Genomic DNA, 144,179 nt, shown 5'->3' with positions numbered 1-144,179 from the left:
TTCACTACACCTCTGCTGCTTTACACCTTTGCCTTATTTAGTATCTACAGATCTCTGTATATGCAAATCAGTTCCCACCTCCTCCCTCAGAAGATGCCTTCTACTTTAGCTGCAAGCTTTATTGCCCCTCAAAAAATTCCTGCTACATGGAGGAAGACACAGCACCGGTCCACACTCCCAAAGTGTGTGTTTTATTAAGAGGAAGAGGAAAACCCAGTGCTTAATAAATCACTACAACTGGGATAAAGGAAGGAAGACGCAGCACGTCAGGAGAGACAAAAAATAAAAAAGGTGATGGGAAAAAACACAGTGCCTGCAGCACATTAAACAACACCTGGGTGCAGCATTTAGGCAAAATTGTCATCGTACTTAAAGTATCTTAATATGGTGTCAGCCCAAGTAATGTTATCTTCACTTCACCTATCTCTCTTGTGCTGTGTGTGTGTGTCTGTTTAACTGTGACACGCACCAAGCAAATCAGTGGAACAGCAGAACACACACATACATGCACAGTATGTGCACAGCACAAAGGACAGAGGAGAACAAGAAAACAGAAGGAGAGATTACATGTTGTGCTGAAATAAAAAAAAAAAAAAAAAAAAAAAAGCATGCATAGGAAATATGACCTGACTTGGGATGGGATTTCTTCCTTAAGTTTGTTACACAGGAAGCACTGTTATTAGTGAGCTCCAATTCCATAGCAAAAATGCTCAGACATCATTGTGACTGCTCCTACTGCTCATGACATTCATTATACCACCAGAAGTATTCACTCACCCATCTAAATCATTGAATTCAGGTGTTCCAATCACTTCCATGGCCACAGGTGTATAAAGTCAAGCACCTAGGCATGGAGACCGCTTCTACAAACACTTATGAAAGTGATTGGGAGCGACAGTAATCAGCCACAATGTGGTGATTTTATGTGGTTAGTGTGCAGAGGTCACCAACTGTCTACATACAAACTCTACGGACCTCCAATCTTCATGTGGCCTTCAGATTAGCTCAAGAACAGAGAGCTTCATAGAATGTGTTTCCATGGCCAAGCGGCTGCATCCAAGCCTTATATCACCGAGCACAATACAAAGTGTCCAATGCAGTGGTGTAAAGCACGTCGCCACAGGACTTTAGGGCGGTGGAGACTCTGTTCTTTGGAGTGGGGAATCACAGGTCTCTGTCTGATAATTCGATGGATGAGTCTGGATTTGGAATTTGCCACAAAGACGACACTTGGGAATAAATTCTTAATCCTTCACCATGCCAAGACATTTTGGACAATTTCATGCTCCCAGCTTTGTGGGAACAGTTAGTTTAAGGCCACGTCCTTGTGCAGCAGTGCACAAACCAAGATACATAAAGACATTGATGACCAAATTTGGTATGGAAAAACCTGACTGGCCTGCACAGAGTCCAGACCTCTACCTGATAGAACACCTTTGGGATAAATTAGCACAGAAACTGTAAGTCAGGCTGACCTCACAAATGTGCTTCTGGAAGAGTGGTTAAAAATTATGAGTGCCACACCCAAAAAATGCCCCAAAAATTCCCATAAACACACTCTTAAACCTCACGGAAAACCTTGAAGCTGTTATAGCCTCAAAGGGTGGGTTGACATCTTAATAAATCCTATGGATTAAGAATGGGATGCCACTCAAGTTCATATGAGTGCACCTCCTAGCTCACTAATATATATATAAATTAATATGTTAACAAGGGTTAAACCTTGATTCTTGATGTTTTTCTTTGTAGCAGGATTAACATTCTTATTTCAAAACTTAGTATGTGCTCTCACAGCTTTGTAGCTTTAATGATGATGTTGGTAATATGGTAATATGAAGGGTAGCATGATGGTGACACTGTTGCCTTAAAGCAACAGGATCCTGGGTTTGGATCCGATGGCTGGCTGGTCCCTTTCTGTGTGGCAGTGGGCTCTCTCCAGCTTCTTCCCAGAGTCCAAAGACATACATAGATTTGGGCTAATTAGCTATTTTAAATTGACCATAGGTGTGAATATGACAGGCTGGCGACCTGTCCAGAATGTACCCCGCCTTCCACCCTATACGACAGCTGGGATAGGCACCACACAGCCCCAGGCACACTGAGGATTGATGGATGGTAATATGCATATATGCAGTCACCTGTAATAATAATAAGACAAAAAAGCTAAACTGAACTTGCTAATGAACTATCAAGCAGGGTTCCATTATTTCTGAACAACCCTCACAAGCTGTGACAAAAAAAAATCTACTTTTAGCACAGTCATAAGAGGGCTGAGACAGTGATCGAAAAAGCCAGTCTGTGACACTCTTGCTTTTGAGCTGACTCAAGTGCTGCACTTCTAATAACTCAGCAAGACCCTTGACGTTCCCTTGGTATTTAAAAAGGATCTGAAAGGGGAACAGCTCAGTGTGCAGTTTTGATCCAGCAATTTGAGAGTAATTCCAGCTGTGATCCTACACAGTCGTATTAGTTATAATGTCTTCTTTTATCATTGTAATGTCATCCTGCTTCCCTCGGTGCCTTCATTGAGAGTGCTTGTGTTGATAACGAGTTAGGATGCATGCAAATACATACAATGCAAATCATGTCACCTTCTTGTTTGTCACAATTTAGCTCAGTAGCTTTTTTATGAAGACTTTCAGTAACAGTAAGGGGCAAATGAAGAGATTGTCATGAAACAGAGAAGTTTTTAAATCCCTGCACACAGGGCAGGGAGAGAGGGTCATTTTGCTGGACCTGCTTCCAAAATTAAAATCATGGAGATCGTCAAAACACGATCCTTTTATCACGGCTACTGGTGTTCAGTACCTAACAGTTATGCCTCTGGCTTATGTGTATGAACATAACGGACAGGCTTTTTTCTTCTTCTTCTTCTTTTTTCTTTTTTTGGAGGTTAGGAAAGTTGAGAAAAGTTGAGAAAGTTGTCCTCGCATGACAGCCAGAGTTGTTGTCAACAAACTGGATTATGGGATGTTTCGGCATTAAGGATTTATCCTTTGTGTACGGTTCGGGTAAATCGAGTTTGACATCGTTTGGGTGGAATTGCAATGCAGTATTTCAAGCCAAACAAATTCTGCAAAAGCATTTGAATTTAAGTCTTAGAAGAAAAGACAGTGTTTTGAATGATGAATAGAATGACAGCGATCTGATGTCCTGTCTGAGAGTTCAGGAACGCTTTGAAGTTTAGCTTCAAAGGAGCTGAGAATCACTGCAGTCATGGTCAGACCAAAAAGTAATAATATTAAATCTGATGTAGAGTGAAAGCACAAAATGATGACCTGCTGTTATACACTTTTAAATGTACTTTTATATCGCTTTTTTTTTCTTTATCCACACAATGTAGATCTAATTTAAGGTGGACATTACTGTCAATTGTATCGAATAGCAGTGGGTTGAGTTAAAATTTAGACAGAAGACTTGCGTAGATTAGAACATGCAGAGAATCTTATGATAACAAATTACTGCTCACAGCTGGAGCTAAATAAGATGCTGATATTAATAACAGAAATGATATTAGCTGGGGTAATGTGCTTGAAAGACTGACTATAGGCTATGCTTTAGGAAGCCATCTGTAGATCTGTGATCAAACACAGTTGTGTCGATCGGCTACAGCTACAGTCTCGAGAGCGTCATAAGGTTTGCTGAAAACATGCAAGCATGAACATTAACGGTTGAATTGCCACAGATGCTTCCGCTCTGTATCTTCAATCGTTAGGCTGGCAATGAATCAGTGAAAGGCACAGAAAAATTAATAGACGTTCTCAAAGAAAAAAAATGTTTTGATCCATCTGATTATGTTTGGCTGTCACTCTGAAACGTCTTTGAATGTATGATTACAATTCTTTCAAGCCACATTTCCATTCGCGTGGCTCGCATCTATTTAAATCGAAGAGAAAATAGATGACCCTTGGTGAACAACACCCTAACTTTAACCTTCTCAAAATTCTTAAAAGAACTCAACATGACATGGAAATGTGAATGATACGTTTTGTGCTATTTACCTGAATATGCTATTCCGTAATATCAAGTTGGTTGTCACAACTGAAAATACACGACACTCACTTGCAGACTATGAATTGTTGGAAATACCTGCCCTGCTTAAAAATGAACTCACTCAGACATTACACAGACCACTACAAGGCTAAACATGCTTTTAATTACCAAGAGATCTGCACACTTGCTCATTCTCTTTCTTAAATACAATTAAACTCGAGCTGAAGATGTCTGTGCTCATTTCGTTTGACCTCTGGCTTTGCCGAAAACAGACTCCGTTCAGATCCGAGGAGAAAATTAGCAAAGAGAAAGCTTGTGCCATTGTTTGTGAGCTTCCTTTTAGAAGCCACGCTCCGCATACGTGATTCTTAGCTTAGCTTTTACTGATGCAACGGATTATTCTGAGAAGATTTCAGCTGCAAGGTTTATGCGGATAGCAGCCTTTAAAAAGATCTGTGACGCACTCCACAAAACCTTCCCTTGACTTTTAAACAATTATTTGAAAGTGAGTATGTGGATCTGCTTGTGTGGGAGAGTGAAAAAAGAAAAAGAAAGAGAGGTTCTGAATATGCGTGGAAAAGCAAAAGCGGCTCCAGCCATGCAATCACAGAAAATGACAGATGACATTTCAAACTCACTTTGTTCCATATAGCAGTCCTTGCTGTAAATTACCAAACCAATCACACATGACTACTTCTTTCTTTCTCCTCCCTTCTTTTTTTTTTCAGGAAACACATGCAGATGGAGGGACAAACCTTCTCGTCATGACCCATCCGTAAAATTGGTTACATATTTCAAGGGCAAATGACAAATGTGACCTTGGAATGCACTCAATGCATGCAAGGGGAAATTAAATCAATGGGTTGCAGACTAATGGAGCCAGCAGGAAGATTCCTGGAGAAGTAGCATTAATACAGCTGGCCTTTAGTTTGACACCTTTTATCTCCACTGGTGCTAGTCCTGGTTTATTTTGGGTAACACAGACATTTTAACCAGGCTTCCTGTAGATTATACAGGGAGTGCAGAATTATTAGGCAAGTTGTATTTTTGAGGAATAATTTTATTATTGAACAACAACCATGTTCTCAATGAACCCAAAAAACTCATTAATATCAAAGCTGAATGTTTTTGGAAGTAGTTTTTAGTTTGTTTTTAGTTTTAGCTATTTTAGGGGGATATCTGTGTGTGCAGGTGACTATTACTGTGCATAATTATTAGGCAACTTAACAAAAAACAAATATATACCCATTTCAATTATTTATTTTTACCAGTGAAACCAATATAACATCTCCACATTCACAAATATACATTTCTGAGATTCAAAAACAAAACAAAAACAAATCAGCGACCAATATAGCCACCTTTCTTTGCAAGGACACTCAAAAGCCTGCCATCCATGGATTCTGTCAGTGTTTTGATCTGTTCACCATCAACATTGCGTGCAGCAGCAACCACAGCCTCCCAGACACTGTTCAGAGAGGTGTACTGTTTTCCCTCCTTGTAAATCTCACATTTGATGATGGACCACAGGTTCTCAATGGGGTTCAGATCAGGTGAACAAGGTGGCCATGTCATTAGTTTTTCTTCTTTTATACCTTTCTTCTTTTATCTTGCCAGCCACGCTGTGGAGTACTTGGACGCGTGTGATGGAGCATTGTCCTGCATGAAAAAAATCATGTTTTTCTTGAAGGATGCAGACTTCTTCCTGTACCACTGCTTGAAGAAGAGCTCTCTGCCCTTTACCAATCCAGCCACGGGCCCATCCATCTGGCCCATCAAGACTCACTCTCATTTCATCAGTCCATAAAACCTTAGAAAAACCAGTCTTGAGATATTTCTTGGCCCAGTCTTGACGTTTCAGCTTGTGTCTTGTTCAGTGGTGGTCGTCTTTCAGCCTTTCTTACCTTGGCCATGTCTCTGAGTATTGCACACCTTGTGCTTTTGGGCACTCCAGTGATGTTGCAGCTCTGAAATATGGCCAAACTGGTGGCAAGTGGCATCTTGGCAGCTGCACGCTTGACTTTTCTCAGTTCATGGGCAGTTATTTTGCGCCTTGGTTTTTCCACACGCTTCTTGCGACCCTGTTGACTATTTTGAATGAAACGCTTGATTGTTCGATGATCACGCTTCAGAAGCTTTGCAATTTTGAGACTGCTGCATCCCTCTGCAAGATATCTCACTATTTTTGACTTTTCTGAGCCTGTCAAGTCCTTCTTTTGACCCATTTTGCCAAAGGAAAGGACGTTGCCTAATAATTATGCACACCTGATATAGGGTGTTGATGCCATTAGACCACACCCCTTCTCATTACAGAGATGCACATCACCTAATATGCTTAATTGTTAGTAGGCTTTCGAGCCTATACAGCTTGGAGTAAGACAACATGCATGAAGAGGATGATGTGGACAAAATACTCATTTGCCTAATAATTCTGCACTCCCTGTATAATTAATGAATTGAATTATCTCAGTCCATGAGATGAAGAATAATAGGACTTTAATGCAAATTCTGCCCAACATTTGACCTCTACGTCAGGCGTGAGATGCCCAGAACCCCAAAATTTTTTTTTTAAAAGCACTGGGCACGACAAAGGCTTCTTTTATCCTATCTCTGCAGAAAGATGTCGAGATGACCCTCGAGTTGGGGGCATTACACCAAATTAATTCTACACCGGTGTAACATCACCTTCTGCACAGCAAAAGTGCGCAAATTCACTCGATTTCAACCAAATGAGGAGGAAAGAGACAGCTCTTCAAATGATGATAAATTGCCCCAAATTCATATTCATTTGGAAAATGTGGTCTCACACGTTCATCTCATATGTCGCTTCTATCGGGTGGAACATTGACGTCAGGCCCTGGCTCCTCATGTTGTGAAGGAGGGCAAACCATGACCGGACTGGTCCATCATGCAGTCCTCCATGACTCATTCTCAGCCAAGTATTTACTCTGTAATGGCCCTAATCTGACAAAGTGACCATCTGTACAATGCAAAATTATACTATAGTCCGTTATTAGGCTAAGAGCAGGAAAAGTAATTACTTCTTACTGCTCTGACTATTTAAAAGCAAAAGTAGAGACTGCGTCTAGAGGAGGAATTGTGTATAAAGACTAAGATCAGATCTCACAGTCTGTTTTTTGGGCTTTTTAATACAAGATACTTTTAGTTATTAGAGCTGAGGCCCTTGGACAGAAGCAAACGCTGTCTTTATTACACAAGCTAGTGCAAAAACTCGACCTGATTATCACAGAGGACATGCCTGCGGTATTGAAGTGTCTAGTTATGAAATAATCACAATTATTCAAACATGAATACTTTGTGAGTTCTGCCATAGGCCTTAAAAATAAAGGAATTTAAGCAAGCTTTATTATCACTGCATTTTGCACACACAAAAAATCTAATAGTTTTCTCAACCTAATTCATGCAGAGTGGCTACATACCATAAGATAGAAAAGCTCTCACTGAAACTGATGAGCTCTGCGTGTGACTGTGTTGATGCAGATGTCAAAGCGAGAGTCATCCTTTGCCCCGTCCTTGATCTCTCCTCCCAACTAGCAGATTGAGTCATCCCTTACGGCACGTGGGCCACTATAAAATGGCAGGACATGGATTTGGAGTCAATAATTAATGGATGTGTCCATTTGCTGGAAGAGTAATAAGATGTTGTAATCCTTTTCATCTGCCCTGTTTTCTCTTTCTGTCTTTCTCGCTCCTGCTGCTTTTCTTTAAATCACAGCTATCTGTTTTGTTAGAAGCTGGAGGCTAAGAGGGAGGTGTGACTTGCTGTGCCTAAAAGCAACCAGCATCTGACAGTAAGACTCAATATTTAACACGCTGTCAGTCATCTGAAAGACAGATCACATCAAACCGAAATGGGAAGGGTAACAGAAAAAGAACTAAGAATTAAAAGCCGAGAGAAGCTGGCAAAAAAAGGGTGGAAAACTGTACAATCACACACTTGGAGCGTCCAAAAATTGATGTCAGTGCACTGATGTCTATAGTGCCTACTGAGTGTTCATATGACCATACAGTAGCGTTGCTGATGTATGCAAGAGACGGGGAGCTGCGATGAAGCCAGCCATAAAATTGATCTGAACACAGAGGCCTTAAGAGCCCTCACACACACCTCAGCTGCTCCTGCGCACACACACACAAATGCAGTCAGAGGAACAAGAGGATGCCTTAGAAAATGAAAGGAGGACCTGAGGATATTAGTAAAGCAATGAGAGCTGACCTTCCACGCTCGGGAAAGCAATATCCAACCGACAGGATGTAAATCCACAGCCTGAGTAATAACTGCTGTTTAGCTTACATACAGAATCCTTTTTATTCATGCATCTGTTGTATGAGTAATTTGGCTGACATTTACTGCAGCCTGCATGCAGACACATTTCTTTTTTTTTGGGGGGGGTAATGAGGACTAAATGTATATTTTTACTGATCATCAGTGTAAATGGGAGAGATGGTTGAACTCCAAAGACATAATTTCTAAGATGATACTATAAAGTCAAAACCCATTATTTCACAAACGTTTGCAAAGACAGACTGCATGGTTGTGTGTTTGACTTTATGCACCTGTAGCATTGTCACTGAATGTGGCCTAGTACATCTGTATATGCACTTACCAGGCGCTTTATTAAGTACGCTTTACTAGTACTGAGCTGGACTCCCTTTTGTCTTCAGAACTGGCCTAATTTTTCTCAGCCAGGTCTCAGAGATGGTCCATATTGGCATGATAGCATTACACAGATGCTACAGATTTGTCAGCTACTCATCCATGATGTGAATCTCCTGTTCCGCTAAAACCTCTGAGTTCTGATGACTATCAGACTCAGTCCAGTCATCTAGTTTTGTAACATGCGTTGTCTGGCACCAACCACCACGCTGCATTCAAAATCCCTTTTAATCACCTTTCTCCATCATTCCGATGCTCACTTTGAGAACTTTGGTATTGGTTTCAATATTTTTTTTTGTTTTTCTTTTGCTCTCCTCTTTAAGTGTATGACCCCTGCCAGGATTAAAGATCTATATTTTAGAAGCTACTCCCCTCTGTGTTTCTTTCAATGTGCTCTTTTAACATCTGTACTGAGCTCTCTTTGCCAGCATAGAAAACATTTACACATCTCAATAGATTACAGTTTTATATAGAGCACATGTATGCACTTTTTGTTCAATGTATCTTTGCCCTTGGAGACATTCTGCAAGATAGATACATAGATAGATTTCTCTCCCAAAATCAGCGTTCTTCCCCTTTTGTAGTCCACCAGACAGGACACTAGTCCAAGCTTCCAATCCAGAATAACATAGCAAATTTGCAAAAATATATTATTAATTTCTTGTCAGAAATGGCAGCAGCCATCTCTGACAAGCGCTTCTCACATTCGATTTTTTCTTTTTCATTTTCATTTTTCATTTCCTGCAGTGCACCTGAGATACAAATACTCACTCACTGCTCCCCCTCTGTGTTCCCAACCCTCTTTCCAACCATCTAAGTGGCCACATTGACAGGTCCGCTACGCGCACACACACACAATCAGTATATATGCACAGTCGCTCATGCAGACATAGACTCAATATCGTACCCTGTCATGCCGTACTCTGAATATATTGGAAAACAGCAAAAAAAAAAAAAATCACAAGAAGCGAAGCAGAAAATACGCTCTAAGATTGAAGCAGCAGCGCAAACTGGGATGATAATTTGGGGATTTAGATGTTTTGGTTTATGTTGCAAAAACACTGTATTTCTCTCCCTGCTCTCTCCATCTCATAGCGTTTTATTTGTGAGCCTCTCTTTTCTTTCTCTCTCTTTTCCGTAAATCAAACGCCTTTGTTTTATTTTATCCATAAAACTGGAAACAGCCCTCAGTTCTTTGTCATATTACAAGCATGCTTATTTTAGTGAACCTACACAACTTACAGCGACATTGTAAAATTCTTACTCATTTTTCAACTGTTGCATCAATGATTTTAACTGTGGCACAGGCTGGGCAGTTTTTATTATCTTCTTGCTGCTGTGTACCCACTTAGTAGTAAAAGTCACATGCATTTGCTAGTGTTTAGAAAGGTGGAGATCTGATCTCTTAGCAACAGAACAAAGAGAAAAACACAGGACCGACATGATCAGTGAACGACAAGCATCTTTCTGTTAATCCTGCTAAACAAAAGATAAAACAGCTCAACTTTGGATGGTTTTATTGTTGTGTTTTGGTTTGGGTTTTTTTTGTCAAATACTGACATATTTTGACATTTATTGAATGCAGCTACATGATTATCCTTAATGGCTGACAGCTAACCGTGTCTGACGTAGCATATAAATCTCAAATTATGAGACTGTGAAACTGTGCCAATAACACATTGACAAAAGAGCCGAAAGCTTAAGTTCATAAAAAGGCAGGTTATGGTTTGTGTTAATGGTCTGGGTTACTTAATAATAAATAAAATACTTTATGCATAATTTAATTGTTTTCAAAAGTACCTGGGAACTCGGTGACGTGAATGTGTAAATGTGAACTATACTTTTAAAAGAATGGAAAACAAGAGTTGTAAGGGATTATGAAAGCGTAAGAAAATAAACATTAAGAAGAACATTATATTAAAGTTTCATCAGATATTGCTGCTTTGGCTGCAGTGCACACGACAAGGCAATTTTAACTTCTAACAAACCCCTCACATTAAAATATGTGTGACAGCCAGATGAGCGTTCGGAGGACTTATCTTTCAAAATCAATGCATGAAACCACAGTGAGCAGAAATACATTATTCAATGTAATATGAAAGTATTTATACTGACAGGGTTTATATTGTTCTTTATCTGCATTTCCAGTCATGACATGGAGTTGTGGCCAAAATCAAATCAAAACAAATGTGTCAATTGCTGGCTTGTGTTGCACTATGGAAAGTCGTGTAGACACACACACACACACACACACACACACACACACACACACACACACACACACACACACACACACACACAATGTGAAACATCTATTTCAGCATAATTACCGGCTAATTAGTTGTTGCAATTCATTTACGATTCTATCCCAGCATTTCACCAGCCATCGCATGTCCTTCCTTTTCAGTTGTCACTGGCCAAACTTTTGAACATGACTGAAGTCAAAATTTGATTCATCCAGCTTGCTGCTCATTAGCATAGCGGCCCTGTGACGACTGATTAATCTGGTGCATCGCTGGCTTTGCACACAGCTGCAAAAATCTTTAAATAAATAGTTCTCTGAAAGTTGTTTTGACTGTTGATATTAATTGCAACAAGCCACGGGTTGCCTTCAATCAAATTAGTCCCGACAATCAAGCTGTTAAAGTGTGTGTGCCTGTGTTTCCCCCTACAGAAGAATCTTTTTAATGCATTTATATTAATTCATTATTTGTATCTCATTCAATTATTCTCTCACTGGCCCCAGTGGCAGTGTTGTGGCAAATTAAAGGCAGTTTGCAAAAAAAGAAAAAAAAAGGACACACAGTGACAGATCTTCATTAAAATGATAACGCACTGCGTAAGCAGCAAGTCACCAACATGCACACGTGCTCTGTTTATCAGGGGCCATCTTTGGTTGATAATCTGATTATTTACAACAAGTAATGCGGCAGTGAATACATCGTGGTTACTGGGGAGTAAGAGGAAGAGATGGGAGCGATGTCTCGTGCGTGGCGTTTGAAAAAGGATATTAAAAAAAGGATAGAACGGTGGGTGGGTGGGGGTGCAGCACTGATTGGATAATTCTGCAGTTTCTTTTTGGAGGTACACCATAACAATAACTGTTCAAACACACTGAAGAGCGTCCAACCTTCCTAAGGGACAGGACAATGATTGTTTATGCACAATTAGGCAAATTGCTAACTAAAAATATGTTTGTTTAGGAACAAATAAAAAAGGAAAGAAGACTAATGAAGTAGTTAGGGCGCACTTTCCAGCGGCAAGTTCCCATTAACGATCCTAAGAGTATTAAATGGACCTGAAGACTAATGTTTTAAAGATAACGGGTCATCCCACAACCCTGATTTCCACATCTTTCTTTGCAGCATTTAGTTAATGATGAGGTGAGCATTATTTAAAGCAAAGTTCAAATGAGCTTCCCTCTTTCGCCTGGAGGCTGTTTCACTGGGAGAAGCTACTTATACTTAATGGGTAGAGGACTACAGGGCAGGAATGAAATCATTTCCATTGGCTGGGCATCACTGCAAAAAGGTCCTCACCTCCATGTGGAAGGTCAACACATTCGCCCTGATAAAAATTTCCCTAAATCATACACCAACTATTGTAATTAAGACACTCAAAGCCTCTAACCGGCAAATCCATCTCATTCACAATTGTAAGCCTGTGGCATTGTGGGTAGAGTTAGCCAACGTGTATAACAGCACATGTTAATTAGTTTAGTGATCAATATTGTTTAAATGAAGACTTTGACAGTCAGAGGAATGAATTTCATGTTTCACTTCACCCAGAAATCTCAGAGGAAGGTTCCCAACATCTTGTTGAATCTGTGCCATGAAGAATGAAGGCAGTTCTGAAAGCAATCAGTAGGTGGCCTCATCTAAGTCAACATCTGCCTACTTGATAGATTAAGAAGGGTGGCAGTAGCAAAATCCACTCAATTCTCCAATGTGACACGGTCGAGAACTGTATCTAATCAGAGTTTACTAGCTGTCTTTGAGACTTTCATTACATCACATCACGATTGTTTATTTTATTTTTTTCAAGCTATTGTTCAGGTTTAGATGGCTAGTAAAAATGGTTTGGACTAAAATGTACCTGCTTACAATGCATAGCACAGGCTACATAGCTACATTTGCTATCTTACAACAGCATTTAACTGTAGTTGATGTCTTCATAGTCCTTGCTCTTTATGTCTAATTAAACTGTAGGATAATGGCCTGCTGCTAGGAGGTAGAGGAGATGGAGTAAAGGGTGATTATGACCATTCAGTGAGCTGATTCAGGATTGATGTGTACAAAAAGAAATAAAGAATTCAAGTTGCTGGTTATTAATTTCACGCATTTCGGAGGTGATTTCCTGAACTTGGGCTTAGCAAAGATGCTTTTCTTGTGACCATGCACACCTGTAATTTAATAGAAATGAAAAAAAGTTTGGTGTTAGTTTAAAAAAAAAAAACAAAGGTCAGAAAGAAATAAAACCCTAGACAAAGTTTCCAACAAAGTTTTAACACAAGCCTTAAGAGCAGTGAACAAATTAATCATGTAGGGTCACTTAGTTTGCATAGCTGAATTCCTCTCTGGGAAATCTCTGATGTCAGGTGCTGGTAGCACTCCAGGGAACTGGACAGGAACTTGTAATTGTGCCTAATTATGCACCTGACAGGACAGTTCATTTGCATACATTGCACGGACTATATTTAAATCTGTCTTATGAAAACGAAATGGATTTAGAGCAGATAAGAAAAGTATTCTTTCAGAAGGTGAGCTCAGGTTTCAATGTTTTCTCTCATCAGACTGCGAGTCATGTTTGATGATACTTCAAACAAATGCCAGTGGAAAATAAAACACAGCTCAAGCCCAGAGACGATGCCTGGAAATAGTCCCTGTGATCATAGAAATCAAGCAAAGGACATGCTCAAGGCTCAAGAACATAAAGCAATCATTCAGCATTTTCAAAAGAATTGTGACGTCTGCTGCATTACCTTGGGTCCCGATTATAAGATGTATTCTTCCCTCCTGCTCAAACTTTGGCTGCAGCTGTGCAGGGACAGAAAGGACTCGAAGGATGCATAGTGTTGTATTTATTGAGGTTGTGGTGAACTTATTCATGTTAGGCCACCATGAGAAAGAAAGGGCGGAGATAAGAGGATAAGAGAAAGAAATAAAGTAGCAAAGAATTAGCCTTTTCTTCCCTGAAGTACTGCTGTTTCTTCCGGTCTTTAAGCTAAGATACATTTACATTTACTGCATGCAAAAGAAAGGTATGAATCTTCTCATTGGTTTCAGGGTAACAGAAAAATAACTTCGTACAATTCCTGTATGATATACCACAAAAAAAGCCCAACTGAAAGTGTCTGAAATGGTAAAAATAACAGCCTGAAAGACACAGTGCAGTACTGGAGTACAGGAGGAACACCCACTTGCCCCCAATTATTTTATACAAGTCCATGTTGAAAACAATAACAGAGAAAAGGTGCAGCCACTTTAAAAGGCCATTCTTTTGTGATCACGCTCTCACCCCGTCTGTCTCTAAAGGCTTGTGGGCTATTCCTGGTGCTGGCCTCTGTATTATCCAGAGCACGAGCCTGTGGTAAGGTGGGGTAATGTTATAAAAATGTCATGCAATATTGATGGGTGCAGGCGGTGGGATTTGTTATGTCTAAAGTGGCTGTAGATGCTAAGAAGTCAAAGAGGCACAAGTCTGTGAGCCCCTCGCGCCTGGTTTGTGTGAGTGTGTGGTTGAACGAGAGCGAATGAGAGTGGCCGATATCGAAAGCAGGATGCAGATGTCTACAGCGTGTGTGACACAGACACACGCAGCACTCGAACACAATAGAACAGGAGCGTCAAGACAAAGTCACGAATCCAACAGACTAATCCACGAGAAGCGCGGCCGTGACAAGGCCCTCGGTTTGGGTGAGCACATTCTTATAGGCACACAATACTGTGGCATTTTGACAAACAGCCTGCCAGAGCTGCTCTGTCCATAGAGGAGGGACATGAGCCAGCAAAAAGTACTCAGAGGCAGCGCCACTCTCTGGGGATGAAATCTGCACAATGTCCTGGAAGGCTGCACAGCTTCAAGGACAAGCACAATGAGCACAATGAGCACTTGAGCCGCTCCTGTCAAGCCGGACTGTGGCCCAAAATTAGAGTTTTCTGACGGGTGGAGGGCGTGATAAGCTGATGAGGCAGTTATCAGAAAATAGACTCGAATTAGGGCTATTTGGCGGAACTGTGATTTTACATGAAGGGCTAATCACGAATGTGGGAAGACTGCGGTGTTTTTTGCAGACTCTTGTCCAACTCCTATGATGTGAACGTTCCATTATTGTGACTGCGCAGCAGCATCAGTAGCTACAGATGTAACAAATATTTTATACTATCTCTTAATTGAAACAACAAAAGGTCTACAACACAGTGCACTTCTGGATGAATTTGATAGTTACATAAGTGGATTTAAATATTTTAGCCAGTTTATTTTCTGCTCAATGCGCTCATATTGTTATTTGCACAGAATTTGTCTTGCATGAGTTATGTTATGGTTGAAGTTACTCGGGCAAATAGGGAAAACAATCCTGTAGATCTGCTTTCAAAAGACTGCAAAGCTTCTTTGAAATATTTCAGTAGTCTCTTTAAGCTCAGAAAAAAATCTCATCTAATAAAAAATTCCTCTCATCAAACTGCTGGTTAATGCAAATAGCTAAACAAGTTCGGACAAAAACAGGAAAAAGTTTCTTTTTAACTGTCAAAAATAAAAGAATTTAATAAAAATAAAATAAATTGGTAAACATATTTCTTCCCCAGCCCAATCTCCCTCTTTTCCAGCCCTTGTTGATGCAGATCATTCCTGCTGAGTGTAGATATTTGGGCTTGTTTGTTATGGCTGAAGTGTATCACTCACGGAGGCTCTGCTGCGCTGCATCGCATGAATTAATGATGAATGGAAGAAGGGAGAGATGGAGGGAGGAGGAGGAGGAGGGAGAGAGAAAGAAAGCAGGGAGCTGCAGAGCAAAGGCAGAGAGAGATGGACAGGAAAGAGAAACGGAGTCCGAGATTAGTCTGAGACATTAGAGGAGGCTCATTTTGAGAGGCAAAATGAGAAAAAGGATTGGAAAGAGAATGAGACTGTGCAAGGAGGAGGGGGGAGGGAGTGGGTAGATAGTGAGGAAAAGAGAGGGAGCGGCCTCTCTGTAGATTAGGCACATGGTCTTATCTTCCCTTGTTGTTTCGTGGCAGGATAATCATGGAACTCATTTGATTACAAGTGTCTCATTGAAAAACATGGCTTTTCATGAGTGTGCAGCCAAATGCTTCAGTCACAACTGCATGGCATTTGGTAACTGAGGTTTGTAATGAGAACTAACTTCCTCTCCCACTTGACGTATAGCACCGCAGTCTCGCACTTCCTGGCGATTTCGTCCTTTTTGGAGTACGTTCGAGAAAACGGATCGAGCTTTTGGAGTTTTTTTAGCCAGCTCTGGCAAGTCTGTGCGAGGCTGCCAGTTGGTGCGTCTCTTGTGTGTCGCCACCATTTACGGTTTAGTCTGAAATAGCTCAACTGCTGCTAGAGGGAAAATTCAATTGGAGTAAAACATCCAAGAGGTTGGACACTGATGACTGGGAATGCTGACTTTTCATCTGGCGCCACCGTTGGGACCAGATATATTGTAGTCTGCACAAGACTGATATTTGTGTTATGGAGTGAAATGTTTTAGTGAGTGTTAGGGAACTGCTATTAAATTTGAAACGGAAAGCATACTGTGAATTTCAATAACTGACAATCTTGTGGCTGTTTAACTGGTGGCATCACCAAGTCACAATGTCTATTTGTTTTGTAGTACTCAAACAGTGATCACTCAGTGAGCTCTGCGATTGTGTTTAGTGCTGATTAGCAAATATTATACCCACTAAAGTCAGCCTGTCCACGTGGATATCCATGTAGCAAACGTTAGATAATTATATATATGATAATATTTTCATGTTGTGGATTTTGCCAGTTGAGGTGGTGGTAGATTAAATTTACTTTACCCGTTTACTAGTTCTAACTCTATCCATAGATAATTAGAATATGAAATTAACATTTTTTATTAAATTGTTTTACCACCTTGAAATAATGGTTAGAAAGTATTAGTGTTTTTTTCCCCCTTTTTTTGGAAAGTGGAGTGTTTATCAAACCTTATATATGAGTTTTTATTTGTATTATTAAATTTGCTACATCTGGATTAGGGTTCAGGCGAGTGCTTCTCATGGTTTAGACCTCAGAGACATAAGGCAGTGTTAGTTAGCAGGTTGAAAGTGATCCTAATATAATCTCAAGTTTTGTTATCTTATCATATTCTTTAGAATGAAAATTTCTTTCCTTTCTCTTTCTCTGAAAATTATTGTTTTAAAAAAAATTGTTTTAAAACAGACTCTCGTTTAAATATTTGTGAAGGATAAATCACACATTTATTAATATCAGAAAAGTGATTTCTACATTTTAAACTGATCGACGGTTCAACGTTTGATATAAACAATTATTATGTGAGGATTTTTGGCCCAGGTCAACCGTGTTGCCATGATGTACCCATGGACACACATAGACATTTCTTGTAGTATGTTTTGCAAGTTAAATGATTAACTAGCAGCTAAATACTGCCAAACACTCTGTAAGGACTTTCAAGGAATTTAAGAAAAGCAGCTTTCACATTGTGAGGTCAAAACAGTACTTGAAAATTTAGAATACTGTTTTAGTAGCTTGTTAAAGAAAGGTCACAAATCCATATGGTTTATCCTTCATGCATATACTACACCAGTGTTTCCCAATCACTGTGCTGCGGCACATAGGTGTGCCGTGGAAGTTTATCTGGTTCTACCTGATTAGTACTCGAAGAGATCAGCGTGAGTAACGGGCAGAAAAATTACATTCTCTTTCACTAGAGGGCAGTACAACTACCTGCTCTAATAAAATGGGTTGCCAGAAGAAGACAAAGAAGAAATTACATCGTCATAACCTGAGAGGACGCAGTGTGTAATAGCAATCGATAAATATTTGAAAAGAATAAATACTCAATCTGACCTGAGTCCTGGAGAAAATTCCGACCCAGAGGAAGGCCCTGGGATGAGTAGTGGTCAGAAGAAAGCAAAAAAGGTATACTGAGGACAAACTGAACCAATTCCGCTATACGTGATGGGGAGGGAAAAATTATCAATATGCTTTTTGTGATTTTTCTAATGTGAAATATGTGCAGTGGATCCAAAAGGTGGGAAACACTGTACTACATTGTCTCTGAGATGGTCACTATACTAGAAAAAACTGTTCAATAAAATATGCAGCAATTGAAAGACACTCTTAATACCCGACTAAACTCATTTCCATAAAAACTCACAACTTCTCTGTATTGTCCTCTTTATTGTTCCTCCGACTACTCCGAAAATGAGAAAAAAATGAAGGCTAAATCATCGGCCTCCAGAGAGTGCCTGATCTTTGTTTTACTTTTGAAGTACGACTGTCTCTCAGCAATTTTAAGCAATTTCCTCTTTTAATACAAGTACAATTCATTTCTTACATTAAAACATCCTCAGGTTCCTCACATATTACTCAGCTCTTTGACTTTATGCGTTCGCTGGGAATATAACACGTTGTTGTCACCGTCGTGTGATGTCGACATGCCAAGTGCTGTTACTGAGAAAGACAACGCTGGGGAAAGAAAAAAAAAAGAAAGAAAAACATTCAGAAGAAGAAATGAGATGTGATTTGTAGTTAAATCCATGTGTTAGATTCTGGGGTTTGCAGCTGGCTTCAGAACATGCATGCTATACACCCCTAATAAAATATCTTTGTAAAGTCTCAAAAATCTCAAGTGAGGTGACATTTAAAGAATGTCATTTGGTGTACATGGTTTAAACTCCAGTTATAACACAACTAATAAGAAAGCACATGTGGTAAAGGTCACTTGTGTTGGTAATACAGCAGAGATTTGAGCTTGAGGATCACACATGCCACTAATTCAAGTGAAAGGAATTCACACCCTAGGGGTTTTGATTTTTCTTTTTCTTTTATACTGTTGCTGATAAAAGATACCAGTAAGAAATAAAAAAAAGGAGAGAGTTATTTTTTTTAACTTATTCATACACATCCACTTTTTCAGTAATGTTAGCAACAAAATTTCCTCAATAAAAGTAAAACAAAAATTTTAGAGATTCATCCTACTTACCAAAGTTACACTTTGTATACCTCCTTCATAATTAAACCTTAAAGTCAACAAAGATATTTACTTAGCATATTTGTTTTTTGGAAAATGTGAGATGACACTCTGGGTTCTTTCGTGACCTAATGGATGTGGAGTAATTTTGGTTGGATGGCCACTCCTGGGAAGGTTCACCACTTTTCCAAGTTTTCTTTATTTGTGGATAATGACTGTCAACGTGATTTATTATAGTCCCAAAGCTTTAGAAATGGCCTTGTAACTCTTTCCACATGTCAATGACTTTCTTGGCTGTTTTTTTATTGTGGCGTGCGGTTACATTTTGAGATCTTTTAGATTTTAAATTCCATTAAATATAAAGTGTTGCATTAGACTTGGGTAACAAATTGACATGAATATTTCACATTTAATTAGATTACTTAAAGTTAACATTTTGGGCATAAATTTACTTTTAATGTACTTTTAGGTAAATAAGCAAGCTTGCTTTAAATTTATGTCAATCAAAAGAATTTCTTTGCATGGCTGATAAAGTCAGACGGAGAAATATGCAGATATGGCCTTATTGTATTTTATATGTGTTCGGGGTTATTGTCATGCTGAAGAATGAAGCCTTTGCCCATGAGATGGTTATGGTGAATCAAAATCTGTTGGTACTTTCCTGTATTCATAATTCCATCAATTTTGACAGCATTGCTAACACCACTGGCTAATGTTGGCAATCTGGCACCAATGATTTAAAAACAGTCTCCAACCATGACACAGCCCTTACCGTGCTTTACAGGCTGCTGTAAACACTCTTTGTTGAATCTCTCTCCTATCATGCTGACACATTTTGGATTCATCTCTCCATTATGAGTCTGCTTCTAGTGTAATTTAGAATACCCCAGCCTTTTCTCCATGTTTACCTTCCTTAAAAATGGTTCCTTGACAGCCCACACTAACATATCAGGACATGCTGAGACTGAAAATGTTTTCATTTTTGCTTGTAGCACTACTGAAATCCCTTTTTTTTTTTTCCAAAGGTGACGTCCAAATTTGTGTTAGATTACTGTGAAGACTCATCATTCCTTCCCACTAATCATTGCAGCGCAGATCTATTACCTCAAAGCCTGCTGGGGAAAACATTCTGCTGAAGACGCACTGCTCATCTGCCAGCATATTTTACTCTCCCCCTCTAGAGATGTCTCATAAGGTGAAAATGAAATATGAGAGTAATCAATATCAAAGTGTTTTTTTCTGTCTCGTGAAGAGTAATTACCATAGCCACATCTAGATAAGAGTGTGATTTTTATTACTGGGGAAGCATGCTGTAGTTGTTAATGGCTCTATTCACTGTCACACTTACCTATAAAAATGGTTTTTATACCTCAGTAGTGAGGCTAATGAATCAGTACTCATATGAATATTTGATCTTAACTCAGGAGAATGTACAAAAATGCACATGCTGCCTGGATTTGTTGCATTATATGCAATTTTACTTAAAATATTGAATTTTCTTTGAACACAACAGAACGTGAACTTTAGTTGGTGCTTATTTCTTCATCAAGTGAAGCAGAAACCATTTAAATTGCATTCTGCAGAACATCAGGGTTTCCTCAGATGTGTAAATATAAACACTTAAATGCTTATTAGCCAGCTGACAGCCATTTAACAATTTTAATTATTAAATGATCCTTTTAGAACTTATACTTAAAGCTGAAAAAGCTGATTTAAAATTAATCATACAAGTTTGTTTTTTTAATATAATTATTTTATATCTGTAATTTTTCTTAGACCCAGCATTTTACGTGATCATAAACTGAATTTGTTTAGGGTTTTTGGCTAGCTCTTTATGTATTGACTAAATGATTAATAGATTAATCAAGAGAAATTGTGGCCAATTTATGCATATTGAAAGGCTGTGAGCTGAAGCTCTAAATCATCAAGGAATAGTTTTACGTCTTGGGAAATTATCTGGTTTCAATTGAGTTTTGGACTGTTGCTCATATTAAACAAGCAATTTAGGGTCACACCATGCACAGTTCCTTGCACTGCGCTCTGGCATCATTGGCCTTCCTCCCCACTCCACCACTGGGCTACACTGAACACTGTGCTTAACGATCTGTGAGCTTCATTTTATCTCAGCAACTCAACTTTTCTCTCTCCCTCTGTCTCTCGCTCACCGTTGCACACCCCCAACTTTTGCAAAGCAGTCATGCAGAGCACAATGAGAATCTTGGGTTTGTGCATTCTGTAGTTTAATTGGGTTTGTTTCTGGAAGCAGTGACACACTGTCCTCTAATATGCCCAATAGGTTTATGAATTACTTAAGTTTCATGCTTGGAGCAGTTTTGTGTACCGTGACTGAACCTGATTTTTTCAAGTTGATCAGGGACTGGACAGTTAACCCTTTTGTAACAACCCTTATTGGGATATAGCATCGCCAGGGGGTGTTGTCCTACTATTGTAGTAGTTGAGGAGACTCCTAGTGCGTGTGGGTACAGCAGAGGCCATTACATGCTGCTTATGTGTCTGGGAGGCGGGGGCAAACGTGCCTGGGTATGTATAGTTAAGTGTGTGTGCATCCTAAATTTCAAGATCTAGGAAGTTCTAGATCTGGTTGAAATCCAAAACAATAGCATGATAAATGATTAGTAGGGATGCACAATTCTGTGGAGATGTGAAAAGAAAAAAAAATAAAAAAAATATATATATATATATATATATATATATATATATATATATCTGGCTAAGTTGCAACACCAATAGCAATATTTTTACTTTTGTTGTTATTTATAGTATTGTAAAAAAGTATTTCCCCACCCATCCTTTCTTTATCACTTGCTAGGAAAATGGGAAATGCAGCAATCATTAAAACAAGAGAAAATATCAACCTAGTATCATGGCAAACATGTCATAGACATCCCAATACACCGTGTCCATTTCTTTGCTACTCCAAAGAAATGGACACAGTGGACCAGCATGTCTATTAGACGTTTTGCTGTGATATCAGGTTAAACTCAGTTGGACGTTGGCTATGAAGATGATGCTTCTGTAATGTTGAGATCCAGGCTCTTGGGAGGTCAGTCTATAACTCATAGTGTTCCACTTTCTGTTTTTATATGCCAGTATGCTTTCACTGACAAGATCTTTAACACCACTGGTTGAAATGCAAGCCCACACCATGACAGAGCCTCCATTGTGTTTTACAGATGACTGTAGACACTCACTGTTATCCGGTCTTTAAGTGATGATGTGATGAATCCTGCTTCTGGGTGTGACAAAGTGGAGGAGCAGTTGCAATGCTCTCCATTTGTCCCATATGTGTTTACCTTTTTTTTGCACATTGTACACATTATTCTGTTTCTATGTATTTGCTATGATTTACTATTTGTCAAGTAACATTGCTTCACTCACTATCCCGGGTTTGTTTGTGTAAGCGTTCTGGTGCCGGCAAATCAAACATTCTGCAAATTAAGGCAAATACTTTCTTTATATTTTATTATGTTACAGATTAAGTCATTTGTTCATATTTGCTTTGTTTGTCTTTTCAGTCATCATAAGGGTCAGGTGTGGGGAAACGCCTGCCTGGCATTTCCTCATTTTAAAGTCCTGATGATGTCACATATGACATCAGCAGGTCAAACCAAGTGGAGGGGTTTCTTTTTCCATAGAGATGCTTCCTTTTGTTTGTGTTAAGGTTTAAAGGGATTTGTTGAATGTTTTCTCTTTCGTTAATACTGCCATTTAGTTGTGTAAATGTGCATGTTAAAAGTGTGTAGAGGTTTTGTGTTTTAGATAATCTGTGTAGAGTTTTAGATCCCTCAGTTGAGTGAGTGGTACTGGCTGGGCAATTGGAGGGAAATTGATGGCCCTATTTAAAGCCAGTCTCTACCAGATGCAGGAGAGAGGAGAGGAGAGCTGTGTCACCAGATCCATGTTATGTTAATAGAGTTTATTTGGGGGGAAGTTTTGTTAAGTTACATTAAATTAAGTTCACTGTAAATAAATTGCTCACCTTGGAAACCTGAAATGTCTGCCATTTAGTTGGTGGTAGGGAAGCAGAATATGCTTCCCTACCACCTTCCTTGACGCTCGAGTCTGACTACTTCACACTGGGTACAAACTACTATGCGTTTATCAAGGCTGTTGTGGTTTTAACATATTTTAATGCTCTATTTAACCTGTACAAGCCACTAAAAAAGGCAGTGATCAATGCCAGCCTCTCTCGGTTTTTATTGCTGCTATTCATTTTAAAGCTCAGTTTTTAAAGCCTTACAATGTAACTACAGCCCAGCCCATGCAGCAGTATATTAATGACTAACCTCGTATTGTGTATAGATTATCTCAGTAGTTCTCCTGACTGAAGTGTGGTCCGTTTACAGCATCCTGCCATGCGATTGCATTTGTCCCTAACCATCAGGAACCCTCACGTTTTATCGAGTGGAAAACAGTTAGCGTTCATCCTCCAGCTTCACCGTGCTAATGTGTTTATATTATGTGTTTATACCTGTGTAGCTGGTAGATGCCTGGATGTTAAACTTAATTGTTACACCTGGTAGAGCAGCCACACTGATCATTTTATTAAATTTAGACATTTTTTAACTCTCAGTGATGCCACAGTGTGCGTTTGACTTTGGGACCTGAAGCAGCATTTGGACCTGGAAACAGCTGACTTGAAGACCGGATACCTCTCTCCTGACCTCCTCTGTACAGACTGATGATGATTTGAACCAAAAATGCTGAAATTTGGATTCATCAGTCCATCACACCTGGTGCCATTTATTTCCATTCAGTTTTTTCTGTAATTTCCAGACCTCAGCCTTTTCTCCTTGTTTCCCTTGAAGTACTACTGGAATGAAAATGAAGAGAAAAGCAGCCAATGTCCACAGAACAGCTTTGAAAGGCATTCAGAAAGCCTGGGGAACTATTCCTCGAGACCCTTTTAAAAATGACAAGAAAGTCCAACTCCTCGGAAGCAAACGATAAAGAGTAATTTAAGACAGAACAGTATTACCCTTTTTATAGTAGGGAACTATTTTTTTTTTTATTGTTTTCCAACATGTAAGTTAAAAGATAAATGCCATCTTATTTTAGATGATGCACCCCCCCCACCACCACCACACACACACACACACACACACACACACACACACACACACACACACACACACACACACACACACACACACACACACACATTCTTCCAAAAACAAAGGGTTGTGCAAATGGGTAAAAAAAAAAAAAAGATAAAAAAGAAATATGATAATAAGTATCATCTTCAGTTTAACTGAATAAGAAGTAGCTATCTTTGAGGATATAAACCAATTTCTTTCTTGGATTTCTCTTCTTTCTATGCAATAATTCAATTCAAAAATCAAATAATAAAAACAAAATAAAAATAAAATCTAAGGGGTTTTTTTTGTTTGTTTTTTTTTACTTGAAATGCCAAGTTCAAATATCTTCAGCAGTGCTTCAGTCTCACTCTCAGTCAGTGCATTTCTGTCAGTGCTATGCCCAGAGCTTCATCGCAATAACATTGTTTTTGAGAATCTCTGAGAGTCCGTCTTTCATCTGGCCGTCTAGCCGTCTGGTGTCTACAGAAGCAATCCTTTTAAAAGCCTCTATAAGAACTACAGTACACACAGCCAATGTAGCAGAGATGATTAAACGCTGTCTGCCTGCCTGGGTTTGTGTGTTAATGTGTGTGTCCATGTTCCCCTTGTATCCCTCATCCTGAACATTAAACCCTTCCTCCTCACTCCTGCTTCTTACCCATTCTTTTTCCCTTCATTTTCTCTACCGCGTGTAATAATATGAGCAATGTCAGATCCACCGAGAAATGCTTACCATTTGCAAAGTGATGAAGAGAAAGACAATGAGTGGGAGCAGAATAATGGGAGCGATGGTGAAAATAAACCAGGCTTCGGGCAACGTTAGGAGCGCTCAGTGTCATCAAAAGTGACGGAACAACAGCGACATTGTGGATATTTAATCATGGCCGGAGATGCAATATGCAAGTATTCAAATCCACGCAGGCGTTCATGCACGTCCACATTTCCACTGTTAACTTTTCTTCTGCGCACTTCAAAAAGTGTTGATTTACCATAAATTATATTTCTGTGTATTCACCAGCAACCTCAAAAATATGACATACAGAGAGAGAGAGGGGGGGAAAAAAGTGAGGGTTGGAAGGAAAACTCCAGGCACATTTTGAAACATTTTGATTTGCATTTTTACACAGTGTCAGCAGTATTCCATCTCCCTCTAATCAAAATATGTCAAACTTAACTCGTCTTAATGCTCCGCTGTGGTGCGGAGAGCCTGTGTTTGTATTCTTCCTGCTGGAAAATAGCAACAACAAAAAAAATCTTATGACATCTTCGCCTGCAAGCCATCAAGCCTTTGTCGCCCTAAAAATAACGCCTGGCTGCGGAGAATTCACCGTCGGTAATGCACATTCCCATCCCACCCTTCGCCCTCCGTCTCGAGCACCAGGAAAAGAACCTGGAAACAAAATTCAATATAGTTGCTGGTGCTGGCGTCAAATCAGAGCAGGAGGTAATGCTGGCGATACATCATCATTACAGAATCTCTAGGGGAAAAAAATACTTCAAATAATGAAACTTCTTTTTTGCACTTTGCACAGGAACCTTATTATAAATCACACCTAACTCATCATCAGATCGTTCATTTCTCTCCACACTCTAATTCTCAGCTCCTCCCCGTGAGAGTGAGGGGAAGAGTAATATATATGGAATCCTGTAGATGTCAAAGGTGTTGTTTTGACAGTGCGAGGGGGAACAAGAGCGAACGGGGCGGTGAGTGGGGGTACGGTGGATGCTGAGTGACGTGGAATGATAAATGCATGGCAGAGGTGGAAATGACTTCCACCTGATTTGATATGGAACACTCTGCCTGTCCCTCTTAATCTCACAGAGTCGGTAACATATTCATTGGTACTGTCAGACACACTGCGTTATAGGCTAAAGGTGGGGCGTGTTGCCACCTGCTCTTATCTGTATAAACCCACATGCAACTTTTGGCATCTCAATACAGCAAATACAAACTGCAATATAGATCTTAGTGCAGGTGAATTTACCTTGTGTATAACCTGATATGTAAGTATTTTTTTAACTAAAAAGTTTTTTTTATGTTTTTTTATTTAAGTAGACATTAAAGAGTATTAAAGCTTAGCCGCTCAGCTATCTATAAAGATTTATTTTTATACTTGTGTCTGTATCTCTCCCTGTGTCTATGTTTCTCTGAGACACACACATGCGTGCTCAAATTCCCTGCCTCTGCATCGAGTAAGCTGCTGCCAGTGATATAGAGAGGCTGCAGAGGCCCCAGCTGACCTGGGCTCCGCTGCACTATGAATCTTTTATCACATCACCTCTGCAACAGTTGCTCTCTTCACTCCACCCTCCCCGCCTTCTCTGCCTCTCTGCTTCCTCTTCATCATCAAACCGCAGAAACACCCATATAAACAGGTTGCACACTTTTTAGAGAGCATTTTAAATAAATCATTACCATAGTAATCATCAGCCGTTTGTGTCATTTCCAGTAGATCGCCGCCCTCCATCAGCCTCGCGAGCACCTTCGTGTTACCTTGTTTCTGCCCGATTTATGATAGAATCTTAATATGAAAATTCATTTTTGTAAATGGCTTCTTTTTCCCCCCCAGAAGACGGTAGCCAGTGGCGGTCCTAGCCTGTTTGGCGCCCTGGGTGAACACTCCCTCTGCCCCCCCCCCCCCACAACAAATTAAGGATTGCACATTAACATAGAGCTGTTGTATACACACACAGATATGAAGAGAGAGAGAGTATACATAGTATGCAAACGGCTACCAAACAGCCATCATAATTCATCATACAATGAGAACAGGACAAATCAACAATTGACAATGACTAATTAATATTAAAATCTGTAACATAATGTATTGTTTGGAGTTTAGTCTGTTACTGTTGCTATCTTTACCATTTCTTCTTGGAGCAACTGTAACGCACATAATTTCCTTAGGGATTAATAAAGTATTCTGATTCTGATTGTTTCAGGATGACCTGCCATTATCCAATGATACATCTGCTTACCTGCATCTTTTGCTCGTTTCTCCTCCTCTTCTTTTCTCATTTTTATAAGCTGTGCACCTGATGGCTTTGAACTTTTCTTGTCCATCTTCCATTGGTTTTAATTTTGTACTCCAGTATGAACACCCATCCCCCAACACAAGGATCACCACAACATAACCTAACACACCTACACCTTAGTTCACAGATTCGCTTTGTCTAGGGTTTATTTCTGGGATTTCACACAACCCAGGATTCAAAACATGAATTCATAATGGGCTTGGATTTACAACATTATGATTGAAATATGCTCTATTTGGAAGCAGCAGGGCTCTCCTCCCCTTTCAAGGGGTTGTGTGTGAGACTAAATCATCAAACTGTAAATTTTAAATTGTTATTGATCCCTTTACCCCGAGTCCTAAAGTGTATATTTATTTTCTTACTCTTCCTATATATATTGTTTGTTTACTTGCAATGCTGTAACTGGAGCCTCGTCTCTCTATATACTGTACTGTATGTAGCGGAGAGCAACAGGCGCACCTCGCAAACGAAGGGCGCCCTTACTCCCAGCAAATGGGCGATAGAAAACCGATCGGTGCGTATGCCATTGCCATATGCCATGCGCTGGCTGACATGCAGCATGAGTACGAGCATTTTTTTCTTTTTGCCGATGCCCGTGATGCCAGCCCCCACCACGATGCCGCCCCGGGCAACCGCCCGTGTCGCCCGTATCTATAACCGCTACTGACGGTAGCTAGCAAGCTGCAGACGCTGCTTGTCGCGGGACTTCCTTTCATATTGTGAATGTAATCAGCTTGTGAAAGTGTCAATGCTGGTGGTGCAAAGTGTGTGGAAAAGGTGCACAAAATGTAAGCACAAATTAAAAGTATAGAAATGATAGAAATCATTTGGTTTACTGTTTTGGTCTTTAAAATGTGTAAAATCTGTTCTTAGTGTGTACCCAGTGTCTGCGTCTGTTCAGTCATTTCCTGTTTTATTTTGTCAGTCGCTTTCTTTGTGAGGTTCTGCTGGTTTTACTTCCTGTCTTTGTCTATTTCCCTCCAATAAGACTGTCTGCCTTGGCCTCACTAGTTACACCTACTGTTTGCTTCTTGTTGATATATAACCCTGTGCTCTCCTTGTTAGATGTCAGTCTAGTGGTTTACCAACTGCTAATCTGACCAGTTTGCCTCCCCCCCCATTCTTTTTTCTAATGAGTCATCGCACAATTCATACCTTTCTTTAGGTTTTTTTCCGTATCATTCGGCTTTAATTTTGTTTGTCAGTCTTGGGTTTTTTTATTTGATCAACTTTTATTAGCATCAGCACATAGATTCCTTACTGTATACACTAAAATGACTACAGATACTACAATTCAGTACTTCAGTTGTGCTAAACATGTAGCCCCCTATTTTGCAAGCATTGAATCTAGCTTTGGTTTCTTTTGTTCTTAAGTCTAATTTTACAATATTAAGTAGATATAGGCAGATAAATCCAAACACTGATCGTATCTATCGTTGGTATCGGTCTATCAATATCAATCAATCAATCAATCAATCAATCAATCAATCAATCAATGCCAGTATTGGTACTGGATCGATTCTAGTGCGATAGGATTGATCCTTTTTTCTAAGTTCAACATGTAGCCCATTTAATTGAGTTAATTTTTGGGAAAATGAAAACACACCACAAATATACAAGTCAAGTCAAGTCAAGTTTATTTATAGAGCACATTTAAAAACAACCAAGGCTGACCAAAGTGCTGTACAGTAAATACAGATAAAAATACAATAGAACACAATTTCGTAGTAACACCTCGCTGATAAAAATAAAATAAAAAATAAATAAAACAAATAAATTAAACCTTTCTAAAAGCCAATGAAAAGAGGTGAGTTTTAAGAGCGGTTTTAAAAGTTTCTAGGCTTTTGGAGAGTCTGACGTGAGGAGGTAAGCTGTTCCACAAAAAAATGTCTGAAGCTTTGTGGTGTTGACTGGCATGTCTATTTTATTTATAGCCTATAGCACATTATAACAACACAAGTTAAGCCAAAGTGCTTTAGAGACAGGCACATTTATATTCCAGGTTTACAAAATAGCCCAGTTTCAAAATACATGAAAAGCTCAAAGGTGTATTTTGTTGTGTTAACTAATTACTGTGGAAAGAAAAAAATCACAGTAATTTAGTGTTCATTAAAATGTGTTCAGAATCTGCAAATTGATGGTGATTCATTTCAGAAGTCATGACATGCTGCTCTGCCCTACATAAGCTGCCTTTATACGTTTAAAATATTGCTATCTGTATTGGTATCAACAAATACGGGCCCTTTATTTACTTAGTATTAGTTGATGCCAAAGTTTGCAGTATTACACAGCACTAGTATTTGGTTTGTATTTGTTACAGAACCTTAAATTCACAGGAGTAAAGACCCAGGGATGTTTTTGAGCTGCAGCTTTTTCAGTTCCTGTATTAATGCCTTTAATTCAAACTTTGATTTAACAGCAAGTGACAACCTCGAGAGCTGAAAAATGAAACAGGAATAGAAAAGCCAAAAACAAGTTCTCCTACAAGCCACTTGAGGCTTGTTCCAAGAGAAAGTCAAACCCTACAAACTCCACTGTTCCCACTCAGAGGTTTAAGTTATCGGTGACAGCCCCAACCCTAAACCTGATTCTAACTCCAGGTGATCCGAATATGTAATTTTGTGTGTTTTACACTTGTTCTCCCGAGTCCTGGTTGTCAGGGAACAAAGACAATAATCACTGTAAGTGACACACTTAGGCAAAATGGGAACTGTTCCCATTTTTTTCTTCAAAATATCGGTGTTAGGGTTACGGTTAAAACTCCAGAATACCCAACTTTAGAGCAAAACAACAGCCTCGTAAAAAAAATAATAATTTCTGGTCTTTTATTGCCAATTTATCCCTTAAAAAATGTACAAGGGGTAAATATTTTTATGTCTCACCCTTTTAGACTGTATTAAGGCTCTAAGTTATGCATTAATAGGGGTGTGGTACTTTGAATGGCTGCCAGCAAAGGCAGGCTTAGCACCTTGCAGTTTGCTTAGTGTCACCTCAACTAACTCACGTCATTAAATTGGACCTCTCGACCACATTCATGGTGTTTGTGGATTTTCGGGCATTTTTAATGCAATTATCTGTCATGCAAATGCTAGCTGTGTGTTTAACTTTAAATGCCCATCAACGTAGTGTGTATTCCAGTTCTTTCAGAGTCACTGTCATGCTGAAAAATGAAGTACAACATCTCAGAAACCAAGATATACTATTGCTTAAAACCACTTTTAAAAACTATCAAGAAAGTCTGGCTATTGGAAGCAAAAATATAAAGAAATGAGTGTGGTTCTGGACCTTTGCACAGAACTGTAATACTTTAATACTGGCCAATAAGTTACTGTAGCACTCTGGTCACTTCTGGTTCCAAAAAACTCAAAATGTAGACAGCCACAGGCCTCAAACCAACAGGTGGCGTCACAGTGTAAATCGTTTTAATACAACTTCTTTCCCTAACAGCAGTATCACTGCAAAGTTGGAGCTGTTATGAGCATTGAACAAGTTCTGTTATTGGGGGGGGGAACTTAATGATGACATTTTTCATGAGCACAGACTTTAATAAAACACATCTGCTTGAAACATCTATTAATGAATGGCTTGAAGGTATCATATATCAATGCAGAATATAAAATACACACATCCCTTAATGATTTCATTTTTATTCACTTAGTCTTGTAGCTGAAATAGGCATGTCGATCACATTTTGAATTACAGAGTAAAAAATTGCAGCTGTGAATTCACATACTGTGCACTGCATGCAATAACTGTTGGGCAAAACATCAAACCCCAACAATAGCTGCCTGTTATGAGCATTTTATGCTGCTTGGGCCAAGGCTTATCAAAAAAAGAAAAAAATAGGCACTGCTTTAAAGACAAAAAGGATGGCATTTCTCCTCTGTTTTCCTCCAGTGTTAGATGGTAGGAGGAGGAAGAGGAGGGACTGAGAACTAACGCTAGGGAAAATGACAAGCAGGATAAAGAGTCACCCTGAGCCCACGCACAACTATGTAAACACTCAAACACCACCAACACATCTTACAAGCCGCATTCAAATTCAAATGCCTATCTTCTTAACCTCCACTCATTCTTGACTCTGCTGTCACTCCATCCCGTGGCAGTCCGGAGAGAAGGTGTGGTGTTCAATTATCCCTCTCTTTACAGGACAAGTGTGGCGACCTTGGCCACCCCGGCTTAACTTTAAATGAATAACAGAGACGACTTTTATGTGAAATGTGAAACAGTACGGCACATGACAGGCAATTACTCTTGGCGATGTAAGTCTGTCAAGAGGTCACTCCTGCCGCCATTGTTGTTGCGCGCGGCTCCACCCGTTTGCTTGACTTTTGATAGACATTTCTTTAGAGTTCAGGCCGAGCGTTGCTGGCAGTTTGTGGGTGTGTCTGGACAGAAACTCGATATGTGGCCAGTCCAAGTATGAATGAACTTGGAGATAAAGATAGGGGGAGGAGGAGAGAACGTGAGGGAGGTCGAGGGAGTGAGACAACAGCTTTAGAAGTGGCAAAGAGGGAGAGATAGACTTAAAAAAAAAAAAAAACATGACCCCCAAAGACTTGAATAGCCTTTGTTGTGGGGTTTTAGTGAAATAAAGCTGTAATTTATGCATGCCAGAGTCTTTTAATTTCTATTTACATGCATAACATATTATTCACAGTTAGCCACATCCAAGTCCTCGGAGACATCTCGGACTGCGTGATGAAATCTTGAGTGACAGCGAAACACCAACGGCTGATTACAAAAGCGCTGTGTCATTTTGGGAGAAACAGAAGACCCTGCAGTTTAAAAATATAAACACAAGCAGGCGTATTATGAAATCACGTACTGTCCTTTGTTTTTTTAAGTCAGCGTAACTGCATCCCATTTCCCTATTGGGCATCAGATTGCTGCTCATCGCTTCCATAAAGAGCAGAGAGAATTTGCAAAAACGGGAGGAGCTCTTTTCCCATGGGCCCCAATTAAAACTTCCTTTGGCAAAGTGGCAGCTTTTTATCCCTCGCTTTCCCAATGTTTTTTTTTTCTTTTCTTTCTTTTTTTGTCGCATTTCCGAACAAACTGCGGGAAAGAAGCTGTAAAATCAGGCTTTTAGAAACTGAGAGCCAAAGTGAGAGGGGAGATAGGCTATAAGACGGAAAGAGCAAGAAAGCTATTAGACACGCATTAGTCAGAAATTATTGAATAATTTCAAATGTTAAAACTCCATATCTGGTATTCAGAGGCATTATTATACAGTTTGCTTGAACCTTAGGGAATGAGTGGACTGCTTATGTAGAACAAGAACGGCAACTAGTGACTGGAGTGCAGTTTATAATGCCAAGAAGGGTTTTTCAAGTTAAACTACAATACAATTATGTGTTCCAGAGGCTGTGTGAAGCAAAAGGAAGTTTGCACATTGACAGTTTGTCATATTTCAAATGCCGTGAAGGATTTGGATCCAGTTGCTGTGAGCTGTTCCTGACAGATAGCACATGCCCAGATGTTCGTATTCACAGCGAGATGATCCAGCTCAGGCAGAAAATTTTAGCTGATTGATTCTGTGCCGGTAAACGCAGCGATGGTCTATATTTGGGCACGCATACCGATGCCTGTACGTCTCACACAATTAAACTTCAAATACAGTGAAATCTTAAATTTAAAAAAAGTCCCCCCGTGTTTCTGTTGCTTTGATAAAACGCAGTAAGCTTTGCAATGATTAGTCATGCTCGTGGGGTCCGGATGGCTAGATGGTTTTTTTTGTTTTGTTTTTTTTACTTCGCTATCTCAGTAAGCCAACAGCTCAGCTTGCTGTTCCTCAGAACACAAAGTTTCCATCTGGACCTGAGCATCAGATTCAATTACTGAGCACAAAACACACAACCACACAAAACCCACAGCTTTCATTGACTGATGGAAATTAACAATATGATTCAATATCTTTAAAAAAAAGAATAGAGAATTCAAAGATAGTGGAATTGGTTCATGAGGTATTTTTGATTAAAAATACCCACTGATTGTTTCCTGTCTATTATTTTTCCATCCCATTTCATTTTTTCACATCATTTGCAGCAGTTTGAAAGGCCTCGAAAAACATCTCCCTTCTGACTAATCGGGTTTTATGTATATGGCTAGAGACTGGCCACATACATAGTACGCCAAAGTGAAGGAGTAAAGAACTCGCAGTTGTCCGCTTGCCATGAAGGGACATTTAAATTCCTCTCTGCACCTTCAGACTGAAGATATGAAAGATCATACCCATGTTTCATCATCTGAGAAGGGGTCACCTTCACCAAAGAAGCGAAAACCCGAAGGAAAGAGACAACACCACCAGCATGTTAATAAAACGTTGTGCTCTTTCCGCTCACCTCAAACCTCCTAAACTGAAGTCAGGAGTCTAACACACAAACATGTGCATAAATACTTATTTACTCATGATATTGGTGCAGTTGGAACTAACAGCAAGCCAGCTATTCGACAACAGCTAGGTTTAAGCTAACATCGTATCAGCTAACGTTAGGCTCAGTATCATAAAAATGCACTTTCCCTCTGATAAACAGATTGATAACATTCTCGCATTAAACAAGAGTTCAGTCCAACTGTGTTAGGCTCACTTCAAAGAAAATTTCACTAACACCAGTGAACAGCGGCTAACCAGAAGCTAACAGCGGCAAAAACAGCCGTGCTTACCAATGGAAAAGTATCATTCAGTATCTTCAGTATCATTGTCATCAGACAGAGCTTCACTGACACATTGGCTCATTTCAGACTCCTTTCACAAAGCTTAAACAAACTCCTCCAAAGTAAATAGATGTGGACGATCCTCATCTGGCATATTGACAGCTGAGTTAAACAGTGGAGTGAGAGCCTACCCAGGAATTGAAAGACTCTGGGTAAACTTGGTGAGTACAGCTGAATATCAGGTTTTTGAGGTGATTTGGGGTGAAAAGATAAAACTAGCATAGAATATTTAATAGACACATATCAGTTTTTTTTCCTGATTTAAGTCACCATCCTTGTTTTCAGTTTAATGGAATAAGTATTAGAGCACCCATATCTGTGAAAACATTAAATGCATTCGGTGTGATTCAGAGCGTTCCTTTTATCACACTTCCAGTAACGTGCTTGACAAACTCATCAGTCAACACTGTAAAAAGGTCAAGTAGTAGATAGTGATAGAAGTAAATGGAACTCCACAAGTAATTATCCACAATTCATCTTCACATATGTGAAAATAATCACTCACAAAGCCCTTCCACAAATCTTGGCTTAAACACAAGAAAGTCACGCCCAATAGTGGCAGCTTACTGGAGTGAAAATCAGATTCACGTCAGTGTAAAATGAAGGAATGCCTACATTTATGTGAACTTTCCTGAATTGCTACAGTTACCAAATGCTCCTCTGTAACTCCCTACAGCGTGTAAACACTCCATCAGTTTGAGACTGACATATTAATGGTACTGATCCACAGCTATTTCACTGCGGCACTGATAAGAGAGCCACCATTGCTTCACATAAATGAAATCAGGGACCATATCTCACACTGCTACATGACACATTATGAAATATAGAGGCAACCATGCAAACTGGCGTAGTTTTGTTGGCACCAAGATGTGTGTATATATATATATATATATATATGTGTGTGTGTGTGTGTGCATGTATGTGTGAGTGTGTGTAGGGAATGTGACAACATGGATCAGATAGCAGTGAATGCATCCCAGACTGGATTTAGAGTCTGACTGATATAAGGGTGAAAAAGGGGAGATTGTCTCAGATATTTATTGACTGCTTGTGCAAGTAGTGTTTGGTGCTGCAAGCTGAAAAGGAAACTTCTGTGCTTTGTGTTTCCACGGTTCCAAACTTGGATTGGATTGGACTTCTTGCACACAATCTGATGGAACGACAATAACATGCATAAGATGCCCCGCAACACAATGGGTGCCGGTATCGAATTTCCTCGCAGAACATGTTGAGCCCATTTGAAGCTTGGATTGAACATTCCTGCTCAGAAGTCTGTTCCTTAAAGCCACTGATTTGCAACTTGTCAGCGGATAATTACAGTTGTCAGAGCCGCACTCGATCAAGTCAACATCCATGCGCCACCCGTTTGTGAGCGTTCGCCAAAGGATGTAAGGCCTCTGAATCCTGTCACTTGAGATTAACCCATGCCACTCTGGTGATGGAGTAATGAATAAACTGTGTGCTGTGGGGAGAACAACAGCTAAGGAGAATGGAGAATCGAGTCTTTTGCAGTGAGAATTCAGCATGCTATGAGGATAGGTAAGAAGAAAAATTTGCATGATTATGCTGTCGCCTTTCTCTGTGACTGAGTGTACTGCATGCAAGATATGCGCAAGCCCCCCTAGAGTAACAGCACAGTTTGTCACCAGGAGTTTACATCCTTAACAAGTCTTTGTCTGTAGTCTGACAGAGGCAAAGGCCTTGAATGGGCAAGCAGCCTGGAGAGAGACTTGATTAGATACAAGAGGCCAAAACCTTGGCAAACCTTTCCCAAGAATCTTCCTCCAAGTGTCACTGAAGGAGAGAGCCTTAGGTGCGTGCCTCAAAAGGTAGAATTGTAACCTACGAGTAAACACTGCACGACAGCGTGAATTTATTTAGCAAAGACTTTGCATGATATTTTTCCATACATATATATTATGCAAACACACAGCCCTTCCTGCAATTCCTGATTTGCCCTCCCTCTTGACTTTATTTCAACATCCTGCCGTTTATGAGCTAGGAAAATTGCCTCCAAGTCCCAGCATGGCCAGTTCATATTACCATCAAGTTCGTGCTCCACAAACACTTTCACAGAAGCACATACAGAATAGTGCACTGTTGCATTTGCATGAAGACAAGTTAATCAGTTCCTCAACCTCTCCCGACCCCCTCTGATTTCCTGCCCAGCTACTCCTATTACCTGAAGAAACAGGAAAATGGTTATACATCCTCCATACATCTACAGTGGTGGGTGTTTGCCATGCAGCAAATGGCTTGAATATTAAATGAGTTTATGGGATGCTTCTATACAGGCGCCGCTGCAGAAATAGGACTGAATTATAATACATAGATTTAGAGATGTGTACGTGTGTGTGTGTGTGTGTGTGTGTGTGTGTGTGTGTGTGTGTGTGTGTGTGTGTGTGTGTGTGTGTGTGTGTGGGTGTGTGTGTGGAGTGGGAAAATAGGGGGAGAGAAAAACAAAGCGGCAAAGGTCTATGTAGAATCAGCTGTAAATTGTGCTGGCCTCCTATTCAGCCACTCTTCTCCCTGTCTCTGGTGCCCTCTGGCAACAGCACTTGTTGAATTTGGATGTATTATTGTTTGTTCCCTCCCACCATCTCCCTCACTCAGACCCTCTGATTGCAATCGGAGTTGCAGCCTTCCGGCATTAAGTATGCAAGCCTTGCCTCATGCAGTGCGTTCACTATCAGCAATCAGCAAATGCCACCGTCTCTTACAATTTTTTTCCTATAGACAGAGTAAGAAAAAAAAGTAAAAGTAAAATGAACATGCGCAAACAGAGGAAAAAGTTCACACTGATGAGGGGGGGTGATGAAGGAATAAATACGTTAGGAACATTTAAGTCATCAGCAGCAGCTTCCTAAACCTTAAACTGTCACCTCTGAAGCTACAGGTTGTCTGAGTTTGATATTGCCAAAGGTGGCTTGCAGATTTTTGCAACAGTGATTAATAATTTAACATTTAAGAGGCTTATTTGGACATTTCCTCAACATGCATCGCTTGACTACAAAAGATGCACGTGTGGTACTTGACAGGTTCAGAAGGTTGATGTCTAAATCCCTTAAGGAGAAGGAAAGCAGCCTGAGAGACTTTGGCAGTTTGCAAAGATTAAAGGCTTTTTTTTTTCCAGACTGATGCACAGCGTCTGTGACCTAATGAAAACATCAACGCCTGTACTTTCATCTGGAACACAGGCAGACATCACTTATGATCATAACTACAGGCTGAAAGAAGCCATGAGCTCCTACATGCAAAGTGATAAACTCAATGTGCACCTCCAACTGTGGTAGCTACAGGTGAGGCTTTTTTTTTTTTTTTTTTTTTAAAACTTTGTTTCAAAGTTTCACAGTTTAGCAGATGAGAGCAGTTTGTTCTAACATGATTCGTTCAGTCAATCATTCAGTGTTTCTCTAAAGCAGAACACAGTATGAAAGGTCTCCAAGCAAAGGAGTGCCTTTAACTTCATGACTGATTACAAGTGAACATTGTAAATTTTTAAAGTACTTTAAGAATAAAAGTATCTTGTTGTTGTCTTGTTCTCTTTGTTTGTGATGTAAAACAAAAAAAATGAAGCTTTCGTGTTTATTTCCAATTTCTTTTTTCTTTTTTTTTTAACTGGCTGCACTAGAGTTGCTTTGCGTGAGTCACTCCTAAAAATAGCCGACATTTTTCATATGCTGGGCTTTGGTGCAGCCCCTGATTTCATCCACTGGCTAAAATAAGCCCACTCCTAATACCCCAAAAGCCAGGTGTCATGTTTATAGCAGCCAAACTGGGAAACCTACCCAGCAAATCATGTTGTTACACTGGAGTAAGCCCATGTATAGTGGAATAAATAACTGCCTGAAATAACTGCCATAAGGGCATAGCCAAGATTACTGCTGGGCGGTGATGGGAAGTGCAGACCGAGCAGCATCTCCAACGACTGGACAAAACAAAGCAAATGTAAAAATGCTTTCAATAAGTAACATTTTTAAAGTGTCAAATGTAGCAGTTCCTCTAGTGGCCTCTTGAAACTGGTTCCAACTGGCTGCGTTTGTGGTGTCTGTGCCCTTTTCTAAGCATTTTTAATCCAGATGTCTGACAAATAACGGACATTGCTGTGTGGTACAGCCCATTCAGTTTTGCTGAGTGAAATGTATTAGTCTATTAGTTATGACTAATAATATTCATCCATCTGTGAATTGAATCTGGATAGTTTATGGATGGCACTCGCTACCATCAGCTTAGAACTCAGTCTTTTATGTGCAGTCTAACGTGGAGACTCTGCGCCCATAAATAGTAGTAGAAAATAGAATATAGTAATAGAAATAGTAACAGACTGTGAGCTTAAGAGACCTGATTTTCTTAACTTTGGAAAGCCCCAAGCTCAGTGTTTTTCTAAGTTTCCAATCCTTTGTGCCCAGATAGCTGATAGATGCTATCAGGACCATCTAATCCTCAGCAAAAAAAAAAGAAAAAAAAAAGTGAGTAATTTTATTTTTTGACTATTAAGAAAGGAGGCAGCCTTTTGCATGTTGCTGATGCTTTGGAATAATAACACTGGATTGCTCGGGGCCTGATTAGCCCCAAGCAATCAGGCTTCAATCTGATGATTTAGGCCAACAACCTTTCATCCATTAATGGGGAGGCTTTCATATTGCATTTGAGTATCCTTCTGTACAGCAGTGTGGCATGCACATATCCAGAGGCCTAGCATAAATACCACTTTGATCTGCCCACAATAGAGGAGCGTCTAGGGGATAATAGTGAGATCACCTCTCCAACCCCCTCTCATCTACTTTCTGGAATATCACTAGCAAGCGTCAATGAGCAAAGCGTTGTACCCAGAGTCAATAGTGGAAAAGGGCAGCGCTGAAAAGAAAGCATTATTGAGTCAATGGTTTGACCATTACTGTGAGATTAGCATTGCTTGGATTGTGCGCTTCAATGCTGACTCTAAGCAAGGGTGTAAGACAGCAGGAAAAGCATTTTCTGTACGCTCCTAAAGAATAGCTAATGCCTTTGTTTTGATTAGCAGTTTGACCCCTGAGATGGACTCGGCTCACTTGTTGTAAGTGAGAGACTAGAGGGGAGCGTTGGCATTCAGACCAGATTCCTTGGCAGCCGCTTCACTCAGCAAGGATCAGCTGTCTGCCAAAACAGATTACACCGGGGATACTGACGCCGTCTCCAGAGAGTGTTTTGACAGCTGACTCCAAAAGGGTGATGTCTCATGGAAACACCAGTGTATCACAGGGAAGAAGAGTTAGTTCATATAAGTTTTAACACTGGCTGAGGTATGAGGACTGCACATGGCTCTAAAGAGCATTCGCAAACAAGAACCACGACCTCCAACCATATGCGCAGCTGTGTCTTGACAGATGGGGGATAGATCAGGACCAGTGTCATGGAGAAGAGGCAGGTATCTGTTCACTCAAAGGCTCGGGCAGTTCTTTTGGTGCCTAGTACTACTAGGGTAAAAGATAGGCTACACCCTGGACAGGTCACTTCAGAGAGAAAGGATTCAAGCTTCTTGAATGTAAGGAAAAATCTGCATATAACCCAACTGATGCATTGGGGACAACTTGGGGTCCTGTGTCTTGCCAAAAGATACTTTGACATGCAGACTGGACCACCAACCTTTAAGGAGATATAGCCTTTTGTATCGCCTCATAAAACATGACTATATCAAAAAGCAATTTATGGCCATATAACACCAAGTGTATACTGCTTTAAAGACTTTTTGCCACTGGACTGACCTACACAACCGTTGTGTATTTTACATTAACTAATCATATCGTTTTACCTCAGTATGATCTAAATTTCTTTAGTTTTAGAATATGAGTTGCAAGCTCTACAAATAAGGATGGATGGGTTGTGTTCACACAAGAACTCAATCCGCTATACATATGAAAGTTCTGATTGCTCAAGTAATCAAGCATTTGCTCGAAAGCCAATTGAACAGCAGTGATTCTCATAATCACCGAGTTATTTAAGTCAACTTAAATACAGATGCCAAAGATTTGATGGTATTTGAGTAAATTTTGTATTTTCTACTGCTTGTACACACTGCTTTTCAATGTATTACTTGTACAGTGTATGGAATCCTAAATTGCCTTAGGGACCAGCAGCTTTCCCAGTTCATGACCCCAAACTCTGAAACAGCCTACTCAAAATATTAAGGAAATAAACTTTACAGACAATTTCAAGAAAATGACCCATTTAGCTTTTGCAGCCACTTTTTAATAATACTAATATAACTGCACAGTCATGCCTGCTGAGTTCAGCCACATTTGCTAATCTGGAAGATACAGACCATATGCATCATTGTCATATTGGCCTTATACTTTAGTTACAGACAATTTTTGTATATGTCTGTGTGGATGTATGTGCTTTTATGCCTGTGAGGCCATTTGAACCGCCGTATATGATACTGGGCTGTACAAATATAACAGAATTAAATTAAATTGTCAGGAAAACAAGAGATTTAGAAAAGGTCTCCATGCACTCTATGACAGAGTCACTGATATTCTTTATCTTCTTCTTTTTTCTTTTCTTTACCAATAAAGAGGTCATTTGAGACATGTGATTTACATTAAAAAGACACATATTTAGTCTGTATACTACATGTGTGAATGTGACTATGTATTGATTTATTTATTTCATTTAAAAAGTTCAGGTGTAATTTCTCCATGTCTTCATGTCTTCACGAGTTGTGAAGGAATGAAGGATGGCTGCTAATTAGAACGTGTAATGTGCAGCGTGCCCGTGCTGCATGACGCTTTTTGCACACTGGTTTTTTCAAAGATAATCAGATCCGTGCTGAAGTGGAGGGCACACTTACAAGATGCAGGACGCCTCCTGCGAATCACAGAGCACGGCAGAAATAAAGTTAGATAGGTAGAGAGAGAGAGAGAATGATACGACAAGGAGGTGGACACACCTGTCTGCTGGAATAGCGTGACCTCAACTACTAATGAATAGAGAGCTCAAACACAGCCAATTAGTTGTGGAGCTTGTTAAAACAGCCACTTTTACACTTGCTGTGTCAGGATAGATTGGCCTTTCATGGCTGCTTTGGGGATATTGATATGGCTGCTGACAAGTGCAATAAAAAGGGAAAATGCTTTGGGGCTAACCAGTCCCACTTCTTTTCTGTGGTACTTTTGTTTCAGGCGGCAAAGGAAACTAGGCTCCGCTGGTTAAACCGTAAGTAATCTAATGCTTCGATGCTTCTTTTTTAGTTTTGTTTTTTTGCTGTTGTCCTGTTTTGTTTTGCTTGTTGTCTTTGAACAGCTTTTTTGAGAGAGGGTGAGAACAAAGAGGTGAAGGAGGGAGTGGCGATCATGCTTGAGAAAGAGAAATAAACCAGCGAATGAGAGATCAGCAGGATTACAGGGTGTCGCTGTGAGGCACTGCAGAGCTGCAAATCCACAGGAATAGATGGGAAGATGGGAAGCAGCAGGTTGAGCTGATGAAGGATGGGCTGATAAGGAAACAGGAAGAGAAGAGAGGTAGAATTATGCAGACTAACATGCAGAAACAGAGTAAGGTGGAGAGGACTTGGCACAGTAAAGGGCGGATTGAGGCAGCGCCGTGGTGAGATGCCTCATGGGAGAATGACACATATCTTATCCCCCAGAGAGTGAAGGAGAGGGGCCAGACAACCCTGCTGATTGACTGGCAGCGTCTCCGCCTGTCTTTCACCATCTTCTCATATTCATCAACACTGGCTTGGCTCCCTGCAATGGAGCCAAGGGCAGAAAGCTAGCAATGCACAATGAGATTCACCCACACGAAGCTTTTGTATGCCAAACCACTGCACCACTTGAAAAAGAAGCCTTTTAAAACACAACATACCTGGCTCACAGTTCTGCTTCAATAGGCATCTGCGTTCTTCTTGGCAAGACATCTGAGCGCTGCATTAAGCACTTCTGATATAAAACAAACAGCATTAAAGTCACCGTCCCCTCAGTGAAGGGGTTAAAAAGCAACATAGTACATTTTTTATGTCATGGGGAAAAGAAGAAGAAAAAATGTTGCTGGTGCAGTCAGGGGGAAAAAAAAGGTTTTCCTTGTTTCAGTTGCTGCTCACTGAGGTAGCTGAGTCACAGAGGAGATAAACATGCTGCCCCCCACCCACCCCACATCTTGCTGTGTCCCAAATGTAAATATGTGGTTATTAATTACTGCATGGCCTCTGCTGCTGGATTCAAACATCCTGAATACAGTGGCAGAATGACTCACCAGATTGCCGCTGTCCAAGGTGCTGCCAGAGAGAATACATCACACTTTCTCAACACTGCAGCCCAAAACTGGCAGATGAGAGGTTGGTGTGATGGCATTGCACTCTCGTGGTCGTTTCACGTATTACTGTGTCAATCATATAGGTCTACATCACCATCTGGTGGCCAAAGGACAGAATGCATTTACATTCTTTAACTTTTAGCCGTTCTGTACATTACAGATAAACAAAAGAAGAGGTGGTTTGTGTATGTGTGCCTTGTGATAATACATTTAAGAAGACTTTGTTGATAAACACCTGAAGGAATGGATATCAGAGAGATAGATTTATGCATATGCAGTTTTAGGCAAAGTCAAATCTACTGAGGACCAAAATTGTACCTTACTTTATTTATTTATATAGGACTCTTCACACAGTAAGAACCACAAAGTGCTTCACAATAATATAAAACAGATATACATAAAACAGCACAATCGAACACACAGCACAAATGAGTCTTAAGCTGCTGTTTAAAAGAATAAATGCAATCAAGATAACGTAATGATGGAGGCAAGGCATCCCACCGCTCTACAAGATCTAATTGCTCTGGTCTTAAAATGTGTTCGAGGGACTACCAACAGCCTTCGATTAGATGATCTCAGGCTGCGAGAGGGAGCATGTCTGCTTGTACTGTATACTGGGTAGTACTGGGTGAGACCCCCTTTTGCTTTCAGAAGTGCCTTAATTCTATTTTGGCGTGGATTCAGCAAGGTGATGGAAATAATCCTCAGAGATTGATCCATTTTGTGAGGATAGCATCACACAGTCACTGCACATTACAGAGGTGCTCTAATAGATTGAGATCTGGTGACTGTGGAGACTGTGGAGGAGGAGATTTGAGTACACTAAACTCATTTTATGCTCAGGAAACCAGTTTGAGATGGTTGCACTTTGATCACAAAGGGGATGCACATGGTTAGCCGCAATACTCAGGCAGGCTGTGGTGTATAAATGCACAAAGTCAGCATGGACCTCCACGTGTGTGAAGAAAATATCCCACACACCACTACTCAGCAGCAGCCTGAACCATAGAAAACAAGGTGGGGTGGATCTATGCTTTCTTGTTTTTTTACACCAGATTCAGACCCTACCATCTGTAGCTTCAGTTCTTAGCTGCCAGGTGTGGCACTTGGTGTGGTCATCTGCCATAGAGGTGCTCTTCTGCATACCACTTGAATTTGAAAGCAAATTGTCATCTTTGTAACTCAAATTATGATGGGTTATTTGTTTTACTGTTGCCTACTATCGGCTGGAAGCCATCTAGCCATTCTCCTCTGACTTCTGTCATCAACAAGATGATTTATCCCAGAAAACTGCTGCTCACTGGATATTTTCTCTTTTTCAGCTCTTTCTCTGTAAACCCAAGAGACGGCTCTGTGGGAAAATCCCAGAAGATCAGCAGTTTCTGAAATATTCAGACCAGCACATCTGGCACCAACAACTACGGCGCATTTAAAAGTCACTTAAATCACCTTTCTTCTCCACTCTGATTCTCACTTTGAATTTCAGCAGGTCGTATTGTCTATGTCTACGTGCTCAAGTGCAGTGAGCTGCTACCGTGCGATTGGCTAATTAGATATTTGAGCAAGCAGCACTACCTAACAAAGTGACGGGTGAGTGTGTGGTCACAGCCACAAGCAGTATATTATAATATGGTGACATCATGAGTCCAAGTCCATAAACATAGTCTCTGTTTGTTTTGAATGCTATTGTTTCATATTTTGATCCACCAGACGTTTATATTGTTATTTGTTATTTGTAATTGTCGGCTTGGCCTAAAGTCCTCAAATATGTAAATATAGAGTTTCCAATAATTAAAAAAATGTAACATATGAACTTCCCTTTGGCTGCCAAAACCTCAAATACAGGTTCAAATCTGATTGTAAGCCTTGAAGGCAAAATCAGTACTCCATTATCATAGTCATTATCTGCGATGGCACATTAGTCATCTTTGTATTCCTGTTCTTTCATCCTTCAAAAAACACATTTCAAAGTGACAAACATTCATTTTGCAAACTGCCGAGTGAAAATGCATGACTTTTTTTTTTTTTTTTTTTTTTTGAGTGTGCATAGTCTTAAAAGATGCTAAATCCCACTTTGAAAATTAAATGGTTTCGCTCTGAAGCACCAGAGAATGATATGCAGCCGAGTAGCCTGTGGGGAGTTACTGCGCGGAAACACACGTTCTGCATTCGACAGAGACAATTGATCAAAACAGACTAATTAATGTATGTGTTTTACATATATTCATTTCCGTATCAAATATTAATGAAAATAAACGTATTTGTTTTACAAATGAGCACAAGGCTATCAAATATTTCAGACACACTTCATTAAAGATACAGAGCCGAGAGCGAACATGCATTTTTAAAGGGCCGCGATTCACAATGGCGTACTCTCCAGAGCTGCCTGCTCAGTAGTGTGGCCTAGATTGGGCAGAGTGCTCCGAGACATCAAGGTCTTCTCATGGAAGGACCTAAACCTTTTGGCATTTTTCTCTTGCACTTTTTGAAGCTATCATAAAAGTAGTGACTGGGCTTTTGATGTCCAGTTTAAAGCAATTCAATTCAGCTTCCATCAATGAGTTCGCTATAGGCTACTTTCTTCTACACGCGAGCACAGAGGATTGTGTATAATGTGGACCGTGAAGCAACAGTTGCTTCTTTATTAGATTCACTTTGGTCAAATTAATTGCAACAGCCCTGCCTTTCGCCGAGGTTAGAATATTCTCCTTTTACTTTACGCCTTTACACACCTCTCAGATTAACCCGGCGCAATTCTACAGCACAGCAATGAAATCCGCAATCCCCAAGATGACACTGACTTCACTCAGCACCCATTTAACAACTTCAACAAAAGTCCACTTACAAACTTCAACAAGGAACAGAAATGTTTGAAATATGGCAGCCAAGTATGAAACGGAGTGAATAAAGTAAACTCATACAGACAAGGCTGTTAGAGTTCCAACTCTTTCCCATTGCTGTTTCATACAACAAGAAACAGATAACAACAAAAAAAAAAGAAACTATGGAGGCAGATGATGTAGAAAAAACTGATGTGCCTTATGCTTAACATAGACCTTAAAGCGAGGGCCGTAACAACCCCCAGTCCAGATGTTGGCGCTCACACAAGCCCATTTGGCCAGCACATGATAAACAGAAGCAAACACAAGCAGAAATACAGATTTTTTTTATTTTTTAAATAAACCAAGACCAGACAACAGAAAGCTGCAAAGTTTTGTTTATTTAAATTTTCCTTGAAAGACACATCATTCATGCTGCAAGACATAAAACACTAAATGGACTCCTTACTCTGCTTTAAAAGCCCTTTAAACAGTGCTTTAAGAGCAGTGCCCAAGGATACTTTGGCATGCACATTAGAGCAGCCAGGAATTGAACCTCCAACCCTACGTCGGTTGGAGGTTAAACCCCAAAAGAAATAGGGTGCCCTACTTTGTTCGGGGTTTTCTGTGGTGGCTTTCAGACTATGTGTGTATGGGTTGGGGTCAACTGCCAATTCTAATGTGAGTGCGAATGATTGTCTTTCTGTGTTAGTCCTACAATAGATTGGCGATCTATGACAGCCCTGCAAAAGCTATAGCAGGAAGTAGTAGTACAGCATTGTAGTTCAAGGGGGCAAAGAGGGAATTCACCTCTTCTGGTTCTATTTTCAGGCGATGGACAGGCCAGGCTGTCATGGAGGACTTTGGCCAATAGCAGTTTTTTTTTTTAACCCGATCAGGTATGAGGTAGTATAAAAAGCACAAGAAGAAAAAAAATCCATACACGGCCTAAGACAGGGTGATGGAATGGGTTAGGCTGTGAGACTGGGGTTTTAATCCCTCCCCTCAGTGTTTCAAGGATCTCATAGGCACATGTAACATGCCCGATCTCCTTTGGTGGAAAAGGGACGCAGTACAACAAAGAGGGGGGCAGGGGCTTCCTATTTTCAAATTCTGGTCTACTGCTTTAGCGTAACCAGTTCACATTTCCCCTGAATCATACAACAAGCAGAGAAATGTACATACCTGCTGGCGTTTTTTTTTTTTTTTTTTAAAAAGGGAAAGAATATTCCAAGTTGGAGAAATAATAAAATGAGGGGTTGGCATAGGTGTTTTCCAACATCCTGCAGGGTTCATCAAAGTCATGCTGTTACAAAGTAGTTGAAGGCAACAATCAACAAATTACATAAAACCAAGCAGCTAAATGAAATGCAATCGCTGCTGATTAATTACTATAACACCCGTTTTGTTTTGGCTTTTCTTTTTGCTCCTGAGCCATTTTCAAATGCGTGTGAAAATCAAGAGTGATTTTAATTTTAAGTCTCACATTTACCCAAACTAAATAGTTTAATCAATCAATCGTAATCAGATTGACATAAAACGTAACTCATTTGTTTGCCTCACAGCAGCTCGATCTTTTCCTCAGATCCAGAGGCACTGTGGGGTTTGGTATCTCTACGTGGCCACCTGTCAGCTTGATGCTTTTTAAAGCTTTCAGCGCTCCGTGTTATCCATAGCAACAAACACTGCGACGTCATTCGGTACTTCGTGTCAAAAGAGTGTGAAAGGGTGAGGTGTTTTTGAGCAGTGAAGTGAGGCTGGCGTTTTGTATCAATTACCTTCATACAGAGTGCACTTTAGATCAGATGTTATTTTCTCAAACTTACCCAGATTTCAAAGAACAAGGCAAGTGGGTGTCGCTCGAAGTATCATCATCTTCTTCATTGGTAGATCTTTGGCTTTCTGATAATCAGAATGTTGATATCAGGCTTCTGGGTGGCCCATGCCAACTGTCCTCAGATTGTCTTTGTGGCTGTTTGAGCACAAAGCATTTGGGGCTTTATTGCACATTCTCACTGGTCCACTCCAGTTTCTGATCAGCCTGTGAAACTAACCTTTAGGGTATTTTAAGACAAGTGGCCCCAAATTGTGATGATGGTGTGATGATGTCAGACTCAGACAAAACTACATGAGTGTTTCTGGTGCTGAGGAAGAAGCACAGGGCAACAGGATTGTGCCTTTGTACCCAGCAATGACGACATTCTGAGTCATTTATCAAGTGGTTGCAACCTTTTTCCTTGTGTGTAACAATCAGCCTCTTGCACGACATTTTCCTGTGCTCTTATCATAGATTTGGAAGTAAATGACGTCCATATTATTCAAAGCAAGCTATGCACGGAACAAGGAACTGGCAATACAGTCTAATTAGCTTGCTGTAGGCAGTCGCAATAACTGACATACTCCATTGATGTCAGTGTCAGCAGAACATCAATGTCAGATCACTTCATTATTCCAATTTCCTCACAGAGTACTCTTAATAAGTGTTTAAATATAAACAGAATCGTGTTTGCAGAGAGAACGATTATGTATGTGGTGAGGAAAAACTGATTATACAGGAAAAGATTATATAACATTAAACCAGCTTCAGTGACTTATCATGGTGACAGATGAGTTTCCTCTTGGTAACTATCTTGGGTAACATGTGATGTAGAGGAGATGGCGTGTGAGAAAGTTGTTAATAACTTCTTTAATACAGTAACAAGGAACGCTTTCAGGATGATGGAGAGGGGGAAGCAGCTCTGACCATGTCTGGTCTAATAAAACAGGGAAGTTGAGCAGGTGCAGGCTCAGCAGCTTTTTCATATTAGCACCGATGAGAATGTCTGAATTCAGCTGCTTTGCCAACACTAGATATTCATTTTTCATTCATATTTTTAAACCTCCCCGAAGATAGCTGTTGACAGTTAACCATGTCACACATTGCTCAAGCCTTTTAAATTCAGCTGATTTTTGTTTTATATATATATATATATATATTTTTTTTTTTTTTCCACACGCCATCTCCTCTACACAGAGAGAGAGAGAGCGAGAGAAAGAGAGATATGTGTGCTTATTATTATATATTTTTTATTATTATTATTTATCAAGATGTAGGTGTGTGTTTTTGAGCTTATGGATAACCACTACAAACATGTGACTTAGAGAATATGATGATGGACAGTAAGTATGATATAAAGTATTCAAAATGAGCTCAAGCTTCAGCGTGTGATAGTTATATGAATCCATTTAACACTGATGGGGAACATTTTACTCCAGAATAATAGTTTTTACTTTTGCTATCTTTTGCTTAGTTTTCCAGTAATACAGTTTTATGTGTACTGAGGTGTTTTCATTGTGTTTAGTGCTCTTTCTTCTAAGGAATGGAAACTTCCAGCACTCGCCATTTTTAGGTAATAGTAAATGATTTTTGGCAACATGCCCATGTAGAGTGCTGACAGGCACAAGTCTGTTTTAAGTCGTGTTTTAATCTCATCCAAGTTGTGTTGTTGCAAAAGTAAAAAGGAGGAAGAGACGCATTGCAACTACCAATGAACTGTCATCGCTCTCAGCGTGAGTGCAACGACTTCACTGCTCACGCCGTGACACCGTTTCAGCAGCAGAGGGGGCACTTTCAATTGTTTGAGGTATTGGCCGGAGTCGTGATTACCACTTGAGATTGTGAGTCATCGCTCTGTACCTCTGTGTCCTGTGCTTTCCACGTGGTGCTGACTCACTCTCAGATGGGGAAAGGACACGGAGGAGTTCCTTTGACAGACATGTCTAATGAGAACATACTGTCTAGGAAGCACTGATTGCATTGATCACTAAGTGCAAGGTGAGAGCCGGCGTTGTTGTTCAGTTAACAAAAAAATAAAAAATTTTAAAAAAATTTTTAAAAAAGAAGGGGGGGACAAAGATGACATTTTTCTTTAAACATCTGCATTTTCCAAATAAAATGTAATTTTTTACCACATGACTAAACAGATACCCACATATGAAAGAATATGGAGAATGTGTGGGTAGGCAAAGTGTGTATCAAAGCCATTCTAAAAGCAAGTCTCACCTCAGCACCTATGTTTGTAACACCTCTGGGCACTTGTCATTTCAAGTGAAAACATAAAAATGCATGTACAGAATCACCAATCAGATCAGAGAAAAGACAAAGAAAAAAAAAAAAAAAAAAAAAAAAAAGCTTTTATAAAGCTTTCCGCAGCCGTGGGAGAACTTCCACCACCTCTACTGTTACAGAATCGTTCCATGGATTTCAATTCAGGATCCTTGGAATGTGATGTCTCTCATATATCCCTCTGGAAGTACTGACTCATCCTGGATGGCACTGTCTGACATTACATTTCAAACCCACTGACTGTTATGTGTCGATTTTAAATGCACACCATCTTCATACCAGAACTTTTAACAATGACTGGCACAGGAAGTAGGAAGTTTTGGTTTAGACATCCTGTGATATTCAAGTGTGTCATACTTTAGCATAATGAAGCAGGTATTTCACAAAGCATGGGTAAGGAATCAAGTATGGGTAAAGAGGGATCGGGGGTTTGTCGGGACTGCAGCTGGACCCTTCCCCTGATATCAGCCAGACACACAGGAAGTCCAGAAACACTGCAGCTTTGCAAACCCAACAAGACAACCGCACAATCCAACAGGATGTACAACCCCCCCTGAACTTTATTCTAAGCCATCAAACACAAGGCCTGGGGGCCAGAACTGGTCCTGCTAAGTCTCTAATTCAGCCACTGAAAGGTTTTGAAAAACCTTTTCCTCATACATTTTCCAGCTTTTCCTACTTCTAAAGAACAAAGTAACTTACTAATAAAGAAATTAAGATTTCTTTTTAAATGCATATTATATGCATTTATTATATTTATTATACACTGACTTCCCATTTAAGCTCAAAGTACGTTGCATGTGGCCCAGGAAATGAAATTAGTTAGACTTCACTGCTCCAAACAAAGGAAACCATGCATTCCCATTGTTTCCTTTTAGATGGAGCTCTTACAAGCTCCTCTGGTTGAAGTGAACTTTTAGGACAGCGGCATTTAGGCAGGGACTTCTTATCTGCCACAAGCACCATACGAAACACCCATTTCACTACACATCACACCCGTGCCCACTCAGACTGTAACAACCTCGGGAGGGGGGGGGGGGGGGGGGGGGGGGGGGGGGGGGGTGCAAAGGAGACAAGTTTGCTTTTTATTTGAATTTATTTATCTTTAAAGAACCAATATGAATTGGGGATGTTTTCAAAATGGGTACAATGATAAAAAACTGACCACGTTCATTCTTCTCCAGCTTGACTTTCAGATTGAATCTTAGGCTCTGTGTAAGAGTTTAAATATGCATACCTGTAAAAAGTCCTATTGTAGCCCCAGAAGGGAGAGAGAATGAAATTACAAGTACCTGTTGTAGTTACATTTGTTTTTTGTTGTTGTATTTTTTTTTTTATTTTTTTGTTTGTTTTTTTAAAACGGCCTGGATGATAATCTGAAGTTTGTGTGTATGTGTGCGTAGGACACTCAGCAGGGTTTGGCGGACATATCTGAGGTGGACTGATTATTGCACTCCAACAAGATTTAAAGAAATTTAAAAAAAAAAAAAAAAAAAAAAAAAAAAAAGACATGGCTCTCAAACGGATAAAACTAAAACTATTGGATGACAAAGTGTCCTTGCCCCTGCCAAACTCTTAACTGCCACACATATATCTTGTGAATAAATATTACAGACATATTCAAACTCAGTGACCCCCTAAACTGAAAGTGACATTAAAGCAAGTGAAGGGTAAGAAGAAAAAAAAAACATTACTGCATTTTTCAGGTGAACCTTTGAGTTTTGTGCAAAAAAGACACAGTCACAATGTGTGTTTAAAAAAAGAAAAAAAAGAAAGAAAAAAGAAAGTATGTCGTTCTGGCCCAATTATAAAATATCAATAGTGGAAATCAAAATGAGAATATATAATTTCATCACCACATTTGTGTAAAAATAAACATTCACAAAAAATGGAAACTGTTATCCCATGATTAAAACTGGAACAAAAAAAAAAACAAAAAAACAAAAAAACAAAAAAACACAAAAGTAAAATAAAACCCCATAAGAGACAGGATGGACTCGAGTTGAAAAATTCTGGCCCGTGGTTGAACAGTATAAACCGGGTGGCGGGCCTATCTGTGTGCTTTAACCTTCCATTCATTGGTTCGGCTGGTGGATCCCCAGATCTGGACTCATTCATTTGATCACTCGCTTCCTTCTCAATTAACCATGACTCAGTGTTAACAAATCATCACAATAATTACTGATAGCACTCTCCGTGTTTTGTTTTGTTTTTTCTTTTTAAATCTCTCCCGTTATCGGAAGATTCCCCACTAGATGTGCATAAGAAAGACGCACTGACAGGCAGCCTACTGAACGCAGCAGATGCTATCCTTGCACCGCAGACGCATTTTGGGTCTGTATTTCTCGAGGTAAAGAAGCTGTTTGGAGTTGAAGGCTCCACGTCTCTTCCTGTGAAAACCAGAAAAGAAGGAGAGGCTCTTTAAATAACGTGACTACAAAGAATGCAGCACATTAAAACATGACTGTGATTACAGGAGTTATAAAAGATTGACAAGCATTTTCAAGCGAGTCAGCACTAGTACTTCTGAATTCCTAGAACTCCATCTTCTACTTTGGCGTAAGGGCTTAAAATGGGAATTTCTCAGTGACTCAAGTGTACTGTCATTGGTCTAGATGGGATCACATGATGTTTTGGTGCAGCACACTGCAACTGGCATATTTAAAGCAAACAACACACCTATGTAAACAGCATACATTAAAGAAGGACTGTCATTTACACAGCTAATGTCAAATAGCTCTTCAAAAAAAAAAAAAAAAAAAAGAGATAAAACAAAACATGCTAGCATTTCCTTTCAACTGCTTGGGCCATCCAAACACAAAAAAGTAATTAAGATTAAGCAGGATTACAGGAAAAACCACCAAGTGAATTGTTATAGTTTACTGGATGCCATCTTTGGGCACAGAGCAGCACATGCTGGTAATGTGGGTGAAAGGCACATATTAATCAGGCATTTCAGTCCACCTCACTTGCCAGGTTATCTAAATTAAAACAGCATAAAAATAGGTCCCTTTTAACTCTGATTATCATGAGTCCATAGCTCTGTTCACAGCATCCTTCAACTTTTTGTTGATAGCCCAAATGTTGCTATGCTGTCAACCAACTCACTAATACAGTGCATTAGCTTTCCAACCAAGGAAGGAAAAACAAAAAAAAGTTCTGAAAGCACCTTCCTCCCAAAAGGACCTTTGATATCACCTAGCAGAAAAAAAAAAAAAAAGTTCCATGACTCTAAATCCCTCCAACTTAAATGCATTTAATCATTTCTTATGTTTTTATGGAGGTCTGAGTTTTCAGTATCAGCACACCTTGTGTCTGATTTACACTGCAAGTCTCTTAAAAAGGCAATAATCTCTGATAAGACCTGGCCTCCTTTTATGGTTCTAGTACAAAAGCAAAGAGTATACTTACTGTCTTATGAACTGCACAGCATCCTCATACTTCATCCCACACTCAATGAGGGCTAAGGCCACCAAGACTGGAGCTCTGTGAGGTGAAGAAATCCAGTGGACCACCAGTTCAAGCAGACAGAGCATCCAAGGAAGAAAGAAGGAGAAGAGAAGATTAAATGCCAAGAGTCACATGGTTCCACAGTAATACGGCGGTGAAGGAATGAGAAAGGGGCGTTTAAACCTGAAAAAGAGGCCTGGGAACTCAACAGGGGTGCACAAGTTCACTGTTGCCCTGCTGGGGCACTGTGCTCACACCCTGAGCCTCAAACACAAAAATAACTGATGAGTTACAGTAAAAGGCTTCTCCTTTCTCACAACAGGAGATAGGGTGAGAAAAGACAAACATAAACACTTTCCAGACCACTCGGCAGGTTAGAGCTCAGTGCTGACAGCAGTTGTTTTAGTGGCTTTTTTCTCACATACAATTCAAGACAGACAGAATGTGAGAATGTTGTGTGGACTCTGTTAAAAGGCGGCACATAACTGCTGCCTCCTACACTGACGGCTTAAGTGTTAGCCTGTGTAAAGCAGATCACACTGCAAGGCAGAAAACTCATATGACTGCAGTAAACAAAGTACAGGAAACGCAGTCAGAAAATGCCAGTCTAACCAATATTGGGAATTAGAAAGTCTCTGGAATGCCACAGCAATGCAAAACGCTCGAAGCCATTGAGAGCAGATTGGCTAACTCTGCACTTGTGGTCAGGAAAGACATTTTCACACAAACACCCCCCATGTCATGTGCTTATGCCTTATTTGTTTTCACACTTTGTTTTGTTATTCAGCATAACTTGTTTGTAATTCACTGTCACACTGGTTTCTGACTAAGAAGCATGCATATTTTCGTCTCCGATCATAACTAGATAGAATGTATTCGAAAGCTAGCGCTTCCCCCCCCAGAACCAATGCCCGGCCGTTGTAACTAATGATAGTGCTCAGTAAAAAGACAATCGGCTGCTTAAATGATCTCTAACAGGAGGAGAAAAAGGAGACAATCATTTGAGTTACTAAATGAATCACTAATGAGTATTGAGGATTCAATTCTGGAGGTGGGGGTGAGAGGCAAGACCAGCCAATGCTGTGTGATCAATAGTGAAGAAACAACAAGTGAATGCTTTCTCTGACCACATCTCTCTGGAGCTACTGTTAATACCGCAGCAATAAAATGGTCCCTGGTCACACTAACCAGAATACTAACAGGGCGGGAAAAAACAAAAGGATGAGATACTGGGTCAAATGGGCTGCGTTACACAAGGGAGAGGCTGTGTTGCTGCCTTGGAAATGGCACGTCTAACTTTGAGAACAGATGTCTCAGTTATCTCTGCCGCCACTTTGATATGGACCCAAATAACCACCTTCTAACCCTCTAACTTAAAACATACCACTACATTTCTCATTTATTGCACGCAGGACTGTTATTTGGGCACGTAAGAAAAAAGGGTTTTGGTGAAAAGGAGGCCAACTGTACACCATACATACCGTCCGAGGCCTGCCACACAGTGTACGGCAATGCAGCAGCCGGGTTGCTCTTGAAATTTGGTGTTGAGCAACTTGAGCCAGTTATCCACGATCTGGGTGGGAGGAGGGGCACCATCGTCAAAAGGCCAGTCCTAAAGCAGAAAACATCAATCGTCATCAAATGACCTAGTTGAACAGCACAAACATCCAGTAAGAGACTGCCGCAAAAATGTCTGTCAGCACTTACCAAGACCTGTATCCCCTCTTTCTCTACTGGAGCCTTATCATAGGTGGCATCACAAACTCTAACCAGAGTGTTCACCTCAAATTTTTTCAGTTCCTGGCAGAAAACGTGAAAGGGTGCATTTGAGACAGAGCCCTGGGAATCTGATAAACAGCAATAACACAAACGTAAGCATACCTCAGTGAACTTGTTAAGTGTGGCATTGGTGGGGTTGTGGGTGATGAGGAACCTCATGCGCTCGTAGACAATCTCAACTGCAGCGGGGCGGTTCATGTTGGCGAGACGGCTTTAAAAAACAATTACAATACAAAACTCTTACAAAACAAAAGCGACTTTTGGCTCAGAAGTCAGCAAAAAAAAAAAAAAAAAGAAAAGAAAAAAGAAAACCCTCAAAAAAAATTGCTATGAAACGTATGTTTTCATGTAGGGTAGAATAAATAAAAATGACAACACGTGGAGGGGGGTCGCTCAGGAGGACAACAGGTATTCACTATGGGATGATGTACACAGAAGGATAACACAAAGAAAAGGAAAAAAACAAACAAACAAACTAGTCCACAGTACTTTGGGATGTTTTAAAAAAAGAAAAAAAAAGAAAAAGAAAAATACAAAAAATACAAAACCAAAAAAAGTTAATAACAAAAAAAATAATAACACAGAAGAAGATGAGGAGACTATCCAGGAGTCATCCAATCAGTTTACCCCATTCAGGAGAGCTGTTTGTGATTGGCTGTTCAAGAAGAAAGTAGAAAGCAAAGGGTGTTCGTATCGGTTGGGACAGGGCAGAGCAATCAGGCCAAGGGCTACGCAATATCCCAGAGGGCCTTTGGGAAAAGTCAGCAGTTCCTAGTGCGCTGGCAGTCAGGGGGGTTTCTGGGTAGCGTAGTCCCTCGGGGGGCGGCCGATTCACTTCTCCACAGAGGTGAGGTGCTGTGCCTGGCAGAACTCTCCGCTCACACACGCCATATAGGTACGGCTCAAGTCAACACAGAAACCCTGTGAAGAGAACACAGAAAGGGAGACTTAAATGTAACGAAATCGCACACAAACAGCACCCATTTATTTCAAACAGATAACCAGTGTCTGCACAAGCAGGAGGCCACCGATTCAGGTCGTTACAGAATATGATACTTGTTAAATTTGCACATCTGCAGCTGATTAATGGTAATAACCACAATACAGTTTGCATATCATGATTATATTTGACTATTAGTCTGGAGATTAAATATACCACATATGTTGACTTTTGAGCACTGGGTGGACAACAGTACAGATTAAAGGAGCCTTTAATAAACCAGATATAAATCTGGAATTTCAGTTTATACAAGATTATTTTTCCTCCCCATCAAAAAGGCTTTCTATAATAACTAGGGATATATGACTACATTAAACAAGTGATTTTAATTAACAACAAACTAAAAAGCTCAAAGTTAAACATCTTCAAACATTGTTAAATGTTTTACGGAAACCCCCAAAACTGCTGATCACATTCTTCAGTGCCTCCAACAGCATTTTAAAAGCTGCTGAAATGTGTGGCACTTTGCAGCCTTGCACAACACTGTTCACACGCACAATGTCAGATTAGTTCACCAAGTGTGGTTAAGTGAACCGTGCTAGCATCAGCATGCCTCTTTCCTTGCAGGTTAGCTGCCACACACTTCTGCTGAAGTTGGGCTATGCCAGATTAAACTACATACAACAATTTAGATCAAAATAACACGCCAGTGTACTAGTTTGTGCGTCTGTTCTTCCACATTACTCATTTACAAATCCCAATAGCAGAGTCACAGGTGGCAGGTGACTACCCAGCAGCCCAGACTCATACATACAAACCATTAGTTAATCCAACAAGTATTTCTGAATCTAACCAACAACACCACCACCATTACTGAAGTGTCTAGCCAACAAGCTCACTTCCCTAATAATTAAAGGCATACATTTCAGTCTTGATTAGCTGAAACATGATCTGCGGTCTGCTTGTAGTTGTTGTCAGTGTTTTCACTTCTCAAATATCAGCTTCTGGAATTTGCAAAATAAAGGTTGTTCCATGCTGTAGAGGTTTACACATTCACAGAAGCAAAAGATCCTATTTTTCATTCCAGGGGTGGACAAATCCCCTGGGGCTGCATCAGGAAGGTCACCTGGTGCTAAAAACTCAAACATGTGGAGCTACTTGCTGGGACGACCCCCTGTGAATAACAAAGCAGCTAAAGGTAGCTTTAAAAGAACTAAAGCACAACGACAGTGTATAGACACTCAAAAATCCCCATCATGACTGTTTCTACCTTCCAGCCAGTTAATCCTGCAGTGAAATGAACGCACCTTTGGATTACATCACTGTCAATTCACCACCAGTCACCAAAATGGAAAACTAATAATATTCACAGCATGGAGTGCAGACACTTCATAAGAGTGTCTTTCAGAACAGGTAATGTCTGGCCTGTAACTGGCCACGGAGCAGCTGAACTGTGCCAAGTCCTTGACAGTCTAAACCCAGCTGCCACAAACTGGCTGGAACCGTCTCAGAGCAATATGGGAGAGAGGTGGGGAGGTAGCATTTAAAAACAAAACAGAAAAGGCAAGAGCTGACTATCTCTATACCTACCACACACCAGTGTGTGTGTGTGTGTGTGTGTGTGTGTGTGTGTGTGTGTGTGTGTGTGTGTGTGTGTGTGTGTGTGTGTGTGTGTGTGTGCGCGCGTGCGTGTGTGCGCGTGCGTTAGCTAAAGAAAAAAAAAAAAAAAAAAAAAAAAAAAAAAAAAAAAAAAGGGCTCGGACTTTAGCACCATGTCACAGGCAGTAGTCACAAGGTGCGGATTAACGGGTGGGCAAAGCTTCAAACAGCCCCAGCATTTCAATCCCACGCTCCCCCTTTTATAAAAACTTATTTTGAATGAAACAAGACTCTGTACTCTCAGCTGCTTTATATAGTACATTCAAATATTAAATAAATTGAGTGACAGCTTTTTCCATCTTTAGCCTGTCTCAGGTCAACCAGCCTTATATGTACCATCAACCACACCGCCACTACACAAGAAGTGTGTCAACCCATGGAACAGCTGCAATGGCACTCAAAGCAGCCTTGACTTTGTTTGCGCCTGTGTGTTGGTGTGTGATGGCCAAGATCATCTGTGATGCCTTTAATTACCACCACTGAGCCCGACAGAAAAGAGAGTGGCATGGCTACAATCTGACAACTGAAGCCTGGACAAAAGTCGGGCAGGCTTCTAAGGTTTTTTTTTTCCTCCCATCAGCTCCTAATCCTCCAGAAATGAAAAGGACAGATAAGTGGAGAGACGGGGCAGCTAGCATGTGCTTTTCACCTGTGAAACCTGACTGAAAAGGAGGAGAGCAGACTAAGAGACTGAAAAAAAATAAGAAATAAAAAAACTCCATCAAAGAACAAAAGAACCAGACACGCACACAAATACACACCAAGGACACCACAATGACAGCTTATGCTAAAAAGATGAAAAGCAACTGGATTGTGGATAGCTGCCCAGATGGACCAAGTGACTTCATACAGTCTGTGTTCCAAATGCTGCCACAAGAAGGGTTACAGGTGTGTGTGTGTGTGTGTGTGTGTGTGTGTGTGTGTGTGTGTGTGTGTGTGTGTGTGGTGTGTGGGGGGGGGGGGGTAGATGGGAAACCCCATTTTAGAATTAACACAAGTGTATGCGAACTAAAGCACCTCAGGGCCAGGTGCAGAACATGAGGTGTGGCTAAGCAGCAAGTATTACGCTAAATGCAGTCTCAGTCAAGCTAAATTCAGGCGCTTCATGTTTTTGTTGCAATCCCTTCTCACCGTACTCACTACCTAGAGCTGTAATGATTACATAATTCACTTGTTGATTGACAGAAATCTATTACGTTTCTGCTATTCTGTTTGTACGTTTCTATTTGATTTAGATTGTATTTGTGCCGTACGGTCAATAGTACACACAGGCAGCTTTGTTTGTGCAGATAAGACCAGTGCATGTGCTTTTTAAATGAATTATTAAGTGATCATTCATAAGTTCTTCCTCTGTGAATATTTTATTAACAAAGCACTTTGTAATCAATAAACAACAACAATACAATGAGCAGCGTAAGGTGAATTCCAACGTCATCGTTTTAGGGGATGTCGGCACAGGAAGCAATTCCAGGCCCGAGACCACAGAAAGTCTCTGACATAAGGTACATAAAGCAAATAAATAAATAAATGAATGAAAAAAAGAAAGAAAAGAAAAAAGAAAAAAAAAAAAGTGAAAAAGGCAAGGGTCCCGTATTGAATCTTCTAAACTTTGAGGTGAAAACAAATGACAGCAAACGCGCAAACTTTCAACTCAAACCCAATAGCCATACCTGGCTATTTGTCACCTATTCATAAATTGCCTTACATAACAGAAGATAAACAGGAAAGTCGGAAAGATGAAAAAATGTTTTGGCCACCAGTTCTGACTAAGCCTTTCAGAGGAAGTAAGCAAACTGTGGTAACACTGGGCCTGCCCAGCTGCTGCCCGGTCTGCCATCACAACATTGTCGGGAATGCATGCAAATTACTGTTGAAATTTGCAAACTGGTTCTGCAGTTATGCACTGCTTAGATCAAGGAAGACAGAAGAAAAAAAAAAAAAATGCACAGAGATACACACCAAATGTGTTTGTACAAGCCAAGTATGTTTAACCACACAGGAAACGAGCAGCAGTCGACAGAAAAACCTTCAAACTGTAGACCGAAAGCGTGTTAGCGATCTCTCTAGTCACTTCGACATGAATGACTGGTATAACTTAATGGAAATGTTGTAAGAATGCTAGGACAAACTACTAATTAAAAACAGGCTAAAAATGTTTAGCCTGTATTTTGCTAAATACAGGCTAAACATTTTCTGCAGCTGCTCTGCCACAAAACAGTGCAGCATACACAATTTCACAAAATAGATATATGTAATAAAAATAGAAAAAGAAAGTTCTAGAAGGTGAAGACAGCCTGAAATCATCAGAGCTCATGATGCTAAGCTTTTCCTGTCTGGTTAACCCCAATTTTATTTACAAATACAAACTTAACCAATACCATTTTGTTTGTATAAATTGGCAGCAAATGAAGCAAATAAAATTTCATTGCCATTTTTAAACCAGACCAAAACACCTACTAAATGTGAGAACCACATTCAAAATGATCAACAAACATTACTTTTTAAAAATTGTATTTAACTAAGATTGCAAAAATTACTAAATTATCTAAATGTGGGATTATTTTATGAATACTAGAAACAGTATTATAAAGAACTTGGGCTTACAGCTGGCATTTTGCACATGCGTGTCCATGTATAAACATATATTCTAAATTGGGAGAAAGGTCACTGAGTAAAGGCAGAGGCCCACACAATGGCTCAGAGAAAGCTCCCTTGGTGCCCTGTTCAACATCACGTGTTCACTGTTGGAACAGGGCTGTTGGAGCAAGAAACAGGGGAAAAGGACTGAGGCTGGATGGGAAGAACTTCCCAAATTGATTGGTCCTCACCAGAACCCTCTTAAGAGTAACTAAGGCAAAGCAACGGTAGACAGCGAGTAAGACTGTGAGGACGAGAGAGCGAGGAGTTGAAGTATTAGCTGATAAGGACTGCAGTATCTCAGAACAGAAAAGGACACGCAAACCTAAACAGGTGATAAAAATGGCAAAAGAATGGGAACCAGGGTGTGGGTATCCTGCAGCTGCCAACTCATTTTCTTTTTTTTCCTGCTTGATTCATCAAACTGTCTGGTGAAATACGAAGTCAAGTCAGACATAAAACAAACTAAATGAATATGGCATTATCCTGTAGTGCAAGATAAGTGGTAACTAAGCTCAGAATATCAACAATAAAACGCTGCAGGTGGCAGCTGTGAAGTTATCACAGCTTAAGTGCATGAAGAGTAAAGTGCTACAGTGGGAGTGCTAATTAAAAGGCTTTCGCCATGTTAAGGATTTTACTGCAACAAGACTCCATAACTGCAAAGCTAAAGCTGTGAGAAGCTCTTGTTGGCACTTGATAGCTATCAGGTGGTCCGTCTCCATGACTCTCCCACCAGGACTACTATACACACACACACACACACACACACACACACACACACACACAAGCTAGCCACAAGCTTAGGGAGTGGGTGAAGCGGGCTGCTCTAAAATTAGAAAGACAAATACATCAACACACAGAAGTGAGACATGGAATACCAAATGACAAAACAGACTTTTTATACAAAATGTCTGAGTACATCCTCCCCCCATAGTGAAAAATATTAGTTTTACATGCATCCCAGTCTGGTGGTTTGAGGTTAGCTTAGGTTCTCCGTCTTTTACTGACGCTTTGTCTGGAGCCAGACTGGGCATGACCAGACTGTACTGCCTTGAAGCAGCTTGAGGCCTAATTTTTGCCATGAGATCCAAGTCGAAAAGCACAGGAGCACACCTGTCATGTGAGGAGGAAAGGGTGAGAGGGCAGGCTGGAGGAAACCATGTTCACTGACATAACAGCAACATGCAATCATAATGAAAAAAAGCTCTGATACACTCACCTACATGCTTGCTGCACCCACCTCATTCTTAGAATGCCTTCACAAATAATACTGACACTTTGTATTCACAGCAAAGTACTAAATTCTCCCTTTACCTCTCTGATATGACGGGTACTGATGTGAAACTTAAGATTGAGAAGCGCTGACAGCTGCAAACAAACGTAGAGAAACCACGAACCAGGAGGAGCACAACCGGAGCAAAGTATCATAGAGACCTGCCTTCATTCCTGTGGCCTTCATGAGAGCCAAATAAAAGATAACTAATATACTTGGAAATGTCAAAGAGGACAGAGACAAAGAAATAGTACCACGAAGAAAGCCAGCAAGATGTCATTTGGAAGAGACATCCTGTAAGGACATAACAAGAGATTAGCAAGATTAGAACAAGAGGGGAAAAGAGCAAAAAGAGTACAGAAGAGAAACAAAAAGTCAATGGGTAAAAACTAGCTGAGATAAATCAGAGGATCACGCCTGCCCAATGGTCCAGCTGGTTCCTAGTAGTGACATCAATACAACCGATAGGCTGGGTGGGTGGGTGTATGTCACCTCAAACTGGAGCAGCCCTAACAGTGTTCATACCAAAAACCCAAGATGAAGAAGAAAGCACTACACTCACTACAGCACTACTGTTACTGTAAGCCAGTGCTAAGAACGGAGAGAAAAAAAAAAAAAAAAAAAAAAAAAAAAGAAGGAGATGAAGACTGAAAAAGCAAGAACTTAATGCTTTAGTGGGAGAGAAAAGAGTTGATACAAACAGCCGTACTAGCACACACACCCCAACCTTTAGAACTTAAAAAAAAAAATAAAATAAATAATAATAAAAAATACACTTAAGCCAATTACAAATTACCTGCAGACCTTTGGTTTACTTGTGGGTGGGTGTCAAACTCATATGTGGAGCAAGAGTAGGTAATGGTTATTCATAGCGAGCTTTGATGATTGTCCGTTTTCCAAGATGAAAATGTTTACTGTATGGACCACTTATTTAACACTGTAACAAAATATGCTCCCCCAATATTATATTATATCATAATCACCCTTCCATTTATTTTACATGTCACATGCTGGGTAAAAACCAATCATGAAAAACAAGGGTCTAGCCTTCAGGTGCAGCTGCATGACGACTGTTTTTTCCTGTTATTTTGTTGTTGTTTTTTTAAATAACCCTGCCAGCTGGACCGGGAGGGGGAGGGGAGAAAAAAAAAAAAAAAAAAAAAAAAAGTAGTTAAAGGGTTCCCCCCCCCCCATTTACACGAGACTAAAGCTTGTTCATCTTGTTACAATGAAACATTCTACCAGAAAACCTCAGGTCCTTTTCCTCTAGCAGAACAATGTCCTCCACCACGCTGCAAAAATTTCTCGGGTTCCCCCAACTCCTCAAATCCCAATTCAACTGAAGGACCACAGCAGGTGCCAGATAAAGCCCATTACACAAGAAGCCCCAGCATGCAGGACCCAAATGATATGCCGAAATTGTTCCATATGTACGTACGTGTTCCAAAAGCTTCATTGGCATTTTATGATGGTGTCTATCAAACTAATTCAGTGGATTGAGAATTTGTGCTACAATGGGGGAGGAGGAACAAACAAACAAACGAACAAACAAAAAAAAAAAAACATTTTCTAATAATTCCAAGGACAACGCAATACCCATGTCAGTACAGGTTATGGTGACAGGTCACCAAAGTATTCAACAAACAGTACAAACATTAAAAAGAAATGGGCAGCACAACACGCCCTTGTCATCAGTCACACTTGAAAAAGCAAAGACATACAGGCAAGCAAGCATGCAAGCAAACATGTGCACAAAACTACAAAAAAACAAAAACAACCCCCCCACAAAACCCTACTCTAGTTCAGCTTCTACCCCCCTTTTTGCCTCACCATCCCCCCCCCTTTCATAGTGTAACAAACAAACCAAAATCCCCAGACATGCTTGAACAAGACTGTATTAAGGGAGGGCGGCCCGTATGCAAAAACTCCACTGGGAACTCCAATAGTGATTCCAAACTGTTGTTGTGCCTCCCATGAGCTGCACACTCCTGGGGATTTAGAAAGAGGAGGCTCAGGCTGGAGGTTGGAAGAACTGGTGTGCGCCCATTCAAAACGTTTCTGAGAACAGGAAAAACATTTCTTCACCTGCCATGCGGGTTGAGGTTGGAGTATCAAAGCTGGATTATACAGCAATGCGTAAGCCATTTTTCCTAGTACTACCAGCACAAGTGCAGAGCAAAATATTGATAGGACAATACGTGTCATTAGTTGAAAAACACTTAAGGATATTCTGGTGTTAAAGTTAACCAACTTGGTGAAATCAATGAGAAAGTGAATTAGAAATCTAATCAATTGAATTGACCAACTGAGAAGTAATAACACAAACAATACAATGATGTAAATAAAACACTGAGTTATTCTACGTCATGAGAATTGATAGAATAACAGGACAAAACATTTGATGATTTCAGGCTGATTGAGACATCGCCGGCCCTTGAATCCTTATAATCAGGATGTGAATCACAGCCGGTCATGTCTGTGTTTACCTGTGTCAAGGTGGCACTGCACAGACATTGTGACAAAGACCTGCGGTGTGTCTAGTTTGAAGAAAAAAAAAAAAAAAAAAAAAAAAAAAAGGGGGGGGGGGCAAAGATAGGTATTTTAAAAACCAGACTAAACCTCAGGGAAAGGCACCTGCTCTCCCTCTCTCCATCAAAAAGTAAAAGTGCTAACAGCAAGTGGAAAGGAAAAACATTCCTGTTCTTAAAACCTGTGTGTGGATTGCCACGGTTTCATCAGGCTACAAATAGGTTGGGTTAAAGAATGGCCCTCTATGAATCTGTCAGCCAGCAGATATACATATATCCTCAGGACTGCCCAGCAGCTGGACTCCTCAATCCACAGCAGACCCTCTTTAAAGGGTTTATAGACTCACTGAAACATCTCATCTCACCTAAACTTGCTTACATGCTTTTAATTTTCAAACAGTATTGAAAATACATGAACTGCCAAAAGGTCTAGCACCTGTGTAGCAACTGTCCCAGAAAAAAATAAATAAATAAATTTAAAAAAAATAAAATAAAATGCAGCTCTCCGGTATAGATGATCATTATATAAAAACTAGTTCTGTGCCCATTCAGGATGCACCCATTCTAACTGGTTCGCCTTTGATATGGCTGCTTTCATCAATCATCATAAGGGGTGTAACAAGACTCCAAAACCATGGTTAGGTTCATACTTGAGTTTCTCCCCCCCAACCCCTCTTTTTTTAAAATCAGAGGCCACCATAAATATTTGAAGCTCAGTTACTCTGATACATTTGCATTTCCTTATCTGAGCATGCTTCAAATATTACAGCTTTCGCCCCATTAGCACGTGCTAACTAGGCATTTAAGTTGTATAGCGGTTGATATGGCTCCACGTATAACTTGTATAACTCAAGTCTAGGATCGATTGCTTAATTATATTTTTAAATTACTCAATAAAACCCATTTAGACAAAAAAATAAATATCAGAGATCTGTCTTAATATTTGAGTACTGTAGCAATCATCATGCAATTGCTAAGGCACTGTTATAATATTAATAGATTCTATTCATCAAAAGCTGCTCATACTGGACCTCAAATTAAAAAAAAAGATGACTGACATGCATTAATTTAATCACTCTATAGCAATGCTTCTTAACTGTAGAATCAGTAGTTTTATTCAAGCATACATATAAAATGGTTATGGCATGGATTCATTTCATCACTGGACTAATGCGTAGTTAATATAAACGCTGACAAATACTCTGGGGAGATGAAAATGACTCAGGATTGGGATAGTTTCCTCATTCACACACAGTCCTTACAGTAAAATAAAAACAGAAAAAAAAAAATCATACACCATAATTGGGTGACATGATGCAACATTAGCATAATAGCAGTAGTGCAGCAGTACGTTTTTAAATGATTGTGACAAACATCTAGAAAATAAAGAGTGCATTTGCTTTGTTTGTAAATAATCATCATGCTAAGGTGGTAAACAGGATGGTGTTTTCCTGTTACAGTTGGAGTGGTTAAAAGGGCTTTGGTATGTTTCTTATTTAAGCCTTTAGGGAAAGGTGATATACTGGTTAGGCAAGGCATTTTCCAGTAAGTAATGTTTAAAGACAAATGCATTGTTAGGACTTAATAATTATAGAAAACAACAAGAACAACAACACTGATGTAGGTAAGTCATGGGACTTCACATCATAATCACCTGTCACTACACATTTTCCAAGAACTGCCCATCTAACCTCATTCAAACTTTTCTATTTATCCCAACAATAACCACTGAAAGTAGACCAGACAGACACTGATGCTGTCCAACCATTTTCAGGCTTTAATGCATGCCCCCACCCCCTGCGACCCTGAACTGGTTAACTGAAAGATGGCTGGTTGCAGGTTAACAGCTAGATCATTTCCATAAGCACAACTCACGATTCTGCTGGTCTGTCTGAACCATAAACAATCCGTGATCCTGGAATTTTCCAATCGTAGAGCAGTCTTTAGAAACACCTGGTTAGACGTACATACTGTAGAACAGAAGCTGCATTGTTTACTCACAGTACCAAGACAGCTAATTCCTCTTTGTAATTACATCAAAAATCACTACTGATAAGCTATAACAGATTAAACTGGCAAGCGACAAATTTGCTTAACTGGTCAAATGGACTGGTTTCCAAAGCAACTGATCTAATCCTCACAAATACTGACTAAAACATTTTTAATGGCTGGGAGTAACTTAAGCACATTTATTAAGTGTCTCTTGACAAACCATGGACCTTGGTAAACCTTGGTACTCTAGTATAGAATAGCGCTAATACTGCTGACCTTTAAAAAGCAGACAAGCATTTTTACTTCTTAAAACTTGCAAATCACACAAAGAATACACTCGTGATTTTTCAGAACAGTGACAGCAAAAGTTAGAAGAAAAAAAAAAGAAAGAGAAAAAAAAAAAAAAAAAAAAAAAAAAGAGGATGTCAAATGCAGCTGCCATGTCTACTTATTTTGCATCTTGATTAGATCTACTTACTGGCAGCCAAGTATGTTATGTTGTGAACAGGTGTAACTTTTAACAGAGCTTATTATAACTGCTGTGCAATAGCCCTTAGAGCTTGTGGTGTACAAGTCTATACGAATTGTTTCTACAAGAGCATTTCCTCATTTATATTTCTGAAAGTATAAGAGTTTTAAGATATTTGAATAAAAATATAAGTGTAATTGTCAGTGTTGCTTTTAAATGCTAAGCTTATTTTGCTGACATTGTCATAAATGGGCAGTCTCTTTCCAATCCCTATTCAGAACAGCAGGTTAGCTCTCTGTAGCCCTAAAGCACAAGAGGTAATCTTCCTGCAGGGAATTTGCTGTACTGCCTTTTTTGTCTGTGTAAACTGGGTTTGAGAGAGGGAGGTATGGGAACATGTAACCCCCACCCTCTATGTCCATGAACAGACGAACACCCACAACACATGCACTTGCACATGGCAAAGCCCACTTATCACACTGCTTTGCTGCCTCTGAGTGAGCACAGATAAACAGTGTAACGATCAAAGGCTTCTGATAGAGCTTAGAGGGGGAGGGCAAAGACTGATCCATCTCTGGAATACACTGAAAGAGACCAGGGCTCAGCACCTTAGAAATGGGAATGAAAAGGTTGAAAACATTTAAACAAAGGTCTGTTCTACCCTCACATAATTGGCCTAGGTCCACTTTTAATCAGTTTTTTCACAAAAAGACTGCCCAATTATATGTTAAACAAAAAACACTTTTCCCTGCGATTTCAATGAGAATCAAAAGTGCAAATACACAAAGGAAACTAGTAAAAGAGACAAAAGGTGGTAATATAAAGTGTTTGTGCCAATCGCGTGTGTCAACAAAGGCTGGGCAAGTTACCAAATGATACAAGATTGAGATACAAATGGCAGGAGCACCAAATCTACAACTGAGATTGTGGACCAGGGGTCCGTTCTTCGTACCTCGCTAAGTAAGTTAGCTGGATTTGATTGTTGACGATTTCGCGTGATCTTGGATCGTTCGGTTCTCCGAAGCTCATCCGGGACTTGCCGTCATAGCAACAGATCCGTAAGCGTAAACCTGCTCCCGAGCAGGTTTACGTTATGTAAACAGGATTAGATCGCGGGAACTCAGGTATGTCCGCTTCATTCATACGAAAGCAACAGCGATATTTTACCACTGTTTTACCATAAATAAATATTATCAGTGTAACTAAAGATAATGCAGCACTTTATCCTTTTATTGATTCCATACAGATACATACAGGTCATTTCCTAAAAAAAGGGAAATGTACTATTAATCATTCTATTTCATGTATTTGATCATTTCAGATGTAATTCATATTTTAGAGTAGTAATAGTAAATTACTTCATGTAAGCAAGATGAGAGACCACGGCTATAAAAGCGAAAGTGGATTTGGGAAGTCTGTCGCAGCCATGTCCTGTCCGTATACGCGAGCCACCCATTGCAGAAGGTGCAAGATTGATAAGGAGAGTTTTCAGAATTCAGCGTATATTGCGGGATACACAGGATCCTTTAGCTCAGCGCGACAGTGTGCTCATAGAGAGATATCGATTTTCCCGTGAGGGTATTATTTACTTAACCAACTTGTTGACGAGGGGGTGCAGGACCACCACCTGTCTTTTTTTGCTCTGCCCTTTTCTTGGTTGCTGTTATAAACAAACAGATTATTTCAGGGTCTCTTTTCAAGAGACTAAAGGCAATATAAGTGATAAATATTACCATTCTGTAGAATATTCTTATATTTCACTTTTACTTGTTCCCATGTTCTAGTGGGCCCTGTTGTGGCTCTAATGTGAAAGAGGATATTGTAATATAATATGATATAATAATATAAATAATAAATTTACCCTACCGCCTACTGGTTTTGGCCGAGGGGCCGATGGCGCGATATGGCAGCCTCGCTTCTGTCAGTCTGCCCCAGGGCAGCTGTGGCTACAACTGTAGCTTGCCTCCACCAGTGTGTGAATGTGAGAGTGACTGAATAGTGGCATTGTAAAGCGCTTTGGGTGCCTTGAAAAGCGCTATATAATTCCAATCCATTATTATTATTAAATTACTTACGAGTTTAATTTGTCAGCAACTTTCTGCCAGCCCTCTCTCCTTGCTTTTGCAGCCTTCGCAGTGTTCCCTTGCGTTTTAATTAAACTCTGAAACTCCTGAAATCCCTCAATCAAGAGTTCTTGCTCTGCTGCCGAAAAATACTGAGCGCGCTCCTTCGACATTTTCGCCAACCAATCAAAGGGTTGCCGATCAATGTTTCTACTACCGATGCGTAGCCCCTGTTAAGCCACCCAGTGATCTCACATTACTTCATCCAGCTATACTAATTGTCGACAACAGGTGTGTTCGGAGAACCGGAATAGCGAGCTCAAAGTTGGCGCGATGATTTGATCTTGGATGTGTCATTTGATCTTGGATGTAGTAAGCGAGGTACGAAGAACAGACCCCAGCTCACTAACTGAAAAATCCATGGTTTGAAAAATAGTAAATGACAACAATGAGGTACCGCAGAGATTTCTACTTACAAACGCTCCAACGCTCTCCAACGCTTGGATGCTGCAGGCATCCAAGCATTGGATCTAGAAAATACAGCAAATTTTAATGGCGTGCATACAGAGATGAACTAGCAAAAAACATTAGTGGGGAGTTCCAGTTACAGATCAGAAAACTTTAAACAGTTTGTACCCAAATTTGTTACACATTTTCCCGAAGTTTTAAATGACCACTGGAAGACTTTTAAAACTCATCCATTCATAACAACTCAGATGCTGATTACAAAGTTCAGCATTCATCAGGCTGACATCACCATCTGCACTTTGACTCCTGCATTTTAAAGTTAAATTGTGGAGTCTTGGTTGCAGAAAACTTGAGGAGCAATAACCAATTCCAAATACAAAAAAAAAATCACATTTGTTTACAAGAAAACTCTAAACCTTCAGTACCTTTACGGTTCTATTTACATAGTATATAATAATGTATGTAATAGTTGCCATTACCAAATATGACTGCAGTCTCCAAAGACAAGGCAGTAGTTTTCTGGCTTGATCTGGAATATGGGTCGCTGGACTATATTGAGCCATCTGAGCGCCTTTGATAAGTTATAATCTCATCTCACAATCCTAAATCTGCTCCAGGATGACATTTCTCAACACAGACAGAACACAAAGCAGCAACGAGACACACCTTGACCTGCATGCTAACATGTGAATTACGCACTGAAAGTCAGCATTAAAGACGCATTTTAACAAGCAATCTAAAGTGCTGTAGCCAAAGAGTCAACTATTCATGGAATTATTTTTTAAGTATTTGTTCGGTTTTCAATTCTGGAATTCAATTGTTTACCCCTTTTTTTTTTCCCCCTCTTTCTTTTAAACACACAGAAACCTAATCTCATCACTACTTCCTTTAATTTATAATCGTGATGCAGTAAACAGTCTCATTTACCTCACTGTTCCTAATTGAGCAACACTGTCACTCAATTTGGCAAATTTTTGCCGTGTATCAGAAGCAAAATGTTGACTCATTTTCTCTGAGGGGTCACCGGAGGGTGCCAAAAAATTAAATAAATTAAATTAAAAAATAAAAAATAAAACTTAAAAATATTAAAAAAAAAAAAATCACACCACAGCAATTACAACAATCAATACCAAATTATTTCTATAGTGACTTTTTTAATGATTAAAAACATCTACCCCTTCTTGCTGGACAAAGTTCTGAACATTTGCTGTGGTCACATCTTCTGCATACTGGCCACACAGCTAATATGCAGAACATGTAGCTATTAATAAGTATAAGCCGCCACTGGCCTCCCTAATTGTTGGTCCACAAATAGTGAGGCTGTTTTGTGCTGACCATTTCTAAATCTACAAATAATATATATACACACGTATATGTATGTACGCACACGTGTGTGTGTGTGTGTGTGTGTGTGTGTGTGTGTGTGTGTGTGTGTGTGTGTGTGTGTATATATACACTTTTTACTTCCTTTTCTGGAAATTTGGAAGGCCTTAAATATTCACAATAATGCATTTCTTATTAATTTTATTGCTTAATGTGACAGTAACCAAAGACCGATTAAAAACATTTGCTAGAATAACCAACAGTGAGTATAACTCTAAGACTGCCAAGAACAGTGAAAGCTTCTAGTTTCAGTCAATTCATTATACAGAGTTTCAAAATAAGAGCTAATACAGACATGGAAAAATACAGATAAAAAAAAAATCTTCATTTCATTTTGATTGTGATGATTTTTCCCCCTCTAGCATATATGGGTAAACAAATAACAGACTTTCACAATTGGTGCATCCTTAAGAACAGGCAAGTTAAAATACAAGGTGTTCCTTCAACATTCCAGCTAACAATTACTTCCACTCTAGCAAATAACTGACAGCTGCTCCTGCAGAAGTTAACTGCCTTGTTGTTTAAAGGCACAATGGTTCTTGTTTACAAGTGTGCCAGGCTTATGGGTTCATTTAGCTATAATTGATATGTGCAAGAGTCAATTCATGACAGATTTACAATTAAAAAAATAAAAATAGAAAATAACCCAACATTAAGAAAAGTAAACTTCCAGGACTGTCTAGAAGTCAGTTTCTGTGCCGAGACCAACGCTCAGCAACAGACCAAGCCAGTAAAGAGAATGTCTGCTCGTATTTTTGCCGTGAGGTGCTGATCCCACCACAACATCAATTCTTCTGACATTTGGAAACCAACTGCCTTCTGACAGCAGCATCAGGGGATGCCTGTTGCCATATCAACAATTATCCCTGTGGTAGCAACAAGTGCTCCTGCGGGGAATATGGTGTCTCTTGATAAGAAATCAAAAAGGAGCAATGGTGCTTAGTAAATGCTCACAAAGTAAAGCTAAAGAAGACCTAAGAGTGCAGCAATAATGAGAATTAACGCTTGTTTATATGCTGTCATCAAGGAACTTTTTTTTTCAACTAAAAACCAACAGCCCTTAACAGAACCATAAAACACCTTATGATCTCAATTTAGCTCATCTTTTTGAGATTCTAGCCACAATGAACACACTAGTTTGCGAGAGGCACTCACGGGGTGGGGGGGTGGGGGTGGGGGGGTGCCAGTAACACACACAAAAACAAACACACCTAGGCAATGGGCAAACACAGAGGGTTTGTTGTCTAGAACACCACTGCTTCAAAAATAGCATCGTTTTTAAAATCTGAGAAAGCAAGCACCTACACACAGCTGCTCAAACAACAATAACACATATTACTATTGCATGTTCTGGCACAGAACTCCGTGTTCCCCTGTTAACTGCAGCTCTGACAGCTGTAGCTAAACAAGGCAGGTGTAAACACAAAAAACAAAAGAGGATCCTATTCCTACCTGTTGCTATAGTTTCAGCGGGAACCCCCTGCAACAGCAATCTAGGAGAGGTGTCAATCTGTGAAACGCTGCCAGTGCCACTGAGCCTGCGCCTTTGCTTTATCCCAACACTGTGGCAACAACAGTAAACACTGTGCCGATCACTGCATGATTCATTAATCCACACACTTTGCAATAAACGAGCTACTCACAAAAAGGTGCCCACTAATGCGTAACTACATATGGGCTTCACTTAATTGCTTTGAAAAGAGGTAGCACAAACAGTGGCCAACTAATCTTAGCTTGCCACTTTATACCAATTTCAAAACAACTTCTACTGCAGCCAAAGATAGGAGTGAGCCCATTGTAAAACCAAAAACTTTGTGTTCCATTCCCACCACAGATAGGGAGAGTAGCTAAATTTTAAAATGTGTTAAAGCAGTCAGTATGGAATGGCCTCCTCTGCTCTACCTTTCAACACTCAGTCACCCCCCTGTGGCTTGATGGGCTGAAAGCCAGCAGGCTACAACATAGGTGTTCTTCTCCCCCAGTAACACTCCTTTGTAGGCTGATATCAAGTTACTGCACACTGGGTTCACCTTTCACAGTTACAGTAACCAAGGCTGAGAACTTCCCATCTTGTCACAGGGCATTTTCTTTGCTCCTAGTAGGCATAAATTAGCAACCAACCAGCATATTAAGTCTTTAAACAACAAGTTTGATTTCAAGTTTGGCTTACAAAAGTTACAGGTAATAGAAGTTTGCCTTGCAGAGTCAGATCACAAAAATGAGTGCCCACCCCAGCAGTATAGGGCTGACTTTAGCTGAGGGATGTGCTATATAAGCAGATTGAGTGAGAGTTGCTATTTCTAGATTGGCCAGAGCATCATGTGTCAATTAGCTATAAAATAAAGCGGGTCATCTGTTCAAACGACCTACTTCCACAAAGAATAAAATGCCAGTGGAGTCTAAAGACTGCAAAGCATTACAATACTGAAGTTGTGAAAGTCTAACCTTTTATGAAGCAAGAGTAAAGACCTTATTGATTACCTCAATTTGATAGTACGATTACATTACTCACTGCAACTTTCTATTATTTCTGTTGTAGTGTCCCAACATTCCCTTAGCTTGTTTTCCTGAATGCAATCACTCACCTCATCCTATCAACAGGCAAACCAGGTCACCTTGCAGTGACTCATAATCGGGAGTATATAATTAGCTTACCTGTTACACCAGTTACTGATTGACTCATCCGCCCTGTTGGTAGGATGGCTATTCACTTGTATTAGCCGCCCACTAGAATTTACTACCAGAGGGGAGCCTCAAATCAGTGGAAGGTCATAAATTGAAAACTGAGAGGCATGGGAATGTGCCGCGGCCTTTAGTGTCACAGCTGCTCTAGTCAACTTCCTCCCGAAATGCATTTCCTCATTTCACTTCAACCCACATGGCTAAATGGTTGGGCGCTTTCTGTTTTAGGAAACCAGACGAGGCTAAATTATAGACCCACCTAACTCCAGTGTTGGCCATTTTTTTCTCTCCTTTTTTCGTTGAAGCCGAGCAAATTTTCCGACTCCAACCAGACAGCAAGCAATAAAGACAAGGAGCACGACAGTCCAGTCCAGTAGCCGCGACGACAAACATAAACAGACATGACAAATCGTTTGTCGGTTTAAGAAAAAAAAAAAAAATCAACCCGTCAGCCTGGCAATTGGCCTTTAGCATATGGGTGAACTATACTGCAGGTCAAGATTTTGTCACAAAGGGCGGAAGGCAGCTGGCTAGCTTAGTCGCCATATAGTTACCACGCAGCTTTCCACAACTACAAATAACTTAAGCATCTTATACACATAACAGTAGCACTACTAGCCAGGACAATTGTTAAAGTTAACACAAGTATTCATTGCCAATCTGATACACGTTGTTCAGAAGAAATTCTACGGTAACCTGTACACCCTTGCACCGTGTAGCGCTAAGGTAGCGCTAGCACTTGTGGTATTCCAAACGACGGTCAGTTTAGAAAACACCACGTTATGAATACAACTAAACGTATCCTGTTCTAAAAGGAAAAAACACAAGCTATGACATAGTCGTGTTAGTAGTCCTAATGCTAGTCAGCGATTTTCTTCTTTAGGGAAATAGCCATAGCCGCGATAGCAAGCTAGCGCAGCTATGTTAGCTAGCGGGCTAGCTAACGTACTTTGCTTTTAGAAGCAATCTTTTAGACCAGCAGCACTGCAACAATCAAGACAAAGGTAATTAACTCAAGTGTGGATATCACGGATATCTGAGGCAGTGAGAATGAACATTCATACCTTTAACGGGATTTTCAACACCGATTGTAGCACGCGATTAAACCGTCTTAAGCTTTGCTCTGCGAGCTACCATTAACGTGGCTACATACTGGACACTATTCTCGGACGACCCCTCATGCAACTTACTTTGGCTGCCCGGCAGTGTGGCGATCACCTAACATATGGAACTCAACTTTTCAGTGGGCTCTAGCGGATCTATAGCACTAGAATTACATTCAATCGAGGCAGAAAGAAGTTCCCAGTGGTTTGCTGAGATCTTTTAGTCATTGAGTACTTACAAAGAGCAAGCTGAACATTGAAATCCCGTGACTACCCCGGAGAAAGTGGAGGGAGTGCAGAAAGCGCTGTCAGATCGCCTTTTTGTTCCTCTTTAGTGTGGCAGCCTGAGATCTCGTCGGAGGTCGGGAACTGTTGTCGGGGAGGAGCCTCCTCCTCAGTTTGTACAAGACCTTCAGGGACCGTCGGAAATATGTCGACCAGGCAGTGCGAATTAATAGTCAACAAAATGAGGGCCACCTGAGAAATCTGCAAACCTCGGAAAACTTTAAACGACAGACGCGTGTATCCCAGATCATCCTAGCATTTTTTTTTCTTGTTTGTTTGAGTGTTTCCTCGTCACCAGTTTAACTATCAGGAAGCGGAAACTGGAATAAATTTTAAGTGACATGCATGGCAACGTCTGAAGGGATTAGCTTCAAGGTCGTTCCTCACTTTGCTTTAGTGTAGGTAACTTTTCATATCTTCTATTACTTCTCTCTATAACAGCACGTGTATGTGCATCAGGTTGTATCTGCGGTCACTGCGCCAGAATTACCGGGATCTCTCGAATGCAGCATGGATGGTCTGACGTCAGTACGACGTAAGAAGAATCCGGTTGACTGATGACAGCTCACCATGGTGACGACAGTTCCAGCAAGTAATAGCACCATATTATCCCTGAACTCATGGGCTGTTTTTTAAAAATAGATTTTATTCTTATCTAAGCACATTTTGGATTGGCTACAAGAACCGTTTTGTTTCGAAAAGTACAGACTGTTGAATCGCCTCCAGTCACGCATCAGAGTTAGTTTAGTTGTTTTAATTAAAAGCCAGCTCATTCATATGTTTGTTTATCCACATTTAATGTAGTTATCTATCCATCCATTTATACTCTTCTGCTTACGTGATAACCCATATATTCAACATGCAAAATATTTATGCAAAGATATGTGTTGCTTCCATCTACATCCAGCGAGCTGACTTGAAAAGGAAAAGTCTACCTGTTCCTCTTTTCAGTCCTAAACTTACTATGCAATCACCCATCTCTCTGAGGCCTGAAACGCTGTTTATAATTGTATATCTCCCTCTAGTGTCAGTTCTTTTACGTGCAACAGATTGCTCCGCACACGAGCTACTGAATTTTTACCAAGTGTTACTGATTTTTTTTTAAGATGTAGTAGTAGCCTCTGTATTCCAGTTAATATATATTTTATTTGTTACATAACCATACAACAGAAAGTCAATGAAGTTTCACGCCAGCATCCAAGGCATTTTTTTCTTTGTTTTTATTGACGTGGTATCAATACAATCAAGTACTGTAGATTTTGTATAAGCAGACAAACATTTTCAATCAAAAAGGAGTGCATTTTATACCCAAATTCTATTGCATAGTGCACACAATAGCCTTGTAAGACAAAAAAAAAACCTATACGTTGATACATTGTACATTACACAAATAGAAAATAATACAAATAATCCTTCACAAACAACTCTAGAATGCTAACTACAAGTTGTAAATGCTCTTAACTCATCGATGCTGTTAAATACCATTTATATGTCCCAGGCTTCGGTGGTCAGTTTTGGCATCCCTATTAAATTATCATAAATGTATAAATACATCTTCATTAATTTCATGTGCAAATGGGAATGGCCGTTTGTATACTGAAACTAAAACAAACATATATCCCTTAAGAACCGAAGCAAGGCTTTTGTGATTTTTTTTTTCTTTTTTTTCTAATAAAGAAAAACAAAACATTTGCGGTACATGGATCTCAGTGACACTTGTTAAATGATTTGCACACAGAGCAAACTCAGCAAGCAAGTGACATTGTCTAAGAAAATATGAGGACAGAGTGTAACAGCCGCATGTAACTCTCATCACCGTTTCACCGTGTGTCGAAAAAGAGGAGGTGATTCAAAAAAATAAAAGGCAACATACAGTACATAACGAGACTGCTTTGTAGACTCACATAGCAACAATGATACATAGCAGTTGTCGATGTGTTCATGTTATGAGACAGAAAGGGCTAAGAGTAAGTGCATTACATAGAAATAGAAATACTGATTAAGCCTTATCCTCACACTAATTTTCCAAAGCGACGTGAAGAGTTACTGTTTATGCACTGTGACCCACCATAAAACAGTCAAACATTATACATTCATTCTAATGGGAAGGCTAAATGTTTGGCACCATGCTCGTGTACATTGACATTCTTCCATCATGATGTAAGGTAGTCATAATTCAGTGTTTACGAGCGTCAGGGCGGCACAAGTTAGATAGAAGCACCAACCTTTGTTTTGTTTTGCCTAGATCTTATTATCTTTTGTGATTCGTAACTACAACTAGTGAATAAACATTTTGTACATTTCATAGTATGTCTTTTTTTTTATGTCTTTTTAAAAAAAAAAATTTGTTGGTTCGTGACTTGGCACAAAGTAGTTATTGCACGCCTTTACACCTTTCATCTTTAGAGTGTTGTAAAGTAAATCTTCTACAAGATTCTCTTTAAAACAAAAAACAAAACTCAAAACCTTCTGGTGGAACATTGATGGGACTGTAAGCCGTTCCTACAGTTTTGTAACTTAATTTTAGTTTATTATTATCCTCGCTAACGTTTTCGTGACCTGAACGCCAAGGGAACATTGTGACAAATCCGCACACACAAACGCACGCAGTGACACAGTGACGGGCTGAAGGGTATACCTACTAAGCATACAAGTGCACGCATGCACAGAGTGGATCTTTAATACTTCATCCAACAGAAATGAATAAACACACCTCTGACCTACCACCTCTCCCAGAAATCTGGGGTGGTTTTGTTAAAATGTTACACAACCTGCATTTCACAATCTTCAGGCCTCAGTCATACCCTTTCACTTATTTATGGACTAAAGGCAAATTGATTTTCATTTCCAGCCGTGCACTTTGACATTATCCGGTTCTGAAACATCCTGGCCACAGATGTTACACTAAGCTCAGCAGTTAAGCAATTTTTGACACATTTGATTTAGAAATAACTAGAAAATCCTGTCATTCAGAGCTACAAATGATTAAAAATTGCTCTTATTTGCCTGACATCTATCACAAACAACACAGGAACTGGCAGTGAAGAACGTAATTGAATTGTTGTTGTTGTTTACTTATCCTTTTGCCTCCTTGTTTTCTCAGCAGACTCAGGTTTTCAAAATCTTTGTGGATTTTGCATCATGTTGTTAAAGGATTATATCTTTTTTCTAATGTGGCAGTGCAGACGGCTCCCTTGAAATCAGGGAAAGGGTTTTTAATGATATTAGAAATCAGTGATGTGATGGTTAGAATGTGTGAACAGGATGCCTGGGATAGTGATGGGGAAAAAAAACAGATCAACAGAAGGAAACAGGCCATTGAATCAGCAGTATGTGTGTCCTTACTGTCCATTTGTCAATGGACACTATCTATTTTCTGGCCTGTGAACACTGACTGTGTACATTTTTAACAATGTCCTAAAGAATGATGGTGGGGGGTGATGCGGGGGTCTTGCTTGATGATGCTGATCTCTTTAAAGGGCAATTTAAAGGTGTCTACCTTGTTAAATGTGAGGTCATGTTTATTTGTAGAATTAATTGTTCTGAACTGCATGTAAACTAAATTACAAGAAAGAGGAAGACCTATTATTTGAAATTTGTAGGTTACTAAATGCATAATGAAGCAGAGAAACTCCCTGAACAGGTGCGTATGTTCACTATCATTAAATATATCTCACTCTAAAACCAACTGTTGCTGAGTTCAATCACAATTTTTTTTTTATGTAGCAACAATTTAGAATCCCAAAAATTTCAGTAAAAGTAAATAGTAACACAGCACACCAAATACTTAGTTTGGGTATTGTAATGTATGCCTATATTTATTGTGTTGTATTTTGGCTTTTCAATATAATTCTAGCAATTCATGATTTAAATAACACACCAGGGCAACATGACTGCAGCGATGACCTCCCCCCCCATCAGAGTTTGGTGATGTCGTCCTTGTGTCAGAGCATGTGGGCAGGTTGTGCAGTCACACGGGAAGGTTTCTAGCACATTACAAAGTAAGGCACAAAATAGTCTGAATCCAATAAACAACAACAACAACAATGATGACATGGACCAAATAATAACAATAAAATTATGACAATATAATAATTAAAATAAGCTAAAAGCTTAAAAAAAAACACAAACATAAAACACAACTAAAACACACATTTGAAGGACACTGAAATAAAGAACACAGTATGAAATTCCTTCCCCTGCCTTTAAAAACTCACTTCATTCACAAAGTTTTTGTTTCACTTGTGCTGTTGAGGGCGAGACAGATAAAGACTATGGCAATAATATCGAGTATTTTATGGGTTTTGTGTTTCTATAATGGCTGCAGGTATTTTAGGTTAAGGGCTGCACTGAGGTGCCAATCTAGCAACATCTTTTAAGGAAAAGATAGGGTTATGTGGGACAGAGCAAGAATCCTGAGAAGGAAGAATGGATGTACTCTGTAGAATATAGGCCATTTGCCTGATCTGAAGGCATCTGGACCCATACCTGGTCACCCTCCTTCAGCTCTAAGACTGCACTACCAGATGCCTGGTCCATGTAGCCTTTCTTGTATTCATCATATGTGTAAGTGGCTGGTACATTGTTCTTATACAATGCTACCCACAGGCTAGTTCCCTTTACATGCATGTGGTATGCAAAGTAGTATATACCAGATAAAGGAGCAGTGAATATGCCAGTAGAAGAGCTGTAGGCATTTTGCCCATTGTAGAGGGTCCTGTCAAATTTGATTGGCATGCCTGAAGGAGGGAATGGTGTGGTAAGGACAGCTGTGAAGGCTGGTGCCACAGAGGCGGACAATGGAACTTGACTATATGCAGGGCCTTTTCTGTCATCTGGAATTTCTCCCCCATCTAACTTTGAACTCTCTGGCCCTGCAACAACTGTATGGCCATTTCCTGGAGGCCCAGGGGGTCCTGGAGGGCCAGGAGGCCCAGGTATGCCATTAAGTCCCGGGGAGCCTTGTTTCCCTGGAGGACCCTGGGGACCTATAGGACCTTTCTCACCCAACTTGCCCAGCCCTGGAGGCCCTGGAAGTCCTTGTTCACCCTTTAGGCCAGGGGGACCCTGTGGACCCATGGGACCCATGGGCCCCTGAAGACCAGGAATGCCCGACTGGCCCCTGGGGCCTGGAATTCCCATAAACCCTGACTCCCCTTTAGGCCCCGGGGCACCTGTTATACCGGGATTCCCAGGGGGGCCAATATGCCCAGCCTCACCTTTAGGTCCAGGTTTTCCAATAGGACCATTGGGCCCAGGGATGCCCTTTTCCCCAGGCATACCAGGTTTTCCAGAGTGTCCATTGGGGCCTTGGTCACCTCGAAGGCCAGGCAGTCCAGGAGGACCCCGGGGCCCGAGCTCTCCCTTCTGTCCTGGTATTCCATGTTTTCCTGGCAATCCCATTGGACCTTGAAGTCCTGATGGTCCTGGTTGTCCATCAAGTCCTGGCTTCCCAACTGGTCCAGTTGGTCCTTGTTCTCCTTTATCCCCCGGGAGACCTGGAAATCCACCATGTCCCTTTTCTCCTTTTAGTCCATTTGGACCAGGTTTTCCATAGCCATTAGTTCCAGGCATTCCAGGAGTACCCCTGGCCCCAGATTCACCTTTTGGACCTTGTGGACCTGGTGCTCCAGGAAGTCCATCTAGCCCAGGCTTCCCCAACCCAACTGGCCCTGGCAAACCTTGTAGTCCCGGGGGCCCTGCCTCTCCTGGGAGTCCTTGATCACCTGGGAGTCCATTATCACCTTTAGGACCAGGTACTCCAGGCAAACCTTTTAAGCCTGGTGTGCCAATACCTGAAAGACCAGGTGGTCCAACACTCCCTTTTGGGCCAGGAGAACCCCTTAGACCTGGAAGCCCTGGATTCCCATTTCCATTCTCGCCCTTAGGCCCACGATCACCTGGTGGGCCAGCTATACCCTTTATTCCTGGCTCGCCATGGACCCCAGGTGGGCCTCTCATACCTGGAAGCCCAGGTTTCCCATTCAAGGACAGTCCAGCTGGGCCAGGAAGCCCAGGATGCCCAGGAGGACCACGGAGACCTGGTTCACCACGAGGGCCTACCTCACCATTAACCCCAGGCATCCCCTTTGGCCCAATCTTTCCTGGGAGTCCCGGAAGTCCAGGCTTACCAATTCCCGTAAAGCCTGAAGGTCCCTGAGGACCTGGTGGGCCTTGGGAACCAGGCTTTCCCAGTCCAGGTTTCCCTGGAACGCCTGGTGGTCCAGGGGGGCCTCTTGGTCCTGGTTTCCCTTGGGGTCCGGGTTCCCCCTTCACTTCCATCATGGGTGGCATATCTAGAAAAAATATGTACAGGTTGTTAGGACTACTGTTACAGGTATTATTATTATTATCATCATCATCATCATCATCATCATTATTAAGTACTTTAAGTAAGTATTTTTTTAAATTGCTGATGTCTGAGAGAAAAGATGTCACCTCAATCCACACTACTATGGTGACTGGATTTTAATAACTAACTCTAATACAATTAGTTGAATTCTTTGAGAAGAATAGATAAGATTCTCTAGACTACTTTATACTACTTTGTACTTAGCTGTTATGGAAACTGATAGACTATCCATCTTTTCAATCAACAAGTGTCTGTGAGTTTATCATTAAAGAACTGTTTGAATCAAAAGATATTTTTTATTGAAGAAATGTTTCATTTGTAAAAAATACAGGGTAATTTTTTAAATAAGAGTTTAACTAGTACTACAAAGAGAAGGCATAAAACCAGGCTGGTTGTGTTCTTCTGTTGTGAAATCAAAGAATTAATTATCTACATACAAGAAACACTGAAAATTCGAGAAATAGACAAAATATATTGCATGATTATTATCTAAGAAATTAATACTTTGCATACTTCAGTATGAGTTTAGAGACTGAAAAGTCATATCTTAATCAGTGGCATAATTCATTTCCATTTCATTTTCTTTTACTTTATCAGTGCTGTGAGTGGCTGGATATTACCCAGTCTGAAGGTACTCTATTAGACTAAATTCTGGAAAGGTCACCAGTCCATCACTTGTTATGTAATCACAAGTGACAAACACTTGTCACTGAGTTACCTTTGATGTTGTCCTAACTGACTCAGTTGGAGTTCCTGTTAAGGTTATTGGAGTTTACTTTTGATTTTGAACCATAGAGGAAAACAGCATGAAAAGTGTGCCACAGGTTGTAAACTCTGTCATTAATCTTTCCTATAACAGTGGAGTGCAACACAGCCAGGCTTAAACAGGAGGAAAAACACAAATAACACAGTTACTTAGCAACACAGTTCCTGTCTATTGCACTCCAAGTCTGATTAAATGGTGAATGTTAGCTAATAACAAGGAGATCTTTGTCAAATAGAACTGAGATTGATTGCAAAACTTCTATTACTTGATGAGCCTGCCCTATCTGATCCATTTAGTCCTTTAGTCATGTGAATTGTTATTCTTAAACCTTGGTTTAAGGTTGATGTGGCTTCCTGTTTGCTGCATCCTGTTCATCCCTAGAATGTCACCCTTGTCAGGCCTTTGAACACTTTCCAGAAATCGTTCATGGCATTCCTAATGGAACCATGGACCAATATCGCCCCCTACAGACAGCTGAAATTTTCAAGCAGTTTGCTATTGAGCACACCAGAAAGATCATTGCTAGTGTTTGCAAATGACTTAGCACAATTGCTGACATTTTGAACAAGCATTGCTTTGTGAGCAATACAGATGACTATACAACTGTATAGTATTCTGTTGAATACTTCAGACTTCCAAAATATAATACCAATATTTTCTTGTGTATGTCTTTGCATGCAGAACTGTTCATCCAGTCATCAAAATCAGCCAAGCCCACAGGTCCAAGTCACTTATATGAAAATTAGAAAACATATTCATAGAAACTCAGAGCAAAAGAGTTACAGCATTTTCTAAAGATATAGGAACCCGCTTAGATACACATTTTACAGGGCTACAACCTTGGCAGGAAGGAGGACGAGGATGTGTGAGGGTGTAAAACTAGTTAAGAGGATGGCAGAGGACTGCCAGGACACTGCTGCTTCTTCTTCTGTTATACTGCAAGGGATAGCATAATGTGTGAGGTCTGTGAAAATATGAGGCCAAAGAAAAAGGACTGACAGGCTGCATAGTGATCCACAGAGCTGTTTTCTTCCTGCACATAGCAGGATAATATTTTCTTTGTTGCTATTGTTATGCTACATATTTTGTTCTGTACAGTGTTGTGTATATTAAGGTTTTTTTGTTTGTTTGTTTTGGTTTTTTTTACTGTAGTTTAGTGTATTGTGTGACCATAGGAGGAAATGGTTTGGTACAGTAAGAATTTGCTGTGACAGCTTGCATGAAAAGACTTTTAGGAAATTAGAAGATGAGGATTTCAGCATTTCAGAATCTTACAAAGTGTGTAAACATTTTGACCACTATAATTTACATAGTGGCTAAAACTTACTTACTGACAGCTCCCCAATTTTGACACATAATTCAATGTTTGGGATGAGATGCAGCTGTTTGTGGGTTGTCTTACTACATGTATGAGCTGTTATGTGAAATGAAAAAAAAAAAAAAAGAAATTTCAAAAATGTTAAGACAAATATGCCAAAATAATTCATAAGAACTGCACCGTACCAGACTATTATTTTCTGGGGTAACTGACTTCTGTTGTGTATCAAAGTGAATGCTATACTACGCTGATATAAACAGCACAAGAGGCTTTACATGCTGCTTTGTAATGCAAAAGAGCACTTACATTTGCATGTACTTTTAGAGAGCGATTTTATTTTTCCTGCAGTGGTCACACAACAAAGTAAAGAGAAAAAAGCACAGACAATTTATAGAGCAGTGCACAGAACAGAACTAGTCCACAGTGCCACAGCTTCTCAGTAACCTCACACAGGGGCTTATCCCTCCATATGTCTTATCTATGGGCATCCTCTTTCCTCTATAAAATGTTTACCTGAGTACCTGGTCCTTCATGTTGACACATTTTCATAACTCTGATGTGCTCAAGTCACTTCTCACTAATCAACTGTGGGATCGCAGAGTTAAAAAAAAAAAAAACTAAATTTATTACACAGCATCAGATGACTCACAGAAATAATTCTGGAGAATAAAGCTGTTCAACTGAGACACAACCTACTTCAAAAAGTGTTAAACAGCCAAAACCTGTTCACACTGTAGGGAGCTGTGCTGAGAATGCTAAATGCTCTCACTGTTTCTCTTTCATTTCATTCATTCAAGACTTTCTCTAATTATTTTTTGCTAACTTTAACTGTTGTTTGTTTGAGAAGTGAGCCAAGAAAACTGAGAAAAGCTATAAAATCTAAAACAAAGTAGTAAAAGCATGCTATGCACTGTGCACACTGTAGTATTGTACATTTATGAATGTTTACATTTAAATAAATGCAGTCCCTCTGATAGGATGGGGAGCACAAGCAGTCAGAAGATTAGGTTGTTAGGAAAAACTTGAACATATAACATTTTACAGCACCTTTAATATAGCACACACAGAAGAAAAATTAGGTGCCTCAAACCAGAGATAATGATATGGCATTATTTTTTGAGATGCTAAGCCAACCCAAAAAGTCAGGCTGTCTTAGCCGACTGTGGAAAAGAGGCAGTCAGCTGCTCCATTAGAGGACTGAATAATTTCATTAGTAATGCAGTGTGGATACATTACCACACAGTGGCAGCAAACTCATATTCAATGTACCACATATATCAGAAATCCAACTTCTGCCACATTCTTTTCAATTCTATTTATACAAAGCATGCCTTTAGCTGAGATACACTCCTTGTATAGGTTTTTGATTTTTTTTTGTCTGCCATGACTGGGACAGTTGTCATCTTATTAGCCTGTCTGTATGTCTGTCAGACCAAGTGCAAAAATGTGGTTCTGGTGACACCTACTGAAAGGTGAATTCCAGCAAAGACCAATGACATATTCCAATTTTATGCTCTATTATGCCCTATATCTTTTAATTATGGTGCCACTGGCCTTGCGAATGGTGTAGTTAGAGTTAGATTAGAATTGATTTAATCTTAATCGAGCGATTTCAGCACACAGTGTGCAGTCAGAGCTTCATGTGATTTGGTGCTTTAGACATAAGGTTACATTTTATGGAGGTAGTTCATAACCCCAGTTTCAAAAACGGGTGGGATGCTGTGTAAAATGTAAAATGTAAAATGTGTGTTTTATAAAACACTGAATGCAATCATATGCAAATCTCAAAACCCCATATTTTATTCAAATTAAAAAAAAAAAACTTTTAGAAAACATCAAATGTATAAACCGAGAAAATGTACCATCTTAAGAAAATACTAAGGTCATATTTTGAATTTGATATCAGGTAAACGTCTCATAAATGTTGGGACAGCGCAGTGTTTCTCATTGTATAGCATCCTCTCTTCTTTAAACAACTGTTTATAAATGAGTTAGAACTGAGGAGACCAACCGCTGGACTTTTGGGAAAGGAATGTTGTCCCATTCTTGCCTGATAGAGGATTCTAGCTGTTTAACAGTCCTGGGTCTTTGTTGTGTTTTTTGCTAAGGTGGTCTGGACAGAAGGCAGGCCAGTTTAGAATCCGCACTCTTCTACTACAAAGCTGTGCTGTTGTAACAGATGCAGTATGCAGTTCAACATTGTCTTTCTCAAATATTCAAGGCCTTCCCTGAAAAAGACGTCATCAAGACGGGCACATACTGTGTGTTTCTCTAAAACCTGTATTTTACTTTCAGCATCGAGCATCGTGCAAGCTGCTAGTTCCATAGGTGTTAATGCACCCCCATACCAACAGAGATGCAGGCCATTAAACTGATCACTGATAACAAGCAGGATAGTCCCTCTCCTCTTTAGTGCAGAGGATGCATGTTTTCTAAAAACACATTCATTGTTTGATTTGTTTTAACAAAAAACAGTTTCCCACTTTGCCTCAGTCCCTTTTAAATGAGCTTTGGTCCAGAGAAGTCGGCAGCATTTCTGGACCATGTTGAGTTCTTTGCACGATGAGCATTAATCTGCATTTGAAGATGGCATAGTGAATTGTGTTCATAATTTATATATATTTTCTGGAAGTGTTAATGAAGTATTCCCCATACAGTAATTTTTCTGTTTTTAATGCCTGAGGTTCCAAAGATCACAGGAGTCCAATATTGATTTTGGCTTTGTCCCTTGTCCGCAGAGATTTCCTCAGGTTTTGTAAAGCTTTTATGATGTTATGTACTGTAGATAATAAGATATGCAAAGTCTTCACAAATTTTAAGTGCAGGAACATTATTCTGAAAGTGTTCTACAATTTGTAGACACATGTTTTTGAAGATTGACGAACCTCTGCCCAACTTTACTTCCAAGAAACGTCTTTCTAAGACGTTCTTTTTATACCAAGTCATGTTACTGCAAAATAAACCAATTTTGGCCTTTTATTTTAGTACCAATGACCTTTCCAGCCTTTTGTTCCCTCATTCCAACTTTTTAAAAACATGTTGCTATCATCAAATTCAAAACAAGCCAGCATTGCTCTTAAAATGGTCCATTTTCTCAGTACAAGCATTTCATATGTTTTCTATGTTCTACTGTGAATAAAATGTGGGTTTATGAGTTTTACAAATCTCTACTTGTTTGATTTACATTTTATACAGTGTTGCAACTTTTTTGGAACTGAGGTTGTAAAATGACAGTTATCAGCGTTTTCCAATGACCTAAATGACCAATCAGTAAAGTGTGAGGGGACCTATTAGACTGCTTTTACAGGACCAAATGAGACATAAAAGGGCTACATATTCCACACTCACAGGAACTACTCACCAACATAATGTCCTTTGCCCTCGCGAAACGGAGGTCCAATAGGCCCCTTCATCATGGGCTGAATGTACTTCATGTGGGGTATGGGGGCGTACCCTCCGGCAAAAGCAGGCACCACAAGCATCAGTAGCACAGAGACAGGAGCCAGCAGCATGGTCAACAGCATCCCAGGCTTTTGGTGTCACACGCAAAGAACTGAAGGGAACAAAGAGAGGACACAGAAAAATAAAACTCACTTTCACTCTTTGGTCCATCTTACTGAACATTTTACAATGCCAGACATTCCGAAAATCACTTAAGTGATGCGAGAATTTAGCTCCATGAGTGTGAAGTAATGCAGTGGCATCTTTTTCCTTATGTCCTCTATGAGAATTTGAAGCGTATAAGTGTCTTGCTTTTTCAGATATGTTAAAGACAGACACTGGGTATTTATAAAAAACGATACTTTAAAATTTATATGAGCAAACACATTATTTAGGCACAAAAATAACATACAGTTATTACAGTATAGTATTTGTTCAGCATAGTCTAAGGCTGTGTTTGGTTTAGATGGCACTTGGCAACTGCGTAACTTTCATTTTTTCATTTTCACAACCACAATCAGACAGCTGACCAGCAGCGACTGTAGGTGTGCTGGCTTCAAGCAGCGTGTTAAAGACTCCTGTTTCCACTGCAACTCTCCCGTGAACTCTTTTAATCAGCTGTCTTTGAACAGATGACTGTCAGGAGTTATTTTGTGATGGTGTGACATGCAAAATGTCATTTCAGGCTCACGCTGCTTGTTTTTAAATGCCAACCATGTCGCGCTTAAAAACTCAGAAAGAACAAGACAATGCACCGCACAGCCATGAATAAATTTGTGCCATGAATTGCTTTCTTTAAACTGGCTCATCTTCCATTTAGGGAACAGAATAATAATAGGGCTTAGTGGCAGCACTGGAGGCTGGTTTGATTTCTGACAGTTACTTTGATAACTTTGGGTCATTATTTTAAGCACAAGTAGAATTCAGAACAACTGTAGCCATGCTATAGATATTATACATTTTTATACTTTTATATAGATATTTTTTATTATAAGTTTAGTAAGATGCACAGTCGGGGGGGGAGTACTTTTTAGCCGGAAAAAACATTTCACTGTGTGTTGTACTAGTTATAACTACATGTGACAAATAAATAAAGAATTGAATTGAATTGAATTGAATAGCAGGTCTCAGTCATTATGAATCATATAATGCTCCCGGTCAGTGTGTTATAGCAGCATCCTGTGTAGTTACATGAAAAAAATAAATAATGGCATCCACAAATCTCTTCCTTTGTTATGAATGCCTGTCTTGTCATGTTCATTTTGTGAGTTTGAAGCTTGTTAGTCTCTGCATTCAACAGCAAGAAGAGCAATCACTCTGAAAGCACACGCCAACACTAACTGACATTTGCTAATCTGAAAATTGCACATTGCTGTTAATTGGCAGCATCATTAGGAGTAATTGGGGGTATTCACAGTGGTTTTTAAATCACAGATGCTCAGAAAAAAAAGGTTTGTTTATTGCCACCATATGTGCTGACTCCAGGTCTCCTTTACAGCTTTTCTCCTGCTGTGTTTTTTTTTTTTTTTTTTTTGTGTGACTGTTTAATAATTGCATAGCTAGATTGTTCAATTCCTGTTTTAGAGCAATTTATCAAAGTGTTTGGGGATTTTTGGGGTTCCTTTTACAAATTATGATTAGTCTGTGGTTTATGCTTGCTTATGCTGTAAGGAAGAATCAACGATCTCTCGATAAGTGTTCAAATCAAAATGTAATCTATGGGAAATCACGAAAGCGCAGAAAAAGATGTTAAGAGAAATAAACAGGAGAAAAAGAGAGCCGCGTTGGTAAGACGCCGTTTGGTCGTTGGCCGACTTTCTGGCTGGCTGGCAGGGGAGCTCGTCTGGTATGGGGGTCTGCGGTTTTTGGTGCAGATGCAATTTAACAGGCAGCTCTGGATGCCCACCATTCTGCAAGGCATCACAGAAACTGTGCACGAACAGGGACAAGTCACAGACAGACACTTGGGAGACCTTTGCAATCTGTTTATCAAGTATTTAATTTGTAGAAAAGGTCTGCAGTGGATGTTAAAAATGCAATCCCGTCTGTCTGGCCACCGCTGGACTCATACGAGCTCTCTCTCACACAAGAACACCCACGTAACAGAACACACACTCTTGGTACGCATGAGAAAGCAGAAGACTTCTAGAAAGCAGTTATACAGGGTGGCTTAAAAATACTTGAAAACCTGTTAAGTTTCACCCACTTTCACATGAAATCATTCCATTCAAAACACATCATAACAAACCCCAAGTCTGAACGTGGAGTGGAGGGGGCTCATGATGAATGAAAGCCTCTTTCGACCATTAAACAACGAGCAGGATCCAAAGTTACAGCGCGAAAGCTTCGTCTGGCAGGACGAGTGACGCATTATACAAAACAGATCTGACCGAAAAAAGACAGAATACAGCAACAGAGCCAAAAACACACAAGGACAGAGCACAAAAGGAACATTAACGAAGAAATAAAAGAGAGTGTCGCAATGAACGGTGAAAGGGCACCACTCATTCATTTTGTTACAGAAGTGATCATCACTTCTGCTTTATATCTATCTTTTGCAGCTTTGCACCTCCCTGTGGCCGTTTTAAGCCATGCTCTGATGGTTTTCTATGGAAGGGCACTTCATCTCTCATCATCATATCATTTCTGAGAAAAGCCAAGAGTACCTGTGGGGCGTACTCGCATTCTCCACATAACTGTATGAACGAGAGGATTATTAGCTGTGTTAATATTATCAGATGATTATGATGATAGCATATGGAGTCATAATTACAAGATCATTTTGTTTGCATCTCTTTCACCGCAGCTTTGCAAATGGAGCATAGATTTCCCTTAGGTAATCACCTTTCTTGAACATGCATTGGACATCACTTAAAACGAGCCAAAAACCTTAATCCACGCAGGCTCTGAGCCACCAAAGCAGACTCGGCATCTTCCAAACCCAAATTCAGAAGCATCTCAAGTGGCTTGCTCAGACAGGCGAGGAGACACAATTCCCTTACTGCTGCGTCTGCCTTCTAATATAATCAGCGCTGAGGAGGTGAGCTCCAAGGTACTCTGCTTCCATTTCCCCTAAGCTGTGCATGTGCAGGACCAGACCGCCAGACATTTCCTAAACCATGCGGCACAGACAGATTACAGTAGGTACACTGAGTGTGAGGGTTCTGTGTCATGGGGGGAAGAGAGGGGGTGATTGTTTTTGTGGTGAACATTTGAGCCGCTCCCTGAGTGGAGAACTCATCACCTTAACATCATGTAGGGCATTATGCCGGCTTTCATAAAAAAGAGAGAAAGAAAGAAAGAAAAAACACCAAATGGTTCAAGAACAACCAAGGCCTATAGCGGTTAAATAGTTTGGTTAAAACCACAAGCCTCGCACGGAGAACGGCTCTTAAAACCTGACCAAATATTTTAGCTGATTCATCCCATTCTGAAAAACCGTAGCCACAGCCATTACCATAACCATTCCTAACTCCAACCATGAACCCACAAGTCTTACCCAGGTCCTATTCCCAAGCTCTCTTCCATTATCAGCCCAGGTTTTTTGTGAATTTAACAAGCAAATGTTGGAAAGAGAAGACATTCTGATACTATCAAGGGCGCTTCTTTACACTTTTGGCTCTGTGTGATGTCAATTAAGAGTGGATATCCTTAAAATAGTCATCTCAGGCACACAGCTAGAGCCCAAATCATGTTCAAGTCCTCTGCTTGTGAGCGGAAGTCAATGAGATGTATGATTGGCTCCCTTAGAGTGAGAAAGGAGCTGAAAATGGGCACAACAGCCATTGCAACCCTGGAATAGAGAGAAAAGGGAGAAGATTTTTCAAATTCAGTTTATACATTTGTGGTTTATTAATCAATCTGCAGTCTAGACAAGTGAGTGTTAATGCCCTTAGCAGATTTGTAGTTGAAATACATGCACCTGGAGATGTCAAGACAACAAATGGACAAAGTCTATTGAAAGACAGAAGAGAAGGTCTGCACAGCAGTTACGAAACACAGTTTGTAGTGAGTCTAAGGGCTTGTGTATGAAGGGGCGAGAAAAGTGAGCATGTTTTTCTTCGAGAACCACCTTCTTTAGTATGAGGTAATCCCTCCAACAGCCTCGGTGGCAAGTTAAGGTGTCAGCTCCGAGCGTAATATTTGAGCTGCGGTCACAATTTTTGCTGGCTTTGAATAACTCAATATTGTGCAAATAAGCAGCAGGGAAACAGCACGGCTGTTCACATAACATGGCTGCGTGTGTATAAAAGTGGCCACTAAGCTAATGCATATATAATGAGACATTAACATCTGTTATTTTAGTTACCGGCAGCTGGAAAAATGTATGAAAAGTTTTGTTTGGTTGTTTCTCAGGAGAAAAAAGAAAAGGAAAAAAAAGTCCCCTTTGACCCGCCACAATAAAAGCCCCAATGTCCTCTTATTTGTGTTTCCACTGAATCATAAGTTAAGTATAAAGCAGCCATAGGAAACACAGTAAATAATTCTTTCTAATGTCGAGACATGAGGTAGACTATTTATACTGATCCACATGATATGTACATGACCACACATTTACAAATACGCAGGCACACCAAATCAAACAGCTCTCAGGAAGGCGCTCACTCACAGACATCATCCAATGATATACACCTTACAGGATGAAATACTCTTTATATCCCTTTACATTTACAAGAGCCGTGAGATGTCCAAAGGGGAACGAGTTTATGTTGACGCCACTGTTAAAGAGGGAGAACATGTGAGAATAAAAGGAAATGAAGGCCGAGTAAATTGTGGGGAGCTGTGGGGGGAGTGAAGAGGTCACAAAGAGGGTTTTCTTTTCTTGATGACTTCACTCAGAGGAACACGTCTAATATCCTAGGGCACTTAATCTGAGTGCAGAAGCAGACACGCTAATCATAAAACTGGAAGTCGATGTATTGTACTCACGAACAGGTCTCTGTGTGAGGGACAAAGGGTTAAAGCAGTGAAAGTGAGGCTAATTAGTCTCAGAATTATAAAGCTCCAGGACCTCACACATGTCCAATTGCATGGGAGTTTTACAAGGGACCATTATATGCTCTTCATTTCCTAGCAGGAACAGCTGCAGGCCCATGAAAAGTAATCCATTCCAGCATATTAGCCAGACTAACCCCCATGCTGCTTTAGCAATTCATGCTCTATCACCTCATCTTTATATGTAGTATTTGGAATCAGGATGAAGCAGAGAGAGAGAGGGATTTTGAAAGTCTGCAAAACACCCAGAGTTACCCCAGACCTGCCAAGAAGCGGATTACAGTATGCGGAGGAATTGGTGGGGGGCAGACACCGACAGCTACACCTTTCCGTCTGCCCAATGCACCTCAACTCAATATGAGTACCTGATTAGGTTATCAAAAGGAAATAGTAAAAATAATAATCTTATAAAAAGCAATCTGCTTCCCTCTCTCCAGACCAGTAAATGCTCAATAAAATTGCACCTCAAAACTCTCCAAAACTGACGTTACATTATAATCCTCTCATCGTGTGAAAAAAAATTTGACGTTGATATAAAGTTAGAGATTTGCACATTTGGAATGCAACAACTGTAAAGGGTTTGGTGTTATAAGAGCACTGTGCAGGTGACCTCATCTCAAAAGTAAAACATTGAGGATGCTCAGTAATGTAGCTAATCTTTAAACCAAAATGATGATTCTGGCTCTCCCTGCCATGCAGCTCTGAATTGAATAAACTCGGCTTCCTCCGGCCGCTCGTCTGTGCTGCTCATTGCTAGTGTGAATATTGTTTGCTGCCAGAAGCAAGCACGGCGGAACTTTTCCTGCTGTTTATTTGAACGTAAAAGTAAAAAGTAGAGGGAGTCCACAATGAAAGAGCAACAGTTTTATCAATTAAGTGTTATTGTGATTTTTTTTTTTACAATGTCTTTTAAATATAAACCAAACTTAAACAGCAGTTTCTCCCGTTTTAGTCGAGGACCATGGTGTGTGTTGGCTGAACACACAGACTAGCTGTGGCTTTGGAGAAATGAGTAATTTCAAAGTTAGTGCAAGAACTTCTCCAACAAAACAATTGTATCGGTTGAACGGTCTTACCACAAACACCCAAACTAATTGTTGCTATAAAAGTGATTCCACTTTAAAGGCTGAAAGAAGGCAATATGAAGGCTGGAGACTGATCATGTGTTATTTTCATGTATAACCTTCAACTAAAAGGTTGATGTTTGAGTCTCATCTGAGACTGCAGTTTACCTTTACTTTTATTCGTCTTTATTTAAATTTTCACTTCCTGTTTATCACAGGAAGTACTTTGGTTAGTAGTAATTATGGTTTTAAGAGATGATTTTTTATTTTTTTTACACAACTTAGGTAACAAAAAACTTTTTTACAAGGTAAGAAAAATTTAAATGACCTCCCCCATACCTTCAATGAATTCTGTCAGCCCAGTATATAGCAGTAAAAGGGTGGTTTCCGGACCATTTGAATAGGTTTTGGGTTTTTCCAAGGGTAGCCCTGGCAAAGTGTATAAGGAGAGATCGTATTCACCAACTTCTGATGCATAGCCAGTCATTTTGTTCTGGAAACGGGCCTGAAATATGACAAAAACTCAGTTCAGAAAAGAAAAACAAGGGTTACCCCATGTAGCCATCTAAGGGGGTAAGAGTTGTGCTACAAGGCTCAATTTTCCACCCCATCTAAGGCAGGTTTGTGGTTTTGCATCAGCGCCCACTTGCATTGCTCGTTCTATGCAAAGAAAGGGAAGTCCACCAATGCAGAGTTTACCAAGAGTCAAGAGTTGTGAATAATCATTTACAGCTGGTTAGGGAATACTCATTCTTCCCTAGCAACCGGTGGTTTCCATATAGTCACCAACAGAGCTCTAGGACTGTGTCACTGAGGCTTTAATGACAGCATTTACAAACAAACTATGTTTTTTTCTCCTGCAGGAGGAAAACTCATATTCCATCTGACCTGTTGAAAGTGAGAGTTTTGTCAGAGGGTTGTATAAAGTAAAATGACTGATGTACTTTTGCATGTACTGGCTTTAGTGAAGTGGATTATCTAGTCGTAGGTTGATTTTTTTTCCCTCCAACCTAACATGACCTAACTTGACAAAATAATAAATAAATAATCTAAACAAGGCAATTTCTTACAGTACAGCAGATAAAGATATGTTTAATCCATGTTTTAGGATCTCTTACACGATGTGGGGTTTTGGTTTTCTAGAAGCTGTAAAAATGCTGTAAAAAGCATCCTGCAAAATGTTTTATTCTTAGTCTCATTAGAGGCCCATACAGTACATTTTAAAAGGTGAATAAAAGCTAACTCGGATAGTCTAATCACTCTGATGGGGAAGGGCTTAGTGAACACGTATTTGTTCAGACAGGATGGTGTAGTTCAGGATCAAGGATTGGACATAGTAATCTGTATGTCTTTAATGTAATGGGCTGGGTTTGGTCTGTGTTATGTCTCCTGCTTCTGTGCCAGTGTCTCCAAGTAGCTGTTACCTTGTTCCCTTCACTGGGTGGGTGGCTTTGCTTCTGCCAGAATGGCGCCTTTGAAATGTTCAGCAGACAGAGGTCAGGGAAGGCACAGAAAACTGACAAAGCCGGGACCAATAAAAGAACTCAAAATAAGCCACCTTTCAAATGATTTATAATTGCAGATGATTCATAATTTCCCTTTAATGAGTTTCTCAGTGAGGTTTTTGCTATACAGCTTTGTTATTGCTATGTGAGAAAATATTCACGGTGGCAGTTCATCCAGAGTCAAAGCTGGCTGTGGCAAGGGCTCAAAGCCCATGTGGAGAAGAAGCACATGGGTCTATTTAAGACTCGGGGCTCTGAAGGTGAGAAATGTTCTGGGGCCCTGAAATAAGGGGCCTAAACCCGTAACAATCACAAACCATCAATTGTTCCATTCTTTTTTGCCAAGACTGGAAAAAATCCCAAGCTGCACGTAGCTGGGGCTAACCTCCAGGAAGGAAAAGCCCAGAAAAATCCTCTGGTAGTCTGTCTCTATCAAAGGATTCCACAGTTTGACACTCCACGAAAACGGAGAGCAACAACAGATCACACTGTCAAAGATTACACTTGTGGTTGTGTCGAGGGACGAGGAAAAAGAGTAATATGTCTTTCGACTGTAAACAAGATAGAAGCAACAGACGGGGAGAAGAAAACAAGAAGCTGTGAAGGAGATGGGAAGTCATTAAGAAACGAGGGGCGGATTGAAAAACAGGGAGCTGCAGAAGAGAAATAAAAAAGAAGAGGTTTGGCTCTTGAGCTCCCTGTTGAGCGACTTCAGATGCACACTGCTTCTGCTTGCATCTGAAACAGATTCACACGTACGCGCATGTGTCAACCGCACACAAATACACAAATCAGTTGGCAGCGAAACAAAGAGGGAGACCTATTTTTCTGTCCAAAATGGAGGAAAATGGAGCACGGGAGAGAGAGAAGCGGAGGCAGAAGGGAGATTATAATTTAATAAGGGGCAGGAAATCTTGGTCAAATCCCCCTGAAGGAGTTGAAATGCCTCTAAGCTGGAGGCTACTGCTCTACAGACTGACTGAGCTCCATCTGAATGGGCTTCTCTGCAGGCAGGCGGACAGACAGCCGAAAAGCAGACAATAGACAGGGAGAAAGAAATTCTGCTGTTTGGCGTCACACAGAAATAGAAGAATGAATCTGCAGTTTGTAAATACACATGCCCGCATGAGCTTCATCATTTCTTATTTATGTAGGGCCTGAATATATGTAAAGTATATGTAAATGCATGTAAACAAGACCAAAGTAGTTGATTGTAACTACTGGAATTTTTCAGTGTTGGTTGGTACTCAAGTTTAACTTTTCCCTTTCTGCTAATCTAAGCCGATACTACATAGCACCATAAACTAAATAAATAAATAAATGCAGCCCGGGACCCTAAATTAAATGAAACAAGAAAACGACTACATGCATTTGAGTAACTGCAGGCTCCCTGGACGTTCCTGGACTAAACTGAAGACTGAAGCCTAGATTACAATGACATAAACTCCTCTTGATAGTCAACAGAAAAACAGGAAATAACCTTTAAAGTAAACTGTTGCATTTTCCTAAAGGTCTAACACACTGTGTGGAGGTATTAGGTGATGGGAATATGTGATATCTCGGTAAACTCTAAAAGGAATTCTTGTTCACTGTAGCATTGCTGCTGTTAGCATGATAGTGGTGTTAACACTTTTGTTTAGAGGTGAGAATCTTGAAGTAACTTATTATAAGTGAAACTATCACGATACAACACAAAGTACATTGTAAATTCTTGTCTATATGACAGAATACACGTGTAACCCAAACTGCATTATTGAGTCATTGTGGGTTTAGATCCCTGACTGACAGTTTCTCTTGTGACTTTTTATCTTTCTTTACCTGTTTTCACACTCAGGCTGTTTATACACCACTTTGCATTATTAAACTCTTCCTCCTGTCTCTCCTGTGAACTTAGTTCTGCCGGAAGTTTCTTCCTGCAAAAAGGGAGTTTTTGCTTCCTGGTGTCGCAAAGGTTTCATGATTTGGCTATATCAATTTAAATGAATTGAATTGAATTGAATTGAATTTTGAGGGTGTCTGGAAGTTTGCCCAACAAATCTACATGTGACAACAATCTGACCTGTTGCTACAAGTCATTTAATCCCTGTATAACCATTGCAGGAGCCTGGTAAGCATAGCCAGCAATAAGTCGGACTCATTCCCAGTGGGTGTGGACACGCTGGAGAGATTGCATCTCATCTGAAACACCTTGGTTTTCCCCTCATCCTTCCCCTAAGTTGGAGGAGGTAGCTAGGGAGAGGGAGGTCTGGAGAGCCTTGCCTAGACTGCTGCCCCCACAAACAAGCGGCAGATAAGCAGAAGAAAATGGATCGATGGATGAATTTGGATGTTCTCCCCACCCCTGAGTGGGTTTTGTCTTGGTACTCCAGTTTCCTCCCACAGTCCAGAGATCTAAACACATCTAAACACATTAGGTTAACTGGTAAATTGGCTGTAGGTGTGAATGTGAGTATGAATGGCTCTCTGGCTGTCTGTGTTAGAGACTTGTCCAGCATGTACTTTGCCAGCTGGAATAGGCTCCAGCTCAACCACGGCACTAAATAGATAAGTAGAAATGGATGGATAGATGCTAAAGATGAAAGTTTTGCTGCCTGGAACCAAAATGGTTCTTTTTTTCCTCCATTTTTTTCTCTAAACATTTAAGGGCAGAGAGGAATCTGTTAAATCCCCCTCTGTGCAGGATCACTTGTTCGTTCAGCCACCCACATGTTTTAAATCGATATTCATTAGACGGTTTGAATCCCAGTTGAGGACCATTAACAATTCACTGGCCCTCGTTTGATTGATCACTCACTTTAAACACTGCTGACTCCAGCTGGTTCTTTCAGGCTTCAGACATAACCAGCTAAAAAGAGCCCACAAAGCACACCAGACACACACATGCATATGAACCAGACCACCAGCATACAGCACAGAGCCCCCTCTGACTGTGGTCCTTGCTGACCCCACCCATCAGGATCAATGCAAGTCTTTATTAGCTGCTGGCTATAACTGTTGGCTATGTAAGAAGATCCTGCCAGTTCTGGCCTCACACCTCCCCGAATCTACTGCTGGATTGTATAAACAAAGCTTTGTGTGCGCAAGCATCTGTGTTTGTGTGGGTGGAGTATGTATGTCGTTGTAAAGATGACATTAAAGTTCAATTGAAAGAAATTTAAAAGGGTGGGATGCAAGAAGGACTTTAGAATCCTGCCATAATTCCCATTTCACTCTAGAATTTAGACTTTCCAGCCAGTGTCTAACTCGAGTAATCAGTGTCAGCGGAGCAAGCATGTGATAAGTGGGATTTTTAGTGTGGCTACATCTGTGCAGTCATAATCAGTCTGCTTCTTGAGTATGAAAGACATAAAATGAGTTATTTGGCGGCTGAAACTCACACACTGGGCTGTGTAAAAGTTGTAAGAAAACCAAGTGATATGTCCCGTTTGAGTAATTGTACAGTGGGCCCACACCAGCTCCTATGAAGGCTATAAGAGCCACAGGAGAAGCCCGGGTCAGACTAGACGGCTTTAGGAGCTCTGGGAAGTGTCAGACGATGACAAGTAGAGTGCAGAGCTGGGTTTGTGCCCAGTCCTATTTCACACCACTGCGTATTACTAGATGTCTGATTTAGTTTGTGATTTCACACTGAGATAAAGCCTCAAGGTGCCTACAAACTGTACATTGTGTACTCGACACATACATAAAGCTATGTTTAGTTTGAACAATGGGGGTCCACATTAAACCGAGTCTGTGTTGGTCGTCCCACAAAAAGCGTCAAATAGGTTCTGGCGTTCTGGTGAATTTACAGTGAAAGCCACGTTTAACGCACGGGAAAACACATACTATGCAATACATACTTTACTATACAGGGACTGCAGAATTATTAGGCAAGTTGTATTTTTGAGGAATAAATTTATTATTGAACAACAACCATGTTCTCAATGAACCCAAAAAACTCATTAATATCAAAGCTGAATGTTTTTGGAAGTAGTTTTTAGTTTGTTTTTAGTTTTAGCTATTTTAGGGGGATATCTGTGTGTGCAGGTGACTATTACTGTGCATAATTATTAGGCAACTTAACAAAGAACAAATATATACCCATTTCAATTATTTATTTTTACCAGTAAAACCAATATAACATCTCCACATTCACAAATATACATTTCTGAGATTCAAAAACAAAACAAAAACAAATCAGCGACCAATATAGCCACCTTTCTTTGCAAGGACACTCAAAAGCCTGCCATCCATGGATTCTGTCAGTGTTTTGATCTGTTCACCATCAACATTGCACATTGCAACATTGCGTGCAGCAGCAACCACAGCCTCCCAGACACTGTTCAGAGAGGTGTACTGTTTTCCCTCCTTGTAAATCTCACATTTGATGATGGACCACAGGTTCTCAATGGGGTTCAGATCAGGTGAACAAGGTGGCCATGTCATTAGTTTTTCTTCTTTTATACCCTTTCTTGCCAGCCACGCTGTGGAGTACTTGGACGCGTGTGATGGAGCATTGTCCTGCATGAAAATCATGTTTTTCTTGAAGGATGCAGACTTCTTCCTGTACCACTGCTTGAAGAAGGTGTCTTCCAGAAACTGGCAGTAGGACTGGGAGTTGAGCTTGACTCCATCCTCAACCCGAAAAGGCCCCACAAGCTCATCTTTGATGATACCAGCCCAAACCAGTACTCCACCTCCACCTTGCTGGCGTCTGAGTCGGACTGGAGCTCTCTGCCCTTTACCAATCCAGCCACGGGCCATCATCTGCCAAGACTCACTCTCATTTCATCAGTCCATAAAACCTTAGAAAAACCAGTCTTGAGATATTTCTTGGCCCAGTCTTGACGTTTCAGCTTGTGTGTCTTGTTCAGTGGTGGTCGTCTTTCAGCCTTTCTTACCTTGGCCATGTCTCTGAGTATTGCACACCTTGTGCTTTTGGGCACTCCAGTGATGTTGCAGCTCTGAAATATGGCCAAACTGGTGGCAAGTGGCATCTTGGCAGCTGCACGCTTGACTTTTCTCAGTTCATGGGCAGTTATTTTGCGCCTTGGTTTTTCCACACGCTTCTTGCGACCCTGTTGACTATTTTGAATGAAACGCTTGATTGTTCGATGATCACGCTTCAGAAGCTTTGCAATTTTGAGACTGCTGCATCCCTCTGCAAGATATCTCACTATTTTTGACTTTTCTGAGCCTGTCAAGTCCTTCTTTTGACCCATTTTGCCAAAGGAAAGGAAGTTGCCTAATAGTTATGCACACCTGATATAGGGTGTTGATGTCATTAGACCACACCCCTTCTCATTACAGAGATGCACATCACCTAATATGCTTAATTGGTAGTAGGCTTTCGAGCCTATACAGCTTGGAGTAAGACAACATGCATGAAGAGGATGATGTGGACAAAATACTCATTTGCCTAATAATTCTGCACTCCCTGTAGATCAGCTTTTATTATCATCTATTCCAGGGGTTTCAAACATAAGGCCTGGGGGTCAGAATTGGCCCGGCAAAGAGTCCAATCAGTCCCACTGGATGCCTTTGGGGAAAAAAAAGGAAGGCTTTTTGGACTTTAAATTGTGGACTTTAAATTGTGTTTTAATATGTTTTGCAGCTTTTGCCCCATGGCCGTTCATGTGACACCAAAGTAATCAAGTAATATATAAACAATTAAAGGACAGAAAAAAATCCTGGTTTTTTACAATCTCCTACAGAAATTTCTGTTTTATTTAGAGTCAAAGGAGCTTGCAAAGAAAAGCGTCTGGACTTCTTTAAGTTACTTGAAGACGTTTCACCTCTCATCTGAGAAGCTTCTTCAGTTCTAAGGTCAAATGGTGGAGAGTCCCAGATATAAACCTAGTGGGAGTATCCCCCCACAGAGGGACAAAAGGACCCCCTGATGATCCTCTAATCGCCTGAGCCAAGGTGTGAAACTGGGTGTGGGTCTCAATCAGCCAGAGTTTCGGGTGAGTTCATTGCGAAACCTGGCCCCACCTTGTCATGCGAATTCCTGAGATCAGATGGCCCAGGATGTGAGTGGGCGTTAAGGCGTCTGGGAAGGGATCTCAGAACTGGATTATAGATGGCAGACAGTTGGTGTCGTAAACCGCCGCCTCTGTTCACAGATGGTCGCTCACAGTGGACATAGATGGCTTCTTTCACTCCTCTTTCAAACCATCTGTCCTCTCTGTCCAAAATGTGAACATTGGCATCCTCGAAAGAGTGTCCTTTATCCTTAAGATGCAGATGGACAGCTGAGTCTTGTCCTGTGGAGCCATCTGATCTCAGGAATTCGCATGATAAGGTGGGGCCAGGTTTCACAATGAACTCACCCGAAACTCTGGCCGATTGGGACCCACACCCAGTTTCACACCTTGGCTCAGGCGATTAGAGGATCATCAGGGGTCCTTTTGTCCCTCTGTGGGGGGAAACTCCCACTAGGTTTATATCTGGGACTCTCCACCATTTGACCTTAGAACTGAAGAAGCTTCTCGGATGAGAGGTGAAACGTCTTCAAGTAACTTAAAGAAGTCCAGACGCTTTTCTTTGCAAGCTCCTTTGACTACGATAACCTGGATGACTGAGAACCTTCACAGACATGTTTTATTTAGATTTTTTATGATGGGTATAAAGTAAAAAAAAATAATAATAATAATTTCTGTCAGTTAACTGAAACTTTCTCTTTTTCTTTTTCTATACTTTTACACATTTATTTCTTAGACTTTAAGTCATGCTGACACATTTTTTTTTCATTTACCATACTGGCATTTCTTTATCATGTATAAAAGAAATAAGAAGGAGAATGGGAAAAGAAAGGGGAGTTCCACTGGTCCAGCCCACCTAAGACCAAAGTGGGCTATATGTATCCCACAATGTAAAGTAAATGTTACATCCTTGATCTTTTCTCTCCTGTTTTATGTCATTTATTTGGGAAAATAGTCTTTAATATTCGTGTGCCACCTTTTAAAAGTCAGTAATACATTTATTTAAATAAAGAAATAATACAGCATTTTGAGATGTGTGGCTCGGATTCAATCATACTTGAACACTAAAGACGTTTCCCTGAGAACATGTGCACTGCTCTCCAGTTCAGTCAATCCAAAATATCCCGACATGTAAACCTGGCAATGTTGTGGCAACAAACTTCCAAAAGAAAAGAAAAAGCCAACGCCTTTATTTATCTCAAATCATTTTGGATTATATATAGCTGACATATAGTAGATTTCACACTGAAGATAGCTCAAACGAACAGCTTGCTAATTTCCTCGTGATCAAGTGCAGCTCTGCAGATGCGTTTGTTAAATATCAAGGACCTGAGAACAGACGGAGATACGCCAGTTTGGCAGCGGAACCGCATCTTGCTTCAATAATCATGTGGCGCAGATCCGCAGCCAGGCCAAGACAAAAAACAAAAAAGATACAAGGCAGCATTTCAGCTCACCCTGGCAAACATTTGGGGGAAAACGAACTTCCTCTGAAAATGGCAGCTTGCTCGCTTGCCTTTACTGCACCAGATTACTCCGATTGCATTCAACAAAAGTTGCAGTTAAACTCTCCTGGCGTGCTCTCTAACATCTGTCATGTCTTGTGCATTTTCCTGTCTGTTGAGCTGAACTGAGGTGAACAAGGGACAGAATAAAACGTGGAGATGCTGGACGATGGAGTGTGAGACCGAGGGGATGAGGTGAAATAAATCAACTCAAGCTTGAAGGAGGACAGGGGAAAACATGTCTCAAGTATACAGGGGTTAACTCAATATTTCCTCCCTAAAAAGAGAAAAAGATGGCGGGCTCTCTCTTTATCACTCAGCCTCACTCTGGTACTCTGCTTCTCCTTGCTCTGTCAACAACCCTCCACTCTCTTGGCAAATAACTCAATGAGGGTGACTCCCTGTTTAGTTCTCTTTCCTGCAATTGATTACATCGGGGCTTCTTTTTATATTAAAACCAAGCCTTCCTCATTCTTTCTCTCTTATCTCATAGTCTTAATCATCAGGAGGTGATCAGACACATGGAGAGAAGAATGTTCCAGATGAGACAAGATATAATGAGCAGATCAAAGACGGCGTTGTCAGTCAGGGCCAGTTCAGGGGAATGGATAAAAAAATCTGCAAACTTTTATATATCTCTGTTAAAGCATTTTTATAATGTTTGCCTGCTATGTGAGGCCTGTATGTGCAAACTTTGATTTAATTTAGGGATCTGTTACTGCTGCAAGCACAAAAAATGTATGGTTACATGGACTATAAAGTGCCTGGTCTGAGCCCAAGAATCAAGCTCGAGCACTGCCCATCAGGAAGAAAGGGGGGGAAAGCATTTGACAACAAACATTCAGATAATTGCATGGTGTTGAATGAGCTCCATTTCCTTGTTCACCTGCCTCATAGAATTCCTGCAGCGCTGCCAAGACTCAATAAAACAGCACATTCAACCACCGTGAGGCTAGACGCAATAATAACGTCTCGTTTTGCATTGTGTAGCAAATGATTGGAAATTAGGAGGAAATAAAGCAACACTCGGCACATGTTTTCTCTGGTTTTGAATAGTAGGATCTGTGCTTGCTGCTTTTAATCAGATTGTATCAGTGCATCGAGCAATAATGGAGCTCCGTTTTGGAAGGTTATGATAAGGCAGGCGAAGGCTACATCAGTCCGCGTGCATTAATGGTTCATTAAGGGCTGATTCTAAAGATCAGATATGTGTTTATCTCAGACCTGGCAGCAAGAAGAAGGGGACATTCTTTCGAGTCTGGAGTTAGTTTAGATTGATGGGCCCTCAGTTAGATAATCACCAGACCAAAAGAGGGCTGAAGCAGCTTCTTTGTCTGCACTTGGCAGCTGGAGGGGACGGGAGGATTGGTGGGAGGAATATGAGAATTAGAGAGGAATAAAACTTACACCACAGACATGAGAATGAGACACATCCTTGGATACTAGAGTAGCAGCGGGGGAGGACAGCCCGATGCAGCGAGGCGGCGGAGGCCAGGCTCCTAAAACAGACCCTGTCCAGACCGAATAAATCAAAACAGACAGAGATTGGGGCTGTGGGCTTTACAGGCAGCGCAAGGTGCACGTCTTGAGAAAATACCTTTGAAGTATTTGGATGATGAACATGTTGTTCTGTCAGCAGATCATTGCAGAAAATAGCTCTAAAAATGCTACCTGCATACTGTCATGCCAGCGCCGAACAGCAGTCACATAAAGTTATCGACTAAACTGAAAAATCAGAGACTTCCTTTGGGGAAGAAAGGTTCAAATAATGCATGAATAGGCAGGAATTTTGCTAAGCAGAGGCTGATGTTCGAATCTGACTCTGGTCTTCCGCTACAATTTTTCCTAGACTTCCTGTTCAGACTTCATCATTTTGCTACTATAAAGGCTAAAAAAAAAACTAATTTTCTAAACTATAAGCTATACAAAAGAGGCAATGGTGTGTCAGCATTGTGTTTACAACTTTGATTGCTGACTTCAAGTGGATGAAAATAGTTAAAGAAGTTCCAGAAAGGTTCATTACCACACATTCATTCCAACACAAAGAGTCTTCTGTTCAGTATGACACATGCTACGCAATGTGGAACATTAATAAAGCAAGGAGAGTGAAAGGTATACCTTCATGAAGTCATGTTCAGTGCTTCCAGTGGACCAAACCTCTCGATGCAATGTTTTCACTCCAAACAAACCTAAATGACCGACCTGCCAAAATAAGGAACTGGCAGGACAAGAAGAGGATTTGAGGGAAGAAGTGGATGTTGAAAATCCTCTTAAACCCTGTTTGTTTACAAGTTGTCGGTTTGCAAACACACGCAAAGTGAAGTAGGGTCCAAGTGGCCAAGCATTGTCCTGTGAGTCAGATTAGGGTGATCTTGCCCTGCCTGGGCAGATGCCTCCAATCTCATGTGCGCAAGTGTGTGAGTGAGATCATAGATGAGAAAATGTGTCATTTCCTCTGGGATACACCCGTGTTAATGATCTGTCAAATTTTACACACAGCAGAAGTTATGTTCTGTTAAACACCTGACACTTAAACAGCCACAGAAAGAGAGCGAGTCAGTTCTTCCGTGATTTATTTGGAGCTTTTCTCAAGACGGTCTTGTTATTCTTTCTCGTGGAAATAAAAGATAGTAGTGCAGGTCTGCAGGGCTGACAGGTTTAACAGTGTGCCATTTTAACTGTCAGAACACAAGATATCATCTACATGCTGATTAGAGGACTTTAACTGCTTTCTGCCACGCCAAGAAACCACTTCCAGCAACTGACACAGCGGCTTAAACGCGAGGACTGAACAGACAGTGGAGAAAGAAGAGAGGCAGACGGGGGAAAGCTGCTCTAGTTCTTTGGATGACAGAGAGCAGGCCGCTGCGGGAAACCTCAGCTCCTTCGTTCACTGTGGTCTGAGAACATAAAAAGCTTCACTTCCTTTGATCTGCAGACTTGAATACGTTTCTCAGCTTCATGAAAAAATAATACAGCTTTGGAAACCATATTACTCAATTATTCCCCCATTACTGCCCCTTCCCCCTCTCTTTCCACCTCCTTCCCTTTCCTCTTCCATTCCTCCCACATTAGCGATTCTGTCTTTGGTATCAAAGTGAAATAACGATTAAAGTCTGGGTGAGGGGAAGAGTTATGTGGTATGGGGCAGCCCGGCACTTTGCCACAATTTTAGACGGGGGTTTGATCCACTGAGTTATTCGCCCTCTTTCTGCCCACTGGTGGCTCCGTGCTAGTGACTGAAGACGGCAGGAAAATAAAGAGGGGCTTTTGTTACCTCTAATCCGAGCCTGACACATTAAACATGAATTGACAGCTCAGCATTAACGTTGTAGTCGAGATGTAGCCGTTTTCTGTTCATACCTTCTGCTCTAACTTCTCTGGAAGACTTTAAAAGTCTACGTCAGGGAGGAGTATGTCATGCTTTACCATTCTAAAAGGAGGCAAAGTTGAAGCTTCTCTTTGAACCTTCAGACCATTCTCCATCTTGACATTTATCAGCCGCCATCTGCCCACCAGCTAAGCACCTGTCAGTCAAAAGCCACCAGACCATCACTGCCTCCTTACTTCCAACTGTGCATACCCTGTGACCCACCATGACCTGGGAAATGTAACCAATTATGAAGCACTTCAGAAGGTCAAATCTCATCCCACTGCCAGCAACTTTTACAGATCACATTTGTTACCCTTGTCACTTAGCTAAACTTTGTAGACACCCCCCTTTAGACAGAATGGTACTTCTCTTTGCACACACATGTAAGTGACTGATGTAATGTAAATGTGGATAAAATTCCCATGTTCATGTATGTTGTGCTTTCAATGTATTTTTGAAGGCATAACATCACTCCTTAAAATCGCCTTAAACATTAGTGGTCGACTGTTATATTTCTGTCTTATTTACTGATACACTGAATAAATCTTCAGTTTTTATAGCAGTCCAACAAGTATGACTCATTCCAGCTAAGACAGAAAAAATAATCAGTCTTTGTGGATCCACATACAAGTTTTCAGAAGAAATAAAAGCCCCAGGTAGGCTGAATGAATGCAGTGTGAAATGACGAGTTGCAAGCCACAAGACAAATAGATATGCCTCACACCTCTGGCTGGCATTTTACACTTTCTTAGGCACAGTGTTACTCTAATTAGCTTTGTGTGAATAATATTATCTATTAGTAGCATTTAGCCATAAAGCACAGAACCAACCCCCTTCCCACAACCCTGTTTTAAATCAATAAAATGTTGATCACAAAAAAAAGCACAGTACTAAACAAATGTAAATCAGATCATGTGGTGATATCACCAAAGGTGAGCCATTTGTCCGAACAAAAACATCAACCTCAGGTGGATGATCAACAGAAAGTCTGAGGATCAAACATTTCAGGACACGCTGTCTGGGAAACATGAGTGTCTGCATACAGTTGCAAGAAAAAGGCTTGTTTACAGGACCTTGAGCAAACTGTAGACGCCCGTCAACAGTGTTGATTCTGGAGAGCAGTAGCTGTTGTCCTGCCATGCACACCCATTTTTGTTTTACTGCTGATGACGGATTCATGACCCTTAAAATTAGCCAACTTGAGAGAGGAATTTCACTGCTTAGAAGTTACCCTGGATTCCTTTGTGACCAGGAATCCAGGCTAGCCTCTTTGTTGGTTGACCACTCCTGGGGAGGGTAACACTGGTCTTGGATTTTCTTCTTTATATGTACAGTACAGTCTCACAGTGGATTAGTGCAGAATAAACACTTTAGAGATTGTTTTGTAACCTTTTCCAGTCTGATGAGCGTCAACAACCCTTTTCCTGAAGTCAGTCAGAATTTTGCTTGTGGCATGATGAAATTCCTTAGTGTGTTGTAAACAAAACACTGATAAACCGCAAGTGCTTTAAATAACAAAGGCTGCACACTCACATCTGTCATCTCATTGATGAAAAGCACTGGATTCTAATTTTACCTTTAAATTACATGTTAATACTTAAGGTTCAAATACTTTTATCTCTGACAGAAATAAAGTTTTGGTAAAAAGAAAGTTCACCCCTACTGGGCTCTGAGGCTTTCAAGGTATAACAAGAAATGATCTGTTCCTTGACAGGTCTTAAACTAAGGTAAATGCAACTTTGATGAACAACAAGAAAACATGCCACACTGCGTCATTATTTGTTTAATGAAAACTAAGCAGAAGATGTAGAAGAAGTGTAGAAGAAGAAAAAATCCATACACTCCAAGATTCAATAGCTTGAAGAATCAAGTTTAGCTGTAAGTTGAGGTCTGTACTAGGGATGGGTACCGGTGTCCGGTGCCATGATGGCACCGGTTCTGACATAAATGGTAGTAACCAGACCGAAAAGCAGCGCACATTTGCGCACATGCTTTATTTCCGTGCTTTTTTTTTCCTGAGCTGTGATACACTTTAGATTCTAGCCAATCATTTTACATTTCCGAGGATAGTAGGCGGGTCCAGGTATGTACGTTCTTTTAGAGCAGAACTACAGATTAAAAATGCCCAAGGCAAAGCGGTCAAAAGTCTGGCTGTACTTCACAGCAAAATATGCAAACTCAGCAGCCTGCAACAAGTGCTTTAAGCTGATACTGTGATACTGTCAAAGGAGGTAACACCTCAAATCCGATGAAACACCTGATGACGCATAGCTTTTTTTTAAAAAGCCGAGAAATTAGCCGTTTTTGATAGCTTGCTGCGAGACCTCACACCGAGCACATCTACTGCGGGTGTGGTGCCTGTTATCGACCCGGAGTTAGCAACATCCCCCAAAAACCCGAAGAGGAGCGTCCTGGCCCCTAGCCCTGCCAGTGTAGCAGAAATGATGATGGATGATGATGGCAGCAGCAGCCGTTCTTCTCTGCGTGAGTAGCTTAATGTTGTTCGTGTATAATTTACGTTGAGTAGGCTAACCACGTTATTACATTAATGCATGTAAGGTGAACTAGCAAACACCATCGTAGTTACATGCAGCTGTCTTCTTGTTTGATGGCAGATACTCCCTTCACCCTGGCCAAAAAGTCAAGAGTGATGCCATAAATCCCCTATAGCTACAGAAAAGGCTAACATTGTTATCTTTTTTTTTTTTACAAAAAAACAGCTGAACATGAGAGGTTTTTGGAACAATTTATTGTTCTCCATTCTTTAAGCACCGGTTTGAGCACCATTTAAGCACCGGCACTGTTTCAAAAGTACCGGTTTGGCACCGGTATCGGATAAAACCTAAACGATACCCATCCCTAGTCGGAACTTTGACTGGGCCATCGCAAAACCTTGATTCTTTTATTTTTCTGCCACCCTACTGTGCTTGGGATTTTTGTCCTGTTTCACAAGCCACTTTCAGCCAAGCTTTAGCTGTCAGACAAACGCCCTCACATTTGACTAGAATACTTTGGTATACAGAGGATGTCATGATGGACTCAATGGCTTCAAAACAAGCCAAAATCATCACACCTCCACCACCGTGCTTCACAGTTGTGCTGATATTCTGTCTTGTGGTGCTGTGAGTCATGCATTATGCATTATGGCCAAACATGTCCACAAAGAACATTGTTCTTGTTTTTTGTTCAGAAGTAGCTTTGGAAACCTAAGCTGTGCTGCCATGTTCTTTTAGAGAGAAGCATTTTCTCTTGGCAATCTTTCCAAACAAACCACACTTTTTCAGTCTTTCAGTGTTTTCCACTTGTGAATCATGTTTCTCATAGTAAAATGACTTCAAATTTGACTTTAAATAGATGACAAAGTATCTTTGTTTTGGTTGTTTGTTTTGGTTCTCTTTATCTAGTTTCAGGACTAGTGTAAAAATCTGATGATGTTTATATGTATGCAAAAATATACAGGAAAATCTCAACGGCTCCATTTCTTTTATTGTGCAACTGTAGATGAGGGCATCTTTCAAGCCAACACGTTCTCACTCCCAAAGCGTAACATTTTACGCTAGGTGACAAATCGTCAACATATTACGTTTTCGGCTACCCACCACGTTCCTAAATGACGACCTCGGAAAAAAGAGGAAATATGAGAACCGTCTGGACTCCATCTACACATGTTCGCTCTTTTTCTTCAAATCGCTTAGAAACACGCTATTTAACATCATTATAGTCCTGGTTAACATCAGGAATAAGGTTATGGTTAGGGCTACGGATAAGGTTAGGTTTAGGGCTGGAATACAGGGCTGGAACGTCTATTACCGCGGGAGCGTCATTGCACTGGATTCCAGCCATAACCCGCCGCGTACCATAAGAATGCCGAAGGTCTCCTTTCGCGTTCCTCAGGAACGCCGCGGGACGTGACAAAACGTCGCCATGTTACGCCTCGGGAGTGAGAACGAGCTGTTCAAGCATAAATGAAAACTTTGACCAAATGTCAGTGCAACCCATCCAACTGTTGCTGAAATATTTGACTTTAATGGCTTACGTGCAAACTTAGCACTGCAAAAGACCTTCACAGCCTTAACATTACAATTCACTCCATACTTGCAAAGGCAAAGGGGACATCATCATTTGTGTTAACTGTTACCATCACTGACTTCAAAGAAAGAAGTGGGGAGCAACTGAGAGAGTGTTTTCATCAGTGGAAAGCCTCAACCAATCCCCTAATGCTACCAGGCCCATTTCCATACCACATTCTGGCTGCTTATCCTCTCTGACCTTATAAAACCTTTAAGCATATCACAGTTGTTGGGTAAAAGCAAAAAGTAGAAAAAAAGTTGCTTTTAGCGAGAAAGCCAAGCATTTTTTAAGCAATTCAATTTGCCACAAAAAACAGGTTTCATAAGCAATGAAGACATGTGTTTCTCAATCCACAAAGAGATTTATACTTTTCATTTAGTTTAAAATATGCAGATGGCCACGGCTCTCAATAGCAAGTGACGCAGTTTCCACAAACATACATCCTGCGAGAATGACCGTATGCTTTTTCTTTTTCCTTCTGATAGATTTGCCAGCACATGGTTCAGAGTGTGTCTATGAGTAACAGGGACAGAAGTGAAGATGGGCTTCTAGAGACTCTGGAGAAGATATTATCTTGTTCCTCAAACCTGACGTTTAATGGAAATCCTACGCCTTAGCCAAAGTACACGCCTGTCTTTAGGTATGAACCTCCAAACAGATCCCCCACCCCCCATCCCTCACTTATTCCACCAAATATTTTCACAGGACATCTGACTTCAGTAGCTCACTATTGGTTCCACAGGTGTGGAGATGCAAACTCCGTTAAACACTTAGGGACATTCTACCACTGAGCTTGCCATGGGCTTGGTACATATTATACTTTCTATCAGTCATACTCATCCTGTCACATCACACAATTCTTAATTTTATTGCCATCGGAATAGCTGTTTATTTTGAGATTCTCCAGAATGTAATAATTCAGCAGACTTCCGAATTATCATAATATCAATTTAAGAGTTGAATCCATGGATTTCTGTGCTTGAACATGTGTCTGTGCGCATCTGAGAGAGAGTATGTTTATTGCTCCAGTAGCTAGAAATATGTAACCAGTCCCCTTGACTGTGAGCTGTTGTTGTTTTAAGCCTCTTGGAGGTCTCTGTATCACTCCTACTCAAACTGGCACAGGATCCAAACTGCAACCAGATGGAGAACGTCTGCTATTGTTTTTCGGTTGAGCAATATTGTACTAGTAGGCAACAAAGAGGCAAAGGAGGTGGATATGCGCATCATCAACCAAATCTGAAAATCTTCCCTCTGTCTGCCCATTTACTGTAACCCCCCCCCCCCCCCCCCCCCCTTTCATGCCAAATCTCACTCTCCATCATGATGAGAGCTTTTTGGGAGCAAAGTAGTGAAAAAAAATGAGATCAAACAGAGATATGATAGCCGATCCAGAGGTAGAGAAATGGCTGCTTGCGCCTCGCAATCGACCCCAAAGTGACTCAAAGTCTCGTATATGTAAATTGCCCACAAATCCCCTTTCTTCCTTTCAATCACTCATCTGTTGCTGAGAAAGCATAACCCCAGGCCCCATCTGACGCGTCTCTTTAGCGCAACTGTGTATGGTTTGGAAACCAGCATGTTTACTTAGGTTTGGAGTGTTAGGAGTGAAAACCCCAACACTTTGTGTGTGTGCATGTGTGTGTGTGTGTTTTTATTTCTATCAATAACAACATGAGATAGGGACAAGAGACACTGACTATGTTCAAGTTTATGAAAACATCAGGTGGGCTGAAGGTGACAGGTGATGTATCTCCAGGGTGCGGTTTGTCTTGGTCGATAGAACAAGCTCTGTACAGTAGATCTTGGTAATTGTTTTTGAACAGTCTGTAAAAATGTTATGAGGAATGAGCTTTAGAAAATGTTTTATGTTGGTGTGCATGGATGCAGTTTTATGTGTATGTGTATATGGATAGCGATACACATGCCACACGCCATTATTTCCATTATAACGTCGATGTGACGTTGTAATGGAAGTAATGGGAGAGAAGACCAGAATTAGGAAGTGGGCAAGGCTGGAATGTGTCAGTTTAGCAAAATTACACACAAACATATTTCCTCAATTACATATAGTGGTTTGTACTAGTGATGGGATTTCCGGCTCTTTTTAGAGAACCGGCTCTTTCGGATCGGCTCACTAAAAAGAGCCGGCTCTTTCGGCTCCGAACCGGCTCTTCAGGTTGTTTTGTTGCTTTAATTCATTTATTATTAACAATAATATAAAATTATGCACAAAAGGAATTACTAATATTAAATAAAAAGTGGTTTTATTTATATATGTTTATATATAAATATATGCAGTGGACCCTAGAGACAAAACACGTACAAAATCCAAAAAGCACATACAAACTCCAAAACACATTTCTAGCATTTCTAGCATAAGTGATCTAGGTAGCTCTGAACTTCCAAAACAGAGCTACCTAGATCACTTAAATTACACAATTGAAAGCATGAAAGCATATGTGTATTGTTTGTGTATTTATACACAAGCATTCATATATAGTCAAATAAATTTTTTTTAAAAAGTTCATTTACCTGTTATTACCACAGACCAAATCCGGTTGTTGGTACTTGCTGGCTTGTGTAGCCAGTAGGTAACAAAAGTTTTTATGTGCTTCTGAGTTTTTACGTGTTTTGGAGTTTGTACGTGTTTTGGAGTTTGTACGTGCTTCAGGGTCAACACGTTCTCACTCCCAAAGCGTAACATTTTACGCTAGGTGACAAATCGTCAACATATTACGTTTTCGGCTACCCACCACGTTCCTAAATGATGACCTCGGAAAAAAGAGGAAATATGAGAACCGTCTGGACTCCATCTACACATGTTCGCTCTTTTTCTTCAAATCGCTTAGAAACACGCTATTTAACATCATTACAGTCCTGGTTAACATCAGGAATAAGGTTATGGTTAGGGCTAGGGATAAGGTTAGGTTTAGGGCTGGAATACAGGGCTGGAACGTCTATTACCGCGGGAGCGTCATTGCACTGGATTCCAGCCATAACCCGCCGCGTACCATAAGAACGCCGAAGGTCTCCTTTCGCGTTCCTCAGGAACGCCGCGGGACGTGACAAAACGTCGACATGTTACGCCTCGGGAGTGAGAACGGGCTGTCAGGGTTTGTACGTGCTTCTGAGTTCGTACGTGATTTGAAGTTTGTACGTGCTTTGTCTGTAGGGGCCACCGTAAATATACTTTTATTTATTCACTCCACATAAAATGTAATAAATAAATTATATAATACAAAAATCAACTATTCACATTTCAACTTTTAACTATTTAAATTTTCAGCTTTTTCCTTTTACAAATTTAAAGTGAAACAACACAAAACACTGCAAACCACAACACAATTAAATATAAATTATAATATGAAAACAAAAAGAAGATGCATATTCTCTGTCATATGGACCTGCATGAATAAACTTTCTGAATCCTTTATCATCCACTACTGAAAATAGTTGTGGATGATTACTATAACTTTCTAATATGACGTTGTTGTCCCTGGCTCTCTTTCTCTCTCTCTCCCTCTGGCTCTGTTCCTGTGCTACTGAGTGTAACTACCGCCCCTCCCCCCTCTTCCCAGCGTAAAGTACAAGGCTCGCGTGCGGAGTGACGCGGAAAAAAAGTGCGAGAGAGAGAGAGAGGGGGAGAGAACGAAAAAAAACAACCTGTCCTGTAAATTTGAGGTGGATTTGTTTCTGATTTTTATCTTCTGCTGTCAAGAAGCTAAGGCGCTGTCGAGGTTGAGGAGTGTCTGTGCACATGTCTTACTCAGCTACCAAAATGGCAGCAAGGAAAGCCTTTACTTTATGTTATTTTTAATTTGTGGTAGAAAGGTACAAAAACATAGTCAAAGTGACATGCTAATGCTAATTTTAAGAAGCACGTGCTAACTAAACATGCACCGTAACACCTGGTGGCCCACAGAGGACCGTGGCAATGGAGCTACAGGTGCAATAAGAATATCAGATAGCAATTAATTTTGACAAAACGGTTACTCTGAAGCAGGGGTGTCAAACTCAAATACACAGTGGGCCAAAATTCAAAACTGGAACAAGGTCGCAGGCTAACGTTAATATTTACTGAAAAAAAAATCTTCCTCCAGATTTAAGAATGAATCTCTTCTTATGGACTCAAACAAGTTTTGCTGAAAAATTGAATATGGAACAAGCAAAGCTTAATACTAAACAATATATATATTAGCTGTATGATACCAGTAGGCCAGCTCTAATAATAATTTAGTATTGGCTTCACGGGCCAAATGTAATTAGGCTGCGGGCCAAATTTGGCCCGCGGGCCAGAGTTTGACACCTATGCTCTGAAGGAAACTAATGACCTTGTTGTTTGTTGGAGGACATGCTAGCAGTGTTGCCAACTTAGCGACTTTGTCGCTATATTTAGCGAGTTTTCAGACCCCAAGACATGAAAGCGCGTATCGCTTTTACTCTCAACAAGCAGCGGGTGCTGTAACGCAGTCAGTTCTTCTTTTACTCTTTTACTCTTATGCTGTTTTGTGGATCACAAGGTTTAAAACTACTTATAAACACACACACACAAAGTAACTCCACCAGAGTGCCTATTTCGGGTCACTTTTACCGGTCCAAGCCCAGGTAAAGGAGCAGGGTTGGAATTGTGACATTAAAAAAAACAATAATTGCTAAAAGAAATTTAATTTGTAGTTCTAAATAAACTCTAAATGCATTTAGGACGTTTTTTACTCACTTTATGTCTCTTCCACGATGTTATTTCTCTCTCCAACAACATAGGTTACAATTAGATTAGCATGACCAATTATGCAAATTAGGCGATGACGTCATTTAGCGACTTCTAGCGACTTTTAGGACAACCAATAGCGATTTTCCTTACTGAGGAGTTGGCAACACTGCATGCTAGCAATATTGCCATTAAAATGAGCCTGAGTCAGTATGTTTAGAGGTAACTACACAACAGGAAACATACATTCTGTACAATATAATCAACGTATCAATGGTAACTCAAAGTTACTTAAAACAATGAGCATTCATTGGTTGAAATAACTTCAACCAATGAATACATGCAATGAAAGCTATGTACCCTGGGGAATGCCAGGGTACATGGCATTCCCTATGTACCCTGGCCTCCTCCAGTCCAAAGACATGTTGTTGGGTTCAGTGGTGATTGGTGGAATATGAGCATGAATAGTTGTCTGTCCTTCTATGTTAGCCATGCAATTGCTAACATTACAGCTAGGATAGGCTCCAGCACCTGCCAAAAGCCCTGAATTGGATAATCATAAGAAAATGAAGGATGCTTTCCAGGTGTGGCGGTAATCTTCTTAAGTATTGGGGTATTATAAAAAGTAACATAACTAACTGTGTAAGTTAAAATTATTACTTCAAAGCACTAAAAACTGTCTGTAGTTTAGTAGGGTTAGAGTCCAAATTGCACATCCTTTGTAATGAAGTTGTTTATCTGCTTTTTTAAGCACTATTTATGAAATTTCATTTACTTTGATTCAGAAAACCCAGACAAGCATTATGGACAAGTAAAAAAAAAATCTGCCTAGTTATCCAACGCAAAGGGTAACTGAGAAAATATGTTTCGTAATTTGGGTTAAACGAGCTTTTACAGATTTCACAGAGATATACATGCCTCAGAATGTGACTGGAGTAGAGTGAAAAAGTAGAGCAAAAAAAAAAAAAAAGCTCAAGACACCCAAGAGCTAAAGGCATGAAGTTGCAGAGCATTGCTTATCCAACATCTCCATTTCCCTGGACCATATTTGCACTCACGCGGCTTTCCTAACGCTGGCCAGACTTGTATGGTATGAGGGAGCTGTGTTTAGACGGCTTTTCACAGCTCCTCAGTTGAGAACAGTGCAAATAGACGTAATGCCAAAATAACAGTCGTCGGAATGCAATGATGCATATGTGGTTGTTGGCCTTGGATGGAGATTTAAGGTCATGAAGCAGACAGATAAACTCCCCCTACTTTCCTGTTACATGCTGATCTGGTCTCACATTTGAGGCGGTTGTTGTCAGAGAGTCCTCTTGGGTCTCAGTGAGAGAGATGGGGATGACTCAGTCATGAAAAAAAACAGTAGCACACGGGTGACACATGGGTCACACATTAGGGGATATAAGAAAGGTAGCAAACGGAAGCAAAACGCAACAGGGTCAAATGTTTCCCAGCAACAAGTTGCCAACACGGGATCAGTACTTGAAATTGCCTACAAGAACACAAAGAAAACCAGGTGGGAAAAATCACACTGTTGTCTAAGGGAGGTATTAAAATGATTGCTGATACGCGTGGCAGTTAACCAAAACTTTGCACCTTATTGCTATCTCCAAATTATTTTCCAGACTGCCAAACTTTCCTCGTGCTTGCAGAGAAAAGCAGAGAGTAAGAATGTCGTGAAAAAAAAGGATTCAAAGTGCAGACTTGAAAGCAAACATTGTCTGACTTACTTTTCCTGCATTTTCTTTCTACCACCTCTCACCCCCTACCCCTGCCCATGCCATAACTTAGTCTCTTTCTGTCTCCCATGGACAAGGTATTATAACGGCTGCGGTTTTCATTGGAATTACTTAAATGGCTCTTAAAAAGCCGTTTGAATGATGAGTGCCGGTGTCTGGACTGTCTTGGTGTGCGTATGTGCGCACGTGTTTATGTGCGAGTGCGTGCCGGCTCCAGGCCTTCGTTTCCATCCAAGATGCCAAATTTCTTTCACCCAACCACCCACCCTCCCATCCCAACCCCACTCCCCCCATCTTGATGTTCACCACATCTCCCACAGTGGTCACACTCATTTTTGTTTGTGCACGTTTTTTACTTTTCCTTTTTTCTGACCCACATCCCCCACCCCACACCCTGTCTGCCTCTGCTTATTTATCCCCACTGTGAGGCGAAAAAAAAGAAACACAATTGCCTTCTCACACTCATACGGTAATGGCTACAATTTGCTTATCGTACAAGCACAGATGTGTAAATAAATGGAGTCTAGACTGATAGCGGAGACAAAACCTTAACATGTGCATTTAAAACTGAGTTTCCCAAAGAATAATAAGAAAGCAAAGCAAAGATGTTTCTTTGTTCTAACACACTTTTCAAACAGTTAAGCTCTAGACAGTCTCAATTTCAATATCTGGGGATCAGACCATTTTCTCAGCTAACAAACAACACGATCCATTACTTTGTATCCTCTGTATCTATGCTCCCACCCACCAGAGATGCTTTGTGTTACTGTCTGAATTCTCTTCTTGAATCTGAAAAATGCAACGAAAGTGGTTGCAGACGCATTCCAGACGCCCTCTATGGAGTGAGTGATGCACCAGTGGGAAAACACAGAGAAGCTGCAGGGAGTACATAGGATGCAGCAGAGGTTACAGATCAGCCATATATCGTCTCTGACGTTTACCTGAACGTGTTCAGGAGCACCCGAAACTTGCTCACATGCACTTTGCAGAAAATGGACAAGGACAACGGTGCCACTGTGGTGTCTCTTGACAATAGACAAGCGAGATATGTAGGAAGTGTCAAAAAATGCAAAGCAAAGCAAAATGCCAATTTTGCTAAAAGACTCAACAAATGCAGGATCAAAATGTGCAAGACTGAATAAAATCCACAGGCAAGCAGAAACTGTGAATATGCTGTTGTGTCTGGCAGGCCTAAGAACTATTTGGACAATTTTGAACACTGGCAGCATTACAGCTACCCCCCTTCTGAATAACTGTATTGCGAGCTGTGTAATGTGTAGGGATAAAGACAGGAGAATTTTGTCACATGGAGTAGATTAGCAGATTAACAGATGCAGACTCAGTGGAGTCTTCTACCATTTGTTTGATATTTGTCACTGGTCAAGAAGTATAGCAGCAGTAACAAAACCACTGATGCCAACCTCTGCTTGGTGGAGTTCTAACTACCTTAGCTTTCACACCAGTTTGTGAATAAACAAGCAAAATTAGCCTGTAGTGGTATGCGTAGGAGTTTGAGTTCAGTACAGATGTAGTATGAGTACAGAGTCTGTATTTGAGTGGCCTGAGTGATGAGGGTTACTCAGACCATGGCTCAGATTGGTGAGGTGAGTGGACAGGGGTGGGGTGTGGGGCAGCTGCTCAAACTGGTGGTGGGTGGGGTGCACACCTGTGATGGCACGGGTTTTCCTGAGACAGGAGGATCTGGCGATGGCCTTCAGGCAGACGGCAGCCAATGAATTTTTTTGACAACAGAAGAATATTAACAGAGGTCAGATTCTGTACAGTAACAATGTTATTGTTAGATAAAAACCTGCAAATGCACTCATTAGTATAAGTTTAATTGAATTCAAATTTAAATGCTACACACCCATCTTCCACCTCAGCCTCCATGATGTTACCCTCCACCTCAGTACATCGAACCTACACCTCTTCCTTAGGAGTTACATACAAAGTCTATGCAATGCATCAAGTGATGGGAAGACAGGAGAATCTGCATTTGCACAACTAAAAATGTTTAAACTTATGCAGAAAGTTGCTTTACACTGGATTGCAAAGACACATCAGCTCTTCTCACCTGATGCTCCTGATGATAAGACACTGATAACAACCTTACTCATGCCACTGCATTCACACAAGTAACGTGAGATGAAATTTTTCTTTGTATTTGGTTGGAGTGCTGCTCCAAAGTGATAGACTCAATAACAAAACATGATGTAACACCCTAGTATTGGTGCAAATCATAGCTTATGCATTTTTTACATGTTCTTATCACAATGTACTCATACATTTTGAATTTCACAAGTCAAAAGCTTTAACTGCCAGCAAAAAATCACCATCTGAATTGTGGAAAAAACCTGTGAAATTGGTGTGACTAACAGCAGCAAGAGGATAGCAGCAAGAATCTGTTCTGCAACAGAAGCATTATTTGCCTTAGGAAAGAAGTCTGGAATAATTTGAATCTCATCATCACTTTGTGCACACTGGGAGATCGCCTTTCAACAACCAAAACTCTGGGGAAAACAGCAAGACATTTCCAATCAACAGAATTATACACAGAAACAAAACGAGACACAAGACAGAGAGAAATGTCAGAGAAGCTGTTTTTTGGATCACATGCACCCATATAAAGACCCCCCAAGGAAACCCCTACAATTCATTAGAGCACTATAAGAGTGTACTGTCCGGGCATCTGCATATTTCCAACAAGTGTTGACATGGTCTGGATTTATCATTGTCTCCACGTGAGAGGTAATGGCCTGGTCTGTCATAGCTAAGCTTCCTAAGCATACCTCAAGACAAGACAACAGACTGCAAACAAAAAAGACAAAGCTAAAACACAGATTCTGGCAGAAATATGTATATTTAGTGAAAATGTTTGCAGCCTGGGTATGGTTTCAGCATGAAGAACTAATGATAAAGGAACCAACCAATATAGTGGACTGTACATTGTCCTATTATTTCATATTCTTATATTATATTCAAAATTAACGAAATTGTTATCCTGTGGCAATGTCTAAAAGACTTTTTTAAAAGGTCTTGAGTTTTGTCACTCGTGTAGAAGCCTGGAATTGAAAGATAAACGAGTAAGAGCAAATCTATTAGTCTACAGGGAGTGCAGAATTATTAGGCAAATGAGTATTTTGTCCACATCATCCTCTTCATGCATGTTGTCTTACTCCAAGCTGTATAGGCTCGAAAGCCTACTACCAATTAAGCATATTAGGTGATGTGCATCTCTGTAATGAGAAGGGGTGTGGTCTAATGACATCAACACCCTATATCAGGTGTGCATAATTATTAGGCAACGTCCTTTCCTTTGGCAAAATGGGTCAAAAGAAGGACTTGACAGGCTCAGAAAAGTCAAAAATAGTGAGATATCTTGCAGAGGGATGCAGCAGTCTCAAAATTGCAAAGCTTCTGAAGCGTGATCATCGAACAATCAAGCGTTTCATTCAAAATAGTCAACAGGGTCGCAAGAAGCGTGTGGAAAAACCAAGGCGCCAAATAACTGCCCATGAACTGAGAAAAGTCAAGCGTGCAGCTGCCAAGATGCCACTTGCCACCAGTTTGGCCATATTTCAGAGCTGCAACATCACTGGAGTGCCCAAAAGCACAAGGTGTGCAATACTCAGAGACATGGCCAAGGTAAGAAAGGCTGAAAGACGACCACCACTGAACAAGACACACAAGCTGAAACGTCAAGACTGGGCCAAGAAATATCTCAAGACTGATTTTTCTAAGGTTTTATGGACTGATGAAATGAGAGTGAGTCTTGATGGGCCAGATGGATGGGCCCGTGGCTGGATTGGTAAAGGGCAGAGAGCTCCAGTCCGACTCAGACGCCAGCAAGGTGGAGGTGGAGTACTGGTTTGGGCTGGTATCATCAAAGATGAGCTTGTGGGGCCTTTTGGGGTTGAGGATGGAGTCAAGCTCATCTCCCAGTCCTACTGCCAGTTTCTGGAAGACACCTTCTTCAAGCAGTGGTACAGGAAGAAGTCTGCATCCTTCAAGAAAAACATGATTTTCATGCAGGACAATGCTCCATCACACGCGTCCAAGTACTCCACAGCGTGGCTGGCAATGAAGGGTATAAAAGAAGAAAAACTAATGACATGGCCATCTTGTTCACCTGATCTGAACCCCATTGAGAACCTGTGGTCCATCATCAAATGTGAGATTTACAAGGAGGGAAAACAGTACACCTCTCTGAACAGTGTCTGGGAGGCTGTGGTTGCTGCTGCACGCAATGTTGATGGTGAACAGATCAAAACACTGACAGAATCCATGGATGGCAGGCTTTTGAGTGTCCTTGCAAAGAAAGGTGGCTATATTGGTCGCTGATTTGTTTTTGTTTTGTTTTTGAATCTCAGAAATGTATATTTGTGAATGTGGAGATGTTATATTGGTTTCACTGGTAAAAATAAATAATTGAAATGGGTATATATTTGTTTTTTGTTAAGTTGCCTAATAATTATGCACAGTAATAGTCACCTGCACACACAGATATCCCCCTAAAATAGCTAAAACTAAAAACAAACTAAAAACTACTTCCAAAAACATTCAGCTTTGATATTAATGAGTTTTTTGGGTTCATTGAGAACATGGTTGTTGTTCAATAATAAAATTATCCCTCAAAAATACAACTTGCCTAATAATTCTGCACTCCCTGTACAATGTCTCAGACGCACCTGCAGAGGTATGAAAATCAAGAATCAATTAGCAATCAGAGCAAGGAAATGTGTAACATACCATTAAGGCCTCGGTCACACTAGCCTAGAGACTTGTCTGTGACTACTTGACTACCACGCAAAGAATATGCAGGCTGCGTGTGGCTGCTGAAGATTGCTGGCAGTTGGTGTGAACTCCATTGCTAAAAATCCATTCATGCAGGAATAGAGACCAGTCAGTGGTCACTAGCAGTGAGTAGTGAAAACTGTGTATTCAGGGATTGGTTGGCAAGTGGTTGCTCGATGTTGTCAGCAGTCACTGCTAAGGAAAATGTGTATTCCCTAACTGGTTTGCGAGTCGTCTGTTGTCGCTACGTGTAACTGGTCGCAGAAAAGTATACGATGCTGCCCCAAGAACCTCCTTGCGATTCCTTTGGTCACCTGTTGATGTAGTCACCAGTGGTTTGCACCGACTTATCCATGAACAATACTCACCAAGCTGTAGTGAAACTGTGAAAAATGCAACACAAACTGGAAACACGAAACATTCATTTAAATTCATTTAAAATTAAAAGCTGTGGCTTATGAAAAGTCTAACTTTTACTTTGAAAGCAAACATTCTCTGTTTCCTGTTTGAGTCACATTTTTCAAGTGTCACAACATCTCAAAGAGTAAATAATGAGTGGCTGCAGACAAGTCTTCTGTAGTTTGTGTCCACCACGCAAACTATGAGCAACTGCAGCAATCTGCTAGTGAACTAGTGAACAAAGCAATCACAAGAAGAATTTTTGTGCAGCATCTGCTTTCTCCTGGTGACCAGTTTCACCCGTCTGCAACCAGTCTGGGAATAAAGATTTCTCCCTCACAACCAGAGGTTGCCAGGTGGTATTGCTATTCAGTCTCTAGACCAAAAGAAACCAAAAAATATTGCGTCAAACCTACATCATTGCGGCAGCTCGGTAACCCCAGCAAGAGGCAACACCAATTAGAAACTGGTTTTAATAAAAGGAAATGGGGGGAAGGTGCTTTCTGCCAGGTTAAATTAACCATGCACTTCTAGATTTGTGTGGTTTCTATGCTACTTCATACTTCTATTTCTGGTGTGTCAGATAATGCAGTTCGTGTCAAAACTGCTAGTGTGTGTCAGTTACCCACAAAGTGTTCTTTAGCAGTACTGCGTGACGCACTGGGTTATGGCATTAGGAAAAAGAGCTGGCTCTTTCACTCGTTCACTTCTCTTTCAAACCAATTGTCTTCTCCTGACTCTATGAGCCAACTGTAAGGTGCTGGACTAAATATGCGTGATTAGTTTAGCTGATTTTCTGCTTGAATCTTCTGCAGCACCTAATAACACCACTGATAAGAGTTAGCATTGTTGTTAAAACCAACAATGCTTAAAAGAAAAGTCCAAAATGCCAGGGGTATCTGCAATAATTCACTGTAACACCGTCCCTATATGTAAGTGGCCCTTTGCAAATTCCAGACTGTAACATTGAAAAGTTCAGAAAAACAAGGCTTCAGTACAAGCGAAAGCCCTCCTCAAATTTTTCTTTGCAATTTAACCGTGAACAAGCCTCTAACACTGGAGTCTGCTCATTGTCTCTCTTCTTCCAGCATAAGGTTTGAATCAGTGGGCTGTCATATGGCAGGGACGCAGCATTCAGGACACGTTGTCTCACTATATTGATCTGGCAGACATGTCTGCATCCTCGTCTTCCTCCTCCTCCTCCTTGTTATCCCTGCCTCTTCCTTCCAGACAATGACAGATACAGAATATCCAGTTACAGTGATTGGAGTAGAACAAATTAATCCTGTATGACAGGACACAATGAGACCATGTTGCTAAATTAAATACTAATACAATATAAAGGCAGCACTGTGATTCATCAATTGTGGCTTTTAAATCTTAAAAGAAATACTCAGACTGATAGAGACTGATGACATGTTGATTGTAAATTTGAAGAATGGGCATAGTGGGTGAACACATATTGGAATAGAAAAAAGGTAACTTCATATTTAGTAATTCAAAGGAAATAATGTGCATCTGGGAGTAAACAGGTGACCCTGCATGTTTCTGCTGACCCTCATTCAAAACCTCAACCAGATCAAAGACAGCACACGGTTGCTACAAAGTGACGTGCCCTCGTACTGAGCTTATTTTCTCAGTATTATGTTCTTTACCTTCATCTGTCCATGTGCTTTCATCTCTTCCTACCTCCTCCTTCCAAAAGCAGGCCCTTCAACTTTTCTCCTTCCCCAGTTTTACTCTGTCCAACTTCGTTCTTCCAAATAGATGTGTTTCCATCTCTCTTTCCTAACTCGTGCTGATGTTTCCCATATCCCTATCACACTTTCACCACATGTCAGGAAGACTAGGGTTTGTGTGGTTTCTGCCCAGTTTTGGGAGCAATCCAGCTGAGGCTCATTGGGCTGGTTGTCGGTTCGGCCGGGGCCCACTGTTAGGAAATGACCACTCCTCTGGTTCAAATTAGCAATGAGGCAACGTCTTTTTTTTTTTTCTTTTTCTTTCTTTTTTTTGGGGTGCTTTTTTTTTAACTAAGGGCCTGCAGATGAAATAGATGGAAAAGTGTAGAGAGAGAGTGCACAGCCATCTGTAAACCACATGAAGGTGAGTGGTAATTGATTCAATGCCCTCCCTAATTAAGTATTATGTTGGTTGGCCAAAGAACATCTTCCCAGAAGTGGTTGTACTTCTGTAGCGTTCACTGTCCAAACAGTCACAGACTTGCATGGTTAATGTCTGGTTAGGCATGTTTTATTTCCGTTCGCTTATTCTGTAATATATCACCTGCAAAATATCCAGATTTTAATCAGATCATGTAAATCTTTGACCTTCCTCAGTTTTTAATAAAATAGTTCATGTCTGCGTTGCTTTACAGCCAACAGCAGTTCCATATTGTAAATGTATGCAAAGTGGAAAGGCAGCCGATAAGGCTGTCGTGCAGTCAGGCTGGTGTTTATCTTGGTTTTCACTGCGGAGCATCGCAAATGTTTTCCATGAAATGCAACTCCACATGTATCCGTCCTAAATTGTTTTCTATAGGCAGAACCTTTCCTGTGAGCATGAAACACAATAATTCTCCCACAACAGCTTCTTTAGGGACTTAGAAGCGCTGCCAAACAGCATCGCCTTTGCTGTCTGACTCCAGAAAGCATTACATATATTTTTGGGATAAACACAAAAGAACTGCAGTTAGGACCATGCACACACACACACACACACACACACACACACACACACACACACACACACACACACACACACACACACACACACACACACACACACACAAGAACAGTAGAGCAAAGCTTGCACTGCATGCACCTCAGACAAGCTGGAATGAGCACAAAGCTTTTTTTTTTTCCATTTTGTCGTTTCACTACTTTGCTGCTGATTACAGGAAATGATCAAGACAAAAGCCTTGAAGGACTGGTTGTGTTGTATGCTGCCTAAAGCCTTTGAGCATTTGCATTATGAAACACATGTTGCTCAATGGCCTCAAAGTCTTTACAGAAAGGATTAGGTCTCTAAGCCAAAGCCATTTAAACATAAAGTCTGAGAGAAAAAGCACCCTGCACTGAACAATCAGGGAATAATGTAAGAGCTTAGTTTTTCTTCTTTTTCTTCTATTTTTTTCGCTTCATATGGGAATGGAGCCATGGTAAATATAAATAAGTGTACACAAAGACAGTATGAACCATCAGAGGTGTAATTTGTGCTACTGAGATGCCAATATAGTATGGTATAAGAGCATTTTCAAAAGACACAGCTCAAAAGCGAGGGGGTGGTCCGTTGCAGGGATAAGTTGTTTTAAACCCACTTCCTCGAGAAACACTGCGAGCCAAGTTAAATTTCAGGTGTTTATCTGGGCAGAAACTGGCAAACCCTGCTAGTTTTTTTAAGGTTGGATAAAAGATGGGTTACATATGTTTGTGGCCATGTGGTGAGTACCTGCGGTCACCTGCAAGTGAAAGGACATAAGGAACACTGACAGTCTAATGTGTTTTCATTTTATATCATGCTGAGCAGCAGATCATCATTGCAATATAGTCACTTAAGTTAAGAAATCTCCCCCATCTTATGAGCATAAAAAATATAATATTTTGAAAGCGTTTAAGACCAACAAGTGCTGCAGATGAAATGATTGGCTTTAGAGGTACTGACGAACTTAATGCTAAAATCTGGATACACAAAAGTTCCAGAGAAATCTTGGTTTATTTTAAAACAAGTACCTCATTATGGTTAGGTAAACATTGTGGTTTGGAATAAAATTACTATAAAGTGTAGTAATAATATAGGTTAGAAATCTGGTATGGATACAAGAAGGAGCCATTGTTATTTAGAAATAGGGAAAGAAGTTTTCCCTTGTGAACCCAATGTACGATTGGCCCATGTGATATAGGTATCACAACCACTGCCATCTAGACACTGACTTAAAGTTCTTCAGATTTCTTTCTTTGTATGAACAGAGTAATAAAGCAGCAATATTTCAGCTTTAGCTCTTGAGACCTAACAGACAGGTGAGAAATGAAATGAAAAACCAACATAAATGTCTTAGTGAGGTGTTTTGTCATCAGAGACCCCAATATGTTTCCAATATGCCCTGATTTTAATTTTCCAAGGTTGTTGAGATCTTCTGGAGAGACAAATTCCTCTAAGAAGTATTGACGTTTTTGTGAAGACTGAGAACACTTTCAAACACGAGTTCAATTGAGTTTAAAACTGGTCCATGTGAAAGTCCATGGTTTTTATACTCATCACACCACTCAGTGACATCTCAAACCATATGGACTGGGGCATTGTCATCCTGGAGGATCCCGCTCACATGAGGATAGAAATCTGATGACAACTTTATACTGGCTTGCGGCAACCCTTCCCTCACAGTGGACAAGTGCAGCTTAATCATGCCAGCAATGACTCTCAGTAGCACAAAGGTGACTTTTTTGATATTGCATTCTTGTCTGCATTTGCTCACATACAGCTTTGCAGACTGTCATCTACATATTGTAGCTGTTTAATGGCACCAGGGGGCAGTGTCACAAACAACCAGTCTGTGAAGTACTCTTTCTTGTGCTATTGTTGGTCCTTAGCGTGCTGCAGAAAAGTAAGCAAAGCTAATGCAACAATACAAAGAGTTAAAATAAACTGAGAGTTAAGAACAATGAAACGTGTTTCTTGCAGCCACCGCTTGTGCTTTTGTGTATTTTTTTTTTTTTAATTCTTTTAAACATTTTTTCACACTTCTCCCAGTGAACTCCATGTTCATGCACAGGTAGGCTCTTTATATATAAAAACCTACACGAAGAGTGACAAACATAAAATTTTGAGTTCTTCCTTTTCTTCCTTATTACCTGTAAGTTCTATGTATGTTGGTCCTGATAGTTTAAATGCACTGCAACTTAAGAAAACACTAGCAAGTGCAAGTATGGAAATATATTGGAACTTGAATGGAACACAATGAAAGTACAGAAAAGCAAAATCTCAGAAAACATAATGGACGTGTTTATGCGGAGACATTACTGTGACCGACCAGTTCTGGAAGTGACAGAAACCAAAATGTGAAGGGTCGCTCTGAGACAAAAGACATGGAGGATTCTTCGTGTTGTGAGGGAGGAAAAGATGCAGGTAATGTGTGTTTTAATCACATGACTCGTATAATACTGCACATACATGTTTGCTGCTAGCCATTTACTGTTAGCTTGTCACTTCCGCTGCTGTTCCGTCACGTTATTGCCTTCCCAAAACTACTTCGGTTGTGTTTTGTGAGGGGTTTTGGTGAGCTTTTGGTGCTTTTTTTTCCCTGTTGTTGCACCATTTTTCTATTTTCTGGTGTTTTCTTAAGTTGCGGTGTGTTTGAGGCCACTATACCTGTGACCACTAGATGGCGTAGGTCAAATAGATGACACTTTTGTTGCTCCAGGGGTGTGGTTAATACACATTTCTGTGGTATAAAGAAATTAGAAGCTCCAAATTTAGCAGTGTGGTTGTTTGTTGATAGCAGACGTTGTTGTTGTCTACAAGTGGTCACTGGGAAAACTCTACTCTGTGTTAGCATGTGATACATGTGTCACTTAGTAAGCATCCCCCTTTCTACACCAGAGAATCTGGCTTTCTGAAATACTTTTTATTATCGGGCTCCAAGGGGATCATAACACCACAATAACCCTAGTCTCTTTTCTCCTTTTTTTACAAACACCTACGCACAAATCTAAATCAAGCACAGACTGAACAAAAACAAAGTCTGGAGCTTTTCAAATAGTCTCAGAAGAGCTGTTTCCAAACCCTTACTCACTATTGACCCGTCAGAGAGAGATATATCCATCCCGCATCTGAAGTGAAATAATAAAAATAAACTGCTGGCCTGGGAAGTACGTCTGCAACAAGATGAAAAGAGGGATAATGTAAGTTTTATACTGAGGAGCTGACCCCTGTTAAGAGTTGGCCAAAAGTCCTGCTTTTGGAAGCCCCAAACAAAACCCTCGCCAGACGTTAAGGGTGGGGGGGGCAAGAGGGGGGCAATGAATGAGAGGTAAGACAAATAGACTTGCCCACATGCACTCCACGCACATGTTCATTTGCACTAACTATCTGAACGTACAAACACGTGGGCTACGCAGCCGCCCAAACATCAAACAGTCTTCTTTTGGCTTCTCTCGGTGTTACGAGACTTTTGAGCAGCGACATCGCTCCACACATCCCCTGGAGATGCTGGGAATCTTTTGCATCTTTGCATCCAGAGTTAAAACCAAGGAAAACTCAGCCTCATCAGCAGAACAGCAGATGTCACATCTCATTAACTAGAAACAGCTCTGTTGCTGGATGAGCACCGACGCTCTCATTCCTGTTTGTTCCTGTTGGGTTCCCTTTGGAAACACAAGCTGTCATCCCACAACACTCAGAGGCAGGCGGGAAAAACATAGATGTGACTCCGGGAAGCTGTTGCTCAATACGTATTCCGTCCGCGGCTTGTTTCCTCACTGCGCTTTGTTCGGGCTTCACTGACTAAAAGCAATGTTTGGCATTGGGGAAGAGCACTGCTTTACCACAGGGGTTTTAGTTTGAGCCCAGTAAAGAGTTGGGGTTCAGTCCAAAAGGATTTGTAGACTAAACCAGTAAAATAAGATGGAAAGAAATGGGGAAAACGGAGAGATGCTAAAACAACTGGATAAAAGTCAAGGAGAAAGGGGGCTGTTGGGGGGTGGGGTAGTAATGCCACCGCCAGTTTCCTCCTGCTGCTGTATGACTGATAAGTTTCTTCTGATAGCCGAAAAGGGTATGTTGTCAAGCTACTTTGCGCTTGCACGCTTTCTTTTTTTAAAAGATTGAACCACTGCTGACAGAGTCAATGGGAGGCGGAGGGAAAATAACACGTTTGCCAAGCCTCCCCACTGCTTGCTCTCCCCCCGTCTCTCTTTCTCCATCCCCTTGTTGCTGCCAGCACAGTGGAAAAACTTCCTCTGGTCCAGACACAGTTATGAGGGAATAGGAGTGGGAGATCGGTAAACACAGATAAAGGGAAACAGGTAAATGAATCAGAGAATAATTCAAATAGAAAACTAAATAATCAAAGCTGTCAAAATTCTAATCCACATGAAACAGAGCTCAAATGAGAGAAAACTGCATTTTTCCCCCTCTCCTCGTCTTTCTGTCCTCTAGCTCTGAGCTGAGAGCCAAAACAATGTCCTTCAAAACAAGGGCCTGATTAACAACATGCTGTTCCATCCACTCTGGAGGGCCGTATGTTTGCGCAGATTCACTATCTGCCATTCAGCTAACTGACTTCCACATATATCAGCTCGCATGTGCGGGCCAAGATGGCTACTGTTGATGTTCAAATAAGCTTAGACAGTATAAACACACGAGGTCAAAGGAAGCAAAAGGAGGCAGGATGCAAATCTCCATGCGTCGGCACGGGGAAACAAGTTCATGCCTTTCACTGTGTCTTTTTCTAATTCCCCTATTAGCTGAAAAACAAATCCAGCCAATTAATCTTTAATATTATGGGCCAGGCTCTGATCAAGACCAGGACCTGTATAGTGTTTCCCCCATCCTTCACTGGAATTCTTCATTCAGTATATCAGCAGCACCAGTTAGCATTCCCCATAATGGGTGCTGCACAGTATTTGTGTCTGTTTGTGTACCACAGAGTCATGTTAGGAAAATCATGGAGGAAAGTTCTTAAGGCTGACCTAACAGCTGGCATACTGAACAAAAGAACTTTAAACCAGGCTCACAAGGGGGCAGGGAAATCTTTAACCTTTACGAGACGACAAAATAACAGAAGGGGAGCAAGGAAGCAGACAACCTAACAAATACACACATCTGGTAGAAAAGCATAATATGGCGTAGGTGAACCCAAACAACACAATAACAAGGGCAGAAACAGGAAGATAGGAGGAGAGTAGAGGTGGGCAGATGGATCCGAATATCTAAGTATTGATATCAGAGTCGATAGTAGCCTAATAGCCTCTGAGATCAGTATGCAGCCTTCTGATTTGTGTTAAATAATTTATTTTTCTTTTGGAAATGAAAAAATATATCTCAAACTATGAAAAATGTCTGAACCTTTTTGTGTTGACTGTCATGTCTGTTTTATTTATAGCCTATAGCACGTTTAAACAACAGAAGCTGACGCGAAGTGCTTTAGAGACCTTACATTCCAGGTCTCTTGAGGATTATCTCTTAAGTTATTGCACATTGCTCTACCCTGCATCAGCTGCCTATATAAGATAAAAGTATCGGCATCGGTATTGGTATCTGCAGTACCAGAATTTGCAGTATTCCACACCACTAGAGCAAACTAAAATCGTAGAAGAAGTTTCAAAATAAAATAGGAAGTACTTGTAAAAAACAAACAAACAAACAAAAAAGCTAGGAACACAGAAGGAACAGATATGAAAGAAGAAAAATCCCCAGTAACATAAGAACAAAGTAAAAATAAGGATTATATAATAAAACCACAGACAAACAAAAAGACCGCGACTCAAAAGGCTCAGGGAGAACTTGTATGTGTGTCCATTCATGTGATTTTGTGTTTGTGTAGGAATAAGGTGGGCGTTTACGTTTGCTGGAAAATGAGTGGCATTCTCCTTCATTTCCTGCTAGCACTGAAAGTAATAGAGCCACAAGTGCTTGCCCGCTCTCAAACACAAACACACATGCAAAAGCTTACACAGCCACGGCTACAAAGGGACTGCGAGGAAGCACAATCTAGCACATGAAACTGATACAGTCTGCTAAAAGTGGTTTGGCATCATTTAACAGCACAAGAGGGGAGGCTGAAAACTGAGTACAGTTGGTAAGTGATGTGATGGACTGCAGATATCCCCTCCTCTAAGTCAGCGAAAATGAAAATGAATTATGATCAGCTGTACTGTAACAGTGAATTAGGGCACCTCTTTGAATGTTATCAGAGTTGTGAGGCAATTTATAAAAAGAATAATATTTTTAAGATTACTTAAACATGTTTCAATAAAGATTCATTTGAAAATTAGCAGAGAGAACAATAGGTATGCTTTTAACTACACAGTGCCAGGTGTCTTTGAAACTGCCTGCTATTCTGCCCCCTTGAGGTCACACACTTTGGACTGTTTTACAAGAGGGTGACACAGTTCATCAGCACAGCAACATTTCTATTTTTATTATCCTTCTGTTTTGCTCTTCGATCACACAAATACAGGACATTAGCAAAACAGATGGGTATTTGTAACGAGGGAGACATCCGAGAACAGGTTTTCTGCTGGCTGTCTCTGGTGTGTGCCGCTGTAATGGCTATGAAAGCTCGCCCAAGAGTTTACAGATCCACAAAGATGTCCTTTATTCTTTTACTGCAACATTTAAGGAAGAAAATAAATAAATTCCCTTTAAACTACTGAGGGGGAAAAAATTCAAGCGCTGGTGTTGAGTTTGGAGTGTAAAAACGTCACATGTTACAGCCTATAAACTGAATGCAGTGGGGGATGAGAAGCTCAGCAGTATATGAGCAGGCAGTCTGGCAGCAGCGCTGACAGTCGAGTATGTTCATCTGTTGGAAACGTGTGTGTGTGTGTGTGTGAGGTGTAAATCCACATGGAGGTGTTTGCTTTACACGGGGCATAAAGTGTGCCGTGTGTGCCGCTGTGTATCCAGCGTGACTGTTGCTTGTGTATGCTTGGTCACACTTTTGGCACTCTGTATCAAAGGGCTGCATGGGCAGCTGGTTGGAGTCTGGTAACTGTGGTTATATAATGCACTACACACAAAACACACACTTGAGCTGCTTGTAACCACAAGTCAGCCACTAACTGACCAGTCGCCGCCCACTGTGAAATCGGTGAAAGTCATTTAGCCCAGGTTTTGTCAAGCGCTGAACACAAAACAGACCGTTAATTCTTGAAGAAGTTGAGAGGAATGTAAATCTTTTAATCTATCAATTCTTTAATCGAAACAAAGCCATGCACGTGTGGAAAGCTGACTGGAAGCTGGCTCACTGCTGCACACCAGCAGCTCTGCACACTCCTGTTGTTGCTCACCAACAAAGAAGAGCGCTCACACTCCAGTGTGTGTCCCATACGATTGTTTACACACTCTAGTGGAGATCCAGTCACATAAGGGCAAGCATGTGTGCACACATACCAGCACACACACTCACACATACACACAGGTACACGTTTAGTAGACTTTTCTTGCCGTAGGCCAGCAAAGTAGAGGGATGCTGCCAAATGTTTTTGGATTTCAGATTTCCTGACCGCTGTCTTTTCCAGACTCCCCCCCTCCACTTTTTTGTCTCTTACTCTCTCTCTACACCTCTCTTACTCTGTATATTTTTCTACCTCCCCTCCTTCCTTTGCAAAGAAACTCTACTGCTGCCACCACAAGCCACTGCCGCCGCCGCTGCTGCTGCTGGTGCACTAAAACACATGTGATCAAAAATGTATCTCCTCAGCAGAGCTTGCATTTTTTCTCTATCTATCCCTGCTAGTTTGTCGTGCAGTACACCCAAGGGCTCGGAGTCACAACTGTCTGTCCTCTCTCTGTTTGCGATGGAAGGATGCCGTTACAAAGGAATGCAGTGTCGCCTGCCAGAGGTATCACAGTGGATGGACAGAGCAGAGAAGAGAAGAGCATGTGTGCGTTTTGTGTGCGTTTGCAATCTTCCTTTGCACTTGCACATACCAATCATTATATGATTAAGAGCAGCTATTGCATTACACAGAAAACACAGATCCATCCACATGGAGGACACCCTTGTTACATCTGTAACCTTGAACATATCCTGCTGCACAGCCGAGCCCCCGATACACACTTGAAATGCACACCACGCCCCCTTCAACATCATCAACTAAAGTCCCAGATGTATGGGCATGGATGCATCAACAGTGTCTTAGCCCAGATCTCAAACTCGCATACCTGTTGCGCATACACAAAGCAACAGTCCAGATCATCGCTCTCACGGGACACTCAAAGATCAACAGCTACAAATTTTATATAAAAATCAGCGTCCACACAGTGTGAGTGGAACACTTGAGTGTGCTTTTGGTGTGCTCAGTTCTTTTTAGTCTGCAAGTTGTTACTCTGTGCGCTGGCTTAGGACTGAGGAGAATTATGCAAGTCCCATGACTAACAAATGGAATCTGTTTTTCCTCCTTTCCCGCTCTCTCTCTTAATTGCTTTTAGCCACCTCAGGCACAAAAAAGAAAAGAGATGACAGGCCACGAGGATGCTAATGGATTCAGAGGAAACCTGCTTACCTTTCTTTCCTCAGAGACTCGGTGGAGGAGAGCAGGGGTGGGGGGGAGGATCGCTGGGCAAGGGCAGCGTTAGGTGTGTGCGTCAGGTGGTTCAGGGTCTCTTCTACCTCCCTCCTTCAGCCACTCGTGTCTCCCATGGGATGTGATGGCATCAGGTTTTCAGCGAACAAGTAGGGTCCTCCTGGGCAAAGATCTGGCACTCGGAATTGGTCCAGCGCTGCTCGCAGGTGCAAGAATAACAAGCAAACAATAAAAAGGAAAAGAAAAGAAAAAAAAAAACAAAATGCAAAAGTTAAAAACTGAAAATCTTCAACTGCAGGTTGAGATAACTGTCTGCAAAACTTTTAATTTTCTGCTTCCAGCAAAAACAAAAACAAACAAAAAGGAAGGAAGGGAGAAAGAAAAAAAGTTCTATCCATGTACTTTTTGGGGGGGCAGAGGTGGCAAAAGTGACAGAGGTGATAAAAGGGTGAGAATGGGGAAACGTCCTCTCTGTGTCGTCTTCGAGCCGTCCAGACGCAGGTCTGAGGAACACCTTCCCAATCTGTGCGCTCTTGCTCTCCAGGGTGGAAAGTAGGAGGGAAGGAGCAAGGGAGCAGGACACAGAGGGAGAGAGAGTGAGTAGCAGTGAAGTGGAACTCAGTCAGTTAGTCACTCAGGTCAGTCAGGCAGGCAGGCAGCGAGGCAGTGTATCTGGGTCCAAGCAGGTTGTGCTCCCACTCCAAGGACTTATAACCCGAGGTGGGGCGGGGGGGGCTGTGCACCTCGCTGCTCCAATCTCTCTGGCTTACTACGCGATCCCTCTCCCACCAGCTTATTTTGGGAAAGACGGACAGGATTGTTCATTGGGTTAGCCCCCTTGATACAAAAAGCAAGTGTCTGTGGCTGGCTGCAGTGAAGAAGGAGGGGAGTGAGCAGGATGGGGTGGGGTAGCAGCCGCGCAGAGAGGGGTGGGGTAGGATGAAGAGGAGGGAAGGGGAACAAAAAAAAGACGAGAAGAGGGGAATTCGGAGGCGTCTCATGTTCTGCTTCTCACTGTTCTCCTCGCCTTCCCAAACTCACCTCCAGGAAATCACGCTGCCTTTTTAGCCTGTTTACTGTTTTGAAACATGATCACAAATCAGTCTTGCAAATGAGATCCAGCTTATACTTTATTTCTTTTGCAGCTTTATTGATAAAGTCTGTGGATGACATGACAGTGGACAACGGTAAGGCTCAAAGCGGCATTGCACCATCACCTAAAACCTGCTGTAGGTCGTGTGCAGTTGTCACATGGTGCCACTTTCTTCGTTTTGATCACCATAGTGCGGTTAATCACATCTTTTTACATTTCTTTAGTCCGCCTCATCTATTCGTGGCACGTATTACAAGTATCAACTATTCCTCGTCTTTGAAGCGTGCCAGGTGATTGCCGGGAAAATAAGCAAATTCTCATGAAAACTGGTAATGTTTTGGATGTTTGCTAACAACCTGGACGAGCCACAGCCATCCCTTATCATTTAGTACAGGTTACTTCCCATACAGCAGCAACTTAGTAGGATCAAAACAGACTTAGCATTCAGTGTTTAACTGGCAGCGTGCTAGCTGGCTCTTTGCTATGGTAGTGGACCTTGACGAGCATGCTGTTCCACGCTTCTGATTGGATACACTGGGAGGAAAGCTGGCCTAGCCTTTTCCTGAAAGACCTACTGGGACAGAGCCATTGACTGATTTAAAGATCAGATAGAGACTGGGATTCCAAACAGATCTGCACCAAGAGGAAAGAGAGAGAGAGAGGGAGAAACAATAAAGAGGATTTTAGAGTTGCCCAAGTTCTTCCCCTCATTATGATGTTGTGCCAGTTACTGGTTTATTTAAGGCTCTGTCATTTCGGCAGCATCCACTGATTCATTGCTTCAGTCACTCTGCAAGTAACAGAGAGTTGTCAAAAGTTGGCAGCCCCACGGCACTTTCTCTCATTCATGTTTTGCACATGAGGAGTAATAAACGTCCCCAGAGTGTGTAATCTACCAACTTTTAGAAGCAAAGTCGGGCTGAAGTCAGCTTTTCCTTGCATGAGAGCGTCTCAAAAGGGCATATTTGGATCATTATTATAATATTTAATGGGGATCTACTTTTTGAAGGATGCCATTATGGCAAAATTTATAGTACAGATGGGGTTTTATGCGTTTTATTTGCACTCTTTTGAGCAAATATCAAGATAGCAAAGTGGTTAGACGTGCACGAGAGGGCTAAAAAGGAGACATCTGCAGTGATGGATGGTCATAAATGTGACTGCTGATAATTGCCATAAGTGCCATCGTGATCAGCTAAAATAAGTATCCTGTTCACGACTGGAGCCGAACCAAATTGAATAATTAAAAAAAAAAAAGCAACAGGCGTCATTCCTGTGAAAGAGCCATGGTGCAAGTTGAATGGTCCTCTGAACATATAAAGGGTGGAGTAACCATATGCCCAGTAATGATGTCATCAATAGGAACCCTGTGTAGTAGTTAGGCCTGCCATTCATCCCCCGCCCCAGGTGTATGTGTTTCTGCGTGCATGCGTGCCGCTTGTTGATCACGCCCCGCCGCACAAGTGATCGCTGTTTGTAGCTCAATGGGGCAAAAAAAATCAGTCGGCGGAGGCTCGCACACAACCACAAGAAAGCCTCCGCCTCTTCCAGTTATGGCCATGCTACAGTTGCACTGAAGAATTCCACCTCGGGCTCATCAACAAATCTCAGCTAACCTTCTAATACTCTCACACAGACACAAAACAAACGCTTATGTTCACTCATTTGGTCAGCCTACACTCACCCCCTGAAAAGTCCCCACACCACTCACCACTATAGCATGGTACGAAAGCCCCCTCCCACTCGCTTTGCTTTTACAAGGTGAAACATTCCCGAGGAGAGGGAAAAAACACCTGGTCGTCATAAGTTTGCCTTTTTTCACTCCACTTTTTCCCCTCCGCTCCATTCCATTAGTAAGAACAAAAACAAACAGTGGCTGGAAAATCGTTGCATTGCATCACACGGACCCGCTTTGCTCTTGATGTTGGTCAGAAACCCCCAAAATAAGACATCAGGGACAGGTTGGCGTCACAGATAAACTACGCCCTACACCACACCTAGTGTGCCCAAACATAGACTCCCTATGTGCTAACGTATGGGGGTCTGTTCTCAAAGGTGGTGTGTTAAGGGTGGAGGGAGTTTGTCTGGGGGTGCACTGAGCATGTGTGTTCCTTGTGTGGGTCCTGTGAATGGCTGGAGTGTGTTATAGGGTGGAGTTGCTTGTGAGCTTGATTGAAATTAAGTTTGGGGTTGTAATATGACCTTGTTTATTCGATTCAGTGGTCACTCTCTGAGTGAAGTATTGTATGGCAGTGACTGCGTTGATAGCATAAGCTAACATGGGTAACGGTTAAGAGTGTTTGGAGACATTATTCTGATTCACAGCGTTCATTCACTTTTCATAGCAGGATTAGGAGCACCTACACCTAATGCACTTTCCTTCAGCTAAGCCCCTTTTATTCAAACAAGCCATTGATATCCATTAGCGAAGGTCAGAGTTGAAGGTTCACACAAGGACAACAGAGGACAGGTGTTCCTCTCTTCCATCCTGCTCTTTTCTCCTGTGCTTCTATAGTCCCTCTTTTATTCACTATCAGCCTCTCTTTCCCTTGTGCGACAATTCAAAAGGGCCGTTTTCTCTCAGGTGATGTGGTCCACCTTTGTCTGTTCTAACCTTACAAAGGAATGCCTGGCATTCACCAGGCTGTGCCTGCACAAGGCAGTTTAAGATGAGTGAAAAAAGCTGGTGAGGGAGGAAGGGAAGGGATAAGGCATAAGAAAAGGAAATTTCAAGAAGGGAATAATAAAGCAGCACAACAGAGATGCAAAAAACATTAAAAAGCTAATGCGAAGAGGATAACCAAAAAGGAAAAGACAGAAACTTTTAAAGAAGGTGCCATACAGAAGCAAGGGAGGAATGGAAAGTGAATGCTAGAGTTATTGGAGGTTCAGTAGTTTCACACACTGTGGATAAAACTTGAAGCCTCTGAAATTTATGTGAATTTCAACAAGGAAATTCCTCTGAGATGGGCTTGGGGCTCTGCCCTTAGTTGGCATGAGGGTGGAGAGTGTGGGTGGGGTTATGGGAGGGCACAAGAGAGTAGAGAAGTGAGAAGAATGGATAGGTGGATGGATAGAGCGGGTAGAGGAGGAGAATTATTTTTTTTTTGTGGCTAGACTCCTCTTGGCTCACCTGACGCATATTGTTGCCGAGCTCAGTTTCCCCCTGGGGTAATCATTTGACACTGATAAAAAGGGGGAAGGGGAGAGAGTGGAGAGAAAAAGGATGACAGTGTTTCCACCCTGGGAAAAAGCTCTCTATGGAGATTAGAGGACAGCTGGGGTAATTCTTCCGTCTGTTGGACTGGGGAAAGGGAAGACCGGGGGAAAAGAAGAGAAGAGAGTGAACAAAAAAATTCAAGAAGAGTTTCAGGAGAGAATAGCAGGAATTGTTCTGCATTTTGGAAGGTGTTGTTGGAGTAATTCCCCTCACTTTCTTCACACGCGCCACACATGCACTAAAATGACTGGAGACAGAAAGAGGAGAGGCAGGGGGTGTTTGGAGGTAGAGAGGTGTACGCACATTTTTAAGTGTTTCCACAGTCACAAGTCCAGATTTCTAGCTTTGGCACACCTATGTGCACATGCACACGTATACACACACAAACACACACACACGATGCTGCAGCATGTGCAAATAGAAGAGTGGCGACTGAATGGTATTTTACTGCTTCTGTATTTATGGCAGGTTATTTTGACCCTGGGTGGTCCCCGCTGAAAGACTTCTGGGGTCATTAATCATCAGTCAGGAATCAGATGTCAGGTGTGTGAGTGTGTGCGGGAGAAAGGAAAGAGAGTTGGTGAGTAACCAAAGAAGAGCGAGCCCATTTACTGTACTGTACTGTATTGTGCTGTATGAGCAAGAAGGGTAGGAAAAAAAACAGCAAGTGTGTACGTGCATGTTTGAGGTTTGCCTCGCAAGCCAGTGGATATCCTAATCAGCTGAGCTGGTGGTGAGATGAAAGAATGTGAAGATTATTGCCTGGTAATTGTTTCCAGAGTGCAACAGTGCTGCTATATCTCAAAAAACTCTCACTGAGATGTTGTACACATCCACCACCCACCACACATTAGGGTCATGGGATACGATAATCCAACTTTATTATTATTCTTTGTCTTTTACTGACTGATCTCAAAGGTTCATCCAAAGACAAACACACTCTGAAACGGCAATTTCCCTACCCGCTAACTTTTTTGTCAACATGCTTGCACACAAACAGCAAAAACAAGACGCCCAGAGATCTGCGCTTGACTGATAAGCTCATCACTCTATCAGCTAGTCGGCTGTTCGAATGCCATTTTCTTTCTACCGCTTGTTGACAGCCCCTCGTCTCAGCCAGCCGGCCCTGAGAGGGCAGAGGGAACTGAGATCAAACAGAGACAGAACTGTTTAGCTTTTGTTTTATTACATTTTTTTAAACCCATGTTCCGTTTCCGAACCATTGGGCAAGACAGCTATTTCCTTTTTACAGCGGGAGCAACAGAATCACGAAACCCAAACAATCAGGTTACAATAAATAAATTTGACTGCCGGAGTTTGGAGATTTCAGCAGAACATCCAAAGACTCCACCCGAGTTAGATATGTGGCGCTAATGCTGTGGGTCAAGGATGAGCATCCAAGTTCACTGAAGGGTATCCTAACTATGATTGATTTGTATAAGAAAAAAACATCAAATGTCTTCTGTATAAACAGGATTTCCACTGGAGGAAGCGACAGCTGAATCTGAATGTGTTATCCTTCTTCCTCCTAGAATAACAGAATTATCTGAATCGGTCTCTGATTAACCTGTTTCGCAGCTGTGACTAAATTATCTTATTATGTAGTTATATAAGATTTCACTTGTGTGGCGCCAGTTGTTGCATCTCTTAATCGCATTCGTTTGCACACATGATTTTAATCACAGTATCAAACACACTGACTAGACGTATTCTCGTGATCACTTAAATAATTCAATCTGACTCGAGCATGTTTTTGTTTTGACTTTATTGAAAACACTTCAAAACAATGAACGTACCGTCTGGTTATTTTCTGCTCGGCAGCCCTGGTAGTTACTGAGTAATCACGGCTGCTCTTCTTCCACTGTCCATATCCAATGGGTCAGGTCCACAGAGCACATTTATTGGTGCGATAAACGGTTTATTTTGACATAATGATACACTCAGACTGTGATTACAAGAAAAAATGTGTTTGATATGTCAAGATAGCAACCTAAACTGTTTTCTCAGGATAACTGGCAAGACACAATGCATATTTGTTATCTCTAGATAATTAGATAAGTAATTTGCCAGAAAAATAGGTTCATATGGAAGAAAAAAAGCTAATTAAGCTGTGATCTTGCGATAACAGGCTAAACAAATATGATAAGTAACCATTACAGAATTCCTGCTTTGAAAACTAAAACAGGATTGTCCCAGTGAGACGGGTTAGAGTTTAACCCGGATGAAGTGTTGTTCTTGGTCTGTCACACAATATACAGTTCAGTGAAAACTGCTGTAATACTGGTCTATGTAACACTTCTTGGTCTATGAGCCTACTTGTCTGAGCAGCAATGCAAAGATGTTGAACTAACTTATTCAGTTATCAGAATTACTCATCAATTCAGATACTCATTTCACCTCACCTAAATGTGTAGTCATGCGAAAAAGAAAATGTCTCTATGCAGTCCTATGAAGAACTAAGCCTATCCTCACCGTTTCCATAGGAATTGAGAAGATAAGTAGTAGCTAAGTTGGCTTGTTAAATGTTAAACTTCATAACAGTGGAGTTGGAAAAGGACTGAACAAGCATGGCTGGTTTGAAAGTGTAGAAAGCCTCTTCTATATAAAATGACCATGATAGCGCGACGAAGCTTTAGAGAGTTGCTTCTGAACAAACCACTGAACAAAGATTGGAACAAGAAAGATGTTTGAACATAATGTGCAGAACCATGTTTAGTGAAACCCAAACATTGCATTTTAGCGCAAACACATGATACCATCTGTCATGCACGGTGGTGGAGGGGTAATGATTTTGCTTTTTTTGCATTTTTGCTGTCAAACATGAGTAGACAATGATCAGCAAGTTCAGCAAGAACATTTACAACAAAATGGCTAAAAAAAAAAAACAATCACAATGTCAAATTGGCCTGATCAAAGTTCAGACCTCAGCCTAACTCAAACCTTTGGTGGATCTTAAAGAGAACTGTGCATAAGTGAATGAAAATAAACCTCAAGGGACTGATGCAAAGCCTTTTGATCAAGTCGTAAAGACACGTGGGTCAAAGGTCATCCACAATGATGTGAAAGTCTGATAAGGTGTTTGATGTACTTGTTTTTTCACACAACAGTATATTAAAAAGTGGGATTCACTGGTACACTGTACATGTAGGGTGAAAATTGAGCTGAAATCTTTATCTCTCCCTTCTTAGCCATACTGGATATTAGTGATGGGAATCGAGAACCAGTTCTTGTAGAGAACCAGTTCCTGGTAGTTCAATTCCTTTGAATTGATCATCTGCCTGCCTATCAATTGTGTTTATTGGTTCCGCCTACTCTTGCGTAACAATTAGCTGATTTCAGTTTGTGTGCGGGAAGAGGAAAATAGTGGTGTAGCCTACAGGGTGGAATATCGACATTACTTTTATTTTTACTGAGCAAAGGGACAAGAGTGCAATGGTAAAGTTCATCCAGAACAGAAACATCTGCATTATCTAACTAATTCAACTTCAGCTCTTTACAAGCACCTGCATAGACAACATGCTAATGCTAAGCTAGCCAAGAAACCAGAATGATGATAAAACTGAGTTTTATCGTCTACCCACAGCCTGAACCTTAACAGGTAACAAAAGCAGTGAGGAGCAGTCATGCTGTGCACGTTCATGTATCTGAAGTAGAATCACTGTGGTGATCGCTTTGTGCTAGTTTCCATCTTTGCTTTGCATTGCTGGCTTTGTGTTTGTACCCAAGTACTTTGAGAAAAATCATGCATGTGGCCTTATTAGGATAAGGATTTGTGTTGGTGTGTGCGACTGTGGACTATCAGTGTATATTGTTAAATGGTAATTATGAGAAAATGCATTTGAGCTAATTTTACAGAAAACACTAAACCGATATAAGGAGTAGTATAAAGAATTACTTTCTCCTGAGAGTAAAATGGCCTGTATTTGTATAGCGCTTTACTTGTCCCTAAGGACCCCAAAGGGCTTTACACATCCAGTCATCCACACATTCACACACTGGTGAAGGCAAGCAACATTGTAGCCACAGCCACCCTGGGGCCCACTAACAGAGGCGAGGCAGCCGAACACTGGTGCCACCGGGCCCTCTGACCACCACTAGTAGGCAACGGGTGAAGTGTCTCGCCCAAGGACACAACGACCGAGACTGTCCAAGCCGGGGCTCGAACCGGCAACCTTCCGATTACAAGGCGAACTCCCAACTCTTGAGCCACAATCGCCCCAGTAGTGAAGTAATGTACTGCATTACTTTTAGGACAAGTGTTCTGTGTAATATGTGTAACCCATTACTTTTATCCCTACTGGATTAGCAGAACTGTTTAAAGAGAAGCTAATAGAAACCTAGAAACATTAACTTTATACAGCAATAAGGCAACAATGCTGACAGCCAGTACTGTGTTTGCAAGTACTGCTTTCCCAAGCCTTACAACAGCCTGGGTTGTGACCTCTTGAGTGGCAGCAATCCTTTTCCCTGACCTTTGGCCTCTGTACTCACACTAAGCAGATTCTGTGCTCCTGCTGCAAATGCCTTAGGTCTCCTCAGCCCCCTCAAACAAGCTGTTGTAAGTTTAGTCCCATTATAACAAACTAATTTATTCACTTGACCACTTGCTGACCCTGGATGAGCTTCTAGCGTTGTTTCTTTTGTGTTTCAGTGTCTGAGAAGCCAAATAAGCTTTTGTCTGCACATGCACACTTGCTCACACTCATGGGCTGTATACTGGTGCCCCGTCTCACCTGGCGTCCTGTCTGGCTTTGTGAGTGCGTCCTGACCTTGGCGCTTACAGGAACCTCCTCCCTAAACAGCTGTCCCAACACCCAATGTCGTATATACACAAGGAAACAGAGAAATTGCACTACAGCCTCACGGGTCAATTCCCGCACAGTCTGTGGATATCACATCATGAATTTCGCATTCGGAGTGGGTGATATGTCCTGAGAAATGCATCTGGGAAAGCAGTTTGAATAACACAAAATTGGTTCTCAGTGGGACATTAAGAAATATTAACTGTCGGAAGGGATTGTTTTTCAACTTTGATCATTGTGGGAGAATAAACAGCGAACAATATGACCTTGTTCAGATCAGGGTGAATTAGCTATAAAGCACCGGTGACTGAGTGACTGTTTCATGTGTAATGCACTCTTTGGGGAGACCCTTTTTTTCACGCAAAATTCATAATGTTGACTTATTCCTGAGAAACAGAGAAGACAGGGCGGAGCAAGGATGGAAATATGTGTGTGTATATTACACAAAACAAGCAGTCAAAATGAAGGATAAATAATGAAGCTGTCAACATTAGTGCCAGGCCTTTGCCTGCAAACCACAGTTTATGTCAGAAGAACAGGGCTTACACTAACTCTCACATACACACCTACTGGAGAATGTGGCAAGTTAGGTTTAAATGCAAAGCATTTCTGTTATTCTGCCTTGCTGATCCTCCGCCCTACTTTTGTTCTCCACTCTTTTGCCCACTTTCTCCTCGAAAGCCTGCAGATGTGTAGATACGCAAAAGAAAACAGGCAGCGGGCCTCCGGCTTTGGTTAACATGGTAAGACACACCAGAAAAACAAAAGACCTGTGAAGTGCACAAACACCACAGTAGAAAAACTGCAGCAAGGACCACCCATGAAGGTGGCAAGTGAGCCACTAAGACCTAAATCAGTTTCTTGGATGTGGGTGCTACTAGATAAAGAGTATGACATGCATGGATGGGTAAAGAGGCAGACACAGATGTGCCACAAAACAGTTGCAGTAATAAAGAGGAACACAGAGAGGGGAGTAAATGGACATGTGGCTTCGCCATAATGCAGTTCAGCATCTCCAGGAATTATGTTAACCTTGGGTATTCTCCACCTCACAATTTATAGTCAACGTTCAGTGCAACTACTGAAAGTAGTGTGCCACTATGTAGTGATGCATAAAATAACGGTGTGAGGGTGTCCAGTAATTATACTCTATCCAGTATAATTGCAAACAGTATAACTGCATATTGTCAGAGACACTGAAGAAGTTTAGTTTAGTCCAGTGTACTCTTAAAATTCATCGAGAAGAGTCTTTATTGAAGGAGATACTTCTCCACACAGACCCCCACATGTCCCGGTTATCTCAATATAAGCAGGAGATTATGGATAAAAGAGTTCAAAGTCATTGATTAGATATAAAAGATCTGAAGTAAGGCCAATGTGGAAATGGCTTATACCTGTATTTTCTCTAATGGCCAGCAGTGGGCGACTCCTCCGGTTTCAAAGCAAGGACCATCTGGTTCTCTTGAGCCATGATGTCAGTAAACATTCTCAAACACTCAGAGTTTATGAGCTCAATCATTAGCTTCAAGTCGTGTCCATGTCTTGAATTAGGTTCCTTTTTCATGCTTCGTCGCAGTTAAGTGGCTTGACAAACAAAATTTCTAAAAACGGTCCGGTACAAGGACTGGACTAAGTGAAAAAGCAGCCAGTGTCCAAAGAAAACCTTGAAAGGTCTTCAGAAAGTTTGTTTCGCAAGAGCACTTTAAAAAACATACATGATATAATACAACTCTGGCTCTTTTCAAGCAGATCAGGAGTGGCTCAAGACTTTTGCATGTACTGTGTATTCTTTTTGATTTGTATGCTTTACCACAAAAGTAGACAATGTGTTACTAGGTACATGCTGTAGCCTTAGGAAATGTTGGGATTTCAGCAGTAATGTGGTGTTATTGGACTAAACAATAACAGGATGACATTGGGTAGTATAACAGAGTTTAACAAATTTCCCACGTGTGGGACTAATAAAGGTTATCTTATAATATTACAGTACCACTCAATTACATACATATAATGTTTATAAGAAATACCTCATGCATGTGAAGGCAGTCTGAATCTAGCCACCTAGCAACCACCAGTAATGTCTACACACTGGAAAGATGACAGTCTAAAGAGGTCAGTTTTATTTACCTCTTAAGAAGAACCAGAGGTTACCTGCCAGGAACACAATCATGTCCTAAATTTCTCCATGTTTTCTACATCCTGATCTTGCAGAGGAAGAAAGAATCTGTAAAACAATGGCACCGAGTGCTGAAAACAAAACGCTAAGATTGTAGCAGAATGTAGTTTGTCTAATAACATGCTTTCATATTCCCAGGTCCAAGAATGTCACAGAAAATCTTCTCTAGTTACCGCTGCTCATTGCAGACTCAGGCCTGAGGAGAGCTTATCTCTCCTCAGGCTTGTGTCTTGTCTGTCTGCACATCTAGAAGTGTTTATGGGTGACAGCTGTTGGCTTGAAAATGTGCAGGATATCTACATTTTCGCTCATAGATTTCCTGCTTTGACTAGCTGCTACCGGCAGGCGTGTCTTTTCTTTCCTGAGACAGATGAACAAACATTATTGTTGGAGCTAAGGCCAGCAGCTTGTATAATAACTAGGTTGTGACTTTTGTCAGCTGTGCATGTGTGTGCTCAGGAAAGAACAGAAAATAGAAGAATGAAAATAAGCAACAGGGGATAAACATTCCAAAAACAGGCATTAAATATAGTCATTTAAGCACCTGCGAGGCTGTGAAGCTGTGAATTAGGAGTTATTCAAACGGTAGATAATTGTTTATTCAATCAATAATCTTGACAACAGTTTGAATGGGCTTCTAATTGCAACCTTTTAATGCACAGCATGAGTAGAGACTGCAGCCATTTTCAACAAAACCATAGTTATCGTGTTGTTAATGTGGCTAAAATCCAGCACAATCAAGTCCAGAAGAAATTCCAGGGGGAAAAAAAAAGTTTACACTCAGCATCCAATATCGTGCTATTCTTGAATGGTAAAATACAAATAACTTGCGGAAGGACCGAGCTGAGCCTGCGCACGCTCCCGGCCAATTTCTCGTGGGAAGAGAAGCCGAATAGAATAAGAACATTCTGAACAAAAGCATATTAATGATTGTTAGCGTTGCAATTACAGTTAAATTGCGTGAAATTGCTGCTAACACAGTTGGTGTAATTCATGAAGTCTCAAATTTTAACACAGCATGCAAGGCTGTTTAATGTCTGAGTATGTTTTAAGTGTTTGTACTAGATTTGGGGGCATGATAGAAAGCTGTATAAAATATATATATATCTACATGGCAATGATATTTCCACATGTACCTCATGAACTCTGGATCTGATTTATATACATCTCAACCAATATTATGCTAACACACACATATATATAGATAATTTCATCCACATAAAGCCAACCTACATCTTATGTCTTACATAAATATTTGTTTTCTTGCATGAGGTTGATCTTTCTTCCTCTCTTATTGCCTTATAGAGATTAAGTCATGCTATCCTGGAAAAGATATTTGTCTCTGTTTTATATGAAACCTAAAGCCACTAACTGTATTTGAATAACCACTTCAACATAATATTCTGCAATTCAACATTCATTTCACTAAGAGCTGGCATGGGTTGTAGTAGGGAAAACAAATGATAGGTTCAAGGTGGATTAAACCCTATACATACAGCTGTACTTAAAAAGTCTTTGGCTTACTTCTGATCTTTTGTTCATCGTCTTTCTCCTTCTAATGCTTTTGTTCTCTCTGCTGCAGCCTCTTGCCCTCCATCCTTTACATATTTCTTCCTTTGGTGTGTGTGTATTATAAAGCCTTCAACCCAACCAGTGGGTTGCGGTTCCCTCCTAAACCATTCACATGGAACTGGTTAAGAAGACATTCCTTCCATGGAGAGAATGTCTGGCACCAAGCGCCTGTAATACAGAAATCATAAACGGGAGGTCCAGCCTAATCACATCCCGTGGCACTCTCACCCTCTTTGAGCTCCCTTTTCCTCCTTCATCTTCCTCTCGTCGTCTCTGAGGGGTTATTAAGAACGGGATTGGGACACCAGGAGCGTTAGCTGAGTCTGAGTCTATATTTTCCTTTCCCTAGCAATCTAAGAGTGTAAATCAATTGTGGATACTGATCTGAATCCGGTGGTTGGCAAATGTTCCTGCTTATCTGATGTGCTGTAT

At 40.8% G+C, this 144,179-nt stretch overlaps 2 protein-coding genes across 3 annotated transcripts; both read right to left on the bottom strand.

The window, feature by feature from the left end:
- Nucleotides 1-50,261: 50,261 nt before the first annotated feature.
- ptp4a2b (protein tyrosine phosphatase 4A2b) lies at nt 50,262-73,747 on the bottom strand. Of its 2 annotated transcripts, XM_040020306.1 has the most exons (7): nt 73,594-73,747; nt 54,782-55,075; nt 54,257-54,365; nt 54,083-54,175; nt 53,857-53,987; nt 52,337-52,411; nt 50,262-51,315 (listed from the first exon to the last, which is right to left on the bottom strand). In XM_040020306.1, exons 2-7 carry the CDS (start codon nt 54,784-54,786, stop codon nt 51,213-51,215), a joined length of 516 nt encoding a protein of 171 aa, XP_039876240.1. In that variant the 5' UTR covers nt 54,787-55,075; nt 73,594-73,747; the 3' UTR covers nt 50,262-51,212. The 2 variants fall into 2 exon arrangements, with proteins under 2 accessions (XP_039876240.1, XP_039876241.1); XM_040020307.1 differs by lacking the exon at nt 73,594-73,747 and having other exon boundaries at nt 54,782-55,091.
- Nucleotides 73,748-74,835: 1,088 nt separating this feature from the next.
- On the bottom strand, nt 74,836-131,739 carry col8a2 (collagen, type VIII, alpha 2). Its single transcript, XM_040020303.1, has 4 exons — nt 131,287-131,739; nt 130,864-131,080; nt 85,437-85,628; nt 74,836-79,935 (listed from the first exon to the last, which is right to left on the bottom strand). The coding sequence occupies exons 3-4, from the start codon at nt 85,597-85,599 to the stop codon at nt 78,032-78,034; spliced, it is 2,067 nt and encodes a 688-aa protein (XP_039876237.1). The 5' UTR covers nt 85,600-85,628; nt 130,864-131,080; nt 131,287-131,739; the 3' UTR covers nt 74,836-78,031.
- Nucleotides 131,740-144,179: the final 12,440 nt, after the last annotated feature.

Source organism: Simochromis diagramma, unplaced genomic scaffold (genome assembly GCF_900408965.1).
Source record: "Simochromis diagramma unplaced genomic scaffold, fSimDia1.1 OVJJ01000753.1, whole genome shotgun sequence".
Taxonomy (NCBI): Eukaryota; Metazoa; Chordata; class Actinopteri; order Cichliformes; family Cichlidae; genus Simochromis; species Simochromis diagramma.
Note: the sequence above shows the minus strand (reverse complement) of the source record. Positions and strands in the feature narration are given on the sequence as shown.

Bases quoted from the DNA above. Each gene is read 5' to 3' on its own strand.
- ptp4a2b (XM_040020306.1), bottom strand. The intron at 54,176-54,256 runs GTATGCTTACGT...GTTTTCTGCCAG, and splicing joins CACTTAACAAGTTCACTGAG to GAACTGAAAAAATTTGAGGT. The intron at 52,412-53,856 runs GTATGTATGGTG...TTCACCTCACAG, and splicing joins TGTGTGGCAGGCCTCGGACG to AGCTCCAGTCTTGGTGGCCT.
- col8a2 (XM_040020303.1), bottom strand. From the start codon at position 85,599: ATGCTGTTGACCATGCTGCTGGCTCCTGTCTCTGTGCTACTGATGCTT. The intron at 79,936-85,436 runs GTGAGTAGTTCC...TATTTTTTCTAG, and splicing joins GGGCAAAGGACATTATGTTG to ATATGCCACCCATGATGGAA.